Source organism: Mytilus californianus, unplaced genomic scaffold, assembly GCF_021869535.1.
Source record: "Mytilus californianus isolate M0D057914Y unplaced genomic scaffold, xbMytCali1.0.p SCAF_10, whole genome shotgun sequence".
In the NCBI taxonomy this organism is placed as follows: domain Eukaryota; kingdom Metazoa; phylum Mollusca; class Bivalvia; order Mytilida; family Mytilidae; genus Mytilus; species Mytilus californianus.
This window is the reverse complement of record NW_026262582.1, coordinates 58,443,194-58,585,908: the sequence shown is the minus strand read 5'-3', so window position 1 is coordinate 58,585,908 and position 142,715 is coordinate 58,443,194. Positions and strand designations below refer to the sequence as shown.

General features: G+C 33.4%; 2 protein-coding genes across 4 annotated transcripts in view; both read left to right on the top strand.

The window, feature by feature from the left end:
- The window catches only part of LOC127718881 (uncharacterized), a 16,152-nt gene extending 14,884 nt beyond the window's left edge, over positions 1–1,268 (top strand). The window contains exon 4 of the mRNA XM_052224943.1: positions 1–1,268. This exon is cut by the window's left edge and continues 383 nt beyond it. Coding sequence (XP_052080903.1) covers positions 1–1,187 — 1,187 coding nt within the window. The 3' untranslated portion in view covers positions 1,188–1,268.
- Positions 1,269–23,219: 21,951 nt separating this feature from the next.
- On the top strand, positions 23,220–98,926 carry LOC127718873 (importin subunit beta-1-like). Of its 3 annotated transcripts, none has more exons than XM_052224926.1 (24): positions 23,220–23,379; positions 24,487–24,545; positions 33,378–33,560; positions 34,133–34,333; positions 36,282–36,358; positions 52,911–52,986; positions 53,529–53,597; positions 54,494–54,583; positions 55,940–56,050; positions 56,298–56,399; positions 66,273–66,444; positions 67,309–67,553; positions 70,170–70,300; positions 71,022–71,097; positions 72,391–72,462; positions 88,777–88,845; positions 89,156–89,306; positions 91,718–91,800; positions 92,624–92,731; positions 93,294–93,437; positions 94,029–94,134; positions 94,633–94,747; positions 95,483–95,641; positions 96,354–98,926. In XM_052224926.1, coding segments are annotated over exons 1-24 (2,640 nt in total). In that variant the 5' UTR covers positions 23,220–23,339; the 3' UTR covers positions 96,355–98,926. The 3 variants fall into 3 exon arrangements, with proteins under 3 accessions (XP_052080886.1, XP_052080885.1, XP_052080884.1); XM_052224925.1 differs by having other exon boundaries at positions 56,298–56,411; XM_052224924.1 differs by lacking the exon at positions 96,354–98,926 and having other exon boundaries at positions 56,298–56,411; positions 95,483–95,645.
- Positions 98,927–142,715: the final 43,789 nt, after the last annotated feature.

Below are 142,715 nucleotides of genomic sequence, written 5' to 3'. Positions count from 1 at the left end.
GTCATCATAATTACATTGATTATGTTTGGGAACAATTTAGAGAAAATCAAAGGAGAAAAAATGTAGACCCAGGCCGTGATTACCCTAACAACACTATGAACTTACACGAACCAGACACGCGCCTTCCTATGATCGCAGATTATCTAAAAGTTAATCTAACCCAAGCAGATTGTAGTCACAATATGTTTTCCGATAAATTTTTGATTAATTTCGCAAAATCACCAAAGTATCCAAACTGTGGCAACTATCCGCATATTTTGAGAAATGATTCAAGAAAGGTATGTTACTCTGTTGAAGTAAATCCTGCAGAAGTTGACTTTTTAGAAAGAATGCGTTCCAGTGAAAAAAAATTTAAGGTATCTCACGGCTTTGTTGCATCTGTGAACGATGAAAGAAACTCACAAAAGAATATTTTCAAAAGATCAGCGGTAATTCAAAATGTGTCTACTAGAAAATCAAATAATGTTTCGCCTGGTAACCAACCGATTCAGAACGACTTCCTGTTAAATGGTATTGTTTCCTCAAAGAATTGGGCATACATACCAGTACGAATAGTATACAAACGTCCACCTAATTGCCGTTTCAATATTGGAACGGCTAAATACCAAAGAGCAATGGAAGAAAAGGCGGAACATAAAAGACAAGAAACGTTGCACTTCGAAGATGGCGACTTGTACGATCCACGTGCGTATCCAAGACTTTGGAAAAAACTACGAGAAGGTAATCCTGCTTCGTTTGGTGATTTCAAAGTAAGGGGATCAGGGGAATCAAAAATTTTTGTCGAAACAACAGGATTATCGTACAAAGGAGACTATAAAGAGTATGCTATAGTTGATGAACGGCAACCAATCAGTGAAGCTGTAGCATATGTTGCATTAAAGCGCCCAAGTGATGGTGAAACAGTCCAAACGTTTGTAACAGCTTTTGATCCTAATGGACGTGTTTGTGAGGCTCACTGCCACGTAAAAAGCTCAAACCCACCAAAATATGAACGCTGTTCTGGTGTTATAAACATTAACTCTAAAGAACCAAAAATGTATGGGGATAATTTGGGTGATGCTTATTTGCTAAGATACCGTTTCCAAGGCGACAATCTACCTAGTAGTCATGATGGAGACGTCTTCTTAATGTTTTTCTGTAACTATGGGAAACGGTTTCCATGGGAAAAGACATATAATAAGAAATAAATACATTTTGTATATCATACATGTCGATTTATCTATTTCAGAATGTACAGAAGTTCATTAAAAGACTGTTCTTTTTCTTCATGTCATATATGTTGTCTAAAAAAATATTAAACAATACAAATCAACGATATGTTGAAAATCATCATAATCGTCTTAAAGAAAGTGTACATTTTATCGTCATGCACCAAAAATTACCGTTAACGTCATTTGGCAAGATTTGTTACCGTTATTCGTCATGAAGGTACCCCCATTACGACCCTCATATATGTTGTCCAAAAAAATATTAAACAATACAAATCAATGATATGTTGAAAATCATCATAAGCTATGATTGAAAGTGCGATTCCATTTTTTTCGGTAACATTAAGCGTTCGGTGTGACCTACAGTAGCTAATATTTTTACGAATATGAAACATGCAAAAATCCATTAACTTAACAAAACTGTTAAAATCAACTAAGTACAATTTTGGCAATGACAGTTTTCCGATGTGCAAATCACATAGATAAATTAAGATTAACTCACAAAATCTGAAGGAACAGCATGATATCCAAAACGAGGCGAAACCAGGTTCGTCTCCTGCTATCCATGCAACATCCGCCATGTGAATCCACACTGTCATTTAAATTGTTACGCTCAAAGCGGTGAAACCGTCCAGTTTTTAATGCTATAATGAACTTGTTTTCGAGTCTCGATGTCACTTGAAAGGTACAAACTAGAGCATCCCATTAGCCTGTATTATTCTATATTCTTCTTAATATGAGGAAGGCGCTACCTTCAATGCCAGCTTACCAAGACTATGTCCTAAATATTGATTGATTGTTGGTTTGCTTAACGTCCAGTGGCAAATATTCCATGCATGTTCAGGACGAATGTCCTACATATAGTTTTTGTTTAAAATGAAATAATAAGTTTCAGATGGAAAATGTTAAGGGAACGATCATTGAACTCCCAAATTGATGAAAAAAAATATTCTAATCAAGCAGAGGACAAAAAATGTTCTGAATCCAGATTATCCCCATACCTTCTAGTGTTAATTTTTGAACAAATAATTTTGATTGATAGTGTTGAAGCCTTTTGAGTGAAAAAAAATCTAACTCAAACAAAAAACCATACCCCCCACCCCTTGTGCCATTTTCAAATCAATTTTTCTTTCTTTGTGCAAATTTTACAAAATTTAAAACAATAAAACATTTGTTTAATTTCAAAACTATGAATACTGTTATACATTCCATAACTTTATTAAATTAATTTTTTGTTGATTTTCATGAAAATGTGGAGGATTTGGAACATCTTTTTCATCAATATCTAAAAGTTGTAGCTGTTTTTTTTTATTTAGTATTGCAAACAACGCTTTCTGTTTGTTGAATTATTTTTACTTTCTAAATTAGCTGGATGTTCATATTGTGTTCCCAGCTTCCTGCATCTCATATATATGCGATCAGCAAGAGGATCATTCTGATTGTTAAAAGAAGAGTTTGAATTTACAGTGAGGCTGTTTAGAATAATGTTTTGATCAGGTTTTTCCTTTTTAAATTCTCCCTCATGAATTCGTCCGAATTTAAAACATTTCTATACTAAATACATGGCTAAATAAGAGACAAGTCATAATTTAGGTTTGTTTGCTCGCAGTAACTTTCTTATTTTCTCAGCGAAACAACATTTAATATCTTGTAAACATTTTACAAATTACAAAAATATACCACAATTCCATCTATATACATTCACAATGTCCTCTAAATACATATCAATACAAACATAACTGTAATATATTATGCAGAGCTTAACGTTAACTTCGTCTATCAAAGTTACTGGAGCACATCGATAATAATCAAACGTAATCAGGACTTATATATGCCTATAAACCCCACCCGTACTACCGCCCTCGAAATATTCGTGCAGAAAACAACAGTAACATCAGACCACTTCTGATTTACATACTAGCCAAACTTGTACCACAAGTCTAAAGATAGAAATAGAATAGGGAAATTCCAAATATAACGGAATAGAAATAAATTTAAATTCTCCCTCATGAATTCGTCCGAATTTAAAACATTTCTATACTAAATACATGGCTAAATAAGAGACAAGTCATAATTTAGGTTTGTTTGCTCGCAGTAACTTCGATAAAACAAAGGAATAAATAATTTGAGAACTATATGCCAAGATTCAAGGAAACAGCCATTTGAGATTTTAAATTGTCTTTAATATACCCATCTTTGGCTTTATCAGAAGCCCATCTACCGTGGACTTTAAGTAACCTATCAGAGACTCCTCTATTAGCTCCCGTAGAAGCGCCACCACTTCTCAAACTATGAAGCCCAAACTTAAGCTTATCTAAACAAATATCTGATAAACTCTCTAACAAAATTTCTCTCGCTCTGGTATAGGACAATGGACTATTTATATTACATAATTTATAAACATCTTTCGATTTCATAAAAGACAGTGCTCTGAAAATATAGCTATCAGAATTTTTGCTCAATTCAGCTAAATTGATATACTTATTTAACCAAAAAACTGGACATAAATCTGTACCTGTTGCAGCTATAACAACAGAATTACCCCTTCTGTATAAATCAGTTTTGCTTTTATCAATGCAAATTTTAACATGACTGACTTGAAACTCAATATTATTCATCTTAATGTTAGCCAATTCACTATACCTCAAAAATCCAGAAAATCCTAACAGAAATAATACTACTACACGCAATTTTTTGAGATTATTATGATCTCCGAACTTCAAAACAATTTTCCTTAATATATCTGGCGTAATAGGTTCTTTTTTGTTTATAGGTTTACTTAGCAATCTCCTTCCTCCTTCATAAATAAGACCAAGGAATTTGTCTGAACAAGGATTATGTTTGAAATTAAAGTCATGAAACCATTTTATTGAATAAAAACTTGCATCTAAAATCGCAACACTGGATCCCTGTTGAATGAGTCCACCTATATACATAGAAATCGTAGTAGTTGTCGCTGGTAAACACTCAAGTGAACATGAAACACACCATTTTTCAAACTTTTTAAAATAGCACTTGTATTTCTTAATTGTAGAATTTGATCTAGACGATTCGACAAAAGAGGGTAAATCTCGTATGATACTGGCAAATCTCGAATCATTGGCATAACACTCAAATTGTTTCCATTGATCTGTAAAATAAATATAATAATGAATACCAAGTAATAACTATAAACAAAGTAAATATAATTAACATTACTACTATAAATGAATGCGGCATTTCCCTCGCAAACAACCCAGTGCGGCATTTCCCTCGCAAACAAATGAATGCGGCATTTCCCTCGCAAACAAATGAATGCGGCATTTCCCTCGCAAACAAATGAGTGCGGCATTTTCCTCGCAAACAAATGAATGCGGCATTTTCCTCGCACACTTACTGTGGCATTCAACCTCATAGTATCTAAAAAAGTCATATACTTATATATATACAGTGGCATTAACCCTCACTGTAGTCATAAACAATTAATCAACAATGTTAACAATGACATATCTAATTGTTGCAGTTAAAACATCACAATGTTAAATTTAACATTCTTACGAATATAGTCTCATATCTGATAACTGCGGCAAATAACCATCGCAGAAAACTAAATCAACTACAGTCTGTATACAACATTCAATGCATAAATCTCAATACTTCGAGAAATCCAACAACAAAACATATACATTACTGTTAAAAGGTCTCTGTGCAAATATACTCTTTTCTTGTGAACCTTTTGTAAAAAAGTTCATAGGTTTTACGTACTCTCTAAAGTCTATAACAAAAGATTTAAATCTGTCTGAAAACCTATTCACTAAGATAGGCCAAAATAACGCTGATGGCCATTTAGGTACAACTAAAGTGCCTTTAGCTTTACATAACCGCATGTGATTTAAACACTTGCTAACTAAACAAACTGGTGGAACTAACCAGTTATTATGAGCAGACCAATCATATGCGAAAGCATCAACCCCGGAAGTATCTGGTGAATAATATCTAGAATTAAAATAGTCTACTTTTTTGTTCTTCGAATCTGCAAAACGATCGCATGTGAATGGTCCCCATAATTTATCAAAATATATAAAAATTTGATAGGAAACACCCCAATCGTCATAATCAAAAATTTTGCTCAGATAATCTGCATAAGTATTTTTATCTCTAGGTATCCATTCAACATCCAAGAAAATATTATGTGACAAACAAATATGAAATAAGGTTAAAGCAATGTCTTGTAATTCTACTTTCATGCTACCTTTTTTAACAATCTGTACTACATTTTGGTTATCTGTATAAAGTTTAACAAATTTTCCTGTTAAATCAGATTTAAAAGAAGAAATATTCTTTTCTACAGTTTTCAATTCTCTCCATGTAGAACTTTTGTTTCTTTCATGACCATCAAACATAAAATGTACAATTTTGTTATCATTCGTTATAAACCCTGCTCCGGCATACTGACTAGCGTCAGTGAAAATTACACGCTGTGGTATTCTATTTATAGGTACAATGCGTTGGAAAGATAATGACTCGCATTCAAAATACCAAAATTTTAGTTCCTTCAAAATGTTGTCATTTATAGGGATGACATCGTCCCATGCAGATCTACAACAGACTAGCATATGCATATGCTTCGTCATCATTTGACAAACGTTACCAAGAGCAGGAATCATAGAAATGATTTTTCCACATATTTTAGCAATACATCTATAAGTCAAAATAGTTTTGCCATCTACTACGCTCGATATTACCAGCTTTAAAGCAAATAATTTTTTAAGCGATATTTCTAAAGTACAATCTTTAAAGTTCCAAACAAAACCTAACCAATCAATATTTTGTACTGGTTCCCAGACACTCTTTTCTGTATTAGCAATAAAACCGGAAAGCAGTAAATCATTTTTTACTGTTTTCGATAATTCAAAACATGTATCAAAATTTTCTGCTGTACCCATACCATCATCTAAATAAACCACCATGGGAAATCCTAAAGATCTCCAGTATTTAACTAACACACGTACTGTCTTGGTAAATATATGACCAGCTGATGAAAGTCCAAAAGGCAAAACCGAAAAAGTAAAATAACGCACTGTATCACCATATTGCCAAGAAAATCCTAAATATTTTTGATGATCAGGGTGAATTTCTATATGGTGATAACCAGACTTTAAATCAAATTTAAACCCAAAACCGCTAAAATTTACAAATGTCATAGCTTCTTTAACCCCTTCAAATTTAACTTTTTGTTTCTCGACAAATTTATTAACATGTCTCAAATCTAAGACTAATCTTTCTTTACCCGTACTATTTACCGACACAGTAAGTGGATTAACGACAAATGGTCGATTTACTTCTTTTATACATTCTTTAGTTAAAAGTTCTTCAATAGAATTTTCCACAAATTCTGAGTGTTTTAACGCGGATCTATTATTACTTAGAAAAATAGTCGGTGGTTCACTCAGAAAAGGAATTCTATAACCAAAATTAATAACATTCATTATAAAATCATTAGCGTTAAGTACATTTTTCCAAAACAATGCATGTTTTCTTAAATTTCCTTTCACATTTATAAGATTTTAACAAGATTTTTTCTCATACTTGTTAACAAATTGAAAACAATACTCAACTTCATCTATGTCTGTATCTGTTTTGTTACTGGGTCTTTCCTGTGTTCTGTTCCTGGAACTTTGGTGCACCAACTGTCGCTGTAGGAATCCTTTTTTCGGGGCAGTTCCTTGCAAAGTGCCCGGGCTGGTTACAATAGAAACACTTGTAACTTTCTGACTTGCCTGCTTTGGAGAACTCGGTATCACTGACTTGGCCAAGGCCACGAAAAAAACTCCTGGAATTGAATTCTCCTTTTCCGGAACCACTATTGGAAGATTCTGGTTTACTGTACGGCTTGGAACAATAGCAGCACGCAAATCACTAGCATCTTCTTTATTGTCGGCCAACGGACTATCCAAGTACTCTTTAACCGTGTCCCATCCATGCTTGTCGGCTATCTTTAGAATTTTGTTACGCTTACGGATGATTTCCTTTTCCTGGGTAATAATTTCACTAACTTCGGAAGCGTTTCCAAGCTTTATACAACTTTCAACGGCAGCAAGCCTCTCCAGACGCTCGGTATTAAACGAATGTTGCACTTTAATTCCCTCACTTTGGAATACAAATTCTGGTTGGTCGACACCGGTTGCTTTAACACTTTTTCCTAAACGAGCTTCGAAATGATTAATCAAGGAATGTTTTTGCTTCTCTAAAGCATTGTTTAAAGCTGAAGTGAAAAGCGAAATAGCCCCGTCCGTACTTAACTCTGTTTCGTTACTATTTTCAGCATGTTGAGTAGTAGCACGGCGTTCATCATGGTCGGAGCCTTCCTCGGACATATTATGCAGAGCTTAACGTTAACTTCGTCTATCAAAGTTACTGGAGCACATCGATAATAATCAAACGTAATCAGGACTTATATATGCCTATAAAACCCCACCCGTACTACCGCCCTCGAAATATTCGTGCAGAAAACAACAGTAACATCAGACCACTTCTGATTTACATACTAGCCAAACTTGTACCACAAGTCTAAAGATAGAAATAGAATAGGGAAATTCCAAATATAACGGAATAGAAATAAATTGATCTAAGCATAAGGAACCATAAATAGAATTGTTAAGTTGATAATCTAAAGATTTTGCTATGTTCTAGGATGCTATTTAAAATTTGAGGGGAGAACACTGCTCAGCAGTATAAATGTATTCCTGATCATCTTCTGTTTGTGGGTTTCTACATCAATTTCATGTACTAATTCCGAGTCAGTTTTATGTCATTTTTGCATTTTGTTTTATTAGCTTACTTTTCAAGTTTTTATACGACAGCAAAATAAAATTCAGAATGGAAATGGGGAATATGTCAAAAATTTGCTTTCGAGTAATGCAATCATGTCGCTGTTGTTGTCCGAAGACACATTTGGTTTCCGGACAATAACTTTAGTTTAAGTAAGTGGATATCTATGACAATGTATGAAATTGTACCAGAAGGTTCAACTTCAATACACAAAAGGAAGGTTAGAATTGATTTTGGGGGTTGTCTGATAAAACTAAATATTAAATATCATATGGTACCAACAGTTTAGGAGTCAGTGGTCAAAAACAACATTTCTGGGTTGTTTTTTCCATAATTTTTTGTTTTTTTCTCCAAAAATTTACCATTTTTACATTGATTATTTCTCATTAACTAACATATCATCCATGCTATTCCGATCTGAGTTTTTATTCACATGGCTGGTGCTGTTCCAAGCTGTCTTCTCTCTCTGCATGTTTCTTGAGAAGTATTTGTTTGACCTGGTCAGTCACTATAAAGTGTTACAATTCATATTTAGACGCAACATATAAATAGTGACCAAAAAGGTACCGCTTTCACATGTATGACATGAGAGAATCTAGAAAAAAAATTAAATGTACACATAATTTTTCAACATTTTTGTGGGACTATCATATAAAATTAAGGAGATATGTAGTTGGAGAGTCACTCCGAGACTGCTGCTGAATAGAAATGTTACCTGTTTTCAAATTGGTCCAAAATTAAAATATGTTTGATTTCAACTGACATAAAATTTTTGGTGTTTTTTATATGCTGAATCTACATCTGCGGTTGTATAAGGCTGTGCTTGGCGAAGCATTTTATTGATTTTTTGTTTGTACTTTATTTTATTTTGGTCATGAAAATCAACTTGTAGTTGTGAAGTTGGTTACATTTTAAAAAGATGATAATTAGATAACTTCGCATGGTGACAACACTGACGTTTTCGTAGATTTACTTTTTCCAGGGAATGTTTCATCTGTTGATATATTCTCATTGTGAACGATTTGTGTATATTTAAATATATTAACCGATGTTGAAAGACATGTATAATGTCAAATCAAAACAATACAAATTGTTTAGTCTCAAAGAAAACTTGTAAGATTTCCGCAGTTATTTTTGTTGAATAGGTGCAAATTGGGTACTCGGTGCAATTTGGGAACTGTGACGTTATAGCAATAAGTGTTTATTGCTTTAATAGGTTGAAATGTGCACCTGATAAAAGTATTCAGTAGAGGGAAAATGTTTTGATCAGGTTTAAACTGATGCATAAAATATACAGGCGACTGCGGGAGGCAATTATTTATATTGCATCCAAATAATGTGTTGGCAGCTTGAATTTCAAAGGAAGTAGCCCACATACTTCCAAGTAACATGCCTTATACCTTTCAAAAGTCATGGTATTATCATGGGTTATCATAACTCCATCTTCCCATAAAATCCTATTTTGGACAATATGGGTGCATACAATATATATGTACCTATAAATGTATCACTCAGACTCAAGTCTCCTTTTACAGCTGTTTATGATTAAACTGGGACTGTTTAAGGTAGATATGTGTCATAATTAATGAGAAGATTTGTTGAGAGTTTGTCAAAGAAGTACAGTCTACAGATAGTGAATTTGAATATATTTATTTTGTTTAAAACTTTTGTTAAGTTTGAATTTCACCTGCATTTGTCTGTGAGCTACAGGAATAACCGTGATCACATTCAACAGTATAACCAACTTCATTATCACTGTAACTTGATATGAGAAATTCTGTAGCAGATGAATAATAGTAGTCATGGTCAACCAGAGGCAGAGCACCGAATTTTACTACCTCCGTTTACAAATTTATTGCTTGCAGAGCGTTTTTCTGTGTTCCCATGGCTGGACGGAACATTTACACTACAAATGTTATCATAAATTATGATATTGTAACTTTTAAATGAAGTACCTGTGGTTATTTAGGAAATTTGCCACTGAAAAAGGAAAGATGAAGCAGACGATAAAACATGGCGTAAGATGTTGTTCTCCAAACTTCGGTTATTTCCGTGGTACAATAAAATTTAAATAAACTACACAAGTTACTAAAATTTCTTAATTCTTGTTTTTGTAAACAAATAAAAATTTATGTCGTATTTCACATCGAATTTATTCCGTTTTGTCCCGTTTTTTCAAGATCGCGATTAAACGAGAATCTGGCAGCCATTAAAAATATAAGGGTTAAACTAATGTCCTGACAATGTCCTGACGGATATTCCAATGCTAATTTCGTTTTCATTATTTGAAGAATTGACTTTATATTTAGAGCAAAGCAAGAATACAATATTTATTTAATAAATATAAGGAAAAAAAAGAAAAAAAATATTTTTAAGAGTTAGATAACTTGACTTGATCAACTTCGAAATTTTTAAAAAAAAAATCATACGAGATTTAACGAGAGTGACGAAACTTTTTAGATTGATCATGTAGAGAGAGTTATCGTTTTTTATTCCAATTCGATACTTCTACCATAAGTACCATAAGTGCCAGCTAAAGCTGGCATATTAACGGCTAATGTTCCTGTAAGATGAAAAAGTATCGTTTCTAAGAAGCAAGTTAAGCACATAGTTTTAAACTTCAATCAAGTTTAATGAACTTGCTTTGTCTGTGTGTATTCATCGAATAAATATGTTGAAAAAATATATAAAATCGGTGAAACAAATCTGTTTGCACACCATGCAGACACAAAGTCTGAATACACCATATACAAACATTGACTGATGCATACTATATTTGCATCTGGTGACAATTATTTTTGCCTCGCCTACGACGAAAGTCGCAGTATGTGAGACACGGGTATGCTTATCTGGCGCAAGCTATTTATATAAAGCTTTATATTTCATAATGTACAAGATCTGGATGCTTCATACCTAGTATATAGATTGTCCTTCATTTTATTTTTATGGTTGAGCAACTGCTTTAAAACCTATAGTTTTTGTCATGTGAATTTTTAACTTATAATAAGTAATTGGATAATGATGATTTTTATGTGGGTTCCTGCAAGGTCTACATGTCCGCCTGACAAGATTCACCGAACTTCGACATCATTTTATTGATCATTGATCAAGGTTAAAGTTACGTGATATTGTCCGTTTCTCTGATGCTATAAGCAACAGGTCAATTATATTCAGTGTATGAAATGATTGTAAGAAGTACATGTCTGTGTGGCATGTATCATTCGACCTTGACCTCATTTTCAATCGTGGTATAATCAGTATAAATTCAAGCCCTCAGAATTATTCATATTCTAATAGGACAAATATCGCAATTCTTTTGGATCCATGCACTGTAGGTGATGGCAAATATTTGCTGTTCCCGTAATTAAACACTCTATTAATATTGACGTAAAAGACAAAGAAAACTGAATAACAGTGACATGATAATAATAATAATAATAATAATAATAATAATAATAATAATAATAATAAATTCTTTATTTAAAGAGCTAGGGTAACTCAATTAGAACTAGTCTAATTTACATTGAGGCCCTCTAACAAAATACATGTATACAGTTCAAGTTACATTCATACATTAAAGTACATAAATAAATCAATCATTCACACACACACACACACACACACACACACACATACATACATACATACATACATACGTACGTACGTACGTACATACATACATACATACATACATACATACATACATACATACATACATACATACATACATACATACATACATACATACATACATACATACATACATACATACATACATACATACATACATACATACATACATACATACATACATACATACATACATACATACATACATACATACATACATACATACATACATACATACATACATACATACATACATACATACATACATAACATACATACATACATACATACATACATTTAAATGGCACCAATTAATAAGGTTATCATATTCTAACCATAAAAGAAAAATTATTTAACTTGCATAGAATTTTCAAGAAAATGATTGTAACAATGTTTCTTGAATAATTCCACCATGATTACGACATTTTTTTCATTGTGAATGGCAAATCATTTCATACCTTGGTTGCAGAATAATGAAAAGAATATTTTTTTTTAAATTAGTATTTTGGTCTTGGAATAAATAGATCGTTATTAAAGACAGATCGTAAGTTTTAGTGTTGAACATCATTTTCATTATCGATTAGCATTGATAAGTAAGCAGGTGTTAGTCCATATACAATTTTATACATTATAATTGATTGTTGGTATTTTACTCTTTCTGTAAAGGATAACCATTTTCAAAAAGAAAAAAGAAAATTTGGTGGAACAGAAATATCACATTCAAGTATAATTCTTGCTTCTCTTTTCTGAAGTTTTTTTTTCGCTTACCGATTTACAATATCATTATTTGCCGGACAGGTTTGGACGAAGTTAAATGATTATTTGGAGCAGGATCTGATTACCCTTCCGAAGCACCTGAGATCACCCCCAGGTTTTGTTTGTGTTCGTGTTGCTCAGTCTTTAGTTTTCTATGTTGTGTTTTGTGTACTGTTGTTTGTCTGTTGGGCTTTTTCAGCCATGGCGTTTTCAGTTTATTTTTGACTTCTGAGTTTGAATGTCCCTTTGGTATCTTTCGCCTCGCTTTTATCTTGATTTTGCTTAAGAAAATTTGTTTTCAACAATTTTTTTATCGTCGTTTGTTTGTGTTTTGATGACTTTCAGTTTCACATTCATGTATTTTCCTGTAGAATGCTTATATTCCTACGTCATGTTCAATGACGTCAAATGACGCCGTCTGACCTCGGGTTACTCGTTCATAAAAAGCATAGGACGTGGGAGTAAGATTGGAACAGCTCAAACAAATCATGACGTTGCCGATCAGCTGACACATAGCTAAGAGGGTGATAGAGCAGATTGTTACCCCGAGAAATCATTGTCAACCGAGGCGAAGCCAAGGTTGACAATGTTTTTTTAAAGGGTCACAATCTGCTCTATCACCCTCTTAGCTATGTGTTATCTAATTTATTATACTGAATGTTCTGTCGTTATTGTCTTTTAAATTTTAAATTGGAAGTACTTTACTGTGACGTCATGACATAACAACGTTACAGTTATTAGAAAAACAACAAAAGTGAAGCAAGATGCATTTTTTTTATTTTGACAGTCCATGAAAAAAGAGTTCTGGGACCAAAACATAGAACTTGAGCATTGTCTTTAAAATTGTTGATGTATCCTCGTATTATCGGTTTTCGTGCTATTTAAAATACATTGTGACGTCACAATTTCCATTGAAAAAACATGCATAGTACGAATTCATGTGATCTGACGATAACTTCAATTCATTTTCCTTTAAATTATCGATTTTTGATTCGTCTGCACGAGAGGGTGACATTAAAAAATGTCTCCCGCAGAGCCATGGGATAGAGTAAATTATCTCCATTAATCTGGCATTTTAACGTGAAGTATTATAAATCAATTTATCCATATTTTACCACGGGTGTGTACTGAAAGCGTTTGAAAAACGTTATGCTAAAATCATTGATAATATTAAGCCTATCTGATGTTTGTGGTAAAACCGATTTCCAATATAAAATCTATCATAATCAGTAAAGCAGGTGAGACATTTCAGGGTGTGCACTCTTGTTACTCCATCAGAACATATTGTGTATCACCTGTAGATTAATCACAGCAGGCACTGTGGGTAAGATTGGCCTGCAACAGAATGTTAGTGATCAGTGCTGGTTATCGTTGAAATATGTAAGCAAAAAAGATGTTTGACGTTCTCTTGATGACAGATGAAAAGAAATAGTTTTAATTTTTTTTTCTTATGAATTCAAACTGAAAGACAAGTAACTAAAATATTGACCCTTTATGCTCCATTGGTAATGCGAAACGCAAAATCGTTCATTTTTAAAACAGAAAATAGTCTTTTCCACAGTCATCAAAACATTAGTTGATAATCGATTATTCCATTGAGGCAAATACGACCTATCCATTTCGAAGTTACTTCTGTTTTATTCTTCTTTAATACTACATTCAACTCAACTGAAATCATCTCTTAGTGTATATAACCCTTCTACTGGGTGCTAGGACCAGTAAAGGAGGTACTAAATGAAAAAATGTACAGTTTACATTGGTCGTTCAGCTATGATCCAATTATCCATTTATCTACAGCACTAGAAGATTCCATCTATGAAACATTTAATATCGAATATGTGGATCCGTCCGCAAATCCTGGTGGTTTTACAACAGCAGCCGTGGACAATTTGACAACAACAAGAGTTCAACTAAGGCGAAATGATCCTAACATAGTACGAAAATCTCAATATTTCAGCATTTCTTTAGTCTAACTTGGCAAGTTTATCATAACCTAATGCTTTGAAATGCATGCATTTCCCTTTTATTCTCTGGTACTTTAACCAATATATTATGCGCCAGCACAAATGTTCGTATTATTACTATAACTTAGTATATAATTATATTACTATAGAATAAGATACTAACCAAATATAACCATGCGTTTCATACTTACATCTAATAATAACCGTTTTATGGACATGTCAATTGTCTAACCAGAAATACATGTATGCCAACCTGGTATAATTAGTCAATTGTGTAACTCTATCCTTACATGGTATACATAAGTTAACAAAATGATAACACAGATGGCTTGAAGCAGATGGTAATGAAAAAATGAGTATGTCTGGACATCATTCCACACATGTAGAGCCAAGACAAATAGTCATCCGCCTATATATATCAGTCCACATTGACCAATGTTTCAGGAAGATATCACTTCTGTCACTACGATTCGACATTCAATGAATACAATCCAGCAATGTGTAAATTGTTTTCCGAGACATGTATTAATTATCGCTTGTGATCAATTGTGTTTTGCTTCCGCGAAATCGGAACAGTGGAACTGGGCAGATATATTTTAGCAGAACAAGGAGTAGTTTTGTTTTATAAATGACATCGTTGAGAACCTTATGTTATTCGTTAGAAAACAGTAATTGAACAAATGTTCAATCAAGGAAACATAGTACTGCATAAACAGCAAATTGTTTTATAGGCTCTCGTCATGAACAAGGCATCACCATGAGGTTACAATAGGTGTTCTTCTCATTCTTATACAAATATCCTGACATAATTTTTACTGAGGAACGAGACCCTTGTGAGAATTATGTAACATTCAAAGAATGGAGTAATAAATGGAAATTGAGTCCACTTAACAACAACTGGTCTGTAACATTAAATATTGAACTGAACATTTGCATGTGAGATCATTAAGAGAATGTTCCTTCTGGGTATATATAGATTTCATTATACTGCTTATTCACTGGTTTTTTGCATTTTTCCATCCTAATTATGGTTTCTAGCACCCGTGTGCGATTATGCGATTTAACAAAAAAGTTCAAGTGTTGCAAACGTAATTTGAAAATGGTAAACGTAGCCCATGAGTAGAATTACACACTTGTAAAAGGAGAAGGTTGGGCAATCGGATTGACCGTTAATATCGCATAAATACAGCATTAAAATGTAGGGTCTTGTCCAGAAATGGCTATAGTAATTAACAAGATTCAATCCACCTTAAAAGCATGTGAAAGCTCAAGGTGGGGGAAGGTTTCGGCCTTTTTATCTAGAGTGCAGCTGCTACTTCCAGTGAACGTGAATGGCATATACCCTATTGGACATTTATCACAAAGGTATCAGCATTTTGTAATGAGGTAATAAGATGTGGTTGAAATATATAAAACGGTGGATAAAAATATGCGAGGACTATGGCGTTTGACACGCCATAGAGGACAATGATGTTATGTACAGTGCTGTTTAAAATGTGATGGGGAGTTGTGCAAAGACTAAATGGGCTGTCCTTAATAAACATTTTGAAAACTGCTGTGAAAATATGTTGTTGTTTAGATGATAAAAAAGATGGAGAAGATACTTAGGCACTCAAAAATCTGTAGAAAAACAAAACCAGATAACCGCATGGATAAAATAAAATAGCAGTCAAGACATCTCTATACAAAAATCTATAAACTGAGCCACACCACTTTAAGCCGGGGATGATTTCATGTGCTCAAGAAGGATCGATCAGTTGCTGTTCCACTAGTGACATAGATCTGCCTATGTGCTATTGTTCAAATAGCTTAATGAGTCATATCCAGTAATTAGGCATATATCATATACTAGTGCATTTATAAATGTCTCTTTTCTAACCCTTAGCATCACAAAATTTAAAACATGTAAAAACCTTTGGTATATGTAAATTATCTAAAATTTGGCCGAATGAAATGAAATAATGTTTTCAATGCCTGTACGATGGATAAACAATACTTTCACTGGTTGACAACACAGACGTTGAAAAATAAAGAGCAAATAACACAACATTGACATCATAAACAACACGAGTCCCTTTACGTCAAAACTAGGGGTTCCAGACGGGTGTGTTTGTTTCTGACCAACTGGTAGCACGCGCGGTGTTACTCATTGCAAGTAGAAAATCGGTGATGAGTCATATTTATTGATTATCTTGATCCACAATCGAGGAAAAAGAAAGGATTGTGACAGGAGAACTGGAACATATTCATTATCATTTGTGACTCAGATCATACTTTACGGTCAAACATATCCTGATGGCGTCCTGCAAACGTTCGAATGTTTCCATTTCGGGGATCTTTGTTGAAATTGTCTTGCAAGCATCATCTATGTATCATTGAAATACAAATCCTAGAATATCGTATGAACTGCAAAGTGCAATTATATCAGCAAAACATTGTCTTAGTTTAGTTCATTTTCACTATTTGGCGGCCATTTCAAAATTTTCCACCATTTTGAAAAATAATAAAAGTTTAATATAACGCCATGACTAACTAGAAACATTAGATTACATTTATGTACTTTTAAAAAAATTGAATTGAATATTATTTGCTTTAATTTAAACATGGTTATGAAATTTGGAATGATTGGCAGCCATCTTGAAAATGGCCGCCATATTGGATTTTTCAGAGTGGGTCCATAGCTTAAATTGACTACCATGTATATATCTACGATTGTGTAAAGTTTCATGCTGTTATCATCAAACCCACAACTCTTCTTAAAATATGCACGAATCAGCTGGTCTAAAATTAAAAACAGCAAAAGTTCAAAATAAAAGTATTCTATATCTGATATTGAACTAAAGGTGTTGCCGTTTAAGTTAAATACAGTTACGAATATTAATGTTAAAAACACAAAATGAGAAAAAAAAATCAAACGAAAAAAACGAAAAAAACAACGATATGGTTTATAAAACAAATATGACAAACGGCAACCGACGACTACCACTCTTGACTTAGGATAGGCACACGTTGAGATCTCACAAAACATGTTTAACCCCGCCGCATTTTTTGCGCCTGTCCCAAGTCAGAAGCCTCTGGCCTTTGTTAGTCGTGTATGTTTTTTTAATTTTAGTTCATTTATATGTTTTGGAGTTTAGTATGACGTCCATTTTCACTGAACTAGTACACAGTTTTATTTAGGGGCCAGCTGAGGCCCGCCTCCAGGTGCGGGATTTTTCGCTGCGTTGAAGACCCATTGGTGGCCTTCGGCTGTTTTCTGCTCTTTGGTCGGGTTGTTGTCTCTTTGACATATTCCCCATTTCCTTTCTCAATTTTACATAAGGAATTTGGCGTGGTTAAACATGTTTGTACATGTATATAAGCGCTAAATCCTCCCCTAACCTGGGACATTGGTATAACATCACAGAATATGTTGGAAATGGCTAGACTTATTAGATCTGCAAGAAGCACACTAAAAAAACAGCATTAAGACAAAAGACACAAAGTACTGATTTAAGAGTACTCGCAGAAACTTAAAGCTTGTTAACAACTTTGGCTCATGTCAGTTTAGCTCTTTAGCTGTTTTAGTGATTGGGATTCCAGCCAAAAACTTCAGTTTTACTCCTTTTTTAAAAAAAAACTGCGACCGCGATCAAGTCGATCCATGGATATATATTTTAACTAGATTCCCTGAGGATCTTTTAAGTAAAATTTGGTCACATTTGGCCCTGGCTAATAGTTTTAAAGGAGAATTTCTTTTTTTAAGTCTACAACGACGGACACGTCATTTGGTCTCTGTTGAAGAGTTGTCTCATTGGCAATCATACCACATCTTCTTATTTCTATATTAACTTTCCACAACTGAAATCATGCAGCTACCAAATATATGCTAGCTGTTTTTACCATCAATTATACAAATTTTCTGCATCAATGATCTTGAGTATTTGTCACTTTATACTCAAATAAAGAGCACAGTACCAGGACATAAGTGCGCAGAACCAGGACATTTTTTTCATCACCAGCCCATTATCAGGACAGTTTTGATTGGCGAATTAGCCAGACTTCTTTAAAACAAAATCGTTGTTATAAACCTCGCAAATTGATGAAAAGTAATCAATAGAAGTATATTTATTTGGCCGTTCTGATACAATGTAAATAAACCAACCAGTACAGAATTATGATCCACCAACAACGATCAGGACCAAATCCATAACACAGAACTTTACCTCGCAGAACAATCTTAACCACGGCGACTTATTCAATGCAACGAGAATATTTGTGTTGAATGTAAATTGTGTGAGCCAAAACATTGTATCGATGTTATTTTTTGCCGGACCAAGTTTATGTATGTTCATCATAGCTTGAAAGATAAGCATCAAACTATTGTGAACATACAGAAACTTGAAATAGTGAGTGCATGAACATTGTGTTTTATTGGCAAAAAGGAGTTGACGATGGATCAAGTCCTCGGATAATTTTACCTAGATTCCATAAGAAACATTCGAGTGTTTTTTTTTATATAACATAAGGCCACGTAGTTTCAGAGTAGAATATTTTTTTCAAGTTTACGATATTAAAACTCGAAAACGACTTCTTATAGGAGTTATTGCCCTTAAACAAAGAATTTTACCTTTTTTTTTCTTTTCATTTTTGCCTATTATCTCGAAGATAGAAACTATTATAGCAATAATGATCAGCAAGACAAGATCTACAAATTAGTCAACATAACTAAAATCGATTTCTAATTGAAGTTATTGCCTTTTAATGACGATTTTTACCATATTTTTTTTGCATTTTTGCCTATTATCTTGAAATAGCAAACCTCATCAGTAAGAAAAATCTACAAATAAATCAGGATAACCGATATCGTTGGTCGCGACTACTTATTGAATAATTTTGATAATTAGCTAATCAGTATTAAAGATTAATGCTTTCCATCATCTTTTTATCCTATCACATCCAAAGTAGATGATTTGTATAGTTTGGTTAAAATTCAGTAAGAAAAGTTGAAAATGTGATTTCCATAGGGTTCATTGGCAACTATGTGCCACCAGTGTCGCCATGTTTGCATTATAAAATGGTTGAGGGTCGTGTATAGGTGGTCTTCCAGACATTACTTAAATTTAAGAATATTCCACCCTGCACTTTCAAATGATAACATTTTTAAAAATTGGTCTTAAACTTGATTTTAGGAGTTCCATGTGCCACTTTAAAAATTACACAAAAGTCCCTGATTGTCAACGAGTTCCTATTATCTGGCGCGTAATTGTCAGAGAGGATCAGAATGATGTTGAGCTCGTTTGATCATATGGGCTGGGTTCTATATACAAATGTCCATTGAGGTCAAATATCTATTAAATTTGATTTAGAAATACAAAGATTGAATTAAGGGCATACGGATCCATTGCGTCTATTAGATTTTCGTGTTGTGAAATAAAAAAAAAACAAAATAGTGTTTTCCTTTTTCGTTTTCGATATCTTAAAATCAAAATTAATGCAAATGAAAAGCGATTTCGTTTTTCGTTTATTTTTTATATTTTAAAGCAAAACGAAAAACTATATTTATATTCAATTTCTTTTTGATTCTGAGTCTGGGAAGTTGTCATTTTAAAAGTGGACAGGGTATGCATGGTAGTCAAATCACTATTTTTGAAGGTTGTATTTAGAAATGGAGTTATAAGAAATTTGTTTATTTTTGTTTCGAATTTATTGAATATTAGAAGTGTCAACATATGCTTCGGCAAAAAGAAAAGTTTGGATTGATTTGTGATGAAGACCGTCTGACTATAGTCAAAGTTGATAAGCACTCTCTAAAGAAAAAAACAACCTTCACGGCTTTTTTCAAGGTTTTTCGATTCCCATTCTCATTTCTGACCGTATAATTGTGCTGTTTTTGTGTAACAGTAACAGGTCGCTATTCTTTATACACAAAGAAAAAAATAATTTTCGCATTTTTGAGGCAAAAAAAAAAACCCCAATCATATTGAAATTTGTGAACAAAGCGACATTACCATAGTGGCAGAATGATCTGTGTTGGAGAAGACCGTCTTGTTCAGTGGTGTAGTTTTCATTAAGGCAGTAAGTCAACTGCCATGCCTATTTTTTTACCCCCAAAAAATAGCGAAGAGTAAAGAGGGATATGTGTATGCCAAAATAGAATGAACTGGTTCCAAACACCTGACTATGTTTTCCTCGTTATTAACATAAGACACGGAAAAGTATAAGTTTTTAATAGTCCAACTTTGTTTCATAAAAATGGCTTACGTAAAAACAAATATCTTGTTTTAGGAACTGAAAAAGTATACTTTGTACAAAGATGATTCAAACAATTAAGAGGATAGCACTGTACAAGTGAGATGGTGCTAAGATTTTATTTTTTTTTTACAACCTGTTTGTAACTTTTGGTTGATATGTTTTCATCAGGCAGTCTCAGTGTGTTCTTGTTCTCATCTTTTCACTAACATAAAAATAAGAAGATGTGATATGATTGCCAATGAGACAACTCTCTATACCAGCGACTAAATTACGTAGAAGTTGGTAACTATAGGTCAAATTTTAACAGATAATCTTTTATTTACAGTAGCATTATCTACGATTTTGACAAAAAATTAAATTACGAAGCTACGATTTTGACAACAAATTAAATTACGAATGTTTTTGTTTTAAGTATTAATAAAAGCAGAATTTTGAAATAATATTTCGTTATAAGCAGTCAGTTTGGCCCAAACTTGTCAAAATAAGCTCAAAAACATTATTGACTTGCAAGTCAATAATTTGACCTCATTCAATCCGTATTCGTATGACCTTCAATTTAACCCCTTAGCTGCAGATGAGTTACGCATGTACTAGGCGTGTTCAACTATAAAAAGGAAAAGAATATCAACAAAAAAAAAGTGAAACAAGGGTGAATCATTTCGTTGACTTGATTCGATCCCAACAAAAAATCATTCTTATACAGGTAAAAATGATGATTAACATATTGTTTTAACCTAAAACATGAAATCCAACAGATCTAGAAAAATCTAATTGCACGCGGTCGATATCTATTTATATTTACATTTATGTTTTTATCGGGTTATAAGATCGTCGACAGTCTTCGGAGATCATTTCGATGGTTAATTAGATGGCGTCTAGACTAGAATACACACGAAATTCTTATACATATTATCGAGTCCATGTATTGTTAATTGTGTATTTAAGGCTTTTTGTAATTTGGATATACGTTTTGATATCATGTTATAAATCAAATGTGAGAATTTGAGTCAAATCAGTGAACTTGAATTTGACAGCTATTGCCCCTTTAAGAATGTACGATTGATTTCGTTACCTTCACCTTAATAAGAGTTACTTTAACGGTGTTCCCGTTTTGCCACTTCACAACTGAGAAGCCTCGAGATCTCAATAATCAAGAAATAGCACCATGAGCTATATGCTCAATAATTATTTCTGAAAAAAAATGGACTTAGGCGAGACAAGGAGTTCAACGGAATACTTAGTATATTGTTTGTTACCTTGTGTTTTTGTGTTGCTGTTTCTTTTGGGTAAATGTCTTTGTCATATATAGAATAAGTATATATAGCAGATTATTTTCCCAAGTAAAATAAGTCCGAGTTTTTCTATTAAATGTAAAATAGAGCATGCCGTCAAGTTTTCCTTCACAAATTTTAACTGAACCTGTTGGTGATATAACTTAAGTCTGGTACTCCACTAGCACAGCCATTGGAGGTTGGTAGGTCAAGGGAAGCACAGCTATACTTCTCAATCTCGTATCCCATCACTATGTACTATACACCGGGTATGGCGCCTCAGCATGGGATTTGGGGGTACAGACGTACGTGCAGCTTTTTGAGATTTCTAAATACCCTCCATTCATATATTGAATTCTTGTGAAAATCAAGACTCAAAAGTGAATTTCATGGCAAGATCATAAACCATTCACATAGTTCTCAGTTATCAAATATATATATTTTTTGACATCTTAAATTGATTTAAAGGGATGAGCAGTGTGAAGAGGGTCTTGTTTGGGGTCCTTTCGTTCTTAAATTCTTTAATTTTCTAGACAATTTTCTCTATTTATTTTGCACATTATTCTCTATTCTTTATATTTTTCACCCCCATTATTCTCTATTCTTTATTAGTTTTGCCAATTTTTCACTATTCTCATTTTTTTTTCCTTTATTCTGCTATTTTTGGGCATTATTCTCTAGATATATATATCCTGTAAATCCCAACCAGACTCTCTCATAGATGAAGAGGAATAGTTTATTCTAATTAAGATCCCGAAGTGCATAAACGTGACATGAAAATAACATCAATAATAAGGGATTAAAACAAATAACATTCAGTAAAAGCAAGTGATATAAACCATTTTTACTTATTGAGATTTTTTTCTTGAAATTTAGAATCAAAAATTTGAAAACATGACCCTACATGATGAATGGTCTGTGCTAAAAAAAACAGATTCCAGCTAATTTTTTATCATTCTCATGAGGAAATGAAAAATACGAGAAATGCGAAACTGCAAGCTGCAAGTTGGCAGTATTCATTTTTTTGGCGGGAAAATGTTTTTGGCCGAATCACATTTCTTGGTGGATATATAAATTTTTATTTATTAGTTTTGGTAGTTAAGTTGGAATATATATTTTAGCATTATTCTCATTGTACTTTGAAATTCAAACAACGTCAAGTGATTTCTTTTTTCGATTTTTTTTTTAAACTCAACTACAAAAATAAGAAAGGATGTGAAATAGTTCATTCTGAAATAAAACTTAATTTGGTTGGATACATTTTGCAAGAATTCTGCAAATAGTTCATTTTCGTCCAATGAAAACAAGCCTTTTAAAATACCTCGGCTCACTTCTGCCGGCAAACCTTCTCTTCGCCATCTTGGATTATCACGCTTCCCACATGGGAACTGGCTGACCGGCCAATTTAAAGAAATTTCAAGAACGAGCAGAATATATAAAAAAACCTATACACTTTATACAGCAAGATGGACCTTGTCAGCATTTTAGAGAAAACAATTTCGCCTGGTACTTCACTTTCTTCCACATTCATTCATTCATCGGTTGACATTGTTCACATATTTTTTCGCGGACTGAACGGAATTCTGTTTATTTTTAAGGCATGCCAGACATAGTGTCTACATTTTTTCATTTACATTCACTTGTAGCATGTAAACAGTTCCAAGTATTTTCTTGAAAAAAAAGAATCCGTCATCAAAATCCCAATGAGACGGATCATCGCAAAAAAAGCGAGCTCAGCTAGTTTGAATGTCCAAGTCACATTTTTTTAATACCAGCTGTTGGTAAGGCTAATTAAGGTTAAGTTTCAACAGGTTGGGGACGATTTATGGGTATTACACTCCAAAACAGGAATCAATAAATGATTTTTCAATTTCGATTTCAGAAATGAACTGCACCAGTTGACCTGGAGTAGTTTGGGGGTAATCTGTCATTTCACATTGTGAGACGAAAATATTTGATTTGTGACCTCAAAAGTTTTTATTAGAATAAGCATTAGTTAGAAGATCACACAGAACACACAAAAATTGGAACCAATTTACATACAGTGATAAAAAAGTTATTTGATTACACAGGACAAGTGAAAGTTGTTCTGCGGAAAGTAAAAATTAAAGTGGAAACACAGGGGAAAATATGTCCATATTCTTAATATTTGTTATTGTGCATATCTAACTCCACTGGTATGAATCCCAGAAATGAGCATGGTTACTTACAGTTGGGAGGTTTATAGTGATAATTTTGCAGAAATGAAACCAGGAAAACAATGAAATAATTTGTTGCCATAATGGCTTGGCAATTAGAAATTTCTTAAGCTGGTATAAAATTTGGACAAATGAAATATCATGAATAATTAATGAGGAACTCTGAAATTGAATTTTGTATTTCATTATACATGTAACAGGTTGATGACAACTGGGCAAATTGGAAATAGTTCCGCAAACAAGGAACTGAACCTCAAAAGAGAAATACTTTAATGGTGTTAAAAACTTTTGAATCCACATTATATTTGAAATGACATATATTCATGTAAATTCTCGGCGCTAATAAAAAAATTATTTTTAGCACTATCAAATCATTAATGTATAACGTTAAAATATATTCATTATTTCATTACAGATCAAAATGAGTTGGAATCAGCCCAAAGATTTCTGGAAGAAGCATCTCAAAATAATTTGGTAATTTAAATTATGACAATTTCTGACGAAAAATTCATTAGTAAAGGGAAAAAGGATCAAATATTTTTGTAATCAATCATGATTATAAAGGCTGTTTTCGTACCTAAAATTTGTAAGTCTAGTAGACAACATTTCATTTATAGTCTACTAAACAGTACTAAAGGCATTTTCTATTTAAAGTAAGCAAGGTGACCTTAAAGATGTAGGTACAAGTTATCTTTATGTTGAGCGTTTTAAGGTGAAACAGGATCAGGGTTTTTTGTCTCGCTTTTTCGTCGCAGTATGCGAGAGATGGGGAATACTATCCGGCAGCAGCTGTATAAAGCTGTATACATTTGTATTTCAGAAGGTAGAAGACCTGGATGCTTCATACCTAGTATGCACTTACCTTATGAAATGAAGTTTCCGTCTGTCTGGTGTCCATTGTCCTTGACTGCATTTTCATGGTTCTGTGACTGCTTGAAAAAAAAATGTCGTTTTTTTGTCACATGAATTTCTCATGAGTAACAGGATAACTAGATTTGGTATGTAGGTTCCTTGAAACATCTTCATATCCGTCAGACAGGGTTCACCTGCCATCAACTTCTTTTCATGTATCAGTGATCAAGGTTAAAGTTATGTGATAAGGTCTGTTTCCCAGATACCTTTATCTTTTAAGACTTTCAACATTTGCACTCTTGTTAAAAATAGGCAGTAGGCAGAAGTTCCTATCCTGCAACTAGGTTCAAACTGCCACTTACTTCAGATTAATATTGCATGAAATAAAAAGGTACCATGCAGTTCAATTCATACGACGGTTGTTTCAGTTTATGTCTTAAATAATCATTTATAGTTGCACAATTATATTTGTCCTCTTGTCAGAAACTACCAACTTAAATTTCTAGCACTAATAAGAACTTTTTTTACATAAAAGGGAAAAGAAAGTATAAATTCAATTAAAAAACTATTCTGTTTATCATGTTTATGCAATTCATTGTTTCTCTTTAAAAAGTTGTATGAATTTAACAAAGTTGAGCAACTTTAAAGTCTTTAATCGATAAAATAAAACCATCTTTAAAGCCAATGCTTTCACCTCATTTCTAAAGAAATAAATCGTTTGTGTCTTTGAATTTCATTACTTATAAATGAAAAATTGCTGTTTCATCGACTTCGTAAAAATTAAAAATTGAAAGCAACTGTTGTGAACACCAGGGGACTAGATATCACTTTTGACGGTCAAGCAAAGTAACAGACGGGAAAGCAACTTCATCGCCCCAGTCGCCTGCCAACTTGAGTCCCGACCTTGTACAAAATGTATATATAGCATATCAATTTGACGGACAACATCTACATGCTACCAAAAACTTAAGTTTGACCCTCAGGGGTACACACATGATTGCTGGCTGTTTGAGTGATGACAATTTTTGTATCAGGCCAAAAAAAAATATATGTCTGTTTACGGTTACCCTACCTACCCTACTTTTGAGCGCCGACCCTAAGTCATTTTATTTCCCTTGTAAAGTGAAAAATAAACTGAACTCGTGTCAAAAGCGAAGTTAGTGTTGCAAATGATATAAATCAATTGCCTGATACATCCCAATGTTCACAATCGTGAATATGACAGCTGTTTTAAGGAAATTCGCAACTCGTGTGATGAAATAAACACTTTGCCGCCATTTTTTTTCAAGGGAAATAATCCAATCATCAAAAATACGGGTAAACTCGGCCCATGATCAACTTGGACCACGACAAGTCGAAACAGCATGACTCAAAATCATGTCACAAAAAATAAAATGAAAAAATAAAATAAAATGAAAATACCGACCTATAGCTACCTACCCTATTTTTATACGACCGCAAAAATTGAAAATTTTTTGGTCGTATATTGGTATGACGTTGGCGTCGTCGTCGTCGTCGTCGTCTGGCGTCGTCCGGCGTCGTCCGAAGACACATTGGTTTTCGCACTCTAACTTTAGTTTAAGTGAATGGATCTCCATGAAATTTTACCATAAGGTTCAATACCACGAAAGGAAGGTTGGGATTGATTTTGGGGGTTATGGTACCAACAGTTAAGGAATTAAGGGCCAAAAAGGGGCCAAAAATAAGCATTTTTGTAACTTCCAGACAATGACTTGTGTGTAAGTGTATGGATCTCTCTGACATTGTACCACAAGGTTCCATATCACAAAGGGAAGGCTGTAATTGATTTTGGGGGTAATTGCCTCAAAATTTTAGGAATTAGGGGCCAAAAAAGGGGCAAAAAACAAGCATTTTTCTAGTTTCATGACAATAACTTGTGTGTAAGTGTTTGGATATTTCTGAAATTGTACTACAAGGTTCAATATCACAAAGGGAAAGCTGGAATTGAGTTTGGGGGTAATTGCCCGAAACGTTTAGGAATTGGGGACCAAAAAGGGGCCAAAAATAAGCATTTTTCTAGTTTCCAGACAATAACTTGTGTTCAAGTGTATGGATCTCTCTGAAATTACACTGCAAGGTACCATACCACAAAGGGAAGGCTGGGATTGAGTTTGGGGGTGATGAATCATAAGGGGGTTCAAAAAATTTGGGGGGGGGATTCTTTTTTTTTCTTTTTTTCCTTTTTTTTTTCTTTTAAAATTTTCCATTTTAAGTTGGTTATTTCTGATTAATATTTAAAAGCAAATAATAATGATATGGTAGGAGATACACACCAAACAGGATGTGTAAATTATTATATAATAAGTATTGTGCAATAGCAAGAAATTTTCAATTGCACAGTATTGCACAATTGCAAGAAATCTTCAATTGCACAGTATTGCGCAATAGCAAGAAATCTTCAATTGCACAGTATTGCGCAATAGCAAGAAATATCCAATAGCACAATATTGCGCAATAGCAAGAAATTGTCAATTGTACAGTATTGCACAATAGCAAGAAATATTCAATTGCACAGTATTGTGCAAAAGAAGATACTTCGTATAAATTGCTTATTTCTTGATCAATTTCAATGGGGTTTTATTCTTGAATTCTTGGGGTTCTTTAATATGCTGAATCTAACCGTGTATTAAGTTTTTGGATTTTGGGCCCCGTTTTTAAATTGGTCCACATTGAGGTCCAAAGGGTCCAAAATTTAACTTTGTTTGATTTCATCAAAAATTGAATTATTGGGGTTCTTTGATATGCCGAATCTAACCGTGTATTTAGATTCTTAATTTTTGGTTCCGTTTTCAAATTGGTCTACATTAAGGTCAAAAGGGTCCAAAATTAAACTTAGTTTGATTTTAACAAAAATTGAATTTTTAGGGTTCTTTGATATGCTGAATCTAAACATGTATTTAGATTTTTGATTATGGGCCCAGTTTTCAAGTTGGTCCAAATCGGGGTCCAAAATTAAACTTTGTTTGATTTCAACAAAAATTGAATATATGGGGTTCTTTGATATGCTGAATCTAACCATGTATTTAGATTTTTGATTTTTGGGCCCCGTTATCAACTTTGTCCACATTGAGGTCAAAAGGGTCCAAAATTAAACTTTGTTTGATTTCATCAAAAATTGAATTCTTGGGGTTCTTTGATATGCTGAATCTAACCATGTATTTAGATTTTTTATTTGTGGACCCGCTATCAAATTGGTTCATATTGAGGTCAAAAGGGTCCAAAATTAAACTTTGTTTGATTTCATCAAAAATTGAATTATTGGGGTTCTTTGATATGCTGAATCTAACCATGTATTTAGATTTTTGATTTTTGGGCCCCGTTATCAACTTTGTCCACATTGAGGTCAAAAGGGTCCAAAATTAAACTTTGTTTGATTTCATCAAAAATTGAATTCTTGGGGTTCTTTGATATGCTGAATCTAACCATGTATTTAGATTTTTTATTTGTGGACCCGCTATCAAATTGGTTCATATTGAGGTCAAAAGGGTCAAAAATTAAACTTTGTTTGATTTCATCAAAAATTGAATTATTGGGGTTCTTTGATATGCCAAATCTAACCGTGTATTTAGATTTTTAATTTTGGGTCCCGTTTTTAAATTAGTCTACATTAAGGTCCAAAGGGTCCAAAATTAAACTTAGTTTGATTTTAACAAAAATTGAATTCTTGGGGTTCTTTGATATGCTGAATCTAAACATGTGTTTAGATTTTTGATTATGGGCCCAGTTTTCAAGTTGGTCCAAGTTGGGGTCCAAAATTAAACTTTGTTTGATTTCAACAAAAAATGAATATATGGGGTTCTTTGATATGCTGAATCTAAACATGTATTTAGATTTTAGATTTTTGGCCCAGTTTTCAAGTTGGTCCAAATTGGGGTCCAAAATTAAACTTTGTTTGATTTCAACAGAAATTGAATATATGGGGTTCTTTGATATGCTGAATCTTACCATGTATTTAGATTTTTTATTTGTGGGCCCGCTATCAAATTGGTTCATATTGAGGTCAAAAGGGTCCAAAATTAAACTTTGTTTGATTTCATCAAAAATTTAATTATTGGGGTTCTTTGATATGCCAAATCTAACTGTGTATTTAGATTTTTAATTTTGGGTCCCGTTTTTTAAATTGGTCTACATTAAGGTCCAAAGGGTCCAAAATTAAACTTAGTTTGATTTTAACAAAAATTGAATTTTTGGGGTTCTTTGATATGCTGAATCTAAACATGTGTTTAGATTTTTGATTATGGGACCAGTTTTCAAGTTGGTCCAAGTTGGGGTCCAAAATTAAACTTTGTTTGATTTCAACAAAAATTGAATATATGGGGTTCTTTGATATGCTGAATCTAAACATGTTTTTAGATTTTAGATTTTTGGCCCAGTTTTCAAGTTGGTCCAAATTGGGGTCCAAAATTAAACTTTGTTTGATTTCAACAAAAATTGAATATATGGGGTTCTTTGATATGCTGAATCTTACCATGTATTTAGATTTTTTATTTTGTGGGCCCGCTATCAAATTGGTTCATATTGAGGTCAAAAGGGTCCAAAATTAAACTTTGTTTGATTTCATCAAAAATTGAATTATTGGGGTTCTTTGATATGCCAAATCTAACCGTGTTTTTAGATTTTTAATTTTGGGTCCCGTTTTTCAAATTGGTCTACATTAAGGTCCAAAGGGTCCAAAATTAAACTTAGTTTGATTTTAACAAAAATTGAATTCTTGGGGTACTTTGATATGCTGAATCTAAACATGTGTTTAGATTTTTGATTATGGGACCAGTTTTCAAGTTTGTCCAAGTTGGGGTCCAAAATTAAACTTTGTTTGATTTCAACAAAAATTGAATATATGGGGTTCTTTGATATGCTGAATCTAGCCATGTATTTTGATTTTGGACATTATACCATAATAGGTAAATTAAAAAAATTGAAGTTCTTAGACCACATTCTTTCTGTGTCAGAAACCTATGCTGTGTCAAATATTTAATCACAATCCAAATTCAGAGCTGTATCAAGCTTGAATGTTGTGTCCATACTTGCCCCAACTGTTCAGGGTTCGACCTCTGCGGTCGTATCAAGCTGCGCCCAGCGAAGCATTTTATTTAAAGTATGTAACCTTAAACAGACATATAGTTTTTTTTTGGCCTCGCATGAAAAACCGCTACAAATTTATTGATGATTTATCTTTCACTTAAAAAAAGATGTTTTCATTAATCAGATGTCTATTAGCAAAATGGGCAAATTCTCTATGAGCTGTTCCAAAATTGATCATGATAGGGATGGTAGGCTCTTAAATGATTAATTGTGGGTTGTTACATTTTCCTTTGAATTTCGCAAGGATTATAAGTAAAATAAAAATTTGAGATTATGGATGGTTGGGTCTAAAATAAATCCTCCCCCTTCTCATTGCATTGAATTCTGGAACAGTCCTAAAGATGATTGTTAAAAATGACTTGTATCCTGTAGGTAACACAATAGTTATCGACAGTTTTGCTGTATTTTTATACGACCGCAAAAAAATTTTGTGGTCGTATATTGGTATGACGTTGGCGGCGTCGTCGTCGTCGTCGTCCGGCGTCGTCGTCGTCCGGCGTCGTCGTCCGAATACGCATTGGTTTTCGCACTCTAACTTTAGTTTAAGTGAATGGATCTCTATGAAATTTTACCATAAGGTTCAATACCACAAAAGGAAGGTGGGGATTGATTTTGGGGGTTATGGTACCAACAGTTAAGGAATTAGGGGCCAAAAATAAGCATTTTTGTAACTTCCAGACATAACTTGTGTGTTAGTGTATGGATCTCTCTGACATTGTACCACAATGTTCCATATTACAAAGGGAATGCTGGGATTGATTTTGGGGGTAATTGCCTCCAAATTTTAGGAATTAGGGGCCAAAAAGGGAAAAAAAACAAGCATTTTTCTAGTTTCATGACAATAACTTTTGTGTAAGTGTATGGATCTCTCTGACATTGTACCATAAGGTTCCATATCACAAAGGGAATGCTGGGATTGATTTTGGGGGTAATTGCCTCCAAATTTTAGGAATTAGGGGCCAAAAGGGGCAAAAAACAAGCATTTTTCTAGTTTCATTACAGTAACTTGTGTGTAAGTGTATGGATCTTTATGAAATTGTACAACAAGGTTCCATATCACAAAGGGAAAACTGGAAGTGATTTTGGGGGTAATTGCCCACAACGTTTAGGAATAAGAGGCCAAAAAGGGGCAAAAAATAAGCATTTTTCTAGTTTCCAGACAATAACTTGTGTTCAAGTGTATGGATCTCTCTGAAATTTTAATGCAAGGTACCAAACCACAAAGGGAAGGCTGGGATTGATTTTGGGGATAATTCCCTAGAAATTTGAGGAATTAGGGGCCATAAAGGGGCAAAAAAACAAGCATTTTTCTAGTTTCAGGACAATAACTTGTGTGTAAGTGTATGGATCTTTATGAAATTGTACTGCAAGGTTCCATATCACAAAGGGAAAGCTGGGTTTGAGTTTGGGGGTAATTGCCCTAAATGTTTAGGAATTTGGGGCCAAAAAACAAGCATTTTTCTTGTTTCCAGACAATAACTTGTGTTCAAGTGTATGGATCTCTCTGAAATTGTACAGTTCATACATGTGAACCTCCCGACGGGAGTACAATAATCCCGTTTTCAGGGGTCTCCTCCCGACCTCCAGTTGAAGACAAAAAAATCCTGTGTATGAAATATTTCATGAATGAAAAATTTCAGCCCAACATATCTGGTGTAACTGACATTACTGAAGTTATATTTTACCTGTAAATCAATTAAAATGCATAATTATATGGCCTCACTTGTCACCTTGGGTGTCAAACATACTGGTAATAAACGATTTTTACCTCAGGCTAACTGCCGTTGTGTAATAAAACTTTGTTTATTTAAAATGAATGTTAGGTTACTTCCCTTGTTTTAAGTTATTTTCCTTTAAATAATGTAAATTTTTAAAAGAATATAAATAAAATATAAATTGAACAAATAATCATAAAAGGATGGAAATTAAATGATTTTAAATGTTTTAGGACAAATAAAAAAATAATAATTTGAAAATTATTTGAGGATTCTATACTTCTTTTAAAGGCTTAAATTGAAATTTATATAGTAACTATGACCCATGTTTACAGTTTGAATGTGTTACCTATCATGCATTATAAATCTACTTGCATAAAGATAAAAATAAAAGATCTACTTGCAGATAGATAAGCAAATGTTCTGATTGCAATGAATAATGGGAAGAAAGATATGACCTAAAAAATTTAAAGAACATACTGAAAAAGAAGAATGTTAGATTGAACAAGTTGAAAGTTTAAAAAGATAGAGAAAATTTATAAGTACAAAGGTACTATAAACATAATACATTCGGATGGATTGAGTTTGGGGGTGATGAATCATAAGGGGGTTCAAAAAATTTGCGCAATAGCAAGAAATATCCAATAGCACAATATTGCGCAATAGCAAGAAATTGTCAATTGTACAGTATTGCGCAATAGCAAGAAATATTCAATTGCACAGTATTGTGCAAAAGAAGATACTTCGTATAAATTGCTTATTTCTTGATCAATTTCAATGGGGTTTTATTCTTGAATTCTTGGGGTTCTTTAATATGCTGAATCTAACCGTGTATTAAGTTTTTGGATTTTGGGCCCTGTTTTTAAATTGGTCCACATTGAGGTCCAAAGGGTCCAAAATTTAACTTTGTTTGATTTCATCAAAAATTGAATTATTGGGGTTCTTTGATATGCCGAATCTAACCGTGTATTTAGATTCTTAATTTTTGGTTCCGTTTTCAAATTGGTCTACATTAAGGTCCAAAGGGTCCAAAATTAAACTTAGTTTGATTTTAACAAAAATTGAATTTTTAGGGTTCTTTGATATGCTGAATCTAAACATGTATTTAGATTTTTGATTATGGGCCCAGTTTTCAAGTTGGTCCAAATCGGGGTCCAAAATTAAACTTTGTTTGATTTCAACAAAAATTGAATATATGGGGTTCTTTGATATGCTGAATTTAACCATGTATTTAGATTTTTGATTTTTGGGCCCCGTTATCAACTTTGTCCACATTGAGGTCAAAAGGGTCCAAAATTAAACTTTGTTTTATTTCATCAAAAATTGAATTCTTGGGGTTCTTTGATATGCTGAATCTAACCATGTATTTAGATTTTGGATATTGGACCATAATAGGTGAATGTCCAATTTAAAATTTTTAAGTTCTTAGACCACATTCATTCTGTGTCAGAAACCTATGCTGTGTCAAATATTTAATCACAATCCAAATTCAGAGCTGTATCAAGCTTGAATGTTGTGTCCATACTTGCCCCAACTGTTCAGGGTTCGACCTCTGCGGTCGTATCAAGCTGCGCCCTGCGGAGCATTTTATTAATTTAATCATGGGGAACACAAAAATTTTCTTTTTTAATTTCAGCAAGAATTATTGAAATCTCTGTCAGACATTCTACGTAATGGAGCTAACAGTGCTGTGGTTCGAATGCAGGCTGGTCTACAGCTTAAAAACGCATTGTATTCCAAAGATCAAACCATACGACAAGAACATCAACAAAGATGGCTGCAATTTCCAGAGGAAATCCGCAATTACATTAAACAAAATGTATGTGCACAATTATAAACTTGTACAAAGAAACTGATTATTTTAATGCTTTCAGGCCACATTCTTGGAATGGATGTGCAATGTTTATTAAAAAAATATATCAAGAAAACTCCAAAGTGAGTTTGAAAAATATTGAATGCCAGAAAAAATAAATACTGGCTTGATGCTAATTTAGAGACCATCAGATAAGGTGCAGATAGTCCAAAAATTTATTTTAGAACATGTACCCAAAAATTGCTGTTTTACATTACTTAAGTTGCCTCATAAATCATTGTTTAAAGCTATATGTTCAGAAAAGAGATGAGATTAAAAAGTAATAATGTGTAGTTGAAGTCAATGATGCCCTAAAAAAAAAAGAGCAAAAAATGGATGTTCAGGGTCACCAAACTGCTATAGCATTGAGCCATTTGAAATGTACACACTTGGCAAGTACTGAATTGTCAGGAATTTGTCCTCTACAATGTACACATGTTAAGTTTTTTCCCCAATGATTCTTATAATTTAGTAGCCCAGTGTGCCAACCATATATTTGTTATAAATAAGCTTCTATATCTTGTAAATATGTACTACAGGTCCTGTTAGCTTTGGGAACAGAAACCATCCGTCCAAGTTCTGCTGCACAGTGTGTGGCATACATAGCCTGTACAGAGCTGCCTCATGGTCTGTGGCCTGACCTCGTTGCAGCACTGACCACCAATGTGACCAATCCTGAGAGTACAGAAATGATGAAAGAATCAACACTAGAGACCATTGGTTATATTTGTATGGATATTGTAAGTATAGTAGGAGGACTGAGATTTGCATACCTATTTTAACCCTTTCCTCCATAAAGATGCCTCTATGCAGTACCTCAGTTGAAATGTTTTTCTCTCGAAAATCTATTAAATCACACTTCATCAAACTTGTGTTCAATATAAAAAAATATATACTTTGGAATATCTGATGTGAATTTCCTGAATGATTTTTTTTTTTTTTGCCATGCAATATTATTCTAAAGTTCAGAGTTTTATTGAAATATCCTTTGCAAAATAAGTACCGTTATATAATAAGTTAGAAATGCTTTAACTCGTTATTTTCATCAGTACCAATAACTGTAATACCACTAGTACCAAACTGACAAAGATGACCCAAAATGCAAATGCATAATGAAGTAAACAACCAGTGGAATAATATTGATTTAAAATCAATAGATTCAAGAGAGATGGAAGTAAGGGTGTTATATCCCGTCTATGCTTGGGGCCAATTGCAGTCATATTGTATGTCCATCAAATATTGTTATCATACTTTTCTCATGAATTACAGAACAGAATGGCCATGTGTGGTCTGCAGCTTGATAGTGATGAGTTGTAACATGATCCTTTTCACACCTGTCAGGCACCTTAATTCTGTTTAACAATACTTTCGATTTTTAGATGTTCAATGAACACAAATAGTTTTCTCTTGACGTTCTCAACAACAACACAATCTTATTGTTTTAAAACCAACGAAACAAAAAAACAAATTTATAGCTAAAGACTCCCCTGCTTCTGGAAGATAACTAGTTTTCAGCTGTCTTACTAAATCCTGTGACTACCGTCACAGTCCAATGGAATTCTATAATTTATTCTATGGGTCCTAGAGATACTACTGTTGCAGTCCAATTAAATTCCCTTTTTAGTCCCCTACCGACGAAGGCGAAGGTGACTTTAGGTTTGCACTCCGTCCATCCATCAGTCCGGCAAATCAGTTTTCCACACTTTTTTTCTTCATGCTTGAAGATATTGATTTGATATTTGGTGTATTGTTTTATCATGACAAGTTACAGATCAAGTTCAAATTTTGTTCTGGTCTGATGATTTTGTGCAGAGTTATGGTCCTTTGACTTCACTAAAATAATCAGTTTTCTGCACTTTTTTTTGTCATTCTTGAAGATATTGATTTGATAATTGGTATATAGTTTTATTATGACAAGTTACAGATCTAGTTAGAATTTTGTTCCAATACAATGAATTTTTAACTGGTAGGGGACTATGTATTGCCATGCAATACTCACAGAATGCTTGTTAGTCCCCTACCGACGAAGTGGAAGGGGACTTTAGGTTTGCACTCCGTCCGTCTGCCTGTCCGGCAAATCAGTTTTCCAGACTTTTTTTCTTCGTGTTTGAAGATATTGATTTGATATTTGGTTTATTGATTTATCATGACAAGTTACAGGTCAAGTTCAATTTTCACAATTTTAGCTTTTCTCTTTGTTCAGTTAAAGCCCTTTCCCTAGAATTAAATTTTTGATGAAATACTTATTAATTAGTAGATTTCTGTTCAAAGGGAAATAACTCATTTTTTAAAAGACAAAATGACATTTTGGATTTTTTTCCTTTTCTTTGGTAAATTGTTTGAAGAATGTAGTGGTAAAACCGGTTTGTTTGTCATTCTTGAAGATATTGATTTGATAATTAGTATATAGTTTTATCATGACAAGTTACAGATCAAGTTGGAATTTTGTTCCAGTCTGATAATTTTGTGCAGAGTTATGGTCTTTGGACATAGAAAATTCACTTAAATAATCAGTTTTCAACAGTTTTTTTCGTCATGCTTAAAGATTTTGACTTGATATTTTTATGTAGTTTACACCATGACAAGTTATAGATCAAGTTAGAATTTCGTTCCATTACAATGAATATTTAACCAGTAGGGGACTATGTATTGCCATGCAATACTCACAGAATGCTTGTTATATTTCAGGACCCAGAGATACTACAAACACAGTCTAATGAAATTCTGACTGCTATTGTACATGGAATGAAGAAAGAAGAAACCAGGTATGACCATTGATTCTTTATTATCAATTCTCCAGAGCTTCAATGCATAATTTTTTTTAAACCATATTATGAAGTATCCACAAAAATAAATGAATCTCAGTATTGTCCCAAATAACAGGAAATACCATAAACCAGAAAACTTTTTTTAACAAGTATTTGAGCTATCCATTATATTGGGGGTGTTTCTTTATGAGATAGCAATCCAGCAACACAAGTTGAGTATTAAAGTACATGTAAGTAAAATAATTGATTTCTGTGTAGCAAATCAGTGATGAAACACTTGCCCTCTATGAACTTAAATAAAATCACTTTGATTAGTCAAACCCTTTGAACCACCACTTTTTGAGAACTCTGAATTGGCTCTCCAGTACACAGAGATAGTTGTGCTGGTATTCAGATCTGTCATACAAGTACTTCCTGTTTGCCAATACTTTCATTTTCAATATGTTGAATGAACATTATTTTTCGTCGCGCCTTCTCGGGTACTACTCAACAGAACGAATTCATAATCAGTCAGCAGCTTGACAATGATGAGTTGTTATGTGTGCACACTTTTCATATCCGTCGAACACCTTCTTCCTGTTAGTAGATACTTTAAGAATTTTCAATATGTTGAATGAGCTTTTTAAAAATTTGTCTAAGGTTGCTTTAAGCAAACACAAATCAATCAATTGCTCTTTTCTCAACTAATTCTGAACATAATGACTTCATATTTAGTCTGCAGCTTGACAGTAATGATTTGTAACGTGAGCATAGAGAAAACAAATTTTTTTCTGGACATAGTGTAACCAATCTATGATGACAAACTTGCCTTTTTATGAACTGTAATGAAATCAGTTTGATTAGTCTTGCTGAGATTGGCATAAGGGCTATTCCATAAAATCATATAAAGCATAGATCAAATGGACACATACTACCATAAATAAACCACCTCCTTCATTTTAATTGAATAGCCCTAAGTGTTGTTGCAAGATTTCCAGAGAAAAAAAACCCTGTTAGTATTGATGTTATTTGTGGTACAGTTGTACCATTTGAAGACATTTTTATACGACCGCAAAAAAATTTTGCGGTCGTATATTGGTATGACGTTGGCGTCGTCGTCCGAAGACACATTGGTTTTCGCACTCTAACTTTAGTTTAAGTGAATGGATCTCTTTGAAATTTTACCATAAGGTTCAATACCACAAAAGGAAGGTGGGGATTGATTTTTGGGGTTATGGTACAAACAGTTCAGGAATTAGGGGCCAAAATAAGCATTTTTGTAACTTCCAGACATAAGTGTGTGTTAGTGTATGGATCTCTCTGACATTGTACCACAAGGTTCCATATCACAAAGGCAATGCTGGGATTGATTTTGGGGGTAATTGCCTCAAAATTTTAGGAATTAGGGGCCTAAAAAGGGGCAAAAAACAAGCATTTTTCTAGTTTCATGACAATAACTTGTGTGTAAGTGTATGGATCTTTATGCAATTGTACTACAAGGTTCCATATCACAAAGGGAAAGCTGGAATTGAGTTTGGGGGTAATTGCCCAAAATGTTTAGGAATAAGGGGCCAAAAATAAGCATTTTTCTAGTTTCAGGACAATAACTTATGTGTAAGTGTATGGATCTTTATGAAATTGTACTACAAGGTTCCATATCACAAAGGGAAAGCTGGGTTTGAGTTTGGGGGTAATTGCCCTAAACATTAAGAATTTGGGGCCAAAAAACAAGCATTTTTCTAGTTTCCAGACAATAACTTGTGTTCAAGTGTATGGATATCTCTGAAATTGTACTGCAAGGTACCATAACACAAAAGGAAGGTTGGGATTGAGTTTGGGGTGATGAATCATAAGGGGGTTCAAAAAAATGGGGGGGGGTTTCTTTAAAAAAAAATCATTTTAAATTGGTTATTTTTGATTTATATATAAAAGCAAATAATAATGATATGGTTTGAATAGGTAAATTAAAAATGTTTAATTTCTTAGACCACATTCATTCTGTGTCAGAAACCTATGCTGTGTCAAATATTTAATCACAATCCAAATTCAGTGCTGTATCAAGCTTGAATGTTGTGTCCATACTTGCCCCAACTGTTCAGGGTTCGACCTCTGCGGTCATATCAAGCTGCGCCCAGCGGAGCATTTTATTTAATGATACTTTTAAGTCCTTTTCCTGTGAACCATGATGAATTGCAATAGGAAAAGTAAATTTAAATTTTGTACATGTTTAATATGTAATTTATTGTTGTTTTTATGCCCCCGTCGTAACGGAGGGGGCATTAAGTTTTACCCTTTTATGTAGGTACGTACGTACGTCCCAAAATTGGTTTCCGTTCTCTAACTTTAGTTTGCCTCAACCAAATGTTATGAAACTTATACACAATGCTTATTACCACCAAATACAGATCAAGTTTGAATTTTGGTAGGGTCACTCTAACCGTTCTAGTTATGCCCCTTTATAAATGGAAAAATTGCTGAATTTTTCGTTTCCGTTCTCCAACTTAAGTTTGCCTCAAATATTAAATGTTGTGAAACTTATAAACAATGCTTATTACCACAAAACTCAGATCAAGTACAAATTTGGGTAGCGTCACTTTTACAGTTCTTGAGTTATGTCCCTTTATAACGTTATATGCAAGTGGGGGCATCATCTGTGTCCCATGGACACATTCCCCATTTGTTTCCATTTGAAATGCAAGCTTATACCCAAGAGTGAGTTGGAATTTGAAAGTTCTTTCCTACTCTCCAAAGATTTGTCTATTTTAAAAGAATAGACCTAAGGATATTTGGCACACATTTGCAGGAAGTAAAATGAAGAAACCAACAATCAATTGATTTTTGAATTATCAGTGGGTTTTCTTATCCAATCAATGATGACAAACTTTTTTTTATAATTCTTTATTTTGTATTTCTTCATCTCATACAATAATTATATGCATTTTTTCTATCAAAGAAGAATACAATACATGTTTATTTGTTTTTGACCTGCCAGTGTCAGCGCTTATATTATCCCCCTCCCCATACAAAAAAAAAAAAAAACTAAAAAAAAAAAAAACCCAAAAAAATCATTAACTTATATTCATATATGATTTATATATGATTAAAATGATATTTAAAGATTATTATTATTATTTATGCAACAATAGTTATTCTATTCGTACATGTACTCGTAAAGAAAATTATAAATATAATGACATACATTTGTATTTTGTTGTTATTTTTTCTTCCCGACAATATCTGGAAATCATATAAAAAACAGTATTTTAACTCTTATTATCATAACATAGTAACACACATTTAATTCTTACATACATATATATAATATCTATAGGATGCACACTAACCACTGTCCAATTGTGATGTGCATCCAGTTGTGTTACACATTTATTTTCAGTTAAGTATGAGTTATCTTTCTTGTATCATAAAATTAATTGTTGAAATGGTTCCCATTTTTTTCCTATTTTTTCACCTATTGCAGGAGAACTGTGAAAGGTGGAAGAAAGTTTTTCAATAATATAATAATTTTTCAATTTCTTTAGTGCAATCTTAACACAAGGTAACAGTGAGCTCAATCTACAAGAATAAATATAGTACTTCATGAGAACAGTGAAAAAATTTCCAGAGATATCTATAATATCTGATCCCAAGAGGATATTTTGTTTTGATATTAGAAGCTCATAATTGCTATCTGAATGTAATGTATCAACTAGTTGAAGCCAAAAATTTTTGACAATGTAACATTCCCAAAAAATATGTTCTATTGTCTCTTTTGTTTCATTGCAAAAACTGCATAGGTGTGTTTCTTTAAGTTTACACTTATATAGCAGATCATTTGTGCATAAAATTCTGTGCAGAATTTTGTATTGAAAAATGATCAGTTTATTACTCAAAGAACACTTGAAAGGATGCATATAGAAAAGATCCCAGTGACCTATTTCCATATGCAAAATTTCTTTCCATTTATTTTGTGATTTTATGGGGTTTTCATGATAAGTAGACACAAATAATTTATAAAAATATGGGCATGATTTCTGATTTGATTTCAAATAGTCTAAATTATCGCAAGTAATGTTGATTTTCTTTTCACAGTTTTTGATGTGGTCCTTCCAACTACTTGGGATCATATGATATATACCATAGAATTGAAGAAAATTTGTATTAATATCGTATGTTTCTTGAAATTGATTAAAAGAGAGAAATTCATTGTTCTCATTCAGTAAATCATTGACAAAAAATATTCCTGCCTCACACCATTTTTCATAGAAAACAGTTTTATTATCAATTTTTAAAAGTGCATTAAACCAAATAGGTTGGCCTATAAAGTCATTTTGGTCATGGGCAGCATTCCTCAGTTTGGCCCAATTAAGAAGGATGTCCTTCCAAAATCTATTAAAATATATTGAAATTTGTTTAGTACTATCCTTATTCATCATCCATATTTTATCTGCACCATATTTTCTATATCATTGAAAAGAATTTTCCAAGGAGAGAGATTGAAAGGGTCCAATAATTTATAGATCCACATCATTTTCAGTGCATAACAGAAGGATTCAATATGAGGCATCTTTAGTCCACCAGTATCATATGATCCAATTAGAACATTTCTTTTGATTTTATCTGGTTTACAGTGTTCTCCCCAGGATTTTTTTAAGGCGCAAAATTCAAGGGCGCGTAACTCTTTTTTAGAGTGAACGTTTGTGATCTGAAGCAATAAGTCATAAATCATGACATGCAATATGAATTATAATGCTTTGTGTTATGTGTTTAATAATGCAGAGTATTAATGAATTACAAGAATATATATATGAAATGAATTGATTTTAAACACAAAAGTTATTTATATTCAGTCAATTAAAGAAGTCAAAATATAAATATTCATCTCTACTCTCTGCTCCTTCTAGGGATATTGTTTCAAGATAGTGTTATTTTGTTGGACAGTCTGTTCCCCAACTTTGTCTTTATCCTCTTCAGGGTTAAAAATTAAACCCCCACTCACAATAACTTTTGCTTATACCCCCTTTAACATTTCTAAGCCATGAAAACTCAGTCAGCCACTTGTCATTGAAACCAGAAACATGGTGCTTGCTTTTATCAATTGTTAAAACTTGAGCTTGGTTGGGATTAGGAGAAGCAATGCAATCTGCTTATACTGACAGTGTAGACGGAGGTGTATTCCACTTTTCATTAGAAGTCATTGGTGTGAAAAAAAACTTCTACTTCCATCATCTACCTTTTGCTTATAATTCACCCCTTTGTTATTTGCAGAGAACATGTTCATTCAGAATTAATAAAATCGAATATGGTTAAGATATTTGGTATACAACTTTTTAAAACAATTTTTTTTTTATAAATGAACAGCTGACCAGTTTCCCGGCGTAGTTTCACATTACGCTTCCGTGCGTATTATTGTTTAATCCTATCTTTGGCAGATAGATATAACCGAAACTTTACAAATTCGTTAAAGTTAAAACCATTGAAATTATTTACCAGTGACATTATACAGAAGCTGCGGCGATTCTGTACCCGTGTTGATCGTCACATATTTCCCGACGCACGGATTCACGATCGATGTTCAATGATCATTTTATTTCTAAAAATATGACAGTTTCAGACGAATTTACCTTGCAAGCAACATTTTATCACTTTCTATTAAAGTAAATCACTCCTCGTTATCTTTAATCAAACTTTATTTTAATTTTTTCAACTACTAATACTTTCATTCATAGTTTTCATCGTAAATATCTTTAGCAATGTGTATTCAAATTTATCATGTGTATTCAACACGTTCATTGGTCGTGTTTAAATAGATTCTTCTTCTCGACCAATGAAAAAATTCGTTATATAAATGGTCAAGTGATCACACACACGATGCGTAAATACAATGTATTTGCGATCTATTTCTTCAATTTCTGCACTGAAGTTTTTAAAAATTTTAATTTTCTTCAAAAAATATCTATCTTGATGATCATTTACGCTATTACCTGATAACATAGTCCGATAAGGCTGAGATAAGCGTTGCTCAGGTAAAACTAATTATCAGTTATTGCGTAACACTGACCGACCCATCAGCGGTGATCAGTAACTTGACAATTTTAACCAACATTTATAATGCAAATGTGAAAATTAACACGCTGCGGGATCAAGTATCAAGGGACAGCGGCCAATTAAGACGCTGCGGGATCTACAAAAATATTATGAAGGCGCTGCGGCACCGCAGCGTCATATCGGCCTGGGGAGAACACTGGTTTACCATTCCATAGAAACTTAAAAAAAATATTTTCAATTTTCTTAAAATTTTCAAAAGAGGGATTTGGCAATATTGTTAATGACTGAATGAGAATTGGCAATGCTAAAGACTTTATGACTGTAATTTTTCCTAAGTATGAAAGATCTTGGTAAATCCAAGTATTTAATAATGCATTTATCTTTTCAATTTTCTCTTCAAAATTATAGGCAGTCTTGTCGACAGCAAAAAGATCATAGTTTATACCTAAGAGTTTAAATTTCCCTGTCTGATTCCAGTTTAATCTTTCTCCTTGGTGAAATATTTCTTTTGAATGTGCTTTTGACCCAATCCAAATGGCTTCTGTTTTTTCTAAGTTTGCTCGTAAACCAGAACACTCAGAGAACTTTTCTAAAATATATAGAGATTGTTCTAACGAATTTTCATCATCATCTAAGGTTAAGGTTGAGTCATCTGCATATTGACTAAGCAAATATTCAGAGTTGTCTATCTTAATACCATTAATATCTGGGTTATTTTTCATTGCTGCACTCATCAGTTCCAAAGCCAGTATAAAAAGGTAAGGGGATAAAGGATCCCCTTGACGAACCCCTCTTTCTATATTAAAGAAGCTAGAGCAATGACCATTATTTATAATACAACTTTCAATATTGAAATATAAAGATTTTACCCAATTACAGAAATCAGGACCAAAACCTAAGAATTCAAGTGCTTTATTTATGAATGACCATTCAAGCGTATCAAATGCTTTTTCAAAATCTAAAAGGAGTAAAAGTCCAGGTATATTTTCTTCTTCAGTTCTTTCTATTAAGTCAAAAATAAGTCTTGTACATTCCCCAATGTATCTACCTTTAATAAATCCTAACTGTGTTTCACTAATAATATGTTTGAGCAAGGGTTTAATTCTATTTGCAATAGATGCGGAACATATTTTCATATCAACATTTAAAAGGGTGATAGGACGCCAGTTTTTTAAATAAAACTTAGGCTTCCCTTCTTTTGGGATGCATGTAACAATGCCTTGTCTTTGCGAAATTGATAAAGAGCCTTCTTCAAAGCTATAATTAAAGGAATTAAGTAAATAGAACTTAAGGTCATTCCAGAAAAATTTATAAAACTCTGCTGTGTACCCATCTACCCCTGGTGATTTATTATTTTTCATGTTTTTTAAAGCATTCAGACATTCTTGAGTTGATAGTTTTCCCTCAGCTTCTAACATTTGTTCTTCCGATAGACAATTGATAAAAGAGTTATTTTTGTTGAAAAACATATTTTCATGTTCCATTTTACAAAATGCATTTTTAGATGAGTACAAATTTTTATAGAATTTTCTCTGTTCTTCCAATATTTTGAATTGATCAAAGATTTCATCTCCATTTTCGTTGATAACTTTAGGAATAATTTTTTCATTATAATGTCTTTTTTCTAAATTACAAAAGTAGTTTGTACATTTTTCTCCTTCTGCTTCCCATTTTGCTTTTGCCCTAGCAATTATACCATTTATTTTTTTTTCTCTAAATGTTTTTAAGCTCTCCTCTATGTTTTGAATTTCGGTTTTTAGTTCCTGATCTTGGTGTAGGTCATATCTATTTTGTAAAATGTTTAATTGTTGTTCGAGTTCAGATTCTTCCCTTTGACTTTTTTTTTTTAAATATGAAGTATAAGAGATAGTTTTCCCTCTTATTGTACATTTCAATAACTCCCAAAATATATGGGGGTCTACAGATAATTCTGTTTCTTCCCCCGTATCTGTATTTGATAGGTTATATTGATTAACAGTGTCTGATATACACTTTTTAATCTCAGCCACATAATAAGTATCATGTAGTAAGCTATTATTGAATTTCCAAGTACCCCTCCCCCTTTCTTGGTTATAAAATTTTAAGCTGAGAGAAACAGGAGAATGGTCAGAACGATAGCTAATATCTATATCAGATTTATTTACTAAGGATTCAAAATCAGTGGATATCAAAAAATAGTCTAAACGACTTTGTTTATGTTCCGGACCTCTCCATGTATATCTTTTCTTGTCTGGGTTATTTGCTCTCCAAACATCCACCAAGTCTAAGGAGTTCTTTATTTCTATAAGTTTAGTGTGCGCTTTGACATTATTTTTTGTTTTATAGTTAATTGTATCAATTTCATAATCTTGAACTACATTCCAGTCTCCCGCTATAATGATTGAAGAATTTTGAATATTTGAGATTACCTCCTGTACTTCAGAGAAAAAACCTGGATTATCATTATTTGGGCCATATATACCAGCTAAAGTTATTCGATACTCATGAATGGTCATATCCAAAATTAGATAGTTTCCCTCTTTATGTTTGTATTCTTTATGAACAATAACTTTGAATTTATTATTTAGAAGTATAGCAACTCCCCTGCTGTGTCCGGTAAACGAGCAAAAATAGGCTTGGTATCCCCATTCATTTCTCCATTTATTTTCTCTTTCTTTTGTGCAATGTGTATCGCATAAAATAGTTATATCATATTTTTTATTACATCTATCAAAAATATCTCTGCGTTTTACTTCTTCTGACAGTCCCCTGCAATTAAGAGCTCCTATAGTAACTGCCATAGTACAAAAATTTTTAAACTAAGTTGCATATATGCATGTATACCTGCATATGTAATCAAATAAATCAATTGCTTAAATAAATAATAATTGTCAATTAAAGATACAAAGGCACTTTTAATCACTATATCAAATTCATAGACATAATCAAGATGTGAAACATGAAAAAAAATAGTTTTCTTATCCCTATTCCCTGACACTGACAAGTTCAACCCAAACACAACAAATCTAAGGCATACAAAGATGAAATAAGTGAAGAAAAATATTTTTGAAATAAATAAACCCCCTAAATTGACCCCCACAGAGGTGATTCCCTGTGCTGCCATTCAATATAAAGGACAACAAAGTCATGCTATGCTCTCCGGTTCTTTTCCTTTTAGCTTAAGATTTATGAAAACTACAGTATACGTAATTTTGTCTCATGTAAGAGAATGAAAAGGGAAAATGATTAAACAGAATAACAAAACACACCCTGGGCATGGATATACCTGCGTTCCCGGATTACATTTATCCTTCACTGTAAAGAGGTTTTTATTGAAATATTTAATCAAATGAGACTACTGCCGGATTTGTATATAATTTTAATGCACGGTAATAGTCGGTATGCAAAATAGAAATTGTTTACAATAATTTACAAATTTTGCCCAATTGCGGTCAAACAAAGAGTTGTTGTTAGAATGTTGCCAAGTTATTCTTACCTAGCGCCTATATTTATGAGTCTGCATGCCTGTAACTATTGTATTATGTGGTGATATTCACCTTAAACTGTTTGGGGTAAGAAGAAAATTTTTAGGCGCATGGAGGTCGCCATCTTTGTTATTGTTTCTTGAACGCGGACTTCAACGAGAGCACTTGTATATTTCAAAGTACAAACAACACACGTGATTAAAACAGCTGATTTTTAAAAACGCGGACTTCAACGAGGACACCCAGGCAATACACAATTTAGAAATTTTGTAGAAACACAAGGCCGGACAAATAAAGTTAAAGTAAATTCTTTTGAAATAATTAAGGATTTCAATTTAAGTACAAAGATAATGACAATGAATGTAAATAACACATATTTCCAAACATAAATTAACTGAAAAAAAACAAACTTTTATTATGCACATTGTAAATAAATGTTGTAATCTATGAACGCTTGGTAACAAGCTTCAGAAATGGAGCATCTCGTAGGTATACCAATTTCGTTTTCCTTCTGGATTCTGGTGATAAATCCCGTCGTTCTTTCAAAAGTTCACCTCGGCGAACGGAGAGACTGGGCGGTAGATAATCTTAGCATTATACTGCGTCTGTCCTCACCCCCAGACGGTAGACGGTGGACTGCGGTGAAAAGCATGTTGTCAGCACGTTCTGGTGGGATGTTCAATGTGTTCTTCAGAAAGGCTCTAGTGAATGCCTCTGTAGCCTTTGGCAGTTCCCGATGGTTAGGAGTTCCCTGTACACCTCTTATAACGACATTCCACTTACGCCCCCATATTTCTAATTTCAATCTTTCAGTTTGTTCCTTTTCTATCAAACTCTCTAGATTTGGTATGTGTGTATTGTGAATTGCATGTAGTTCTGAGTTCATGAATTCATTGTGGTTCTCTATGAGATCAACCCTTCTTTCCGTCTCAGTTTGTTTTGTCTTCAATATTTCGACTTCATTAATGATGACAAACTTGCCTATTTATGAACTGTAATGAAATCAGTTTGATTAGTCTTGCTGAGATTGGTATTGTAAGGAATGTTTCCCCAAGATATTTAAAACCTTTTTTCCAAGGGCTGTTCAAGAGTTGATTGTATAGGAGTGAGGGTCAGAATTTTATAAAGATTGCCTGAACAGTTATACTGTGTTCCAGCTTGATCGTTTTCACAGGGTGGTCCGCCTGCCCCTTTCCTGACTGACACCCTGTGCCCTTTTTAAGACGCCCTGCCCTTTTTCGCAAGTCCATGCCTTTATTGTTGTATTATTTTTGATGAAAATACTATAGTTCTACCTCTCTTCATGTTTCTGACAAGTTTATGACCATCAGCTAATTAACATTTACTGCAGTTGTTATAAGTTGTGATTACAGGTAATCCGCTTATCACCATCAGATGGGTCACTCATCTGTTAATCAATAAACCTCATAATTGACCATTATAATTATTTTTCCCAGTAAAATTCGTCAGTCTGCATTTCAATTTGAATATTTTTCAAACAACCACAATAAGCAGTTCGTTTGTGAACGTATTTTCGTCACATTTAATATAACTTTTCATCAAAATCTTTTGACAATTTCGATTAAAGAGATAAAACTTTATTCAAAACGTTCAAAAATATTTTCTCTGGTCAACCAGGTGCTTTCTTTATCATGTACTGTGCATGTGTGAAAGTATTCTTATAAATTTAATAGATTGATTGATTGGTGTTTAACATAAAATTATTTATGCCCCTGCCCCCCCCCCCCCCCCCCCCCCCCCCCCCCCGTAGCGGAGGGGGCATTCAGTTTTACCCTTGTCCGTCTAAGAACCTACGTCCCAAAATTGGTTTCCATTCTCTAACTTGAGTTTGCCTCAACCAAATGTTATGAAACTTATACACAATGCTTATTACCACAAAACACAGATCAAGTTTGAATTTTGGTAGGGTCACTCTAACGGTTCCAGTTATGCCCCTTTATAAATGGAAAAATTACATAATTTTTAGTTTCCGTTCTCTAACTTCAGTTTGCCTCTACCAAATGTTATGAAACTTATACACAATGCTTATTACCACAAAACACAGATCAAGTTTGAATTTTGGTGGCGTCTCTTTAACCGTTCAAGAGTTATGCCCCTTTAAATTTGGAATAAATTGCTTCGCTGAGCGCAGCTGGATACGACCGCAGATGTTCAACCCTGAAAAGTTGGGGCCAAAATGGACACAATATTCACGCTTGGTACAGGTCTGAATTTGGATTGTAATTAAATTTTTGACACATAATAGGTTTCTGACACAGAATAACTGACTTCAAATTGGTTATATGATTTGAATTTATATTCAATTTTTGGTTTTGTGCAATACACTATGCTGTTGCAAATTGAACCCCCCCCCCCCCCCCCCCCCCCCCACCCCAAAAAAAAAAAACTTTATCCCATCTTTTTGCTGTTGTGCAATACACTATACTGTTTAAAAATTAACCCAAAAAAAAAAATATTTGAAGAAATTTTCTTCTAATTTGTGAAATCTGAAATGAGAAAAAATGTCCCCCCCCCCCCCCTCCAATTTTTTTCACCTCCCCCTTTCCCTTATTCCAAAAAAAATTCTTTCCCTCAAGATATGGTCAGTATCTCAATTCAAATTTCTCATGGAGTTTGCAACCATAATTACCCATTTAAATACATCATAAAAGTCTTACAAGTTATTGTCTGGAAACTACAAAAATGCTTATTTGGGCCCCTTTTTTGGCCCCTTTTTCCTAAACAGTTGGGACCATAACCCCCAAAATCAATCCCAACCTCTAGTGGTTATAAACCTTGTGTTAAAATTTTATTGATTTCTATTTTACTTATACTAAAGTTATTATCCGGAAACCATCTGTCTTCGAACGATGACAACGTAATACCAATATACGACTCAAAATTTTTTAATTTTTGCGGTCGTATAAAAATTGCAAAATTTTTATTTTCTTCTAAATATCAAGTAATTTTTATACGACCGCATACAAATTTTGTGGTCGTATATTGGTATGACGTTGGCGTCATGTCGTCGTCGTCGTCCGAAGACACATTGGTTTTCGCACTCTAACTTTAGTTTAAGTGAATGGATCTCTATGAAATTTTACATTAAGTTTCAATACCACAAAAGGAAGGTGGGGATTGATTTTTGGGGTTATGGTACCAACAGTTTTAAGTTCTCAGACCACATTCATTCTGTGTCAGAAACCTATGCTGTGTCAAATATTTAATTACAATCCAAATTCAGTGCTGTATCAAGCTTGAATGTTATGTCCATACTTGCCCCAACTGTTCAGGGTTCTACCTCTGCGGTCGTATCAAGCTGCGCCCCAGTGGAGCATTTTATTAAAATTGGAGTTATCTTCCTTTGTCCATGATTACAGTTGAATCAACTACAATCAATGCTTTATACAATGCAATGTTTAATTTTGACTTCCACTGATAAAACACAGATCAAGTTGAATTTGGGTAGTGTCACTTTAACCATTATTGAGTTATGCCCCTTTATAAATCGAAAGACTGCAAAATTTTTAGTTTTCATTCTGTACCTTAAGCAGGGGTTTTTCTGGGTATTTTGGGAAAAAGGACCCGGGCCAGTTTTGAGAATTTTTTCACGCGCTTTCAATGAAATTGGGAAAACAGCAAATATACCAGATTTGAGTTTTAGTGTGTTTAGTTCATTAAAAGTTATCTTTTATTGTGAAAATAAAGTAAGAAACTTCCAGATTTTTACTGGCCCTTCAAAATTGAGAAGAAATTACCTCTTGGAATTGTAGTAATATGTTTACATTGGCTGTAAAAACATCTACATGTAATATCAACATTTATTACTGATAAAGAAAATAACTGTCACATTTTATTGGATTTTGACATGAAAATTTGTGAACTAAAAGTTATTTTGAGTTTCTATATAAAATACTTCCTGCTTTTTCTTTCTTTTCCATATATCTTTTGGTTTTCAATTCTAGAGTTTATATTTCATCATCATAGATGTATTTTGTCACCTGCCTGGAATTATAATTTTTTTATTGTATTTGATCGGCAAACCCGGAATTACCCTTATCCGCCCGGAATCTGATCCGGTATTGTAATTGTCTTCATTTCCGGTTTATGACATCCATTGTTTTTCAATGTTGTTTTTGTCAGTCAGATATGATTTTACTCAGATTTACACATTACTTGTTGGCGATTTTCGGCATAAAGCTAGCGGTTGAACAAAATGAACATCACTGTCATGAATAATAAAGATGAAAACAAATTTTGAGATCGTTTGGGAATTTTGCTCCCAAAATTGGGAAAAATGTAAGGTAATTGCCATTGGGAATGGGTCTGAATACCGGACCCTGTGGAATGCTAGAAAAATCCATGTTAAGTTTGCCTCAACCAAATGTTATGAAACTTATACACAATGCTAATTACTACATAATACAGATTATGTACGAAATTTGGTGGCAACACTTTTACCATTCTTGAGTTGTGTCCCTTTATAAAAAAAAATTTTCTGAATTTTTGTTTCCGTTCTCTAATTTTAGTTTGTCTCAACCAATTGTTATAAAACTTATACACAACCGTTCTAGAGTTATGGGTGTTTACAAATAGAAAAATTGCTGAATTTTTAGTTTCTGTTCTCTACTTAAGTTAGCCACAACCAAATGTTATGAGACTTACACACAATGCTTAGGCCACACTTAAAAATATTTTGGTTTGCCCAAACCCTACCCTAAGGTAGAAACAGTGGGTAGGTAGGTAGGCATTTTCTCTTTTTTTTTTTCGGCAAAGAGAAATTGAAGCGTCAGATGTTTTTAAGTCTTCATGCCTATCTGATTAAAAAAAAACTTTTTCACATCAGCACAATAAAAGATTTTGAGTAGGCAGATATTTTCTGGGCAGGTAGGGTTAGGGCAAACAAACCTATTCTTTTTTATGGCCTTATTACCACAAAACTCAGATCAAGTTCAAATTTGGGTAGCGTCACTTTTACCGTTCTTCAGTTATGTCCCTTTATAACTATATGATATGCAAGCGGGGGCATCATCTGTGTTCACAAAGGTTCTTTAATTAAGTCTCCCAAACGAAGTTTGGGAAGACTTATTGTTTTTGCTCAGTTCTTATTATTATTATTATTCTTCTTCTTCTTCTTCTTCTTCTTCTTCTTCTTCTTCTTCTTCTTCTTCTTCTTCTTCTTCTTCTTCTTCTTCTTCTTCTTCTTCTTCCGCCGCTTTTAAATTTGAACTTGTCCGCACCCGTTCTCCAAAACCGCTTGTCAGATTAACTTAGGGTTTCACAATATGTTAGACTAACATGTCTAGTGGTGCAATCAGGGTTTTGTTTGTGCAATGGGGTTTATAAAGGGGTACTTTGAGGGGCAAAAAGAAAAGAGGGTTTTACTATAGAACCCTATGGGATTTTATTTTTTTTAATTTTCAAATGATTATAAATTGAAAACCGTTTGTGATAGACACAATCTTTTTAATTGAAAATGTTCCAAATGATAAAGCCCATTAAATGAAATACAGGGTTATTCCCCAGGGGTCACCCCCACCCCCTGCCATTTAAGAAAGTTCTAATACCTTGTAAGTGGTCAAGATCCCCACCCCTAAACCATATATATTTTGGTTTGTTATGCTAAGATGGTTTGAATGATATACAGGATTAGTCCCCAGGGGTCATCCTGACCCCCTGCCATTTGAGAAAGTTCGAATATCTTGTAAATGGTTGAGATCCCCACCCCTAAACCATATATATTCTGGTTTGTCATGATAAAGCACATCAAATGTAATACAGGGTTAGTCCCCAGGGGTCACCCCCACCCCCTTGCAGTTTAAGAAAGTTCTAATATCTTCTAAGTTGTCAAGATCCCCACCCTTAAACCATATATATTCTGGTTTGTCATGCTAAGATGGTTTGAATGATATACAGGGTTAGTCCCCAGGGGTCATCCAGACCCCCTGCCATTTGAGAAAGTTCTAATATCTTGTAAATGGTCGAGATCCCCACCCCTAAACCATATATATTCTGGTTTGTCATGATAAAGCACATCAAATGAAATACAGTGTTAGTCCCCAGGGGTCACCCCCACCCCCTTCCATTTAAGAAAGTTCTAATATCTTGTAAGTGGTCAAGATCCCCACCCCCAAACCATATATATTCTGGTTTGTCATGCTAAGATGGTTTGAATGATATACAGGGTTAGTCCCCAGGGGTCATTCCGACCCCCTGCCATTTGAGAAAGTTCGAATATCTTGTAAATGGTCGAATTCCCCACCCCTAAACCATATATATTCTGGTTTGCCATGATAAAGCACATCAAATGAAATACAGGGTTAGTCCCCAGGGGTCACCCCCACCCCCTGCCATTTAAGAAAGTTCAAATATCTTCTAAGTGGTCAAGATCCCCACCCTTAAACCATATATATTCTGGTTTGTCATGCGAAGATGGTTTGAATGATAAACAGGGTTAGTCCCCAGGGGTCATCCAGACCCCCTGCCATTTGAGAAAGTTCTAATATTTTGTAAATGGTTGAGATCCCCACCCCTAAACCATATATATTCCTATTTGTCATGTCTTGAACATTTGAATGACTTATACGGTCAGTCCCCAGGGGTTCCCCCCACCCCCAATGTTCTAATATCTTGTAAATGGTTGAGATTCCCACCCCTAAACCATATATATTCCTGTTCGTCATGTAATGAACATTTGAATGACGTATAGGGCCAGTCCCCAGGGGTTCCTCCCCACCCCCAATGTTCTAGTATCTTGTAAATGGTCGAGATCCCCACCCCTAAACCATATATATTCTGGTTTGTCATGCCAAGATGATTTGAATGATATACAAGGTTAGTCCCCAGGCATCACTAATGCATATAACTTTACTGGACCAAACCAATTTTCACTGGACGTTGCCCAATGTCAGGCGACCCTGGGAATTACGAATTATGGGAGCTTCGTTTGGGAGACTTCGTAACAGCATCCTGTTACAATCATTTCTTGTTTGTGTTTGACTTGCTGTCTTAAATGACGAACTTCTCAGATTGACGATAATGTGTTTCTTATTTTATTTCAGTAATTATGTCAGACTGGCAGCCACAAATGCTTTACTTAATTCCCTTGAATTTACAAAGGCAAATTTTGACAAAGAGGTAAATATTTTTACAGGCAGAAATATGCTATCCTGTGTTGTAGACCTTTAAAGGAAAACAATTCCGAATGTTTATCATTAAATATATTGTTGAAAATACATACATATTAATATAATTTTACGAATGATTACAATTTACTGTTTGATTTTATTCATTAAGCATGTTTTTGATTAATGTATTTCTCGTTTGCTTTAATTATTCAGCTTCCAAATGAAATTCCAATGAAAATCCTTTTCCTTTAGTTTAGTTTCATATGAAGCGGTAAACACAACACAGTTGTTGTAAATAGTGAATTCTAAATGGGAAAAACTTTTCAATGATAATAAAAAAAAAACACAAAAGTAAGATCTGATAACAAGTGAGACCAACTATCTACCCAAGCCCAAAGGACATTGAAATGACAAAATAAGTTATACTTTATTCTTTAAATGATAATGGTGTGTTTTATGTATTTTGTATGAGGACTAAAAGGTGCAATAATGAAATATTTTGAACAGTTTCAGAGTAAACTTGCATTAATAAATTTCTTTTTAAATCTGTAGACAGAAAGACATTTCATAATGCAGGTGGTATGTGAAGCTACGCAGTCGACGGAGACGAGAGTTAGTGGAGTAAGTTGAACTAGTATTTACAAGTGTGATTTAATTCAAATCTATAGTGATTTTATACTGTAAAACTGATGAGTATGCAGGGCATTCCAGAACAGCCGGAAAACCGGCAAATTGCCCTTCTATTTGCTTTCATTTCCTGGCTTATTTGTTGTCTAGTATGAAAACTTTGAAGTAAAAAAAAAACCTTCAACTTAGGGGTACTCACATGCTATTTAAAAATAAACAAAGTGGCTTGACTTTGGGTTATTCACTTTGAAATATCTAGAATTGTTTCATCTGAGCATGTAAAAAACTAAATTTCCCCATGACATGAGGTATCCAATTATGGCCTCAGATTTTTTATCCAATCTATGATGACAAACTTGCCTTTCTATGAACTGTAATGAAATCAGTTTGATTAGTCTTGCTGAGATTGGTATTCTAAGGACTATTCCATTAAAATGGATGTGGGAGGGTTAAGAAGGGAAATCCGCCCACAACAAAAATAAGTGTATATTTAGTAAATATTGCAAAATTTGTGTCAGGGATGTAAATCAGGGTTATCCCCAAAATAACCAATTCACAGTGTCAATATGACCAGCCCCTCCTACCAAAAAAAATAAAAACGACCCCAACCTGTCCATTTCACTGGCTAACCTTGTGTGTCCAAAAATAGCTGTTGGCATCTGCAATTTGTTGCAAAAGTTTATTACAAGCTTGACTGTAATTAAATTTTCTGAATGTTTCTCCCCACCTCATCTATGTAAAACAGTTTGAAATGTAGACTTTAATCTGTTTCAGCATATATATATACCAAGTATAAACATTTTTACTCAGTAAATATCAAGCAGATCACTTTGATCTAGACAATAACGTAATAATATAACTCTGGACATAACATGTGGTTCTATTTTCAGGTACGTGTAGCTGCTTTACAATGTCTGGTGAAGATAATGTCATTATATTATACCTACATGGAACATTATATGGGGCCAGCTTTATTTGCAGTAAGTAATATGTCAATGGTGAAAATTGAGATTACTAAGTATTAACATTTGATGCCACCCGTTTTGGATTCATTAAGTACTATTTATTAACATTATGTTGGACCGTCTGTTGAAATTTGTAAGTCTTTTATGCTGTATGTATTAAGTTTTTTTTTTAAACGTGCTGATTATATGAGATGAAATTGAAAGGGGGAAAAAAAAAATATTGATTTTTTTCTCCTTTGCATACAGCTTTACCTATGTCCGTCATTCTGAACTCGAGCTGTTGTCCTGACTTTTGCCATAATGGAGGTATTGATCTGATTTTTTGTCGAGCCTGCGACTTTTGTCGCAGAAAGCTCTACATAGGGATAGTGATCTGACAGCGGCGGCGTTAGCTAACTTCTTAAAAGCTTTATATTTTAGAAGGTGGAAGGTCTGGATGCTTCATACTTTGTATATGGATGCCTCATGTTACGAAGTTTCCGTCAATCACATGTCCAATGTCCTTGACCTCATTTTCATGGTTCAGTGACTACTTCAAAAAAAAAGTTAAGATTTTTTGTAATGTTAAATTCTCTCTTATAAGTAATAGGATAACTATATTTGGTATGTGCGTACCTTGCAAGGTCCTCATTTCATGGATCAGTGAACAAGGTTAAGTTTTGGTGGTCAAGTCCATATCTCAGATACTATAAGCAATAGGTCTAGTATATTCGGTGTTTGGAAGGACTGTAAGGTGTACATGTCCAACTGGCAGGTGTCATCTGACCTTGACCTCATTTTCATGGTTCAGTGGTTATAGTTAAGTTTTTGTGTTTTGGTCTGTTTTTCTTATACTGTATGCAATAGGTCTACTATATTTGGTGTATGGAAATATTTTATGATCTATTTGTCAGTCACGCAGGTTTTATTTGACCTTGACCTCATTTTGAAGGTTCATGGCTCCGTGTTAAGTTTTTGTGTTTTGGTCTGTTTATCTTAAACTATAAGCAATAGGTCAACTATATTTGTTCTATGGAAGAATTGTTAGCTGTACATGCCTGCCTAGCATGGTTCATCTGACCTTGACCTCATTTTCATGGTTCATTGGTCAATGTTTAGTTTACTTGGTTAATGTTAAGTTTATGTGACAGTTGTAATAAAGCTTTATATTTAGGACTATCAACATAATATCAATTATTAGTAAAGAAGGCAAGACATTTCAGCGTGTGCACTCTTGTGGTTCATTAGTGTAAAGCAATGACTTGCATGTGATGTATGCGTTTCATTTTGGTTGGCTGACTTTTGGCATAGGCAGGCACATAATGTTCACAATTTATTCTGTATATTAATGTCCAAAGTGCAGTTAACAGAATTCTTGAATTTTTTTTACAGATAACAATGGAAGCAATGAAATCAGACGTAGATGAGATAGCTTTACAAGGAATTGAATTCTGGTCAACTGTGTGTGATGAAGAAGTTGATCTAGCTATAGAATTGTCTGAAGTAAGTCATTTGGGAGGAAATTTTAAGAAACTGTGTCAATATCATCAATGCTCATGTTTTCCTTTCTGGTATTTTGTGTAAGCAATATTTGTCTATTTGGCATTGAATACAGAAGAATGGTTGGTGTTTCTTTTAAGAATGGACATAGTATATCATTGAAGGACAATTTATGTTTTACTCATTTATAGAAAAGAGGATAATTTGTACATATTACTTTACATTGTATCAACCTGTTTTAAATTTATAGGCTGCAGAACAAGGAAGACCACCAGAACGAACCAGTAGATTTTATGCCAAAGGAGCTCTCCAATACCTGTGTCCAATTCTACTCGTCTGTTTGACGAAACAGGTAACCGGGCATGTGTGTATTATTTCCAGTTATAACTAACCTTTACACTCTTTATAAGACTACAGCTTTTATGGCCTTTCTATCTATAATGTAGGCATGGGGAGGAATTAACAATGCATAGCTACTAAATTATGCATAACATGTATGGTAATGAAATTTTTTTTTTTCAATTTCATAAGATACTTAATTTTATATATACAAACTATGATGTGTAGTCAAAATTTGTGGAAAGACAAGACTGCAAATTTTAGCGTGTCAAGAAAATGGTTCTACTAAAGTTTGGGCTTGTGGGAGAAGGTAGAAGATCCATAGAAGCTGTAGAGTAACTGTTAAGGCCAAGCAAAATTCAAGGGGCATTAATGATAACTGTTTTAACATGTTGAAAATAGATTTTTGTTGAAGATGTTTTTTTCTCAAAAAAAGACATGAGCTTATAAGTTCTACCATACATATGCCCCAAAACTAGTCTCACTTGTGTTAAGAAAAAAATCAACTTCCAAGACTTTCCTACCTTATTTTTAACAGGCTTTTTACTATCATCACAAAGCGATGATTCATTTTGGCATACTTCCATTAAGAAATATACTGTTTCCATTGTTGGCTGCTTCAGCAATTGTTTAAGTTTGTAATCAGTAATCTCTTTGTTGACAGTTAATTAAGAATAAGTGAACATTTGCTTGGCGTTTTCAGTTGTTTGTTTATTTATTTATAACAGTAATATGAATATTTTTTTAACTTGGTGGTAGCATTACACATATTTCCAATATCCATATAATTATATATTAAGCCAAATGTATATGATCAGATTTGACATTAAGTTGCTCGTCTCTACGATACAAGAAGGAATTTTTATGCCCCCGCCGTAGCGGAGGGGGCATTAAGTTTTACCCTTGTCTGTCTGTCTACATCCGTTTGTCTCAAAATAGGTTTCCGTTCTCTAACGTTTGCCTCAACAAAATGTTATGCAACTTATACACAATACTTAATACCACAAAACACAGATCAGGTATGAATTTGGCAGGCGTCACTTTTACCTTTCGTTTCCATTCTCTTAAGTTTGCCTCAACCAAATGTTATAAATCTTATACACAATGCTTATTACCATAAAACACAGATCAAGTTTGAATTTTGGTGGCGTCAATTTTACCATTCTAGATTTATGCCCCTTTACAAATGGAAAAATCTTCGAATTTTTCGTTTCCATTCTCTAACCTAAGTTTGCCTCAACAAAATGTTATGAAACTTATACACAATGCTTATTACTACAAAACTCAGATCAAGTTAGCATCACTTTTACCATTCTTTAGTTATTTCCCTTTATAATAATATATGCAAGCGGGGGCATCATCTGTGTCCTATGGGCACATTCTCCATTTATGTTAATTTTTTTGATATTTACATTTGTTTTCTCTCCATTTTCTGATAAATCCTTTTTAGCTCACCTTTTCAAAGGAAATGTGAGCTTTTGCCATCACTTGGCTTCCGTCCGGTGGAAACTCTGAAACTACTGAACCAATTCCAACCAAACTTAGGGTATCTACAAAAAAGTTTGTGTTTTATTTTCTGTTTCCTCAGAAAACATGGCCGCCATGACTAAAAATAGAACATAGGGTAAAATGCAGTTTTTGACTTATATCTCAAAAACTAAAGCATTTAGAGCAAATCAGACAAGTAGTTAAAAGTATTCATTAGGTAAAGGTCTACCTGTCCTGAAAATATCAGCCAAATCGGGTATCTGATTTTTATACATGGTAGTCTGCGTCGTCGTCCAAAGACACATTGGTTTCCGGACAATAACTTTAGTTTAAGTTAATGGATCTCTATGAAATTTTTTAAGAAGGTTCAATACCAGAATAGGAAGGTTGGGATTGATTTTGGGGATGATGGTCCCAACCGTTTAGGAATAAGGGGCCCAAAACAAGCATTTTTCTAGTTTCAGGATAATAACTTGTGTATAAGTATTTCGATTGCTCTGAAATTGTACCACAATGTTTAATATCACAAGTAGACGGTTGAGATTTATTTTAGGGGTTATGGGGGCCAACAGTTTATGAATTAAGGGCCAAAAACACATTTTTCTAGTTTCCAGACAATAACTTGTGTGTAAGTGTATGGATCACTCTGAAATTGTACAACAAGGTTCCATATAACAAAGGGAAGGCTGGGATTGAGTTTGGGGTTAATTGCCCCAAACATGTAGGAATTAGGGGCCAAAAACAAGCATTTTTCTAGTTTCCAGACAATAACTTGTGTATTAGTGTATGGATCTCTCTGAAATTGTACTACAAGGTTCCATACTACAAAGGAAAGGCTGGGATTGAGTTTTTGGGTTATTGCTCCAAGGGGTGTTTCAAAACGGGGGGGGGGGGGGGATTTTTTTCCCAATTTTTTTTTCAAATTTTTTTTAAATTTCGTATTTTTGAAAAGTTTCAAGAAGAAATCTTCAATTGCACAGTATTGCGCAATGGATTTATAAGATCTTTGACCACATTTATTTTGTGTCAGAAACCTATATTATGTCAAAAATTTGATCACAATCCAAATTCAGACAGTATCAAGCTTGAATATTGTGTCCAAATTTGCCTCAACTGTTTAGGGTTCGACCTCTGCGGTCGTATCAGGCTGCGCTCAGCGAAGCATTTTATTAGGTTATTGCCCCTGAATTGATGATTTTAAGTTTTTATACGACCGCAAAAAAATTTTTGTGGTCGTATATTGGTATGACGATGGCGTCGTCGTCGTCGGCGTCGTCCGAAGACACATTGGTTTTCGCACTCTAACTTTAGTTTAAGTGAATGGATCTTTATGAAATTTTACCACAAGGTTCAATACCACAAAAGGAAGGTTGGGATTGATTTTGGGGGTTATGGTAATAACAGTAAAGGAATTAGGGGCCAAAAAGGGGCCAAAAATAAGCATTTTTGTAACTTCCAGACATAACTTGTGTGTTAGTGTATGGATCTCTCTGACATTGTACCACAAGGTTCCATATCACTAAAGGAATGCTGGGATTGATTTTGGGGGTAATTGCCTCCAAATTTTAGGAATTAGGGGCCAAAAAAGGGGCAAAAAACAAGCATTTTTCTAGTTTCATGACAATAACTTGTGTGTAAGTGTATGGATCTTTCTGAAATTGAACTACAAGGTTCCATATCACAAAGGGAAAGCTGGGTTTGAGTTTGGGGGTAATTGCCCTAAACGTTTAGGAATTTGGGGCCAAAAAGGGGCCAAAAAACACATTTTTTTCTAGTTTCCAGACAATAACTTGTGTTCAAGTGTATGGATCTCTCTGAAATTGTACTGCAAGGTACCATACCACAAAGGGAAGGCTGGGATTGAGTTTGGGGGTGATGATTCATAATGGGGGTTCATAAAATTTTTGGGGGGGATTTATTTTTTTTTCATTTTTTTTCTTTTTTCCTTTTTTGTTTCTTTTAAAATTTTCCATTTTAAGTTGGTTATTTCTGATTTATATTTAAAATCAAATAATAATGATATGGTAGGAGATACACACCAAACAGGATGTGTAAATTATTATATAATAAGTATTGTGCAATAGCAAGAAATTTTCAATTGCACAGTATTGCACAATAGCAAGAAATCTTCAATTGCACAGTATTGCGCAATAGCAAGAAATCTTCAATTGCACAGTATTGCGCAATAGCAAGAAATATCCAATAGCACAATATTGCGCAATAGCAAGAAATTGTCAATTGTACAGTATTGCGCAATAGCAAGAAATATTTAATAGCACAGGATTGTGCAAAAGAAGATACTTCCTATAAATTGCTTATTTCTTGACCAATTTCAATGGGGTTTTATTCTTGATTTCATGGGGTTCTTTAATATGCTGAATCTAACCGTGTATTTAGTTTTTGGATTTTGGGCCCCGTTTTTAAATTGGTCCACATTGAGGTCCAAAGGGTCCAAAATTAAAATTTGTTTGATTTCATCAAAAATTGAATTATTGGGGTTCTTTGATATGCCGAATCTAATTGTGTATTTAGATTCTTAAATTTTGGTTCCGTTTTCAAATTGGTCTACATTAAGGTCCAAAGGGTCCAAAATTAAACTTAGTTTGATTTTAACAAAAATTGAATTCTTAGGGTTCTTTGATATGCTGAATCTAAACATGTATTTAGATTTTTGATTATGGGCCCAGTTTTCAAGTTGGTCCAAATCGGGGTCCAAAATTAAACTTTGTTTGATTTCAACAAAAATTGAATATATGGGGTTCTTTGATATGCTGAATCTAACCATGTATTTAGATTTTTAATTTTTGGGCCCCGTTATCAACTTTGTCCACATTGAGGTCAAAAGGGTCCAAAATTAAACTTTGTTTGATTTCATCAAAAATTGAATTATTGGGGTTCTTTGATATGCCGAATCTAACTGTGTATTTAGATTCTTAAATTTTGGTTCCGTTTTCAAATTGGTCTACATTAAGGTCCAAAGGGTCCAAAATTAAACTTAGTTTGATTTTAACAAAAATTGAATTCTTAGGGTTCTTTGATATGCTGAATCTAAACATGTATTTAGATTTTTGATTATGGGCCCAGTTTTCAAGTTGGTCCAAATCGGGGTCCAAAATTAAACTTTGTTTGATTTCAACAAAAATTGAATATATGGGGTTCTTTGATATGCTGAATCTAACCATGTATTTTGATTTTTGGGCCCCGTTATCAACTTTGTCCACATTGAGGTCAAAAGGGTCCAAAATTAAACTTTGTTTGATTTCATCAAAAATTGAATTCTTGGGGTTCTTTGATATGCTGAATCTAACCATGTATTTAGATTTTGGATATTGGACCATAATAGGTGAATGTCCAATTTAAAATTTTTAAGTTCTTAGACCACATTCAATCTGTTAGAAACCTATGCTGTGTCAAATATTTAATCACAATCCAAATCCAAAGCTGTATCAAGCTTGAATGTTGTGTCCATACTTCCCCCAACTGTTCAGGGTTCGACCTCTGCGGTCGTATCAAGCTGCGCCCTGCGGAGCATTTTATTGGTTATTATCTTGAATATTATTATAGATAATGATAAACTGTAAACAGCAAAAATGTTCAGCAAAGTAAGATCTACAAATAAGTTTTATGACCAAAATTGTCAATTGACCCCTTAAGGAGTTATTGTCCTTTAAAGACAATTTTTCACAATTTGTTCATCTAGTTTGCTTACTTTAAAAAATCTTCTCCTTTGAAACTGCTTAGTCAAATTCAGCCAAACTTGGTATCTAGTATAAATTTTTATACGACCGCAAAAAAATTTTGTGGTCGTATATTGGTATGACGTTGTTTATTTTATTTCCTTGTACGTCAAGAAACAGCCACTATGGCTACAATGGAACATAGGGGTAAAATGCATTTTTTTGCTTTTGAAGAAAATATGACAGATACAAAGAACATTTAAATGGCATTTTTAAGCCACTCATTAATATATATTGAAAAGCAAAAATAATCATTGATGAAAGATTTAAGCAAAAAATTACAGGTGAGCGATTCAGGCTCTTGAGAGCCTCTTGTTATGAATAGTTAACCAAAAATAAATTTGTTGTACTTTAAAAGTCGGACACCAAAAATATCCTGTTTATAATGGAAAACCCTTACAAAGTGAACTCTCAAGTTGGCTTACGTCTAGAAAAGTTGAATGAAATTAAGAGATTAAAGTACAATCTAAAGAGAGACCAAGAAAAGACAACAAAAATGGCCAAACTCCGTAGACATTTTTGTTAGTAAGTAATGTTTTTTAGTCTCTGAAAAGTAGATAATAAAGAAAGGAAGAAAAAGAATGTGACATATATATATAAATATATAACCTTAAAATGAAATGCAATTTTTTTTGCTATGAGCTTTTATGCAGTGTATTTCTATTTATACGATTGTATCAGCATTTTGGCTTAAACACTAACTGATTTAATCAAGATTTACCAGTTTTGATAGCAACAGCATTATGAATTTTAGCTTAACTGGTTTATAAAACAATTGTGATGCTTGAATTAAACAACAGCATCTTGCAATTTGTACTTGTGTTATCTGAGATGTAAATATAAGGTGTGGTCCAAGGGTCTGAACAAATGTTCACACAATTTTGGTCATTATACCCCTCTGCAAACAAAGTTTGGGGGTATAGAGAAATCACCTTGTTCATCTCTGTCCAACTTGCTTCGTATCTGACAACACAACTTACGTTGATCAAGCTTGGTATGTAGATGCATCACAGACTACAGGAAATTCGTCAGATAAAACCAGTGAATAATGGATCGGTCTCGTAAAATTTTGTTGAATTCCGGTCCGAATGTCCGGTGTTGTTTTTTTCGTGGATTTTTCTAAAAACCCTACATTTTTCCATATTTTGGAAGCAAAATTCCCAAACGATCTCAAAATTCATTTTCATCTTTATTATTCATGATAGCGATGTTTATTTTGTTCAACCGCTAGCCTTATGCCAAAAATCGCCAACAAGTAATGTGTAAATCCGAGTAAAAACATATCTGACTGACTTTGTATTAGATTTTTTGAATTAAAAGACATGTCTTTAACCGTAATCTATTTTACAAAATATATACAAATGGAATTCCGCAATCAGAACTTTGTGTTACAAATACTGGATCAGATTCTGGGAACGGATAAGGCCAATTCCGGGTTTGCCGATCAAATACAATATATAAATAAAAAAAATCCAAGCCGGTTCACAAAATACAGCTATGAAATATAAACACCAGAATTGAAAACCAAAAGATATATGAAAAAGAAAGAAGATACAGGAAATATTTTATACAGAAACTCTTAAATTATTTTTAGTTCACAAATAATTTTCATGTCAAAATCCAATAAAATGTGACATTACTTTTCTCTATCACTGAAATGCAATCAAGCAATTGTGCACAACTTTCATCAAAATATACACTCTTGTCACATGATTTTTGTCTCGCCTTGACGGAGTCAATAAGCGAGACATAGGTAGGCGGCGGCGGCGTCAACAATGTATTAGTTTGTGATTAGGTCTAGTTCATGGTGAACCACTAGTTGTGATTAGGTCTAGTTCATGGTGAACCACTAGTTGTGATTAGGTCTAGTTCATGGTGAACCACTAGTTGTGATTAGGTCTAGTTCATGGTGAACATTTAGTGGTAGGTCAATGATATTTGGTATGCAGTTGTATTAGCATTGGCACATCTCGTTACCATGGAGATTATTTGGCCCCGCCCCCTCAGTCAAGGTCTATTGACTTTGAAACTTTGCTTAGTTTACATGTATTAGTTTGTGATTAGGGTAGTTTATGGGGAACCACTAGTGGTAGGTCAGTGATATTTGGTATGCAGTTGTATTAGCATTGGCACATCTCATTACCATGGAGATTATTTGGCCCCGCCCCCTCAGTCAAGGTCTATTGACTTTGAAACTTTGCTTAGTTTACATGTATTAGTTTGTGATTAGGTCAGTTTATGGGGAACCACTAGTGATAGGTCAATGATATTTGGTATACAGTTGTATTAGCATTGGCATATCTCATTTCCATGGAGATTATTTGGCCCCGCCCCCTCATTCATGGTCTATTGACTTTGAAACTTTTGCTTAGTTTTCATGTATTAGTTTGTGATTAGGTCAGTTCAAGATGAACCACTAATGTAAAGTCAATGATATTTGGTATGCAAATGTATTGGCATTTGCAAGTTTCATTTCCATGGAGATTATATAACCCCACCCCCTAATTATGGTTCATTGACTTTGAAACTTTTACATAGTTTACAAGTTAATGTTTGTGTTTAGGTTTGTTTTAAAAGAAACGACTTACGAAAAGACAATGGTATTTGGTTTGCAGTTGTATTAACATTGGCACATCTCATTTCCATGGAGATTGTTTAGCCCTGTACCTTCAGTCATGGTTCATTGACTTTGAATATTTGCATAACTTACATGTTAAAGTATTGCTATTTTAATTTCAACATTTGCATTATCAAAATAACAAATAGGCAAGACATATCTCTGTGTTAACAGTTTATTTTTTGTGCATTTTGGAGAGGAGTAGGGCACAACAAGTCAAAAGTTTGTTGTATTTTGTAGGATAATATACAATTAGATGTAAAAAAAAAATGGTCTGGTAAACTTTCATTCTGTCTGGTAAATCTAGGTTGTTTACCAGACCAAATGTCCTGTAAAAATGAAATTCATTCTTGTAGTCTGGCATCATAGGCTAGGGGTGTGTCATATACCAAAGTCTAGTTACTCTGACCGTAACTTTGACATTTGACCCCTATTAAAGTAAATCCTAGTCCAATTGGTGCCTTGTTCATAACTTTTGTACAGTAAAACTTAGGTAAACCAAACTTAGTTTGCAGCTGCATTATGGGCTGGAATGTGTCATATATCAGTCAGGTCACTCTGATCATGACTTTGACCTTTGCCCCTATGATAGTAAAACATATGTCTGATTTTTGTTCGGTGCATAACTTTTGTACCATATCACTTTAAGATTGACAAAACTTTGTATGGGATCTGGATGTGTAGAATAATAAAATCAGTATTAGTCGTGCTATGCAGACATCTCGTTTGTTTAGGACTTGAAAGTCAGAATCACTTTTTTCAAACTGTCAAATTCATACAAGACATCACGACTTACATGAACATTTTTCGTGTTGGGGCCTTTTATAGCCGACTATACAGTATGGGTTTTTCTCATTGTTGAAGGCCATACAATTGCCTATAATAGCTTACATCCACTTCATTTGAACTTTGGTGGATAGTTGTCTCATTGTCAATCATACCATATCTTCTTAATTTTATACTGTATCAACTGCATGAAATTTTTTAATATTTGTGATATACAGCAATTTTAAACTGCAATGATTTTAATTACCTGAAAGTGCAAATTTCTTAACTGATTATGCTACTTTCATTTTTAAGAACCTGAAGTTCCCAAGTTGACTATAAATAAAGAATGAAATCAGAATTATGACAAGGGCTTTTCTTCTGACTATGAAATTGCAGTAATCAACAAATTTGTTTTAGAATTATTCTAATACTTGTTAAAGTGTTTTAATGTGTTAGATATGAACTTGAATTGTCCTACTCATGTAATTCGTTACTATTAAGTGTCTAATCTTGTATTTGTTGAAAAGAGAGAGGGACACTTGTACGCATGCTTCATGCATAGTAAATATTAGCATTGACATGTAACAAGTTCTTTTTTAACGAAATTTGAAAGAAAGTTTAAATTTTAAAATTTAAATTATCAATAGTCTGCTGAAAAGTGGACTTTTTCATTTCCTTCCGTCCATGATTTGAGTGGGCACATACTATGCAAAACTTGAATTAAGTACTTGAGATTGGATGCACCATTTTTTTTTCTTTCTTTTATAAGAATGGAACCTTATATTTGTAGAAAATTTTTATGCCCCACCTAGGGGCATTATGTTTTTCGGTCTGTGCATCTGTCTGTCCTGTCCCGCTTCAGGTTAAAGTTTTTGGTCAAGGTAGTTTTTGATGAAGTTGAAGTCCAATCAACTTGAAACTTAGTACACATGTTCCCTATCATATGATCTTTCTAATTTTAATGCCAAATTAGAGTTTTGACCCCAATTTTCTGGTCCACTGAACATAGAAAATGATAGTGCGAGTGGGGCATCCGTTTACTATGGACACATTCTTGTTTATAAATTATATATGCTTTAGAAATCAATATTTAAAAATAAATCTAGGGTTTAATTGACCTGTCAGAAGTGGACTGCCCACAGTGGGCAGATTAAAAATGACAAAATCTATGTGAACTGTAGCTAAAAACTAATGAATTTTATGGATTTTAACAGCCAACTTAATTTCAGGTTGAAGTAGATGTTTTAACTATGATCCAATGTATTTTGTTTTTCAGGAAGAACTTGATGATGATGATGAATGGAACCCATGTAAAGCTGCAGGTGTTTGTCTTATGTTAATGGCCACATGTTGTGAAGATGATGTTGTACCACATGTTTTACCTTTCGTCCAAAAACACATTCGTGATCAAGATTGGAGATACCGAGATGCAGCTGTTATGGCTTTTGGTAAGTTTTATAGAAATGTGAAGTCAAGGTACAGGAATTAAGGAATGACTGACTTATTTCAAGGTCTTGTACTGTCAAATCACCACTTTAAGTTGGCAACTCTTCAAAAACACTGTACAGTTATTCCCATTCTAATGCAATGTTTATATAATGTTAAAAATAAAACATCTTGAGTATCCTGGAAACGTCTATCTTCAGTTTCCCTTACGCTGTTGCTAGTGACTAACGTTCAACTGTGATTTAAAGACCTCATCCCATCACAAGTGGTATCAAATATCATATTGCATTAGAATTGGTGATAACAGATACTGTATATTCAGAAATTTTGGCAATATTTCTATTATTTTGAAAATTATGACCAGATTAGTTTAGCAAAAATATAAACTCACATTTTGAGTTTTGATATTGTTATTTGTATGCAGCATTTCGTGAAATTTTTTGTCTATTGCAATAATAAATGCATGCAATAATTGTGAATTGACAGTATAGGTGAACTTTTTGGATAGTTCATTGACCTTGTGATACCAAAAGGTGAAAATTAAGTATATAAGCCAACTGTAGCAGGCATTTGGAAGGTTCGTCAAACACTGAAAAAATGCTTGAAAAAGTTGTTGGACAGGTAATTTTTCTTGTTAAGTCTGACCAATTGTCGAATGAAATAAGACAGCTTTAAAATCAAAATTGACCTGGACCTAGACAACAGATACAGACTACCTCAAATGCACTTACAGCAGACCTCAACAACACATAACATTGAAAACTAGGAAAATCAGAACACCCTGAAAACTTGGTAAGTGATATTGTTCTTCCTATACTGGTTTATTTATCAACTGACATGCATGATATGCTTTCTTTTACCAATAGGTTCAGTTTTGGAAGGACCAGATCCACAGAAATTAAAACCAATTGTAGAACAGGCGATGCCTATGTTAATAGAATTGTTAAAAGACTCAAGTGTAGTTGTGCGTGATACAGCAGCGTGGACTGTTGGACGTGTTTGTGAACTTTTACCTGATTCTGTGATTGATGAAAAGACATTAAATCCATTATTAATTGCCTTAGTAGAAGGATTAACAGCAGAGCCAAGAGTTGCCAGTAATGTATGCTGGGTAGGTATTGAAACTTTTGTATCAGAAAGTCTGAGTCAAGTGAAGCCACAAGAAATGTGTAAGCATTGGTACCTTCCCTTTATTTCTTTGTGCCAGACATAAAAGATCAAAACAAAATAGTTACATTAGATGTATGTTTCATTATAATACGTTATTCTGATTGGCTAATTGCAATCTCGCGTTATTCCTTAATCAACTTCATTACACAATGAAATTTATCATTCATGATGACACGAGGTCCCACAATAAAGTGCACAGGTAAATTAAATAAAAACTTGATAAAAATTGTGTTTTCATGATCCTAGCTAAAAAATGTAATTATAAGTATTGAATGCTTCTTTTTATACGACCGCAAAAAAAATTTTGTGGTCGTATATTGGTATGACGTTGGCGTTGTCGTTGTCTGAAGACACATTAGTTTTCGCACTCTAACTTTAGTTTAAGTGAATGGATCTCTATGAAATTTTACCATAAGGTTCAATACCACAAAAGGAAGGTGGGGATTGATTTTGGGGGTTATGGTAACAACAGTTAAGGAAAAAGGGGCCAAAAATAAGCATTTTTATAACTTCCAGACATAACTTGTGTGTAAGTGTATGGATCTCTCTGACATTGTACCACAAGGTTCCATATCACAAAGGGAATGCTGGGATTGATTATGGGGGTAATTGCCTCCAAATTTTAGGAATTAGGGGCCAAAAAGGGGCAAAAAACAAGCATTTTTCTAGTTTCATGACAATAACTTGTGTGTAAGTGTATGGATCTCTCTGACATTGTATCACAAGGTTCCATATCACAAAGGGAATGCTGGGATTGATTTTGGGGGTAATTGCCTCCTAGTTTTAGGAATTAGGGGCCAAAATGGGGCAAAAAACAAGCATTTTTCTAGTTTCATGACAATAACTTGTGTGTAAGTGTATGGATCTTTTTGAAATTGTACTACAAGGTTCCATATCACAAAGGGAAAGCTGGAATTGAGTTTGGGGGTAATTGCCCAAAAAGTTTAGGAATAAGGGGCCAAAAATAAGCATTTTTCTAGTTTCCAGACAATAACTTGTGTTCAAATGTATGGATCTCTCTGAAATTGTACTGCAAGGTACCATACCACAAAAGGAAGGCTGGGATTGATTTTGGGGGTAATTCCCTCAAAATTTTAGTAATTAGGGGCCATAAAAGGGCAAATAAACAAGATTTTTTCTAGTTTCAGGACATAACTTGTGTGTAAGTGTATGGATCTTTATGAAATTGTACTGCAAGGTTCCATATCACAAAGGGAAAGCTGGGATTGAGTTTGGGGGTGATTAATCATAAGGGGGTTCAAAAAATTGGGGGGGGATTTTTTTTCTTTAAAATTTTCCATTTTAAATTGGTTATTTCTGATTTATATATAAAAGCAAATAATAATGATATGGTTTGAATAGGTAAATTAAAATTTTTTAAGTTCTTAGACCACTTTCATTCTGTGTGAGAAACCTATGCTGTGTCAAATATTTAATTACAATCCAAATTCAGTGCTGTATCAAGCTTGAATGTTGTGTCCATACTTGCCCCAACTGTTCAGGGTTGGACCTCTGCGGTCGTATCAAGCTGCGCCCCAGCAGAGCATTTTATTGTAACTTCATAGGGTTGTAAAAGGCTTCCACGCTTCATACAAAATGTACTTCAGTCAACGCTTTTACACCCCAATGAAGTTACAAAAAGAAACATTCAATTCTTAATTGATATCCAAGATGAAGGTGTAGAATGGTTTAGAAGCTTAAAGATTCACAAACCATCAATGGGAGTTACATTTCATAGCTTGAAATTTTATATTATTTTATACTTAAAAAAATATGGAGATGTGGTATGGTTGTCAAACAGACAACTATCCACCAGAGTTCAAATGATGAAAAGAAAGCAATTATAGGTCACCGTACATTCTTCAAAAATGAACAAACCCATACTGTATAGTCAGCTATAAAGGCCACGACATGAAAAATGAGAAACATTCAAACGAGAAAACTAACAGCCTGATTTATACTATACAGTTTAGAAAAAAAAATATGACAAAGACATGAACCTATCACAACCACTGAATTACAGGCATTAGTATGCTTCTTCATTCTTATTAAATCACACAACTCAATTTTAATCAGAAGTGCTATTGTCTTCCCATACACCCACAGCATGGAAAATATTTATAAAAAAAAACAAAAAAAACAACAAATACATTGTAAGCATTTCTGTTTCATCTTAATGATTCTGTGTTGATTGTTCATCAAGGTCAGATTCTGTAAACTTTAGCGCCAAAGTTTTCGATCAGCAATCAAGGAACGAAATATTTTTTTGTTGATGGTACATTATGGATTTGTAATTAAAAATAAATAATTAAACTTTCACAGAGGATTATTTTAGTATAAATGCATGCATTTGTTCTTAACATTATAATCACCAGAAACTCATTTCATATGACGTTAAAGAGAAATTGAATTACACAGATCAAGGTTTTATAAAAACCCACTAAAATTACACTTTATTTTCGGAAACTGACTTATTACATTGACATCAAAATTCTTCATTGGCTTTATTCTGAGTAGTCATTTTGGGTAATTGCTTTTTTACAATATCCATTTGTAGGCTTTCTCTAGTTTAGCTGAAGCAGCTTATGACAATGCAGAAACTACAGATGAAAATGCTGAACCAAACACCTACTGTTTATCTAGTTATTTTGAATCTGTTGTTGATAAGTTATTACAGACTACAGACAGGTAATTGTGTAAGCCTATAGGCAGAAGATAATGATACTTTGTTCTTCCAGACAGGTATTGTACTTTGTCTTTAGAACTATCATATAGACACCTAGATTTTATACTGTTGGTAGGTTGTTGTCTCACTGACTGACATAACATAAGAAATTTGTCTATGCATATTGACATACTGCAGATCAAGTCAAATAGGGCTAAGCGATACAATTTGATTTTTGATATGGTATTTTTGTTTAATACAATTTCTTAATTCTTCAACTTAAATAAGGTGCTGGTTTGCAATTTTTAAAACAAGAATGGCATCTAGGCCAACAACCTGACTAATCATCTGTCAAACATGTTCTTAAAACAGTCCCCCCCCCACAGTTAAGCCTTGAACAAAATATACTTCAGATATTAGAAAAATGATTTCTATACACATTGATAAAAAAAACTCATCCTTATGAATTTAGTGGTATTGTGGTAAATTCTGTTTAAATAAAAATGAACAGTGGTAGGGCAAACATCAATTAACCTCACACAATCTTATTTCTAATGTACAAAGCAGGGTTCACATTCAAGTTGTGATCCTGAATATTCATGTAATATTTGCCACTGAACAACATTTATAAAGAGACAGTTGAGATGAGGCAAACAGAAATATTTATAATTTAATTTTTTTTAAAACATTGTTAATGTTGTAAATTCATGACTAAGGTTTTAAATGCCAACCTGATTATTGCAGAGCTGATGGTAACCAGCATAATTTAAGAAATGCAGCTTATGAAGCTCTGATGGAAATGGTGAAAAATAGTCCTAAGGTAAGTTAAACTTGGGATGAGTTCCTATGAGAAATAGTCCATGGGTGAAACTTGGGATAAGTTCATGTGAAAAATAGTCCTTTGTTATGACTCCAGGACAAGTTATGGTAAAAAATAGTTATAGGGTAAAATTTGGGATAAGTATTTGTAAAAAATAGTCATGAAGTCATGAATATAAAACCTGGGATAAGTTCTGGTGTAAAAAAGTTCTTGGATAAAACCAGATAAATTGAAGGGTTCTGGGAAATTTCTCGCAGCAAAAGTGTTGGAAAACACTATAAACTGCATATTCTTTTTAAACCTTGATGGTTCTGTAGTTCTTTAGAAATGACAAAAAGTTATGCAGCTGGTTCATAAACAGTTAAATCTTAATTGACACTGTTTTCCTGCCAAAGGTTGTGGTTCTCTCTCGGTACTTCAGCTTCCTCCCCAATGAAAACTGACTTATGTATGAAATAGCCATGGCTTCTGAAAGTGGCATTAAAAAACTAGCAATCGATAGATCAATCATTACAAGTAAAATAACTTGGCAAACGGTTCACTGGACATTCAGTCCATTGGACAGTTCTCATTCATTGATTAAAATTTTACTGGACAATAATTATAAAATGACAGTTCCATTAAAATAAGTATGGTACATAGAGAAGACACCTTGAAATAACATACTAAGACAATTTATTTTAAAGTGCCTTTCCTTGGTTTTATATTATAGCATAGAATAGTCCTAACTACAACTTTCAACAAAATCATTGAAAAATTCAATCCAGTAAAAATCTCATTTTATTGGTCTAACATGGGTTTAACTGATTTTAACCTTTGTGAACTCAAGTTTGGTCTTGGGTTAAGTGAAACAACTCTGGTACTGTCGTGTACACCATTTTCATAACTACATGTATATTCTAAGATACACATATTTTTTTTGAATTATGTTTCACATTAAAATAAAAAGAAAAAAAAAAGCATTAATTGAACTGTGTTAAAAAAAAAAAAAAAAAAAAAAAACGAACACATCTCTGATTTAAAGAGTTACATCTTGACAGCGGTCAAACGCAAAGTTCTGAACATCAAGATCAATTTTGAATCTGAGGTTTGTCATCTTTTCAAACACACTACTGTGATCAACCCTCTGAAGTTCTGAACATTAGATCAATTTTGAAACTTTTGAGGGATTTCCTTCATGTATGTTATCATAATATGAGTAATAAAATTTTACTATTTAGCCATCCTATGGAGCCTTGGTGTTTCTGATTAGTTGACAAAATATATTTATGACCATGTTTTGTGTATTTCCAGGATTGTTATGCAATAGTACAGAAAACTACATTAATTATATTAGAAAAGTTGGATAGAGTTCTACAAATGGAGGTAGGTGGAAACAAGTTAATTCTGTCTTCATGTTATCCAGGTCAATTTGTATACCCTGTTATGATAGTAGTGGGGCATTATGTTTTCTAGTCTGTGTATCTATTCATTCATCCATCCTGTATCAGTTTTAGGTTTTGGTTTAAGGATGTTTATCATGAAGTTATAAAGTCATATGAACTTTTAAACTTGGTACATGTACATTATGATTTTGATTATACTGTGTAGTTTTACAATGCCATTTCTCAGTACAAATAAAGGCTATTCCATTAAAATGTATGTGGGAGGGTAGGAAGGGAAGTTTAAATATTGAATGTGGGTCATGGGTCTTTTTAGCTCACCTGACCTGAAAGGTCAAGTGAGCTTTTCTCATCACTTTGCGTCCGTCGTCCGTAAACTTTTACAAAAATCTTCTCTGAAACTACTGGGCCAAATTTAACCAAACTTGGCCACAATCATCATTGGGGTATCTAGTTTTAAAAATGTGTGGCGTGACCTGGTCAACCAACCAAGATGGCCGCCACGGCTAAAAATAGAACATAGGGGTAAAATGCAGTTTTTATACGACCGCAAAAAAATTTTGAGGTCGTATATTGGTATGACGTTGGCGTCGTCGTCGTCGTCCGAATACACAATGGTTTTCGCACTCTAACTTTAGTTTAAGTGAATGGATCTCTATGAAATTTTACCATAAGGTTCAATACCACAATAGGAAGGTGGGGATTGATTTTAGGGGTTATGGTACCAACAGTTAAGGAAAAAGGGGCCGAAAATAAGCATTTTTGTAACTTCCAGACATAACTTGTGTGTTAGCATATGGATCTCTTTGACATTGTACCACAAGATTCCATATCACTAAGGGTCAATGCTGGGATTGATTTTGGGGTTAATTGCCTCAAAATTTTAGGAATAAGGGGCCAAAAGGGGGCAAAAAACAAGCATTTTTCTAGTTTCATGACAATAACTTGTGTGTAAGTGTATGGATCTTTCTGAAATTTTACTACAAGGTTCCATTTCACAAAGGGAAAGCTGGAATTGAGTGTTGTGGTAATTGCCCAAAACGTTTAGTAATAAGGGGCCTAAAAAGGGGTTTAAAATAAGCATTTTTTAGTTTCTAGACAATAACTTGTGTTCAAGTGTATGGATCTCTCTAAAATTGTATTACAAGGTACCATACCACAAAGGCAAGGCTGTTATTGAGCTTGGTTTGGGGGGAAAGGGGGGTGGGGGTGATGAATCATAAGGGGGGCGGGGTCAAAAAAGGGGTAATTTTTTTTTTTCCTTTTTTTTTTGTTTAAAATTTACATTTTAAGTTAGTTATTTTTTATCACGAAGAGAAAGTAGGAATTGAGTTTTGGGGTTAATTGCTCAAACATTTATGAATAAGGGGCCAAATATTGGTCGAAAATAAGGATTTTTTTAGTTTGCAACAAAAACTTGTGTTCAAGTGTATGGATCTCTGTGAAATTGTATTGCAATGTACCATACCACAAATTGAAGGTTGTGATTGAGGTGGGGGATGATGAATCAAAAGGGGGTTGAAAAAATGTGTGGGGGGTAGGATTTTTTTTTTTCCTTTTTTTTTCTTTAAAATTTTCCATTTAAAGATGGTAGTTTCAGATTTATATATGAAAGAAAATAATAATGATACGGTTATATATCATGAGGAACTGAAATTTAAAATTATGTATATTGGAAATTTAGGTTACATTGGAAAGTAATAATTGGCTTTGGGGGGGGTGGTTATGGCTCTAATGTTTAAGGAATAAGGGGAAAAAAGGTTAAAAAGCAAGGGTTTCCATTTTAATAGACAAATAATTGAGTAAAGAACATTATTTAAAAGCAGTGTAAGGTTGGTAATTCAAACTCATTTAAATATCTCATCTACACTGCTTTTAAATTATGTAAATTGGAAATTTGCCAATAACTTTATTGTTAATAAATGCATTGGAAATTTGCCAACAATTTTAGTGTAATAAACTTCATTGGAAATTTGCCAATATAAAATTTTGCTGATGAAGGTTTTTTGTTTACCTTTAGCCTTGACTATGAAGTCATTTTCTATTTTTATACGACCGCAAAAAAATTTTTGTGGTCGTATATTGGTATGACGTTGGCGTCGTCGTCGGCGTCGTCCTGCGTCGTCGTCCGAATACACATTGGTTTTCGCACTCTAACTTTAGTTTAAGTGAATGGATCTTTTGGAAATTTTACCATAAGGTTAAATACCACAAAAGGAAGGTTGGGATTGATTTTGGGGGTTATGGTACCAATAGTTAAGGAATTAGGGGCCAAAAATAAGCATTTTCTAGTTTCCAGACAATAACTGTGGAACAGTGTATGGATCTCTCTGAAATTATACTACAAGTTTCCATACCACAAAGGGATGGTTAGGATTTGCTTTGGGGGGTTATGGCTCAAACCGTTTAGGAATTAGGGGCAAAAAAGGGGGAAAAACAAGGTTGTCCTGGTTAATGGACAAATACTTTAGTACAAAACATAATTTAAAGCAGTGTAAGGGAGATAAATCAAATACATCATTGAAATTATCTCCCTTACACTGCTTTTTAATTATGTATAAAGTAATGGTTAATGAACAATAAAGATAATTTAAAACAGTGTAAGGGAGGTAATCCAAATACAACGTTTTGCTTACTTCCCTTACACTGCTTTTAAATTATGTTTAAAGAAATGCATATTTATAAAGGAAGACCAGTAAAAATATCTGCAAATGTCGCATCATTTTATTTTACAAAAAAATCTATATGAAAGATTTGACACTATATTTTTAATTCTATTATAAAATAGATTAAGTTAGCACTATGGTAAAATTAAATGGGTAATTATGGTTGCCAACTCCATTGGAAATTTGAATTGAGATTATGACCATATCTTGAGGGAAAGAATTTTTTGGGGGAAAAAAGGGGGGGGGGGGGATAAAAAGAAATTGTGGGGGGTCAATTTTTTCTCATTTCAGATTTCAGAAATTAAAAAGAATTATTCTTCAAATATTATTTTTTTTTCAAATTTCAAATATTGAAAAATTTCAAGAAGTAATCTTTAATTGCACAGTATGGCCCATTAGATTTGTAAAATCTTTGATCACATTTATTTATTTGTTATGCCGAATCTAACAGTGTATTTAGATTTTTAATTTTGGGTCCAGTTTTCAAAATAGTCTACATTAAGGTCCAAAGGGTCCAAAATTAAACTTTGTTTGATTTTAGCAAAAATTGAATATATGAGGTTCTTTGATATGCTGAATCTAAACATGTATTTAGATTTTTGATTTTTGGCCCAGTTTTCAAGTTGGTCCAAATTGGGGTCCAAAATTAAACTTTGTTTGATTTCAACAAAAATTGAATATATGGGGTTCTTTGATATGCTGAATCTAACCATGTATTTAGATTTTTTATTTGTGGACCCCGTTATCAAATTGGTTCATATTGAGGTCAAAAGGGTCCAAAATTAAACTTTGTTTGATTTCATCTAAAATTGAATTATTGGGGCTCTTTGATATTCCAAATCTAACCGTGTATTTAGATTTTTAAGTTTGGGTCCTGTTTTTTAAATTGGTCTACATTAAGGTCCAAAGGGTCCAAAATTAAACTTAGTTTGATTTTAACAAAAATTGAATTCTTGGGGTTCTTTGATATGCTGAATCTAAACATGTGTTTAGATTTTTGATTATGGGCCCAGTTTTCAAGTTGGTCCAAGATAGGGTCCAGTATTTAAACTTTGTTTGATTTCAACAAAAATTGAATATATGGGGTTCTTTGATATGCTGAATCTAAACATGTATTTAGATTTTTGATTATGGGCCCAGTTTTCAAGTTGGTCCAAGATAGGGTCCAGTATTTAAACTTTGTTTGATTTCATCAAAAATTGAATTATTGGGGTTCTTTGATATGCCAAATCTAACCGTGTTTTTAGATGTTTAATTTGGGTCCCGTTTTTATACGACCGCAAAAATTAAAAATTTTTTGGTCGTATATTGGTATGACGTTGGCGTCGTCGTCGTCCGGCGTCGTCGTCGTCCGGCGTCGTCCGAAGACACATTGGTTTTCGCACTCTAACTTTAGTTTAAGTGAATGGATCTCCATGAAATTTTACCATCAGGTTCAATACCACGAAAGGAAGGTTGGGATTGATTTTGGGGGTTATGGTACCAACAGTTAAGGAATTAGGGGCCAAAAAGGGGCCAAAAATAAGCATTTTTGTAACTTCCAGACAATAACTTGTGTGTAAGTGTATGGATCTCTCTGACATTGTACCACAAGGTTCCATATCACAAAGGAAAGGCTGTAATTGATTTTGGGGGTAATTGCCTCAAAATTTTAGGAATTAGGGGCCAAAAAAGGGGCAAAAAACAAGCATTTTTCTAGTTTCATGAAAATAACTTGTGTGTAAGTGTTTGGATATTTCTGAAATTGTACTACAAGGTTCCATATCACAAAGGGAAAGCTGGAATTGAGTTTGGGGGTAATTGCCCGAAACGTTTAGGAATTGGGGGCCAAAAAGGGGCCAAAAATAAGCATTTTTCTAGTTTCCAGACAATAACTTGTGTTCAAGTGTATGGATCTCTCTGAAATTGTACTGCAAGGTACCATACCACAAAGGGAAGGCTGGGATTGAGTTTGGGGGTGATGAATCATAAGGGGGTTCAAAAAATTTGGGGGGGGATTTTTTTTTTTTCTTTTTTTTTCTTTTTTACCTTTTTTTTTCCTTTTAAAATTTTCCATTTTAAGTTGGTTATTTCTGATTAATATTTAAAAGCAAATAATAATGATATGGTAGGAGATACACACCAAACAGGATGTGTAAATTATTATCTAATAAGTATTGTGCAATAGCAAGAAATTTTCAATTGCACAGTATTGCACAATAGCAAGAAATCTTCAATTGCACAGTATTGCGCAATAGCAAGAAATCTTCAATTGCACAGTATTGCGCAATAGCAAGAAATATCCAATAGCACAATATTGCGCAATAGCAAGAAATTGTCAATTGTACAGTATTGCGCAATAGCAAGAAATATTCAATTGCACAGTATTGTGCAAAAGAAGATACTTCGTATAAATTGCTTATTTCTTGATCAATTTCAATGGGGTTTTATTCTTGAATTCTTGGGGTTCTTTAATATGCTGAATCTAACCGTGTATTAAGTTTTTGGATTTTGGGCCCCGTTTTTAAATTGGTCCACATTGAGGTCCAAAGGGTCCAAAATTTAACTTTGTTTGATTTCATCAAAAATTGAATTATTGGGGTTCTTTGATATGCTGAATCTAACCGTGTATTTAGATTCTTAATTTTTGGTTCCGTTTTCAAATTGGTCTACATTAAGGTCCAAAGGGTCCAAAATTAAACTTAGTTTGATTTTAACAAAAATTGAATTTTTAGGGTTCTTTGATATGCTGAATCTAACCGTGTATTTAGATTCTTAATTTTTGGTTCCGTTTTCAAATTGGTCTACATTAAGGTCCAAAGGGTCCAAAATTAAACTTAGTTTGATTTTAACAAAAATTGAATTTTTAGGGTTCTAGGGTATCAAAAATCTAAATACATGTTTAGATTTTTGATTATGGCCCCAGTTTTCAAGTTGGTCCAAATCCGGGTCCAAAATTAAACTTTGTTTGATTTCATCAAAAATTGAATTATTGGGGTTCTTTGATATGCCGAATCTAACCGTGTATTTAGATTCTTAATTTTTGGTTCCGTTTTCAAATTGGTCTACATTAAGGTCCAAAGGGTCCAAAATTAAACTTAGTTTGATTTTAACAAAAATTGAATTTTTAGGGTTCTTTGATATGCTGAATCTAAACATGTATTTAGATTTTTGATTATGGGCCCAGTTTTCAAGTTGGTCCAAATCGGGGTCCAAAATTAAACTTTGTTTGATTTCATCAAAAATTGAATTCTTGGGGTTCTTTGATATGCTGAATCTAACCATGTATTTAGATTTTGGATATTGGACCATAATAGGTGAATGTCAAATTTAAAATTTTTAAGTTCTTAGACCACATTCATTCTGTGTCAGAAACCTATGCTGTGTCAAATATTTAATCACAATCCAAATTCAGAGCTGTATCAAGCTTGAATGTTGTGTCCATACTTGCCCCAACTGTTCAGGGTTCGACCTCTGCGGTCGTATCAAGCTGCGCCCTGCGGAGCATTTTATTTAAGTTGGTCTTCATTGAGGTCCAAAGGGTCCAAAATTAAACTTAGTTTGATTTTAACAAAAATTGAATTCTTGGGGTTCTTTGATATGCTGAATCTAAACATGTGTTTAGATTTTTGATTATGGGCCCAGTTTTCAAGTTGGTCCAAGTTGGGGTCCAAAATTAAACTTTTTTTGATTTCAACAAAAATTGAATATATGGGGTTCTTTGATATGCTGAATCTAACCATGAATTTAGATTTTTTATTTGTGGGCCCCGCTATCAAATTGGTTCATATTGAGGTCAAAAGGGTCCAAAATTAAACTTTGTTTGATTTCATCAAAAATTGAATTATTGGGGTTCTTTGATATTCCAAATCTAACCGTGTATTTAGATTTTTAATTTTAAGTCCTGTTTTTTAAATTGGTCTACATTAAGGTCTAAAGGGTCCAAAATTAAACTTAGTTTGATTTTAGCAAAAATTGATTTCTTGGGGTTCTTTGATATGCTGAATCTAAACATATGTTTAGATTTTTTATTATGGGCCCAGTTTTCAAGTTTGTCCAAGTTGGGGTCCAAAATTAAACTTTGTTTGATTTTAACAAAAATTGAATATATGGGGTTCTTTGATATGCTGAATCTAACCATGTATTTTGATTTTGGACATTGGACCATAATAGGTAAATTAAAAAAATTCAAGTTCTTAGACCACATTCTTTCTGTGTCAGAAACCTATGCTGTGTCAAATATTTAATAACAATCCAAATTCAGAGCTGTATCAAGCTTGAATGTTGTGTCCATACTTGCCCCAACTGTTCAGGGTTCGACCTCTGTGGTCGTATCAAGCTGCGCCCCAGCGAAGCATTTTATTATAGCCTTATGATGTAGTTGAATTATTTAATACTTTTATGATGTGTTTAAATGGGGTTTTATCATGTTTATGGTTGCAAATTTATTGTTTTAGTATAATAAACTCCATTTAAAATTTGCCAATAAAAAAAATTTTTGTTTATTTTTAGCTATGATTATGATGTCATTTTCTATTTTACTTTTATGGTTGCAAAGAAATTTTTATTTTTAGATATTACTGTTAAATGATGCTGATTAAGGTTTTTGCTATGTTTAGCCATGACTATGATGTCATTTTCTATTTTAATATCTGTTATGATGTATTTAAATGGGCTTTTATGGTTACAAAGGAATTTTATTTTTAGATATTACTATAAAATGTTGCTGATGCTGATTACGGATTTTGTTTATTTTTAGCCATGACTATGATGTCATTTTCTATTTTAATACCTTTATGATGTAATTTCCATTTTTAGATATTACTGTTAAATGATGCTGATTAAGGGTTTTTTGCTATGTTTAGCCATGACTATGATGTCATTTTCTATTTTAATATCTTTATGATGTATTTAAATGGGCTTTTATGGTTACAAAGGAATTTTATTTTTAGATATTACTTTAAATGTTGCTGATTAAGGATTTTTGTTTATTTTTAGCCATGACTATGATGTCACTTTCTATTTTAATACCTTTATGATGTATTTAAATGGGCTCCCATGTATTTAGATTTTTGGTTATTTATACATGTTACCAAATTGGTCCACATTGAACAAAAACGGTCCAAATTTCAACTTTATTACATTACATCAAACATTGAATTCTACATATTCTTTGATATATTGAAATTAACAAACAATTTAGTTTATGGATATTCCACCATAATAGGTAAATTAAATTTTTTCCAGTTCTTACACCACATTCATCCTGTGTCAGAAACCTATGCTGTGTCAAATATTTAATGACAATCCAAAGTCATAGCTGTATCAAGCTTGAATTTTGTGTCCATACTTGCCCCAACTGTTCAGGGTTCGACCTCTGCGGTCGTATCAAGCTGCGCCCCAGCGAAGCATTTTATTAGCTTATAACTCAACAAGAGTGCACACGCTGAAATGTCTCGCCTTCTTTACTAATCATTGATATTATGTTGATAGTCCTAAATATAAAGCTTTATTACAACTGTCACATAAACTTAACATTAACCAAGTAAACTAAACATTGACCAATGAACCATGAAAATGAGGTCAAGGTCAGATGAACCATGCTAGGCAGGCATGTACAGCTAACAATTCTTCCATACAACAAATATAGTTGACCTATTGCTTATAGTTTAAGAAAAACAGACGAAAACACAAAAACTTAACACTGAGCAATGAACCTTGAAAATGAGGTCAAGGTCAAATAAAACCTGCGTGACTGACATATAGATCATAAAATATTTCCATACACCAAATATAGTTGAACTATTGCATTTAGTATTAGAAAAAAAGACCAAAACTCAAAAACTTAACTTTGACCACTGAACCATGAAAATGAGGTCAAGGTAAGATGACACCTGCCAGCTAGACATGTACACCTTACAATCATTTCATACACCAAATATAGCTGAACTATTGCATGCAGTATTAGAAAAAAAGACCAAAACTCAAAAACTTAACTTTGACCACTGAACCATGAAAATGAGGTCAAGGTCAGATGACACCTGCCAGCTAGACATGTACACCTTACAATCATTCCATACACCAAATATAGTAGACCTATTGCATACAGTATAAGAAAAACAGACCAAAACACAAAAACTTAACTATAACCACTGAACCATGAAAATGAGGTCAAGGTCAGATGACACCTGCCAGTTGGACATGTACACCTTACAGTCCTTCCATACACCGAATATACTAGACCTATTGCTTATAGTATCTGAGATATGGACTTGACCACGAAAACTTAACCTTGTTCACTGATCCATGAAATGAGGTCGAGGTCAAGTGAAAACTGTCTGACAGGCATGAGGACCTTGCAAGGTACGCACATACCAAATATAGTTATCCTATTACTTATAATAAGAGAGAATTTAACATTACAAAAAATCTGAACTTTTTTTTCAAGTAGTCACTGAACCATGAAAATGAGGTCAAGGACATTGGCCATGTGACTGACGGAAACTTCGTAACATGAGGCATCCATATACAAAGTATGAAGCATCCAGGTCTTCCATCTTCTAAAATATAAAGCTTTTAAGAAGTTAGCTATCCCTATGTCGAGCTTTCTGCGACAAAAGTCGCAGGCTTGACAAAAACCAAAGCATTAAGAGCAAATCTGACATGGGGTAAAATTGTTCATCAGGTCAAGATCTATCTGCCCTGAAATTTTCAGATGAATCGGACAACCCGTTATTGGGTTGCTGCCCCTGAATTGGTAATTTTAAGGAAATTTTGCTGTTTTTGGTTATTATCTTGAATATTATTATAGATAGAGATAAACTGTAAACAGCAATAATGTTCAGCAAAGTAAGATTTACAAATAAGTCAATATAACCGAAATGGTCAGTTGACCCCTTTAGGAGTAATTTCCCTTTATAGTCAATTTTTAACCATTTTTCGTAAATCTTAGTTATCTTTTACAAAAATCTTCTCCTCTGAAACAACTGGGCCAAACTAAACCAAACTTGGCAACAATCATCATTGGGGTATCTAGTTTAAAAAATGTGTGGCGTGACCCGGCCAACCAACCAAGATGGCGGCCACAGCTAAAAATAAAACATAGGGGTAAAATGCAGTTTTTGGCTTATAACTCAAAAACCAAAGCATTTAGAGCAAATCTGACATGAAGTAAAATTGTTTATCAGGTCAAGATCTATCTGCCCTGAAATTTTCAGATGAATCGAACAACCTGTTGTTGGGTTGCTGCCCCTGAATTGGTAATTTTAAGGAAATTTTGCTGTTTTTGGTTATTATCTTGAATATTATTATAGATAGAGATAAACTGTAAACAGCAATAATGTTCAGCAAAGTAAGATTAACAAATAAGTCAACATGACTGAAATGGTCAGTTGACCCCTTTAGGAGTTATTGCCCTTTATAGTCAATTTTTAACAATTTTTCGTAAATCTTAGTAATCTTTTACAAAAATCTTCTCCTCTGAAACTACGTGGCCAAATTAAACCAAACTTGGCCACAATCATCTTTGGTTATCTAGTTTTAAAAATGTGTGGCGTGACCTGGTCAACCAACCAAGATGGCCGCCACGGCTAAAAATAGAACATAGGGGTAAAATTCAGTTTTTGGCTTTTAACTCAAAAACCAAAGCATTTAAAGCAAATCTGACATGAAGTAAAATTGTTTATCAGGTCAAGATCTATCTGCCCTGAAATTTTCAGATGAATCGGACAACCCGTTGTTGGGTTGCTGCCTTTGAATTGGTAATTTTAAGGTAATTTTGCTGTTTTTGGTTATTATCTTGAATATTATTATAGATAGAGATAAACTGTAAAAAACAATAAATGTCGGCAAAGTAAGATCTACAAATAAGTCAACATGACCGAAATTGTCAGTTGACCCCTTTTGGAGTTATTGCCCTTTATAGTCAATTTTTAACCATTTTTTCGTAAATCTTAGTAATCTTTTACAAAAATCTTCTCCTCTGAAACTACTGGGCCAAGTTAATTATAGATAGAGATAATTGTAAGCAGGAAAAATGTTCAGTAAATTAAGATGTACAAACACATCACCATCACCAAAACACAATTTTGTCATGAATCCATCTGCGTCCTTTATTTACTTTATTTAATATTCACATAGACCAAGGTGAGCGACACAGGCTCTTTAGAGCCTCTAGTTTCAGTATGTGTCTATTACCATTATGCAAAATTATCTAAAAAAATGGTCCTTGGTTGTAGGGATATTTTGAAAGTCCCTTCCTACCCTCCCACACACATTTTAATGGAATAGCCCTAAAGAGTTTGGAGATATTTTTAGAATCCAACAAGTATTCTACCAATTATGTTTCTCAACTGAAACATTTTTTTTCCATCAACATTTGAGCACAAAAATTGAATTTTCATATTCTTATCCATTCTCTCTTTCTCCTCCTCCCTGGTACCTCATTTCCATAGAGATTATTTGGCCCTGCCCCGTCAGTCATTGTCTAATGACTAAAAGTTGACAAGGGTGTTACTGTTTAAGTTTCAATATTTGTGTTTTACTATTGAAATTATATTCAGGTGAGACATATATTGTAATCATCAGGTTTTTTTATACGACCGCAAAAATTAAAAATTTTTTGGTCGTATATTGGTATGACGTTGGCGTCGGCGTCGTCGTCGTCGTCCGAAGACACATTGGTTTTCGCACTCTAACTTTAGTTTAAGTGAATGGATCTCCATGAAATTTTACCATAAGGTTCAATACCACGAAAGGAAGGTTGGGATTGATTTTGGGGGTTATGGTACCAACAGTTAAAGAATTAGGGGCCAAAAAGGGGCCAAAAATAAGCATTTTTGTAACTTCCAGACAATAACTTGTGTGTAAGTGTATGGATCTCTCTGACATTGTACCACAAGGTTCCATATCATAAAGGGAAGGCTGTAATTGATTTTGGGGGTAATTGCCTCAAAATGTTAGGAATTAGGGGCAAAAAAAGGGGCAAAAAACAAGCATTTTTCTAGTTTCATGACAATAACTTGTGTGTAAGTGTTTGGATATTTCTGAAATTGTACTACAAGGTTCCATATCACAAAGGGAAAGCTGGAATTGAGTTTGGGGGTAATTGCCCGAAACGTTTAGGAATTGGGGGCCAAAAATAAGCATTTTTCTAGTTTCCAGACAATAACTTGTGTTCAAGTGTATGGATCTCTCTAAAATTGTACTGCAAGGTACCATACCACAAAGGGAAGGCTGAGATTGAGTTTGGGGGTGATGAATCATAAGGGGGTTCAAAAAATTTGGGGGGGGGGGAATTTTTTTTTTTCTTTTTTTCCTTTTTTTTTTCTTTTAAAATTTTAAATTTTAAGTTGGTTATTTCTGATTTATATTTAAAAGCAAATAATAATGATATGGTAGGAGATACACACCAAACAGGATGTGTAAATTATTATATAATAAGTATTGTGCAATAGCAAGAAATTTTCAATTGCACAGTATTGCACAATAGCAAGAAATCTTCAATTGCACAGTATTGCGCAATAGCAAGAAATCTTCAATTGCACAGTATTGCGCAATAGCAAGAAATATCCAATAGCACAATATTGCGCAATAGCAAGAAATTGTCAATTGTACAGTATTGCGCAATAGCAAGAAATAATCAATTGCACAGTATTGTGCAAAAGAAGATACTTCGTATAAATTGCTTATTTCTTGATCAATTTCAATGGGGTTTTATTCTTGAATTCTTGGGGTTCTTTAATATGCTGAATCTAACCGTGTATTAAGTTTTTGGATTTTGGGCCCCGTTTTTAAATTGGTCCACATTGAGGTCCAAAGGGTCCAAAATTTAACTTTGTTTGATTTCATCAAAAATTGAATTATTGGGGTTCTTTGATATGCCGAATCTAACTGTGTATTTAGATTCTTAATTTTTATACGACCGCAAAAATTGAAAATTTTTTGGTCGTATATTGGTATGACGTTGGCGTCGTCGTCGTCGTCGTCGTCTGGCGTCGTCCGAAGACACATTGGTTTTCGCACTCTAACTTTAGTTTAAGTGAATGGATCTCCATGAAATTTTACCATAAGGTTCAATACCATGAAAGGAAGGTTGGGATTGATTTTGGGGGTTATGGTACCAACAGATAAGGAATTAGGGGCCAAAAAGGGGCCAACAATAAGCATTTTTGTAACTTCCAGACAATAACTTGTGTGTAAGTGTATGGATCTCTCTGACATTGTACCACAAGGTTCCATATCACAAAGGGAAGGCTGTAATTGATTTTGGGGGTAATTGCCTGAAAATGTTAGGAATTAGGGGCCAAAAAAGGGGCAAAAAACAAGCATTTTTCTAGTTTCATGACAATAACTTGTGTGTAAGTGTTTGGATATTTCTGAAATTGTACTACAAGGTTCCATATCACAAAGGGAAAGCTGGAATTGAGTTTGGGGGTAATTGCTCGAAACGTTTAGGAATTGGGGGCCAAAAAGGGGCCAAAAATAAGCATTTTTCTAGTTTCCAGACAATAACTTGTGTTCAAGTGTATGGATCTCTCTGAAATTGTACTGCAAGGTACCATACCACAAAGGGAAGGCTGAGATTGAGTTTGGGGGTGATGAATCATAAGGGGGTTCAAAAAATTTTGGGGGGGGATTTTTTTTTAAATTTTTTTTTTATTTTTTTCCTTTTTTTTTTCTTTTAAAATTTTCCATTTTAAGTTGGTTATTTCTGATTTATATTTAAAAGCAAATAATAATGATATGGTAGGAGATACACCCCAAACAGGATGTGTAAATTATTATATAATAAGTATTGTGCAATAGCAAGAAATTTTCAATTGCACAGTATTGCACAATAGCAAGAAATCTTCAATTGCACAGTATTGCGCAATAGCAAGAAATCTTCAATTGCACAGTATTGCGCAATAGCAAGAAATATCCAATAGCACAATATTGCGCAATAGCAAGAAATTGTCAATTGTACAGTATTGCGCAATAGCAAGAAATAATCAATTGCACAGTATTATGCAAAAGAAGATACTTCGTATAAATTGCTTATTTCTTGATCAATTTCAATGGGGTTTTATTCTTGAATTCTTGGGGTTCTTTAATATGCTGAATCTAACCGTGTATTAAGTTTTTGGATTTTGGGCCCCGTTTTTAAATTGGTCCACATTGAGGTCCAAAGGGTCCAAAATTTAACTTTGTTTGATTTCATAAAAAATTGAATTATTGGGGTTCTTTGATATGCCGAATCTAACCGTGTATTTAGATTCTTAATTTTTGGTTCTGTTTTCAAATTGGTCTACATAAAGGTCCAAAGGGTCCAAAATTAAACTTAGTTTGATTTCAACAAAAATTGAATATATGGGGTTCTTTGATATGCTGAATCTAACCATGTATTTAGATTTTTGATTATGGGCCCAGTTTTCAAGTTGGTCCAAATCGGGGTCCAAAATTAAACTTTGTTTGATTTCAACAAAAATTGAATATATGGGGTTCTTTGATATGCTGAATCTAACCATGTATTTAGATTTTTGATTATGGGCCCAGTTTTCAAGTTGGTCCAAATCGGGGTCCAAAATTAAACTTTGTTTGATTTCAACAAAAATTGAATGTATGGGGTTCTTTGATATGCTGAATCTAACCATGTATTTAGATTTTTGATTGTTGGGCCCCGTTATCAACTTTGTCCACATTGAGATCAAAAGGGTCCAAAATTAAACTTTGTTTGATTTCATCAAAAATTGAATATATGGGGTTCTTTGATATGCTGAATCTAACCATGTATTTAGATTTTTGATTATGGGCCCAGTTTTCAAGTTGGTCCAAATCGGGGTCCAAAATGAAACTTTGTTTGATTTCAACAAAAATTGAATATATGGGGTTCTTTGATATGCTGAATCTAACCATGTATTTAGATTTTTGATTATGGGCCCAGTTTTCAAGTTGGTCCAAATCGGGGTCCAAAATTAAACTTTGTTTGATTTCAACAAAAATTGAATATATGGGGTTCTGTAATATGCTGAATCTAACCGTGTATTAAGTTTTTGGATTTTGGGCCCCGTTTTTAAATTGGTCCACATTGAAGTCCAAAGGGTCCAAAATTTAACTTTGTTTGATTTCATCAAAAATTGAATTATTGGGGTTCTTTGATATGCCGAATCTATCCGTGTATTTAGATTCTTAATTTTTGGTTCCGTTTTCAAATTGGTCTACATAAAGGTCCAAAGGGTCCAAAATTAAACTTAGTTTGATTTTAACAAAAATTGAATTTTTAGGGTTCTTTGATATGCTGAATCTAAACTTGTATTTAGATTTTTGATTATGGACCCAGTTTTCAAGTTGGTCCAAATCGGGGTCCAAAATTAAACTTTGTTTGATTTCAACAAAAATTGAATATATGGGGTTCTTTGATATGCTGAATCTAACCATGTATTTAGACTTTTGATTTTTGGGCCCTGTTATCATTTTTGTCCACATTGAGATCAAAAGGGTCCAAAATTAAACTTTGTTTGATTTCATCAAAAATTGAATTCTTGGGGTTCTTTGATATGCTGAATCTTACCATGTATTTAGATTTTGGATATTGGACCATAATAGGTGAATGTCCAATTTAAAATTTTTAAGTTCTTAGACCACATTCATTCTGTGTCAGAAACCTATGCTGTGTCAAATATTTAATCACAATCCAAATTCAGAGCTGTATCAAGCTTGAATGTTGTGTCCATACTTGCCCCAACTGTTCAGGGTTCGACCTCTGCGGTCGTATCAAGCTGCGCCCTGCGGAGCATTTTATTTCTCTTTGATATCAGGATCTCTATTAGAACTAAACAAAAATTGAATTAAATTTTCTTATTGTCTAGTTGAAAGAAAATTTTAACTATGAAAACTGCAAAGTTTTGTATAAATAAAATGTTTATCTACACTTAAAGGTTATTCTCGGACTTCATTTTGTGATTTATATGCCCCCGCCGTAGCTGAGGGGGCATTAAGTTTTACCCTTGTCTGTCTGTCCGTCCTTACGTCCCAAAGTTGGTTTCCGTTCTCTAACTTTAGTTTGCCTAAACTAAATGTTATTAAACTTATACACAATGCTTATTACCACCAAACACAGATCAAGTTTAAAACTGGGTGCCGTCACGATAACGGTTTTTGAGTTATGCCCCTTTATAAACATAAAAATTGCTGTGTTTTTCGTTTCCGTTCTCTAACTTTAGTTTGCCTCAACCAAATGTTATGAAAATTTTACACAATGCTTATTACCACTTAATACAGATCAAGTATGAAATTGGTTGGTGTCACTTTTACCGTTATTGAGTTATGCCCCTTTATAAACATAAAAATTGCTGAATTTTTCATTTCCGTTTTCTCACTTTAGTTTGCCTCAACCAAATGTAATGAAACTTATACACAATGCTTATTACCACAAAACTCAGATCATGTACAAATTTGGGTAGCATCACTTTTGCCGTTCTTCAGTTATGTCCCTTTATATCTTTATATGATGTGCAAGCGGGGGCATTATCTGTGTCCCATGGACACATTCCACATTTATTGTATTTTATACTGCTGTCTTCAGTGTAAGCCATTGTCCTCTTGTACAGAATAACTGGTAATGTAATTAGGATTAATTGTTTTAATAACTATTTTTGATTTTTTTTCCCCAGAATATAATGATGGCATCAGATAAAGCTCAGTACAATGATTTACAGTCCCTCCTGTGTGCAACTTTACAGGTATGTACTATCCCAATCTCACGTTGTTTTGTTAGAATGAGTTACATTTAACCCAAGGTCAATGGGCGTAATTGACGTCATTGAACAATCGGTTCTTACTTCATTAGTTTCTTTGTACTATCACATTCAAATAACATATTTAATTTAATGTCTTATTGTGTGCAAGAAAGAATTCAGAACATTTTTTTTTTTTTTGTGCAAGTATTTGAAGAGAGAAAAAAGGTTGGAAATGTTGCAACAATAGAAAATGTGATGTAACAATATTTTATTTCTGTGAACATGAATTATGAAGAGTGAATCTGACTTTCAGAGTGTTTTAAGAAAAGTAACTCCAGAAGATGCACCTAAGATATCCGACCAAGTTATGAGTGCTTTATTACGTATGTTGAGTAGTTCTGCCCAAATAAAAACAGGCGGGGTACAGGAGGATGTTCTTCTGGCTATATCTACGCTAGTAGAAGGTATGTAAAAAAATCCAAAAAGGAATGATAGTAAAAAAGAAAAGATCTGGAACTATATGGAACCAGTGATTTTGCTAGCACTCGTCATTTTCGTCATTTACGTCATTTACGAAAGGTTTTCAAAATGACAAAAGTTTTTCAAATCAATTTCGTCACTTAAATTTGAAAAGTGTAAAAATATTTTCGCATGAAAATATAATTCTACCTGTCTTCATGTTTTTGACAAGTTTATGACCCTCATTAATGTTTACCACAGGTGTTATAAGTTGTGATTACAGGTAATCCGCTTATCACCATTGGCAGGGTCACTAATCCGTTAATTAATAAACCTCTCAAATTATTGACCATCATAATTATTTTTCACAGGAAAATCGGTCAGTCGGCATTTCAATTTCAATATTTCTCAAAGGACCACAATTTGCAGTTCATTTATCATAGTTTCGTCGTTTGAACAAAATGTTTTCCCAAGCGGACAGTTCGCATTTTAATTTCAATATTTCTCAAACGATCACAATTTGCAGTTCGTTTGGCGTAGTTTCATCATATGATCGAATTTTCGTCATATTTTATAAAACTTTTCATCAAAAACTTTCAACAATTTCAATTAAAGAGAAAGAACTTTATTCAAAACATTCAGAAATATTTCCATGAGTCAAACAGGTGCTTCCTTTACTATGTACTGCGCATGCGTGAAAGTACTCTTATAAATTAGACATTATAACGTAAAAACGAAATCATTTAGTATCAAAATAAACGAATGAGACAAATATATTTCTTACTAAGCAACTTGATTTAGAAATACTAATAATTCCTGCCTTTTGTTAAATACGAACCAATCTGTAGATGAATCCGGATTCATTCTGAATTTATTATCCTCTTGTCACTTCCTGTTTTCATTTCGTTTAAAAATCGAAAGTAAACGTGGTCTATTCTTGATTAATTTACATCATACAGTCATTAGAATCGTTCCAACAAGGATTTGTACAAATCCTTGGTTCCAAGTTTATAGAAATGAATTCCAAATATCGATTTAACCGTTTTTACAAGGATAATTATTATGCAGTGAAATAGTCGTTACAGGTTCATTTATGCAGTGATTCCTGGTTTTAAAAAGAAGGTACCCAACTGTTGTTGATCAGGAATGTCCCCTGAAAATAACTGAAGTGCCATTGTAAACTAGAAATCCGGATCCTTATTAGATCTTATCATAATCTTCATATTTATGCACCACATCTATCAATAGTTATCAAAGGTACCAGGCTTATAATTTAATACGCCATATGCGCGTTTCGTCTATATAAGACTCATCCGTGACGCTCAGATTAAAATAGTTATAAAGCCAAAGAAGTACAAAGTTGAAGAGCATTGAGGACCCAAAATTCCAAAAAGTTATGCCAAATACGGCTAAGGTATGCCAAATACGGCTAAGGTAATCTATGCCTGGGATAAGAAAATCCTTAGTAATTCGAAAAATTCATAATTTTTGTAAACAGGAAATTTATGCAAATTATGCAATAACTTCCTGAGCTTGCCTAAGTCCTTCAAAGATGTATAGCTATTAATACATATCTTTGGTCCATTGCTATTACCCAAAAAAGGTTGATTTTCATCTAGCACAAAAGTGACTAAAGCCCTCAAAATTCTAGCTGAAACCCTGATGAACAATGTTATAAATACATAGAATAGAAGCAACTTACACCTTGCTGCAAGTGACATAAATTCAAATCATACAGATAACCTCAGACATAATTGATAATTGAAAGCAGTAAGGAGTTGTATTTATGTAATTCTGGTGATATCGTAATCTGTAATGCTATTTCTTACTTGTATATTAAAAAATGGCTCAGACACGGGTTTAACAAGGGATTTCCTGCTGGCTAGTAAATTTTATACAAGGCCAGCTTAAGCCTAATGTATATTACTGGCAATGCTAGCTTAAATCATACATTTACACTATTTGCAGGGTAGTCAATTTAAAGAGCTTGGCCAGTTTGACAAATCTTATTTAAACCCTACTGATAAAATCTAGTATATTTGAAAACACGCCTCGAGAAGAACCCGATGACATTTTTCTACTGACAAAATCTACTTGAAATTACAACGATCACAAAAAAATGTGCATACATCAGTTTGCACCAAAATCTTTTCCAACTACTAGTCTGAAGACCAATATTCCGATATTTTTCTTGTGTGTCTAAACAAAATTTTGCAAATACTTACTAGTCCGAATATAGTTTTATTAGTCAGGGGCATCAGACTAGGTAACGGTGCAGACTGTACATTGAAAACATCACTTTACAAGGAGCTTCTCTATTAGATGATGTTAACTAAATCTAGCCTAGAAGAATATTTAGAATAGTTCAATGGTCTTCTTTAATTATTTTATGATGTATGTATACTTTATTTTACAGTTCTTGGTGAAAATTTCTTAAATTACATGGAAGCATTTAAACCATACTTGGGAGTCAGTTTAAAAAATTTTGAAGAATATACAGTAAGTAGTATTAACAGCTGGAAGTAATAAGATATCAACATATTGTTTCCATATACTTGTCCAGTTTAACCATGTGGAACTGGAGACATATATGGACATGTATCATGTTTAAAATATGTTTTCAAAGTTTATTTTATTACTGTCAATTCAGAAATTTTGTGAAGTTTTTATTAGAAAATTGTGTCATGATGTTTTGCAAAAATGAAACCCACTTTTTAAAATTTGATAGTATTATTGTATGTAGATTTTTCTGAAATCCTGACAATTAATCTCGCTTTTTTATCAATTGTTCAACAATTGCAATACTAAATGCACTAAAAATTAATAGGTATTTTTCAGTAATAATGTGTCTTGAAATTTAAAATAACATTTTAACAAAGAAGTCTATTTCAATAGAGAATGTTTATATTTCATATGGTTTGAGGTCTATAAGTATATTGTTAAGATATGTCAAGCTTTAGGTCAGAAAATACAACAAAACTTCTCTATTTCAGGTCTGTTTAGCTGCTGTTGGTTTAGTGGGAGATTTTATGTCGAGCTTTAGGTCAGAAAGTATTAAAAAACTTCTCTATTTCAGGTCTGTTTAGCAGCTGTTGGTTTAGTGGGAGATTTATGTCTAGCTTTAGGTCAGAAAGTATTACAAAACTTCTCTATTTCAGGTCTGTTTAGCAGCTGTTGGTTTAGTGGGAGATTTATGTCGAGCTTTAGGTCAGAAAGTATTACAAAACTTCTCGATTTCAGGTCTGTTTAGCAGCTGTTGGTTTAGTGGGAGATTTATGTCGAGCTTTAGGTCAGAAAGTATTACAAAACTTCTCTATTTCAGGTCTGTTTAGCTGCTGTTGGTTTAGTGGGAGATTTATGTCGAGCTTTAGGTCAGAAAGTATTACCTTACTGTGATGAGATTATGATGATGTTGTTAGAAAATTTAGGTGTAAGTAGAATCTGTACTACAGTTCCAGTAGATTTTGCTATTTAGACCTGTCCAGATTCAAAAATATTATTCGCTTTTCAGTGTTTACAAATTTTATATAGCATCGTGTTCAACAGGGAATTTTGAAAGACTATCTTGTATCTAGAAATTAAAGCAATCACATAAACACAATCTATATGGGAAAAAAAAATTCATATACATGTAGCATTACATGACCATGATGTGAAAAAGCTTTAGAGAGAACACTGCTGTTTGAATCCACCTGAAATTAAACACTGATATCTTGTTTAGTACTGCTGTAAAATGTTCATTTTCCAAAAGTAAAGTGTCATACCCATAGTGAAAGGTTTTGAAAAACGAATATTTAGAAAACACTACACAGAAAGACTGAGCAATATGGGCCCCATCACAAAATTGGAGTGATCTCTGTTGCTCAAAAACCGTAAGCAGGTGGCACATGTCAGGTAGTTCAGTGATTTTACAATCAACAAAACAAAAGGATGATTAAGCAACTATTAGTATGTGATTTTTACTTAAATTTTATGTTCCATTGTCTTTCCAGAATTCCACAGTCCATCGATCAGTAAAACCACAGATTTTATCAGTATTTGGTGATATAGCATTAGCCATTGGTCCATACTTCAAAAACTATTTAGAATATGTTTTAAATACACTACAGCAAGCTTCTCAAGCTCAGGTGGATAAGGTAAGATATGGTTTAGATGTATTCCAGGGTGAAAAGGGTGGTGCTCCCAAATTAGATGCTTAGATCAACATATGAGCTTCAGATACATTTATAGGGATAAAAATTATATCAGAAGAATCTAAAACACACAAAGCATGTACACATAGGTATAAAGTCAGTCTCTACAGCATCTATATTGAGGGTAACTGCACGACATTTTTTCAATCTCTGATGAATTCACTAGCATTCAAAACAGGTCACTATAACATCTATCTTGAGGGTGACCACACAACAGTTTTCCATAAACAGCAATTTATGACAGTATTAGATAACTTTGGTAGATATAATTTATTATTTGTTGAAATTACTCTGCCGGTGTGATCTTGCATGCACAGATGTAGCGTTGACATGTTGAAGGCCTCACTGTGACTGAGTTTAAGAACAGTAATAAAACCACTTCATTTGCTATAGGTTTTTTTTATGCGACCATTTATTTTCTGTCCCGAAATAATGTACTATATACTTTCTTTTCCGTTTCCTTATTCTTTAAAGTAAATACCTAATGCGGAACGGTTCCATCAAACCTTTAATGTGACAACTTTTGTGTTTCAGACGGATTATGATATGATAGATTATTTAAATGAATTACGTGGTGGATGTTTAGAGGCCTACACAGGAATAGTCCAGGGATTAAAAGGTGAAGGAGAACAACCAAATGGTGGGTACAATGACATACTAGTAGAAATCATTAAAAGGACGTGTGTATACGTCAATGAAACAGTAACACGACCACTAAAAGAAAAACACAAGACATCTAGATGTCCACATACAGTCTTCCTAGAATAGACATGTATTTTTCAAATAAAACTTTTCTTTGAAAGGTGGAATTGACATTTTTGAACAGCACCTTTATACAATTATATATTTCAACCCAAAAAAAAAAGTCTTTTGGGAAAATGCTCGCCTGGAGTGGGGGATGGTGGATTTAATCTCTTGCTGTATCAAACTAAATTCTTGTATTGGTATTTGCTGCTTCTTTCCTTAGCACAGGACATTTAGAAATAAGAGCAAAATTATTTCAAGGCCAAATTCCTGACTTGGTACACATGCCTATCCATATTTACACATTTGTTTTTAATACATCCCCCACATAGGATATATAATGTTGTTAAACATTAGATGTCTACTAGAGTCATAAATTTATTCTCTGTTTCAGCTGATGTAAATTTAATACAGCCCCATGTAGGACATATAATGTCGTTTATGGAACATATAGCATTAGATGAAGACCATAGTGATGAAAATGTAGCAGCTGCATGTGGTTTGATAGGGTAAATATTACCTGGAAATTCTTGTAATCCTTTTTTACTATAGTTCAAAGGACGACAAGCATCCATAAGTTAATCGGGACTTTCCAATTATATTGGAGATCCTGAATAAGTAAAATCCTCTTTATTGTGAAAACAATCTGACATGTTTTTTTAATTCTGAACTCTCTAATGCCGTGAATATTACATATAGTACACATGACCCTCCACACATGTGAAGGCTAAAATCTCTTGGTGTTCTTAGATATTCGATTTTGGCACACACTTAATAGAAAACTGTCATCAAGTCGTATATTATTATGCCCTGTCTGCATTTGATAGAAGGGGGCATGTTCTCTGGTCTTGTGTATGTGTCTGTTTGTACCTTATAGGGTTAAAGTTTTTGGTTAAGGTAATTTACCATGAAACCTAGTACGCATGCTATATATGTATATGTCAAATTCAGTTTTTGACTGATTTTTTCTGTCACACTTTTCACAGAAACTAGTGAAGAGAACAACTTCATAATTAGTCAGCAGATTGACAGTAAGGAATTGTGACTTGTGAGCACTTTTTGGATCTGTTAGATCCCTATTTTCTGTTTTCTGATACTTTAAATTTCGAATGTATGTTTAACGCAACAATGTGTGAATTCTTGTTGTAGTGACCTTTCACTTTGTACAACATTTGACTTTAGTTTGTTACTATTAGTTGACAAGGAACTAATCAATGACCTTATAATCTAACTTATTTTTGCAGTGACCTCTGTACAGCTTTTGGTGCTAGTATGTTGCCATTGGTTGACAAGGAACCAATCACAGGACTCATTTCTAAAGGTAGAAGAGGAAAAGCAAGCAAATCTAGAACATTAGCCACATGGGCCACAAAAGAAATTCGCAAATTGAAAAATGCTTCCTGGTGAGTAAATTGATGCCGCACACAAAGAATACAAATTTAAACTATTCCATTAAAATGGATCAGGGAGGGTAGGAGTTCAAAACTTGTCTATTTTCCACTAGTTTTAGCTAACTAACTAGTCATTGTTTTTTATGTTACCTGAAAGAGACCAAAATTTGAAATGAGGAGGTTATGAGAAAGGCCATTATTTAGCCCTTCAAATTGCAAAAATATTTAATTCTTGTGATGTCACTGTAAGAGAAAAAGCATGTCATAGTTGACATATTTAATTTTGAAAAATCTATTTTACCAAAGTTTTTTGTTTAATTAAAATAATGAGCAGCCTCATGATGCAAAATTTATTTGATTCACATAAGTATTAAGTACAAGATGTCAATGAAAAAAGCAACCCAACTACACAAAAAAACAAAAGAATCGGTTTTGATTAGACCCTTGCTCATATAAAAAAAAAAGAAGAAAAGATACAAAAATTAGATAAGATGATGTTCACTTCAGATTTATTCCTTTTTGTCTCATTTTAAAAGAAAAGGGCTGACCCCTTGCACAAATCATGTAAACATCAAAATACCACTGTATGTATTGAATATAGCAATACATACTAAAAATATTTCAAGCTTATTGTTTCATTTCTAGTATACAGTTTGAAAGAATAGATTGGATATGTTCTTTGTTGTTTTATCCAATGTGTTGAAATTTGTTTTCTCAATTTCAGATAAAGAGCCAGATCTGAGTTTTAGGAACAAATTAGTGTGGGACTTGTGTATAACCATCGTCCTGCATGCACACAACTCGTGTTTTTTTCGAGTTATGTGAGAGAGGTGGGAGAGAGAGTGTACGATTCCGTCTCCATAGTGACACTTATTGAAGTGCTAATTATTGACCTGAGATATAAATAATCATGATGTAATCACATTCTATTTATAGACATTGTTCAACAATGAGAGAGTGTGATATCTTGCCGTGTTGCCATTGGAAATGAAATCAAAGAGAGGCAGGTCTTGGTCTATTTTGCAGTGGCTTTATAAATTAATGAAATAGTTTATGGATAGTAACATATAATATGCTTCTGTAGAAAAATGCCTAACAATTTTACAGTGTTTTGATAATGAATTTAAGTTTAGCTTACATTAGTAAAACATGGCATTTAAATTAATTTTTTTTTAACAAACAAAAATTAAATGCAAGATGAATGTGTTGGATGGATTTACACCATTTGCTATACATTGATGCAATTTCTTGAGGCTGAGAGGCTGGTGTAAACAACTGATCTTCAGTGAGTGACAAAATCCTATCGGATACCAAACGAGCAAATGTACCTGGTTGTGAATCACTTATATAACAGTAATGTCATTGGTAGAAGTTGACTTACGACCTGAATCTCTTTGCTGCCAAATAATTTATGAAGCATGAAGATGATTAGTTTAAAACTCAGATTTTAGCAATTTTCAGCTCAATTTTCAATTATATAACAGATATCTGTTAAATTATCTTCTGCATTAACCTGGAAAAATCTGCTGTGAATTTGAACAAGAGTTGCCTCTCTTTTGATTTCCCATCAACACGTGTCCTACTGACTCATATAATTAGAGCATTCCATCATTACAAGCTAGTGTGGAGGCGTGAAGAACACGAGACGTTCGAGAGATGAAATATTCTGCACAATACATTGTAGCGCGAGGCAGATGTTTCTCCAGGAGGATGTACGGGAGTTGGTCTATCGAGCAGCAATCTAAATACACCATGGATTTTCGTTTATTTGTTTCCTGGTCATTTCTAAGTCTTTCTAATCACCCATGGTTGTTGAAAGATCGTTGGCTCATAGACATTGAGAGATCTAGAAATCTTCATCAGCTTTGAAGCATGACGCAAATAAATATTTCAAAGGACACCATTTAATATTTGGATTTGAAATATCGTAATCATTTACAAAATGATTGTAGAAGTAGCTGCTATGAATAAGTGTTCATGTCTTCAGAACTGAATATTTGTGTAAGAAACACCTTATTCAGATGTTATTTTGATTTTTCCAAGTATTTCATAAAAATTGAAATTTTTGCTCATATTTCAGCCAGTTTTAACCTGCATCTGGTAAATATGTGTAATGTTTTTCTTGAGCAATAATTTTTTTATGGGGAAAATCATTTAAATGAAATTATTTGTTTAGCCTAAAATATAAACTTGGGAAAATAGTGTCAACTGAATCTGGTGTTTCGCTATTATTTGAGATATTTTTTGTTACAAAAATTTCAGTTGTTCTGACTGCTTCTAACATAAGATCTGTGGAATATTTTCTTCTCCTGATATCACATTTTTTTTTAAATCCTGATGTTTAACAAGTTTTGGTTAATAGATGACAATTCTTGATTTTCAGTTTATTTCAAAAGATAATTTAAGTTGTATGGATTTTTCTGAATGAGTATTGATTCCTTTTAAACAAAAATTGTATCTGTGAAGGGAAGACTGTACTGTACTTCAGAAAAATCTTTATGTTTTGGAAATGTAGGTGCCAATGTTTTACAAAACAAAAAGTTAGATATATTGCTTACGCAAACTTGTACAACAATTGTGATAATATAAAGTGCTAGATATTTTTGTACTTTTAAGTGCTAAAATCAAATTTATGTGAATGAGTGCTATACGGAAGTACTAAGACTGTTACTTAAATATATATGATATGAGGGTTTATCACTTAAGGCTGTTCCATTAAAACATGCATGGTACCCAGGGAAGGCCCTTTGAAAACAGAGATACCACCCATAGAAGCAATTTTAGAGTCCTGCATACATTTAAACCCGTACAACAATATTTCACACCCACCCATAGTGGCAAATTTAAGTTGCCTTCCTTGGGTCCCATGTATGTTTTTATGGAACAGCCCTTAAAGAATTACAAGTCATTGTTAAAAAGTACTATATCTGAATTACAAGTCATTGATAAGCGACTTAAAAGTCGTCAGTAAAAAGTACTGTTTCTGAAAAATATGTATTTTGTTATGAATATGGCCTAATTGAATATGTATGACTTTCTTTCTACATAGACAATAATTTGTACTTTTGGGCATATTTCAGTTGTAAAACAGATCAGAAATTCACCAAATAGTGGGATATATACTAAGTCTTTCATTTGTAAAAATTCCTAGATATTCATTGTTTTTAAAGGCATGTTTTGTGTATTCTTTAAGATGAATTGTTACTTTTCCTTTTGGAAGCCACATGTTATTTAAAAATGTGAATATGTGAACTTACTTATTTGAGAAGGTATAAATAAATTAAATTTCTAAATTCATGAATTATGATAAGTTCAAAAATATGTACTGCATTACAAAATAAAAAATAAGGAGATGTGGTATGATTTCCAACAAGATAGCTATCCATCTGTGTCAAAATGATAAGGATATATATCGGGTCACTGTTTGGCCTTAAACATGACCAAAACCCATACTGTATAGCTATAAAGGCATGACAAAATAAGATAATACCAATGGCCTGATTTCATGTTTCTTTTTCAAGTGGTCATTATTGATGTGTTTTTTTTTGTGTTGGAACCAAATGATAATCCTCATTGCTATTTTGGATTCTGTGACACTTGACCAATGCCTACATAAGAATCACCTTTGCTGTGTGGTGTTTGAAATCTATTGTGACCTAAAAATCAAAGTAATACAAGTCTAATATCTTGTAATGGAGGGCAAATAGTGATAAAGTCTATTGTAAGAGATATAAGGAAGGCATTGCATATTTATTAACATGCCCTAACTTTAGAAATTTAGGATTTTTAACGGTAACAACACCACATTAATACCTTCTGTCAAATACAGGAACCTGTATGTGTACTCCTCCTTAATCAAAAACATCTGACCGCCATGATGTAGCCATAGTTGCTGACAGCTGCGTTCAACACCAACGAACACTCTATTATGAAACATCTCTCAGTAGAAAAATCTATTTCCATGAAGATGTATTTCTCGGATGTTTCATCACACTTAAAGGGGCTTGCTTATCTGTAAAAGGTTTATCTCTTCTTCAGAGACTTCACAATATACACTACAGGAAAATAATTTTTGGGGTAGGAGTCACGTCTCAAAAGTTAAGTTTTTATGGGGTCCTTCCTATTCATACAGTTGTCTGGTCCTAAATATCCAGTATAAAGTCTTGGCAGAAGACAATTTGCTGTTGAAGAGATTCAACCTTCTGTTGGGTGTTTATATCCACAGAAAGGACTGTCCTGTATCAAATGAAACGGCCAGATTTGATCTGAGTTTTATAAAAGAAAGTTCTAACAATTTGAATAAGTTTGTGAAATACAGGTATATTGGCTTTTTTGTCATCACACGGTGTTTATAATTGTCTGGATAATTCCTCCATGCAAGTATTTATAGATGAACCCTGAATTTCTTGTTTCTGTTATTTGTGATTTATGTTGCTTTAAACAACACGTTTAAAAATAACATTGAAAGTTCATTATCAGATTTAAGGTTCATAAAAAATTTTAAAGAGCGCGGTCTTAAAATGAATGAATGCGTTTCTATTGTCCTGACAATTTTCTACCAGAGGCAGATTTAGGAAGGGGGCCAAGGCCCCCTGATTAAGCTAGATATAAGGTTAATGCTTAAAACTTTTTATATCTTGCACTCCAAAGGTTGCCTAGTTTGAGGCGGCCCCTTTTTCAAAATCCTGGACGCTACAAAAATAAATATTCGTATGGTTTTTTGAATGTCCATCAATTACAGTCTAAAAATTGGGGTGAAAAGATTGTTTAATCAGATGATGAACTTTTCAATGGGATATTTATACAGCTTGTATGTGTGTGTTTCTTTATTTGCTGAAACCTTTATTTTGTATTTTATTTCATAAAGCAAAAAAAGAAATACATTTATGTAACAGGCTAACTTGATAAACAAATTGAAAAGACCAGTTGTTGAAGTTTTATATTTATATGCCTTAATAAACTTGGTAACATCTTATTGTTCTAAAATATAAAAAAAATGTTTTTGGCAATTGTCTTGAAAATTATGTATGGAAGAGAAACTTTGAACAGTAAAAATTATCAAGATCAACCAAAATTTTTAGTCAACTCGAACAAAACTGGCAATGGACTTCTTGTAGGAATTGTTGGTCTTAAATGACGATTTTAATCCATTTCTTGTGTTTTTATATGTTCGTCAAAGACGGGACGTATTATAGTATAACTATGTCTGTCCATTAACTCAAATTCGCTTCAACCAATTCTCATATAACTTACACACAACATTAGAATTTACATTATTGTGGGATTGATCAAAGAAAGCTCCAGTGTGATTTTTTTTAATTTTCCGGTTTGTCGTTCCAGAGTTGCAGATCTTTAACTGTTACATTTCAGGCAATTTTTCACAAAACGCGCTTTAAATCCATTATTCCAAACTTTACATTATTGTGGGGATTGATGAAATATTCTGCTTTGTCGCTTCCGAGTTATGTGACTTTAACTGTCAGATTTTAGTAAATTTTTCACATATGGTACCATAACTTGAGTTTCCTTGAATTGATTTAGTAGACACTTTACATACCCGTAATTACAGGAATTTGTGAACAAAAGTAACTTAATTTCAATGGTATCATCAGGCTTGGTTTTTCTACAGAGCCATTTTATTTGCTTATGATGAAATGCCTTCGAAATATCCCATTTTATTCTTGCAACAATTTCAATATGCACAATTAGGGCATGTCATGCGCTCTTAGCAAAGCTGGTTATTTGCAATTACCTTAGAACAAGCAATTTTTATACGACCGCAAAAAAATTTTTGTGGTCGTATATTGGTATGACGTTGGCGTCGTCGTCTGGCGTCGTCCGGCGTCGTCTGAAGACACATTGGTTTTCGCACTCTAACTTTAGTTTAAGTGAATGGATCTCTATGAAATTTTACCACAAGGTTCAATACCACAAAAGGAAGGTTGGGATTGATTTTGGGGGTTATGGTACTAACAGTAAAGGAATTAGGGGCCAAAAATAAGCATTTTTGTAACTTCCAGACATAACTTGTGTGTTAGTGTATGGATCTCTCTGACATTGTACCACATGGTTCCATATCACAAAAGGAATGCTGGGATTGATTTTGGGGGTAATTGCCTCAACATTTTAGGAATTAGGGGCCAAAAAAGGGGCAAAAAACAAGCATTTTTCTAGTTTCATGACAATAACTTGTGTGTAAGTATATGGATCTTTCTGAAATTGTACTACAAGGTTCCATATCACAAAAGGAAAGCTGGAATTGAGTTTGGGGGTAATTGCCGAAACGTTTAGGAATTGGGGGCCAAAAAGGGGCCAAAAATAAGCATTTTTCTAGTTTCAGGACAATAACTTGTGTGTAAGTGTATGGATCTTTCTGAAATTGTACTGCAAGGTTCCATATCACAAAGGGAAAGCTGGGTTTGAGTTTGGGGGTAATTTCCCTAAATGTTTAGGAATTTGGGGCCAAAAAGGGCCCAAAAAACACATTTTTCTAAATTCCAGACAATAACTTGTGTTCAAGTGTATGGATCTCTCTGAAATTGTACTGCAAGGTACCATACCACAAAGGGAAGGCTGGGATTGAGTTTGGGGGTGATGAATCATAAGGGGGTTCAAAAAATTTGGGGGGTGGATTTTTTTTTTTTCATTTTCTTTTTTTCCTTTTTTTTTTCTTTTAAAATTTTCCTTTAAAGTTGGTTATTTCTGATTTATATTTAAAAGCAAATAATAATAATATGGTAGGGGATACACACCAAACAGGATGTGTAAATTATTATATAGTAAGTATTGTGCAATAGCAAGAAATTTTCAATTGCACAGTAGCAAGAAATCTTCAATTGCACAGTATTGCGCAATAGCAAGAAATTTTCAATTGCACAGTATTGCGCAATAGCAAGAAATATTCAATAGCACAATATTGCGCAATAGCAAGAAATTGTCAATTGTACAGTATTGCGCAATAGCAAGAAATATTTAATTGCACAGTATTGTGCAAAAGAACTTCGTATAATTGCTTATTTCTTGACCAATTTCAATGGGGTTTTATTCTTGAATTCTTGGGGTTCTATAATATGCTGAATCTAACTGTGTATTTAGTTTTTGGATTTTGGGCCCCGTTTTTAAATTGGTCCACAATGAGATCCAAAGGGTCCAAAATTAAACTTTGTTTGATTTCATCAAAAATTGAATTATTGGGGTTTTTTGATATGCGGAATCTAACCGTGTATTTAGATTCTTAATTTTTGGTTCCATTTTCAAATTGGTCTACATTAAGGTCCAAAGGGTCCAAAATTAAACTTAGTTTGATTTTAACAAAAATTGAATTCTTAGGGTTCTTTGATATGCTGAATCTAAACATGTATTTAGATTTTTGATTATGGGCCCAGTTTTCAAGTTGGTCCAAATCGGGGTCCAAAATTAAACTTTGTTTGATTTCAACAAAAATTGAATATATGGGGTTGTTTGATATGCTGAATCTAACCATGTATTTAGATTTTTGATTTTTGGGCCCCGTTATCAACTTTGTCCACATTGAGGTCAAAAGGGTCCAAAATTAAACTTTGTTTGATTTCATCAAAAATTGAATTCTTGGGGTTCTTTGATATGCTGAATCTAAGCATGTATTTAGATTTTGGATATTGGACCATAATAGGTGAATGTCCAATTTAAAATTTTTAAGTTCTTAGACCACATTCATTCTGTGTCAGAAACCTATGCTGTGTCAAATATTTAATCACAATCCAAATGCAAAGCTGTATCAAGCTTGAATGTTGTGTCCATACTTGGCCCAACTGTTCAGGGTTCGACCTCTGCGGTCGTATCAAGCTGCGCCCTGCGGATCATTTTATTTTAATCTTGAATAATGATGAAGAGGGTTAACCATGCATACATGGCTAAGGTTCATTTTACTTTCACTGATATTTCAGTATGGACTAACTAACCCCCTTAATGCATGGCTAACCCTCCTATATTGGGTTAGTTTTCATCATACATTTCTTAATTTTCCAGAATTCAAAATTATACCCTATTCAATTAATTTCTTTCTTTTTTTTAACTATAATATATTTGAGACATATTAGCAGCAAAGATGAGATATACAAATAAATCAACATGACCAAAATCATCAATTGACTCTGTAAGAATTATTGTGCCAATTTTACTTATTTGTTATGATTTTTTTTTCTTGAAAACTATAATATAACCTGTCAAAAATGATGTGCAGATCAAGATCTGTTACCGGGTATATGGGATCATTGCAAGGTCTACATGTTCATCAGACAGGGTTCACCTGACAGACCTCGTATCATGGATCAGTGTTTAAGGTTAAGTTTTCGTTGTCAAGTCCGTATCTCAATACTAGATGCAATAGGTCAACTAAATTTGGGGTATCAAATGGTTGCAAGGTGTACATGTGTTACTGGCAAGTTTCATCTGACCTTGACCTAGTCATTGGTCAATGTTAACTCTGGCTCGCCATCCCTTTGCGTCCTTTGTAAACTTTTTCAAAGTTCTTTTTTGAAACCACGACCAATTTCAACCAAACTTGTGCTGAATGATCCTTGGGGTATTTGGTATAAAGTTTGTTTTTATTCCAATCAGTCGACAAACATGGTCACCATGGCTAAAAAATAGAACAAGGGGGGAAAATGCAATATGTGGCTTATATCTCAAAAACTAGAGCAAAAATTATCAGCCGGTCCAGATCTATCTTGCAGGACATTTTCAGACGAATCAGACTACCAAATTCTGAGTTATTGCCACTGTAATAATACTTTTTATGAATTTTTTCGGTTTATATACGACCGCAAAAAATTTTGTGGTCGTATATTGGTATCACTCAGCGTCGTCCGAAGACAGTTGATTTCCAGACAATAACTTTAGTATAATTAAAAAGAAATCTTTGAAATTTAAACACGAGGTTTATAACCACAAAAGGAAGGTTGGGATTTTGGGGGTTATGGTCCTAACAGTTTAGGAATTAGGGGCCAAAATAAACATTTTTCTAGTTTCCAGACAATAACTTGTGGAACGGTGTATGTATCTCTGTGAAATTATACCACAAGTTTCCATACCACAAAGGGATGGTTAGGATTGGCTTTGGGGGGGTTATGGCTCAAACCGTTTAGGAATAAGGGGGAAAAACAAGGGTTTCCTGGTAAATGGACATTACTTAAGACAATTTAAAAGCAGTGTAAGGGAGGTAATCCAAACACAACGTTTTGATTACCTCCCTAACATGCTTTTAAATTATGTATAAAGAAATGTTGTAATGTCTTGAGATGATTAGCTGTCAATTTATTTTTAGAAGTTACTATTAAGGAATATTAACTTTAGCCATGATAATGTATGTCATTTTTTTTTAAAGACTTTTATGATGTATTTAAATGGGTAATTATGGTTGCAAACTCCATTGGAAATTTGAACTGAGATTATGACCATATCTTGAGGGAAAGAATTTTTTTTTGGGGAAAAGGGAGGGGAGGTAAAAAGAAATTGTGGGGGGTCAATACGCAACAGCATAGTGTATTGCACAAAAGCAAAAAAAAGGGGGGGAGGGTGGTCAATTCGCAACAGCAAAGTGTATTGCACAAAAGCAAAAAAATAATATAAATTCAAATCATATAACCAATTCTAAGTTCTTCGACTACAGTTATTCTGTGTCAGAAACCTATAATGTGTCAAATATTGAATTACAATTCAAATTCAGACCTGTATCAAGCGCGAATATTGTGTCCATTTTTGCCCCAACTGTTCAGGGTTGGACCTCTGCGGTCGTATCCAGCTGCGCTCGGCGAAGCAATTTATTGGTTATTATCTTGGAAACTGTATAGATAAAGAACTTTTAAATAGCAAAAATTTTCAGCAAAGTAAGGTCTTCCAATAATTCTTGAGGATCGTTTTTTGATGGAGTCAAAAGCAAGACACAGGTATGCTGTTTCCGGCGTCGGCGTCGTCAATAATGTATAAGTTTGTGATTTGGTCTAGTTTATAGTGAACCACTAGTGGTAGGTCAATGATATTTGGTATGCATTTGTATAAGCATTAGCACATCTCATTTCCATGGGAAATATTTGGTCCTTACCCCTCAGTCATGGTCTATTGACTTTGAAACTTTTGCAAAGTTTACATGTGTTAGTTTGTGATTAGATCAGTTTAAGATGCCCCACTAATGTTAAGTCAATGATATTTGGTATGCAAATGTATTGGCATTTGCAAGTCTCATTACCATGGAGACTATATAGCCCCACCCCCTCATCATGGTTCATTGACTTTTGAAACTTGCAAATATTTAAAGTCAATGAAACATGACTGAAGGTACAGGGCTAAACAATCTCCATGGAAATGAGATGTGCCAATACTAAAAGAACTACATACCAAATACCATTGACTTATCATAAGTCGTTCCCTTTAAACAAACCTAAACACAAACATTAACTTGTAAACTATGTGCACAACTGACATGTAAAAGTATTACTATTTTAATTTCAGCATTTGCATTATCAAAATAACAAAAAGGCGAGACATATCTCTGTGTTAACAGTTTATTAAGTCTCCCAAACGAAGTTTGGGCAGACTTATTGGTTTTGCTCAGTTCTTATTAAGTCGCCAAAACGGAGTTTTGGCGACTTTATGTTTTTGTCCCGTTTATTATTATTATTATTATTATTATTATTATTATTATTATTATTATTCTTAACCCTAATTTGTCCGACCATTTTCTTCCAAGCTTTAAATGATGGAAACTTTATATTTGGTATGATGATGGGGTAGTATCCCTAGGGGTGCATTCACTATTTTTTATTTCAAATGGGGGTCAACTTGGCACTATTTGGGGGCCGGAACATGGGTGGGGTCATTTTTCGACTATTGATTCGCTACTGGTAGAACCTTTAAGTTTTATGTAATACAAGAGACCGATGTCCAGGTGTCCATTCCACATTTTTTATTTCAGCCCTGGGTCATCTTGGCATTATTTTAGGGGGTCAATTTTCATGGAACATTCTAGAACAATAGTCATGTGATTAGTCGTGTGATAGTGTTGAATTATTCCTATGTACTTTTTATGCTATATAATGATGGATTATTACAGGTAGCACCATATGTAGCTGTAATTCGACTTTGGAATTTTTAAAATGGCCGCCGTTACCATGGAAACTGCAAAAATGTGAAATTTTTTTAAATGCTTCAAATTTAATGAAATTTTACAGAGATGTTAACGAGTGTATGTAGATTAGGAATTTGACTTTGGAATTTCCAAAATGGCCGCCGTTGCCATGGAAACAACAAAAATGCGAAAAATCTAGATTTGGTCCAATCTTTATGAAACTTGACAGTAAGGTGACCTGTCATGTGTAGATGTGCCATCCGACTTTGGAATTTTCAAAATGGCTGCCGTTACCATGGAAACTGCAAAAATGTCAAAAAATTCAAAATGCTTTAAACTTAATGAAACTTTACACAAATGTTGACTGTCTTATGTAGATGTGGAATTTGACTTTGGAATTTCTAAAATGGCCACCGTAACCATGGAAACACGAATGCCTAAATTTGAAAATTGGTCCAATTTTTATGAAACTTGTAAGTAATGTGACCTGTCACGTGTAGATGTGATATCCGACTTTGAAATTTCAAAATGGCTGCCGTTACCATGGAAACAGTAGAACAATGGTTGGGGGCCGTTTTGGCGACTTTTGTGTTAGCATCCTAACACAGGATTACTTGTTATCATTATTATTCTTGCTCTTCCGCCACTTTTTTTAATGAACTTGTCCGCACCATTTCTCCAAAACCGCTAGTCAGATTTACTTAAGGTTTCACAATATGTTAGATTAACATGTCTAGTGGTGCAATCAGGGTTTCGTTTGTGCATTGGGGTCTAAAAAGGGGTACTTTGAGGGGCCAATAGAAGGGAGGGGTTTACTATAGAACCCTATGGGATTTTTTTTCATTTTTTTTCAAATGATTATAACTTGAAAACCGTTAGTGATAGACACAATCTTTATAATTGAAAATGTCCTACATGATAAAGCACATCAAATGAAGTAAAGTATTAGTCCCCAGGGGTCACCCCCACCCCCTTCCATTTGAGAAAGTTCTAATATCTTGTAAGTTGTCGAGATCCCCTCCCCTAAACCATATATATTCTGGTTTGTCATGATAAAGCACATCAAATGAAATATATATAAAGGGTAAGTCCCCAGGGGTCACCCCCATCCCCTGCCATTTGAGAAAGTTCTAATATCTTTTAAATGGTTGAGATCCCCTCCCCTAAACCATATATATTCCTGTTCGTCATGTCACAAAGATTAGAATGATATATAGGGTCAGTCCCCAGGGGTCCCCCCCCCATGATCTAATATCTTGTAAATGGTCGAGATCCCCACCCCTAAACCATATATATTCTTATTCGTCATGTCAAGAAGATTTGAATGATATATAGGGTCAGTCCCTAGGGATCACCCCCACCCCCTGCCATTTGATCAAGTTCTAATATCTTGCAAATGGTTGAGATCCCCACCCCTAAACCATATATATTCCCTTTCGTCATGTCACAAAGATTCGAAAGATATATAGGGTCAGTCCCCAGGGGTCCCCCACCCCCAATGATCTAATATCTTGTAAATGGTCAAGATCCCCACCCGTAATCCATATATATTCTGGTCTGTCATGCCAAGATGATTTGAATGATATACAGGGTCAGTCCCCGGGCATTACTAATGCATATAACTTTACTGGACTTTGCCCAATGTCAGGCGAACCTGGGAATGACGAATTATGGGAGCTTCGTTTGGGAGACTTCGTAACAGCATCCTGTTACAACCATTTCTTGTTGTTATAGTTTTTTTCCCATAAGCTATGATGAATGAACCGAAACTTTGAAGGCAAACATTTCCATTAGGGAGCTACCATTTGATTATTATGGGAAGGCTAGGATGAAATTTGAAAAAAAGGCAGGACAGGAGTTTTGAGTAAAAAAAAAGGCAGGATGAGCAACTTGGCGAAAAAAAAAGGCAGGATGACATTTTATGTTAAAAAAGTCGGGATAAAGTAATAAAAAAAAAACAGGACCGAATAGAGTGAAAAATAAAAAGGCAGGACAGATTACAACTAAAAAAAAAAGCAGGACAAAATTTTTCATCCTAGCCCACTTCCCCCCATAAAAATCAAATGGTAGCTCCCTTACAGTAATACATACAAATAAGTCGACATGACCGAAATCGTCAATTAAACCCTTATAGGAGTTATTACATTTAATTTTAGTTTTTAGCGGGAACTAGAAACTTCAAACAATAAAATTGTTCAGCAAAGAAATACCTACAAATAAGTCAACATGGCCGAAAATGTCAATTGATCCCTTGTAGGAGTTATGCCCTTGAAAGACCCATTTTTATTTAGAAACAATGATATACTTTAAATTATAAAAATGTTCAGACAAGTAAGAAGACCTACAAATAAGTCAAATGATCATATGTAGGAGTTATTGCCCTTGAATGATGATTTTTGTCGAACCTGCGACTTCTGTCGCATAAAGCTCGACATTGGGAAAGTGATCCGGCGGCTTAGTTAACTAACTTCTTGAAAGCTTTATATTTTAGAAGGTGGATGACCTGGATGCTTCATACTTTGTATATAGATGCCTTATGTTATGAAGTCTCCGTCTGTCTTATGTCCATTGTCCTTGACCTCATATTCATGATTCAGTGACTACTTGAAAAAAAAGTTAAAATTTTTTGTGATGTTAATTTCTCGCTTATTATGATTAATAGGATAACTATATTTAGTATGAGGTCCTCATGCCTGTCAAACAGTTTTTTCATCTGACCTTGACCTCATTTCATGGATCAGTGAACAAGGTTAAGTTTTCATGGTCAAGTCCATATATCAGATACTATAAACAAGAGGTCTACTATATTTGGTGTATGGAATGATTGTAAGGTGTACATGTCTAACTGTCAAGTGTCATCTGACCTTGACCTGATAAAAAATGATCAACGAAACAAGATCTACAAATAGGTCCAACGAAGCAGAAATTGTAAGTCTACTTCTTATAAAATGTATTGCCCTTGAATGGCGATTTTTTTTTTGTATACTGTGCAAAACTATAGTAGAGAAAATAAAACCCGAAAACAGAGACACAAGTCATGAATTATATTCTAGTCATTAAAGTTGGGAGAGAGGCCACTTGAAAATGTACATAAATCCAGGTGAAATGATACAAGCTTCAGAGCCTCTAGTTGTATATTATTTAAATTCATAACTTGCATATATTTACGAAAGCCTATTAGGGTCACAAAAAAAAAATACCTCGTAATTACGAGATAAATATCTCGTAATTACGAGAAAACTATCGCGTAATTACGAGATAATCATTTTTTATCTCGTAATTACGAGATAATTATCGCGTAATTACGAGATAACTATCGCGTAATTACGAGAAAATTATCTCGTAATTACGAGAAAACTATCTCGTAATTACGAGATAAAATTACAAGATATATATATATATAGATATACAGATCATGATTACCCTTCCGGGGCACCTGATAAAACGCCCGTTTTTATTAGCTCAACTGACCCAAAGGGTCAAGTGATCTTTTCCCATCACATGGCGTCCGTTGTCCGTCGTCGTCCGTTAACTTTTACAAAAATCTTCTCCTCTGAAACCACTTGGCCAAATTGAACCAAACTTGGCCTTAATCATCCTTAGGGTTTCTAGTTTAAAAAAATGTATCCAAAGACCCCGCCCACCAACCAAGATAGTCACCATGGCTAAAAATCGAACATGGGGGGGGGGGGGGGGGGTAAAATGTAGTTTATGGTTTATATCTCTGAAACTAAAGCATTTATAGCAAATATGACAGGGTAAAAATTTTCAGACGAATCAGACTTCCCGTTGTTGGGATGCTGCCCCTGAATTGGTAATTTTAATGATTATTTTTCAGTTTTTGGTTATTATCTTGAATATTATAATAGAAAGATATAAACTGTAGGAGCAAAAATGTTTAGCCAAGTAAGATCTAAAAATAAGTCAAATGACCAAAATTGTCAATTGACCCCTTAAGGAGTTATTGCCCTTTAAAGTCATTTCTTTTTTTTAATCTTTTACAAAAATCTTTCTCCTCTTAATCTACTTGGCCAAATGAAGTTTTATCTCGTAATTACGAGATAGTTTTCTCGAAATTACGCGATAATTATCTCGTAATTACGCGAAAGTTATCTCGTAATTGCGCGATAATTATCTCGTAATTACGCGATAGTTATCTCGTAACTACGAGATAATTATCTCGTAATAACGAGATAAAAAAACTTCTTATCTCGTAATTACGCGATAGTTATCTCGTAATTATGAGATAATTATCTCGTAATTACGAGATAAAACAGCTTCTTATCTCGTTATTACGCGATAGTTATCTCGTAATTACGCGATAATTATCTCGTAATTACGAGATAATTATCTCGTAATTACGAGATAAAACTATGATTATCTCGTAATAAGAGATAAAAATCTTTTTTTTTTGTGACCATAATAGGCTTTCGTATATATTAGATATATGGACTAAAATCAAATTTTTACTTGTTTTGTACACCTCGTGAAATTACACAAGTGCTTTGGGAGATTTAAGATATGAACAAAAGTAGATTGCAAAAAGAAAGCAACCCGACGACAACAATAAGCATATGGCAACTTAGAGGTGACCATTGTTCCCTGTATGTATGCAGGCCCTGTATCAATAGAAAACCAAAGGATAAGGGGTATCCATCCATGATATAAAATCAGTACATGCACAGCAAAAAAAAACACACAAAAAGCAAAAGGAACAGCTCAAAGTGATGTAAGATACAATGAGGCCTTGAAAGTATCTTTTCTGAAAAAGCACCAACATGAGATAATGTGTAAAGGAGGACATGTCGCACATTGTGTCGGCACAGGTTAATGTGACTCTCATTTGCCTTCCCAGTCCCACAGCCTGGTTGTGGTGGTCTTACTACTAGAAAGTTAGCCTTCCCCAAAGCTTCAATAAATACAATGCATAAAACATACCAACACACTCACTTATATGATTCATCTTCAAAATATATACAAAATAAGGGACAAGGGTCTCCCGAATGCTGCACAAATGCAATGGCAAAGAATTGGAAACCGGTAAGGTCAACTATGGAATCGAAACGATACCGCTATAAATGCCAAGCAACCCTACAGTCAAGGATCTCGGAAACTAACTACCTATCAGAACAGCTAAAACACTCGGACATAAAACAAGATTAGTCAGATAGTTTCCAACTGGGAAACTACTAATGGAAAAATCAATGAAGTCGTTATGACGGAGAGTCTATTTTCAGATTGAGGTATGGAATCGGCCGAGTTCAGAGACAAGTGACGGATACAAATCTGATTGAATGTCCGACGTGAACATACAAGCGAACAAAAATTTTAAAAACTTTTTATCGAATAAAAATCATTGTGTTTACACGCATACTTTAGTTTGAATGTAAACAAAAGTCAATCGATTTCGATGTAGTTTTCGAATATTAAAATTGATCGACTTTCGCTTTTTATCAGACAATCAGATGAAGGGTTGAAAAAACTATAAATAAGTTAACAAATTTGTTTTTTCAACACTTAAACTTAATGGAATTAATTGATTTAATTCTGTCGGTATATACTTTAGTAACTTAGTTATGAGGGTCTGCATAGAGAATAATGGGGGAAAAATAATGAACATAGAAATAAATAAGAGAAAATTAAGTACAAAATAAAGAATATAAAATAAGAATGTGCTAAGATATAAAGAATAGACAGTAATGAGCAAAAAATATAAAGAAGATAGAAAATTGTCTATACGAAAAATAAAGAAAATACAGAACTTAAGAACCCCCCAACCATATCCACAGTTATGGCTGTTCAGCTTTATTTTATAAAATAATGTTGGAACAAAAGGTACATTTAGTCTTAGGAGAGGCACATCGTCTTTCTTTACTTCACATCGAGGGATTGGAAGTAAGAAGTTAGTACAGTTCAGTGTAAGACTATATCAGACGGGGTTTATTTCGTTGTACTTATGGTGCTTTTTTTTATTTTTTATTTTATTGAATATTTTTGTATTCTTTAAATTTAAGATTTACAACTGATTTTATTGTCTTATATTTTAATAGCTTACGTTTTTGGTTTTGCATTTTCTCTTAGTTATATAACGTTTGTAAAGGCTTTAATAATTATCAGAACTGAGTGAAAAATTGGAAGACCACAACAAATAAAGCAGAGAGAGAGATTTAAAAAATCGGATAGGCCACACGCACTTGATTACTTTTAAAAGAATATTCTTTCGGGGAATAAAGAAGGGGTACAAATATATTGTTAACCATACAACCATGCAGTCTTTGAATCACTGTTTCTAGGTTTCCAAGGTTACCATTATGTCAAGGAAAAGGCAGTTGCAGGAATTTTTGATTGACTAAATAATTCTATACCAGATATCTTTATTTTGCAGTTTTTACAAAAGTTCTTTGGTACACCAAGACGTCAAGACCTTTTAGCTCCAGTTATAGTGGAATACAGAACAATCTATGTCCTATTTGGAATTTCTTTTTTCTATATAGGAGGTATATTGGTATTTTAACATATGCATTTACATAAATACACAAGCTCAGCCTGTAGGTTTAGTAAAAAGGATGGTTCATATTTATAACACACACAATCATAAACAAGTTTGCATCATTCTTTATATGTAATATTTGCCACGAGACATTAAACATCAGTCATCCATTATATATAAGATTCAAGGTTAGATTTAATTGATAGAAAAATAAAACAATACTTTATACATTGCATGCGTCCGAACTCTTTTTTTTTTATTGACCTTCATCGGGAACGCTCAAAGCCGAATATTTGAAAGCGAAGGATGTATAAGAACTAAAACAGTTGAAGAGCTAAATGATCAAAAAGAACCTTAAAGTAATAGATAGATGGTCAATGCCTAATCTAATTCGATCGATTATCTGTCAAATATCTTAACGAACAATAGAACCTCGTTAATCAAACTGTTACATGTGCAGCTTTTTTATAAAAGCTATTACTTTGCAACTACACGAACTACACGTGCTAATATATGTAATCAGATAATAAACTTTCAATGGTATATTTAGACGCGATATATGCATCGACAAACATGTTACACTCCTCAATCAATGAGAATAAATTAATAGAAATGTGGGATAAATTTTAATGAGACAAAAGCTCAACAATACTTTCTCTACTTTTCTATATTCTATACTGATTTACAGAAAACTTAACTGATGCTTTCTTATACATAAATCCAAAGATCCTGCATTTAACTTTTATGCTGAGTAATATTTACCAAACCCATCGGACTTTTATATTGCTATAACACAATTTATTTTCTATATCTCTGAAAATCTTAAAAGATATTTGAATGAAAACCAAAAATCTCATTTTAGATAGAAAAATTTATACGAAAAATGATATCAAATGAAAAAGTATGATTTCTGTCAAAATATACCAGTATATCGGTTTAAACATTGTTTAAACACAGGGTAAGCACGACGGGTTTGGTAAATTACATAAAGTCTGATAACAGAGATAAATAATTGGGTTCATCTGATCGGTCGGATAATTGTTTTGATGTAATCAAGAAATCATGTATTCTATATTATTTTTTTCCTCATCACGGTGCGAACTATTAGTTTCAGTCAATATGCACGCTATCTTGAAATTATTACTAAACATTTTTCAAGAGTTAGCTCTGAGTTAGTTCTGATTGGTTGCTTATTGGTGTGGCTAAGATTTAATTGGCTCGAATGAGTTATAAAATTGGGCGCTCGTCAGAAAGGGGAGAAAAAACTATATACAGGTGGTTTGGCAGTATGGGTATTCGAGACCCGATCGATGAATATGTTATATAGGATCACATATTGTTGGATAAGGGTTGGTAGTCAAAATTAATACATTTATATTTACGCAGTTCCTTCGCTTTAATCTTTATAACACGATTCGTTTTATTCACATTGTTTCCTATGTATGATGTGTATGGGTATATTTTTTTTTTATCAATTATGGACTTTTGACGAGCTCATATCATCAGTCATTACATATGATATACGAAAATGATAGATCTGTTAAACTTGTATCATACATTTAGATTCCATCACCAGACATCCATAAGTTGATAGTTGGCGTCCATTGCGTTGCAAATGGGGAACTATTGCTTCGTGGTAATTGCAAAGTAATCGCTTTTCTACAAAACTGTACAAGTAACAGTTTTTTTTCTAAAATGTTTGTTATTACAAATTAAAAGCTTTTGTAAAAATCTTGTGTCAAAGCTGATTATATACAAAATTGTTTTTGCATGCATAATAATAAGGAATACAATTTTTTAGGCTAAAATTATTTTCTCTGGGGGTGATGTATCATAGATTCCTCGGAAGTGCATGTTATTTCTAAATCGTATATATTCTGTCGTTCCTATATCGGCTCGGTTTTTTTTTCATTAGACATTTTTATCAATTTACTTTTTGTTTGTTTGTTTGTGTGTGTTAGTTAAGCCAATTTGTTCCATTCATTAATTCAATCTCTGAAAATTTGTGAATTATATTGGACTTCGGATTATTAAAAGAGAGGCGAAAGATACCAAAGGGACATTCAAACTCTTAAGTCGAAAATAAACTGACAACGCCATCGCTAAAAAAGAAAAAGACAAACAGACAAACAATAGTACACAAAACACAACATAGAAACTAAAGACTGAGCAACACGAACCCCACCAAAACCTGGGGGTGATCTCAGGTGCTCCGGCAGGGTAAGCAGATCCTGCTCCACATGTGGCACCCGTCGTGTTGCTCATGTTAGTACAAACCCGGTAATACGTCTAATTCGGTTGGTCACATTCGGGGAAAAGGGGACGGGATTGTAGTTACGACATTTGGAACATATCCGATATCATCTGTGAAACGGATATTCCATAACGGTCAACAAACTCGTGGTGGCGTCCGTAAAATTTATTGATTTCAACTTCACCACTTGGAACTCTTGGTTTAATAGCTTCCTTGTGAGCAACAACCCTCTATCAAGGAAATCATGATAGGAAATACAAGCCCTGGAATATCGTATCAACTAGGAGATATATACTCCGTATGCAGGTGCTGCTGGAATGTTGCTACATAGAAATGGTAAAGAGTTCATTAATATATTTTTGGTTTGTTTTGGGCTTTTGTTACATTTCATTCATTTTTTTGAAAAAAAATAGTCGAAAAGAGAGGTATGATGAGAGCTGTTGTTGGCAGCTGGAAAAAAATTTAGTAGAGTAATAAATTTACTTGATATTACCAAATAAATTAGTATAATTTAAATAATACAATACCGGATATCCATTGTTTAATGATATCAAATTGTTTGTAAGAGTCCAACATAGGAACAGAGTTTAATTGTTTTGCAAACTCTTCATGTATAATTTACAAAGCATTACCATCTGATTTTATACCATAGTTGAAAATAGCCAACAGCATCCAGAACGAAGAAATTAATAGTGCAATCACTATAAGAAATTACAAAAAATGAGCTGAAAGGACTTGGTCATCACAGCAAATTTTATTATTTCAAAGTTCAGTGTTGTAAAAAATAGCTTTACCATGATAACATATTTCATATTAAATTTGCGTACAAATAAACAGTCCCCATGCACGTTAAACACAATATATGCCCACCTTAACTGAAGTCTTGAATCTATACCGACATTTGCACTAACGTCTTGAAACGCACTTCTGCTAGCATTTAATAGATGCTCAAGCCAGGCAAACTTTTTGAAAAGCTAGTACTTGTTTCTATTGTAACAGTATCCTCATTTTTTGACAAACAATTATATTCTAATTGAAAATATCAGGTTTTTTAAAACATAAGTTTCTGTACTTTCTTAACAATTATTTGATTCTGGCTTAACAGTACTTTACGGATGTGAAAGGGTAAGTTGTCAATATTTTTTTTACACCAAAGGTCGAATTATCAATGTGTTTTACATCCTTTCCCGTTTAAAATTTAAGCTTCACAGATGGACATTAAAGTATATAACCAATTGAGTACACAATAAATTACCGGTCATTCAACGCCAATATGCTCAAAACTTGATGTCAATGGTAACCAAGTAGAATGCGCATTAATGTGTGCAATCCAAGATGATTCCAAGTGCTGCGCAAGCGCAATAACAGACAGTGCGGTGTCCGAATGCTGTACATTCTCTTCCTGTTTGCTTGGTAAAAAGGCATTAAATATTAATCCGTTTATCAAACTGCGTAAGTTAGTCTTTTTATGATTTTAAGATAAGAAAAAGCTACGAGGTCTTACATAATAACTCTACATTTATGTTGTATGGGCTTTCACTCCTGTTTTGAGGGATTTCTTTAATCCTTAAGCTAAAAATCGATGGACAATTTTCATTACAAGCGCGGGGATAGCAAATGTTTCTTTTTGGTCTTGGAGTGGTTGTAGTAAGCGAAATATGACAACTGAATTATTCGGGTTAAGTTGAGTTTGTTAGCTCTAGTATTGACGATGCTATGTTTTAATCTGTTTTTCAAATCTCTCAACAATACAAATAACACACATAATATTTTCCATTAATTTCTAAATTCAAAATCTCTAGCATTTCTTATCCACGCAGAATGTTATCGCGCTAACGTCAATTCTGTTCAACGTCAAATGCGAAAAAATATGTATGAGTTAAAGAAAGAAAAAAAAACACACTTATACAAGTATATGCGCATGTTCTATTTTATTATTTTACAGGACAGTTTAAATAAAATAGACAGAATTCGCTACAAATAATCAGAGGCAGCACGATACGATGCGTCTTAAAATACCTTTGAAAATCTATAAGCTGCTTAAGCACCAGCATAACTAGACTGCACTCTTGTCTACACCATGCATTCCAATGTAAGATACACAAGTTTCTGTTCTCTATCATTCATTAAGAGAAATTCCAAGTACACAATTGAACTCGATATTACGTCTATCAAACAAGTACAGACACGAGTAACTCGGGACATTCGTGGCGAAAAGTAAAATCACACTGTGTTTTATTTGTAAGCAGATAATGAACTTTGAAGGTATTTCTAAACGCAATGTAAAATAAATTTGTACTTTTGTTTTTTTCTTCAGAAAACCCATTGTTTTTTTTTCTATACATCAAATGTATACGAGTATCTGCCACTTTACGATGCTGGAATATCGATGATTAATCGATAATCTCTCTCATTTGAGGTTAAAACTTGTAATGATGCACACGTGGCTCTGATGACGGAATCCACTGACGACGGTCCGTTGTATGAGATTGTCATCGGAAGTGACACTAATACCCACATCTTATTCCGAAGAGGAAAGCAGTTTAAATCCGACCTGAGAATTAATGTACATTCAATTTTAGATTGTAATTCGTACCAAAGCTTTACCATAGAACTGCAAGGAACGACCATTATTGTGGCACATCCAGCAAGTAACCACGTGTACACGTGGACTGACGCGAGCACTGACCCATTTCATGTCAAATACGTTGCCATAACAACATGGAAATCGTCTGTAGGAGAATGGAAATTCAATGTGTTAAAAATGAATAAGAAGGACATTCTTAACCACAATCAACATTCTGTTGTAAAGTCTGTGTGATACAAATTATTTCATGCTGGCTAAGCAAGCCCTTCAAATTGATATTTCACTAAAAACATATTTTCGGTATTGAATCAAACTGTCACCAATAACACTATATAGCACTGAACACCATTTTGAATGGATGGACCATTTTAAAACTGTGATAAAATCTTTAATGTGTATCATTTCGATTCCTATATATGAATTTCGAGAATGCTTTTCGTTTTTTACCATGTGAGTGAAATAATTTCAGGGTCTTGGCTTTACCTCTTTCAGAAGCAGTTGCATCACGTTTAAAAATACCAGTAGCTCGTTTTCACAATAAGATAGAAAATTAATCGGTTGTTTGTTTAACGCCCAGTGGCAAATATTTCATTCATATTCAGGCCGAAAACAAATTAACAATAATATTAAGCAATTAAATAATTTTTACAAAGCGGGTCGACCGGGATTAATTGCGTGAATTTTAACTTCCACTAGGATTTGAGAGCATGTTGGATAAGTGCGAAATATTGATTTCAATAAGGCCACCTATGGTCCCTGCAAAGAGTTGTTGTATTGCATGGTTCTTTAGCGTACAGAGAGCGTAGCTTTTTAACTTCACGATGCATTCTGTCCGCACGTTGCTTATGTATACATCCCGCAAAGTAAAACATAGGTTAATATACAGTCGTCATCAAAAGACAAGTGCCTATACAGTATGTTCTTTTTTTTTTTTTTTTTTTTTTTTATAAAGTTTTCCGTATATCATCTGACACTTGTTTAATCTTTCCATTAGAAGAGCTGGTAAAACGTGTAACCACGTGCCCTGCTCTGTACTCAGATCGCTAAAAACAGTAAACTACTAATTTTCGCGAGAAGAAAAATAACACGAATATAAATCGATGCGAATATTTCAAACTTGGAAAATCGTTTACATAATTTATAACAAAATTTCAATAAAAATAATAACAATGAAGAGTTGTTAGGGTTTTTTGGTATCAGCACATATAGATGATAAGCGATGGCTGTAAAATTGTACTTAATATACCACAGACACATACAGCATGTATACATCAACGCCTTTTTCATTTTTTTTCTCCTATATTAGATCGGCATGTTTCAATATTTTGTCTAAGATTAGAACTGAATGCTTTTTTTCGTAATTTTAATCGGGTGTAAAAGCGTTGACGGAAGCACTCAAAAGTTAAATTACAAATAGAATCATTCAATTCTTATAATTGCATGTTTATGTTACAACCATGAAATTACGAGTTATATCAGATTTTTCGTATGCATTGTTGTGACATGTTTCGTTTTATTTGGAAATAAAATTTTATTTTGGAATGCCTTGCAATTGTTGTAAATATCATAAAGACACAACTTGGAAATTTTACCTATATAACAACACTTTGATATTGGTCAAATTGACTTCTCAAGAAGAAATGGGTAGTACAAAATTATATACTTAGTATAAGCTTAAACTCTATGAAGTTCGAGCCATAAATATTCAAAAATGGCAAACAACCCTATGTTTGCCAAACAAAGTAGTGCATGTGAACTTTCCATCCCAAAATATGATACTTCACATTATAAAAGTGGCACAGTTATAGGCGTAAAATGAGTTCCTATTGGAAATTACATTGTCTATTTATTTACAACCTATAGAAATGTTTTTGGCACCATAACGATAAACTCATCAGAAAAGGAAGTATCTTTCTGGCTTGTTGTCAAACATATCGGTTTTATCCCTATATAAACCGCATTTCAAATTGAAAATTCATTATATTAAAATTAAGGAAGACGAGGCATGATTGCTGATGATACAACCAGAGACCAAATCACGTTGATTTAAGCAGCCGCAGGCCACCGTAAGGCCTTCAACAATGAACGAAACTGTAACCTATAGTTAGCTATGGTCTGATTAAGGATTCGATTAACATAACTATGCCATATTCTTGATGTGGTCGACCGTCAAATCTAAATCTTTATTCTGATAAAACTATATGACGGTCTGAATAATGGGTCCTTCATTTCTGTATTCTTTAAATTTTTAGATAATTTTTCTCTATTCTTTATATTTTTTTGCCCATTATTCTCTATTCTAAATATTGTAGCACCCTATTATTCTAATATTTTTTTTTGGCCTATTTTACTCTTAATCTTTATGTTTTCCATCCTTCTGTAGTATTGGCTAATTATTCTCCACACAGACCCTCCTATACAACTCAAGCATGTGATCCATCATAAACAAAAACAACTTCAATATACTTTTTAAGTAAAATATGTCAAGAGTCACCTGTCCTCAGTTCTATTGACTGTTTTAAAAATGCATCAATCTTTTTTTTACCTGAAATATGATAATAGTGTTGAGAATATATGTGATTGTATCTATATATATATCAGTTTAATCTTTTAATTGCATTCTTTAATTTATGAAACATTAAAAATAAGCTTTTTTTTTAACTTTTAAGAATGTTAATTTCGAAATGTAAAAAGAAAGATACATGTACTCGTCCTTCATTATTTGTCAAGCTACTTTGTACCCAAAAAAACTCCTCCAAGCTTACTTTCAGAAAAAGTAGCGGGCAATATAGTCTGGTTCCCGTACGGTTTTGACAAACTTGACATTTTGGTATATTCCAACGGCAAACTGAATATTTACGCATGGAACCTGACTAGATACTTGAACTGTTTGTCAACGTTCAATTTGTTTTTGTAGAGTTGTCCTTCTTTAAATGAGAGATTTAAGAGCTAAACTCAACTATACAGAGTTGTCCTTCTTTAAACTGTTATCCTTTCGAGAGATTTTTGCAATTTTGATAACATGACCATAACATAAAACTCAGCTATATGAACATGACATCCTTCGTGCGCCTGGTTTGATATCCCAAAAAAAGATGCAACACTTTTTTAACATCTTTAAAGTTAATAGATAAATTCAAATTTCAATTCTGCATAAACTTTTAAACAAACAGAAATGTTGAGTCCAAAAAAAAATTCAGAATAAATGGAAATTTTTTTATTTCACTCCATGCACCGGCAACTGGAGTTGAAATACAATACTGGTACCTTTTGATAGATTCTTGCGACCATAATATAAAACTATATAGAGTTGTCCTTCTTTAAACGCTTATTCTTTTGAGAGCTTCTTGCAGTATTCATAACATGACATACTAAAACTCAGCTATATGTCAAGACAGCAAAACACATTCAAAACTGTTGATTATAAAACTATAAACAACCAAACTATACATTAGAAAACTATATTAAAAAAAAGGACCTAATATTTTTGTGTTACATACATGAAGCAAATCAGCTTTAATTAATTTGATTGAATATGAACATACTCTCAAACGTTTTAATACTTTTTGCTTCACTCGTGGAATCAAGAGTACCTAGCTAGAGAAAATACGGGTTATACGAACGGGGATCTGTATCTTAAAAAAAACTCATCAAATATATGGGTAGATTTAAAGTCAAAATCCATTGGATTTTTTAATCCAATCGACAATATCCGGCGAAGAGTTCATATCCGTTCAGTTCCATACTACGGAACACTACGCTGAATATTGTGCACTGCGGAAAACGTACAGAACGAATATGAACTCTGCGCCGAGATTGTCCATTCCGAATGAACCAAACTAATTTTATGAAATAATTCTTTAAACAGTCATTCATTTCATTTGAACTTTGGTGGATAGTTGTCTCGATGGCAATGATACCACATCTTATTTATTTTTATATTATATAGATTATTAAGTTTGTGATTGTATCATAGCTTTAACCATGTATACAAAGTCAACTATATATGTTAACCATGTACAAGTCAACTAAATATGTTAACCATGTACAAATCAACTAAATATGTTAACCATGTACAAATCAACTATATATGTTAACCATGTACAAAGTCAACTATATATGTTAACCATGTACAAAGTCAACTATATATGTTAACCATGTACAATGTCAACTATATATGTTAACCATTTACAAATCAACTAAATATGTTAACCATGTACAAATCAACTATATATGTTAACCATGTACAATGTCAACTATATATGTTAACCATGTACAAATCAACTAAATATGTTAACCATGTACAAATCAACTATATATGTTAACCATGTACAATGTCAACTATATATGTTTACCATGTACAAATCAACTAAATATGTTAACCATGTACAAATCAACTAAATATGTTAACATGTACAAATCAACTATATATGTTAACCATGTACAAATCAACAAAAATGTTAACCATGTACAAATCAACTATATATGTTAACCATGCACAAATCAACTATATATGTAACCGTGTGCAAAGTCAACTATATATGTTAACCATGTACAAAGTAAACTATATATGTTAACCATGACAAGTCAACTATATATGTCAACCATGTACAAGTCAACTATAAATGTTAACTATGTTCAAGTCAACTATATATGTTAACCATGTACAATGTCAACTATATATATTAACCATGAACAAGTCAACTATATATGTTAATCATGTACAAGTCAACTATGTATGTCAAGTCAACTATATATGTTTACCAAGTACATAGTCAACTATATATGTTAACCATGTACAAAGTCGAATATATGTGTTAATCATGTACAAGTCAACTATACATGTGAACCATGAACAATTCAACTATATATGTTAACCGTTAACCATGTACAAGTCAACTATAGGTGTTAATCATGTACAATTCAAAGATATATGTTAATCATGTTTAGTCAACTATTTATGTTAACCATGTACAAAGTCAACTATATATGTTAACCATGTACAAATCAACTATATATGTTAACCATGTACAAAGTTAACTATGTATGTCAAGTCAACTATATATGTTTACCAAGTACATAGTCAACTATATATGTTAACCATGTACAAAGTCGACTATACTGTATATGTTAACCATGTACAGGTCAACTATATATGTTAATCATGTACAAGTCAAATATATATGTGAACCATGAACAATTCAACTATATATGTTAACCATGTACAGGTCAACTATATGTGTTAACCATGTACAATGTCAACTATATATATATATATATATATGTCGACCATGAACAAGTCAATTATATATGTTTACCATGCACAGGTCAACTATTTGTGTTATCCATGTAAGAGTCAACTATTTATGAATCAGGTCTAGTCGTTGATTATTATTTGCAATTTTTTTTTCGTTTATTCTTTTAACATAAATCAGGCCTTTGGTTTTTCTTGTTTGAATTGTTTCACATTTTGCTCTCTTTTCCTCGATTGTGACATACCCAAATGTGTATTTACTATGAGCAACACAACTGGTACTACTAGTGGAGCAAGATCTGATTACCGTTCCGGATCACCTGAGATTAACCCAAGTTTTTGGTAGAGTTTGTGTTGCTCAGACTTTAGTTTTCTATGTTGTGTTTTGTGACTGAGACTTGTTTGTCGTCTTACGTTTTTCGACATGGCGTTGTCAGTTTCGATCGACTCGATTCCCCTTGGTATATCTGTTGCATGTTGTTTTTTTTTCAAGTGGTTATAGGCCAGAGTCTTTTATAGACTACTATACGATATGGGGCTTGTCAATTGTTGAAAGCTGGACGGTGACCTATAATTACATCTTCATCCTTTGGTCACTTGTGGATGGTTGCCTCATTGGCATTTATACCGCGTTTCCTAAAATATTATATATGTATACAAGTCTATGACCCCCCTCGTCTATATGTGTCATTCAAATAACGTTATAGCATATCATTTTTGTAGAATTATTTGCAAACATGCATTTGCTTTGAAATCACACAATTCAATGCTCCTTTCTATGTTACCAAAACAAATCCTACTTTGATAACTCGGGCTTCACTTTCTTTCGGGTATGGAGCCTACGTATCTTGTGCACGGAACCATTGAAGTAAAACCTAAAGCCCAAACACATTGCTCAGAGGAGTCTGGATCCAATAGAGCTAATGCTTAAAATAAGACAATTCTTGTAATGTATATTTCCCTGTGGAACTACGGTAAATTCTGGTGAATCATGCTTGTCCCTAGTTAACCCTTAATGTTACAATGTACATTTTGGCTAATAAGGCGGAACCAGATAATGGCGTTTTCTCACGTAATCGGGACCCAGTTGTGAATGGATGATACTGACGTAATCAACAACCTTGGATGTTACGCTGATGACCTTGGCAATTGGATAAGTCTGACATATCATTTATTTATCTTAATTAACTATTACCTAGAGATTAATTAAGGTGATAAATGAGGTTAAGTAAGTTATCACGTGGTTTGGAACCTTCTCTTACTTCGGCCGAACAGAAGAGTGTGATATTTCATATTTAGCTGTTGATGAAATATATATATATCCTTTCTATAGACATGTGTTCTCTTTGTGCGTCTGTATGGTTGTATGATGTGTGTGTGTGTTCAGTTGGGTGGGATTGGATATTTGTTACTGTGAAAAACTCATCAAAGATACCAGGCTTATAATTGTGTACGCTAGACGCATTTTCTGTCTACAAAAGGCTCAACAGTGACGCTCGAATCAAAAATACTAAAAGGTTAAAAGAACAAAGTTTAAGAGCATTGAGGACCCAAAATTCCAAAAGTTTTGCCAATACAGCTTAGGTTAACTTTTTCCTGTATAGAAAATCCTTTATTGTATTTGGAATAATTCAGTTGATACAATCATATGTTTTACTGTTATATTAGAAATGTTATGTTTGATACAGAAAAGAGTTATAAACGCGTTGTTAAATATAATTTCAGTAATGTAAGGATTTTTTCACTGAAAGTCAATAGTTTTCTATTACAATACTCCATATAAATCTTACAAGGATGCTACACTTATTGAAGAAGCGAGTTGCACAACACCAAAACTTTTAATTGTTAATTTGTTGTGAAATCGCACATAGGTGATACATAACACGATTTTGGGTGTTAAACACTCACACACACAGATTTTCTTGATTAGTTGTCCTTCAAATGGTGTAACTTTTGGTGTAACTTTTTCAGTTACACGTATTACGATCCGCGAAAAATTTAATTTATTGTATCACTTTTCACAATTTTTCATTTTTAGTTAAGAACACAGCCTTTAACAAAATTCTTAAGAGATGATCAGAACATCTAACTATCATTAGTATAGGTCTAGATTGTTTTTATCTAAAGGCAAATAATGATTTAGGCTCTTTAAAAATCCTTACTTCTTGGTCGTCAGATAACTTTTTTATCTTAGAAAACGGACGGAAAATGAAGATAAATACAACTGTGGCCTTATATTGAAATAGCATTCGAGCTATGAAAAGTTTTCCCGTCTTTATACATAGTTTGCCTGTAACGACAAGAGTATGGATGTGATTTACAAAATAGAGAATAATGGACCCCAAAAATGAACAGCGAAAACTGGGCGAACAAATACAGAATAGAGAATGATGGACCAAAGTATAAAGAACAGAAAAATGAGGTTTTGAAATATAAAGAATAGAGAAAAATGGCCTATTTAATAATTGAAGAATGTATAAAAAAGAAGATCCTCACCCACGCATCCTGACCAACGCCGATTTTATATTTTCTTATTCGCTTCTAAATAATATTTTGAAAAAAGTTCATCTAATTAATAATCATTCTAATTGCATATTTTTTCCATATTGGTCAAGAAAATAAAAAAAAATCATAAACTATTTTGTAGGTTTTGGTGATGTAACTTTCTCAGACAATCTGTCATCGTATCATAATCATCTGTCTTCTTGATTCTGAAGTACACAATAATTATCTGTTAAAGCATTCAGACAACCCTCAATTTTCTGTTGTTCAAAAAATGACTACATTTTAAAGAAACGAATTCAATTCAATGTGAAAACGCACTAGAAAATTGAACAAAGTCAACGTGTATCAATTATCACCATGTCAACCTGACCTGTCACATAATTCTTGAATTGAATCACCGGCCTTGCACAAGTGAAGTGGAAAATGAATGGTTTCAAGTTTTTAATATGAAAAACTGACCGATGAGTCGAACCTGACCCATGACCCTAATTTCCATAGAAGATACTTGCGTGCAACGAAGGGCAGATGATTTAATACAATTTTGTTACATCCGAAATTTTTCTCGGTTAAGTATGTCAAGGTCTTTCCATTGAAGGAGGTATTTATTAAAACTATCCCCTGTTGGGATTTTAGTACTTTTTTATTTATAAATAATTGAAACAACCCTGAGTGCAATATAGTGCAGAACTTTCTCACACCTGCAGCTGAAGGATACAATGGAGAAAGTGAGATATGGGGCAGATTAAATTCGAAATGAATAGAATTTTAAGCATAAAAGGAAAGAGAAATATAATAAAAAAAACTTTGAAAATTTGTATTTCCTTAATTCTTAGTCTGAAGTTGAGTGTAAGTAAAAAAACTCAACAAAAAACGTCTGATATGATTTCATCTGAACACACTAGACGTATTTCTTGAATAACCTTCATCAGTTACACAAGACTCACCGAACAGTTTGGAAAGCAAAAAATAAAAGTTAAAAATCCAAAATGAAAACAAAACAAAGCGAAGCGACGAAGAAATATTAAAATAACAAAACCAAATGAGCATAATTAGAAGGAAAAAAAAAACAAGCAACTAAATAGATCGGAAGTTTACATCAACATATAACAGTAATGATATCTTAAGAGAACGATTAAAAACATTGTTCAGGACAGAAAAAAACACATTTTGGCGACGTAAAACCAGATAGTTAATGATCATCAATGAGATTTTGGAATTATTCACCAAGCTGAAAATTTAGAGGCGCCATTTATGGTAAAAGGTATAAGAGTCTAAATGTTTTATACCTTTCTAGAAAGAGGCGCTTTGGGCATGGGAAATCCTCTTTTTTCATTATTGTGTGTTTTACAGGTCACATTTATTTATCATTTAAGTTTTTTTACTTTATCTAATGTGTTCTTGTTCATACCAGAACAACCCATAATTAGAAGAAGTTTATATGTGCGACCCTCCACGGGCTAGTCTATTTACCGAAATGGACGAAAAAAGAAGTAAAAATGTACCGAAATAGAGAATTAATATACCTCTAAACTTAACCGTTGTAAGAGGGAACAAGATTACTATTTTTTAAAAGCACACCAGAGCGTATGTTTGCACTATGTCTTGTATATATACCAAATATATACTATTTTTTAAAAGCACACCAGAGCGTATGTTTGCACTATGTCTTGTATATATACCAAATATATACTATTTTTTAAAAGCACACCAGAGCGTATGTTTGCACTATGTCTTGTATATATACCAAATATATACTATTTTTTAAAAGCACACCAGAGCGTATGTTTGCACTATGTCTTGTATATATACCAAATATATACTATTTTTTAAAAGCACACCAGAGCGTATGTTTGCACTATGTCTTGTATATATACCAAATATATACTATTTTTTAAAAGCACACCAGAGCGTATGTTTACACTTTGTCTTGTATATATACCAAATATACGTATATAAATATACTGGTGAGTTGCATAAAATAATGTTCTTCTCACTTCTGTTTTTTTTTTAAATATTAACTGGATACACACCACGTAAAGATTGCGGTATAGACCATCGAGCCTTTCAACCCGTAATTTTTTGTTTAAAGATGCTGTCATCTATGAAAGAGATCGTCAAATGACATTAAAATGCGTTAATCGGTTTATTTTTGTTTCTAGATTGCTGTTTTATTGAAGCTTATCCAAAAGTTTCAATCAACTGTGTGTTCAGTAGATATGATTATTTTCATTGTTTGTTATATATGTGTGTTTGTAAGACATTGGCCCATATGGGCGAAAAGCGCTTTTTTCGATTAAGTATAATGTTAGAAGATACCGTTAAACAGGTGCTTCACACATGCAGCTGCACTGATTTTGTAAATGAGTTATAAAACATCAATTTAAATTATCACACTTAACAATTAATTAACGACGCTGCGTGACGTATTATCACCTGAAAATGTATTAAGAAAAAGAATATGCCCAATAAAACAAAATAGGCTTTAAAATGAAAGTTTATTGATAACATATGTAACACTATATAATAATGATAAAACTGATCCGTTTTTATGCTGGCCATTTTTTTTTTTTTTTTTCCTAAATCGATTTTTCACTCGCCGCGTAGTTTTTATGTTTTTATTTATCCGACAATACAGTCTTTGATTTATTTTTTAAATTCTTTCAAATCAAATACCTAAGAATGAGGTCAACATTTTCATTAGTGCTAAATGTGCCAGGACGGGTAAAGATAACAACACACCTTATCCTTATCGGGTGTTTACGACACCAAATTTTTTCAGACGGGTGTTATATTTTCCAGACTTCTGTTACACAGGAATTATATTTCTAGTTGAGCAACCGAAGTATTTTCCCAAGAGATTAATTCAGAAGCTATTCAATGTGTTTGGACAGAATATTGACCCTAAGTATAATCACTTTCTTACACCAGACGATATATTGTTTGCGATTGCGCAATCGTTGTTTGTTCAATGATTATTACGACACTATCAGAAACTAGTTTACGGTAAATTACGTTTCGCCATTATTTAAAATACATAACGTGTCGGGCCCACTTCGGGTCAATAATCTATTTTTGGTTGTCAGGCAAATATTTGAGTATTAAACACTAGATGTTATAATGTTGGCGTTACAATTCATTTGAAAAACCTCTCGCCGAAGTTCTACAGAAAATGACAAAACATGTTAATTAAAGTGTAATATTTCATTTGTAAGCTGAAAAAAATATCTGATCTTATTTTATTTTGTTTTTATTTTCTTGGACGATTCATTTCTAATGTTCCACTGTCTCTTAAACATTGCCATTGCCATACATCTCAATTGTAATTATTAGAATTTGAGATGCAAAATGCCGATCCGCGTTTTTTAAACGTTCTTTGCATCTTCCGCGAAGTTGCTGATGATGCTTGATATTTTCTTCGAATATTCTTTTTATGGCAAAAGTCTTGAATAAGTTTGCATTAATTTTAAGTGTGATGAACTGGTGTGAAAGACGACTTCTTGGAAATAATACAGAAGACCATAGATTAGATAGACATGCATTAACCTCATTACTTATTATGACATTAAACTTAGTATGAAATAAAATTAGAACAATATTTTTTTTTAAATAACTCTTTATAAAATTAGTGCATACGAGAAGCTTTTCTGTTTTTTTGTTTCTCAGGAATGATAAAAACTAAAAAGATTGAAAGCTTTATTCATGGATGTATAAAAAGATATTAAACATACTTGAGCAGCTATATGACAAAAAGTATTAACAAAAATACCGTACTCCTAGGTAAATTCAAAAAGGAGGCAAGTCCATAAAACCTGACAAAATCAAACATTAGACTACATTGTATATCAACCAACGGAACGAATGGAAAACAACTGTTATATTCCTGACTTGACACAGCATTTTCTGAAGAAAACCGGGTGGGTTAATCCTGGTTTTGTAGCTAGTTAAACCTCTAATCTATATGACAGTTGTTTATACTTCCGTTATATTGACGAAATTGGATGAGCAACCCAGACAGGCATAATTAGTTAGCGTGACAATAATTGGGATCCAGCAGCCAAAACTGTGTAAACATACATCGCAGACATGAAACAAACTGACTTAAAAATTCAAACAAACATACGGATAAATCTTACAAAGAGGCCAACAAACATCGTTTTTGTAGTTCATAGTACATGTAAACCTGCATCAAAAACCTTGACATACAAATCAGAAGGAGGCCTTGAAATCAAGATAACAGAAACACATGACAAATATGAAAGAGATCAGCAAACATGCATGCTTGAACAGAAATACAAGAAATATCCGTGGACAACGGTGTCCATGGTGATTTGATAAGTTTTAAGAGGATTTGGAATTTTTATTAGGATTACGACAAACGAAACGTTGCTGTCGAAATTTTTCGAAAATTGATTAAAACCAAGCAGAAGGAAAAATGCTCATTGGCAATCATACCACATCTACTTATGTCAATACAATGATGTGCCTTTCCCCCCTCTCTTCCAAATTTTGTTTTTACTATTCACGGAGACCTTTAGCTTTTATCAGTTGTGCACTTTATTAGATGCGACGGTTTTAACGAAATTATAATGGAATTAAATATAGAATGCTTAATGCTCTTTTATTTGGGTATTCGGTGTAATTAGAGAAATACATAATGTTCAGGAGGTATATCTGTGCGAAAAATTCCAGCCAAGCGGCTAAGGAAATTTTACCTTTTCTCGACTTATATTTTTCACAAAAAGTAAGCGATTTTTCTCGGTTTAATATCTATTATTGTTGTAAGCCAAAGCAAAATTTCTCGTTAAATTATGTAATCGAAGATGATAAAATGTTCGTGTTATTTGAATAGGTGAGATTATCCGACAGTTAACGGATTATAAGGGATAAATGACGACCTGTTAAACGATACTATAGTACCTTGATTATTTACATATTGTGATCGCAGGACAACTCCATTATAAGGACCATCAATCCTCATTTAATCTTAATCAATTCGTTGAGATTTTCCCCCCCTTTATTTCGTATTATGAGTAACATTGAAAATTACATTAATCTACTCTGTCCGATAATCCTTTTTCTCTGATAAAAACCAACATTATATCATATTGGACCATTATATAATATCTGTGTCACTGATATATGTTCTACTTGTAGTAGCCCGCTGTCCCGCTGTATTCTGATGGCCTGGCTGAAGGGAATGCTCTTGATGCAGTGTTTTGGATGACAACTCAGGGGATACAGATATTGATGTTTTTGTCATGTCTGTGGGTTTGCAATACAGATCTGTAAATATGATTCCATACTTCACTTGTGTAGCATTAATCGAAAAAAAAACATCCTAAACTATCCAAGATCTTCCCCGTGCCACCAGTACTAGCTTTTCGTAGGCCCAAAAGCCTTAAAGACTTGCTGGTGAGAGTTGATTTATCCTTTAAACTAGGCTCTTCGTCAGCGGACTCTTGCAAGGGTTGTGGAAACAAACGATGTCTGACTTGCAAAAAGTAAAATCACAAAAAATATGAGATCCGAGAAAAATTCAAAAAGGAAAGTTCATAATCAAATGGCAAATCAAAAGCTCAAACACATCAAACGAATGGATAACAACTGTCATATTCCTGACTTGGTACAGGCATTTTCTTATGTAGAAAATGGTGGATTGAACCTGGTTTTATAGCTAGCTAAACCTCTCACTTGTATGACAGTCGCATCAAATTCCATTATATTGACAACGATGCAAACAAACAAATACAATTGGTAAAAATGTCAAAAATAGGGGTACAGCAGTCAACATTGTGTTATCATCTTAATCACTATAAAAACAAACAAATGTAACAAAGAAGCACAAAAAGGCATACGTCAAATTTGACATTCACATTTTGCTTTTTTATTATACAATTTTATTTATCTATGTAAAATCCACCCAAAAAGGATGGAAGGTTTTAAGTACTGGCGTAGAATCGCGCGTTTGACGTCACACAGGTAGATATAAAATAATTTTGTCGCTCAAAGTATGACGGGATACATAAGTACAGAGTCACGTCAAATGGATATCACAAAAAACAGACTTAACAGTAAAAGTAATATTAATAAAATAAAATAATTTTGTCATTCAAAGTATGACGGGATGCATAAGTACAAAGTCACGTTAAATGGATATCACAAAAAAAAAACAGACTTAACAGTAAAAGTAATATAATAAGGACAAATAAAAGAATACTATAACACGTTATTAAGATGATAAACAACGTCAGTACGCAGAATATATACTTCAAGACCTTCGTGTATTATTTGTGAAGTTGATACGGAATATTTATCAACAAGGTCTTGGTATACCTTCCGATGAACTTGTTTAGAAAAAGGACGAGACGTTCTTTGACATACCCCTGGTTCATCAACTTTCTGCTCAGACACTGGTGACGTTTTACAAAGTCTGAGTAGGAGCTGCAAGCTCTTGGATACCGAATAAGTTGGGAAATGTATATCCCATATGCAGGTGAAGTTGGTATATTGCTACTAAGGTGGGGGGAATTGATAATTTCAAAATTAAAATCGTCTCATTTGTCATAGATTCTGGTACTGAGATGACTGTGTATGTCAAATTCGAGGCATAAGTCTAAAAATGAGGCGGAGGAAGCCGTGTATGTTGTTTCTTTAATTTCTAGTTCTGGGGGATATATTAATGGAACCCAATCAGAAAAGTTCGGATTGTTAATGGAAAGAACACCATCAATATATCTGAAAGTGAAATTAAATAACCTGGCTTCTTTGATCTTCTTGTTTTTGACAATAGACTGAAGGAACTCCGGTTCATATAGAAATAAGAAGAGGTCGGAAAGGAGAGGCGCACAGTTCGTTCCCATAGGAATGCCGAAAATTTGTTGAAAAAGTTTACCTCCAAATTCAACAAATATGTTGTCAATAAGAAACTCCAGCATACTGATCACTTGTTCCTCTGTGTATAGCATGTTTTACCCTTTGTGCACTATTAACAAAATATGCCGTATGGTATTCCAAAGTAATACATTTATAGCGTATGCTACCATTTTATGTTGAAAAGCATTGTGGATTATTTCTATTTGACGGTTTTTCAATTTTACATGGGGAATGGTGGTATACAAAGTTAAAAAATCAAAAGTTTTGATAGAACTAATTTCAGAAAAAGACCGAGATTTAAAATTATCCAGAAGTTCTTTAGAGTAAACAAATACTTAATATCAAGTCTTTTAACAGTCACTCTACTGGTACGAAATACACCATATTTTGCAATGTAACTTGCAAGACTACAAATACTATGTACCTTCTACAGTGCATGCAAATGTGGTAAACAGTATGTTGACCGCTGAGTGAGAACATCCATTTCTCAAACGTTTGAACGGCCATCGTAATGACTATGAATGTAAGCCAGACCTTCCTCTCATTCCACATTTGAGATCCCCTGGCCACACTAAGACAGTTCGCAATCGACTGACTATTAAGAGCATAGACCACAACACTGCTTGGTCTAGGGAGGAGATAATCACTCGAGGATTTTGGATAAGAAAATTAAAAAACGTTGACACCAAATGGGATCAATGAAAAGGTGTAGTTCAAATCATGCAGTGCTTAACACCGCTGCTGGGTGTGTTAGTTTCATTTTGGATGCGGCAAAAATACGCAGCCTCTATAGTGTTAATATTAAATTTGCGTGAACTTTGATTTTTTGAATTAGACAAGCATGGTTCGGTTTTTAATTTGTATTACGTTCAACATTTTACATCATACTGATGAAGGATATCTGTATCTGAAATATTTATTGGTACTTGTATTTACTGTTTCCTTTTTTAATATTGGTGTTGTTTTGTATACTTTTTTGGCGTCATATCGTTTTATTCTTTTATCGCGTATTGAATTGTATATATTTAAGGACGTTTTGCTTGATTATCAAAACCAAATTCTATGATTAAAATATGAAAATATGCTCCAGTCGCGATTTAGCATTTTGCGTTAAGGCGGTGTTAAGCAAATTACTATCAATCAATTTCTGCATATCTATATGCATCAGATTCACTTTCTAGTGGAAAAAGATTTGATTTGACTTTTGGTGTTTTAACGCCACTTTTAAGCACCGCTTTTGGAAAAAGAAACATTCGCTATAGGACGCTATAGTAAATAGCTTTTGCATTATTCAGCAGAAATTGCTGTAATTATCGAAATAAAGGGAAACATGTCAAAATATTACCAGCGGTCAGACATTTTACGACAGATGGACAATTTCAGACGACCTTCAACTTGTCATTAAGTATTGAAGGTAACTTAGTGTATTTCAAGCAATTAAAAAACGGACATTATAGACGAGCCATTGTACTCTTCCTCATCGCCTTTTCTTTGTCAATTGTCAATGCTATAATCGGCAGTTTTACTTGCTATTAAAGGCCGCTTATTATTTCCGCTATACCCGGTAATGTGAGTGCTTTTAATTCTGGACGTTTATTACATTGCAATTATCACTATATTTGAGAGTGTTGTTTGGGGGGAAACAGAGGAAACGTTTTTTGTTTATCTTCTTTTAAATTTTGAAGCTTTTTACAGTTATGAATCGAAACCATCCCTTTAAAGAATATTTTATAAAAATACGAAGATATGATTGCCAATGAGACAACTCTCCAACAGAGATCAAATGACATAGAAGTTAACAACTATAGGCTACCGTACGGCCTTCGACAATGAGCAAAACCCATACCGCGAAGTAAGATATAAAAGACTCCAAAATGACAAATTTAAAAAAATTCAAACGAGTAAACGGCCATATGTATAAAACAATAAACGAAAACAAGTATGATATACAGAAACAAACGACAACCACTGAATTACAGAGAACCATATACTTCTTTTCTTTTTGTATACACAATTTTAATCTTTTAATAAGAATACGAATAATTAAAGAATTTGGCTATCAAACCATGACAAAATATCTGAAAGCAGAAATGTTTATAACTATATGGAAAAACCAGGTATCTTTAAATTTAGATGTCAGTAAGTTTAAGTCAAAGACGTGTAAATTCACCGATCAATCAATCACAAATTGGAGAAAACCGTAGTCTGATGAAATTTGACTAATTATACAGACATTGATAGATTGACTAATTGATTGATTGATAGGTTGGTTGGTTGATTGATGTACCCGTAAAGTTCAGTGGCAAATATTGCATGCATACTTTGGAAGTTTTGCGTCGAATGTTATATATAAATGAACGTCTTTTTCAACAGCTTATGTATAATATATAAATCAACACAGTTCCGCGTGTACTTGTATTTGCATTTGAATAGAATTTCTGGCCTTTACCGAAATGTAGACCTGTATGAATAATTCAACTGTTTGAAAACTACAAAACTATATATATATATGGTAAAATGACAATGTTGTTTTTAATTTGCCACATGTGTTTTTGAATCGAAATGTTTCAAAATATTCAGAAATATGGATGTTACCGAGTAAAATACTTAATGCATACCATAGGTTGATTTTTTATTGTTTGTGTTTTACGCAACCTTCAGCTCTCTTGGTTGTATCATGTCTCGGTCAGTTTTTATTGTTTGTGTTTTATGCAACCTTCAGCACTCTTGGTTGTATCATGTCTCGGTCAGTTTTTATTGTTTATGTTTTACGCAACCTTCAGCTCTCTTGGTTGTATCATGTCTCGGTCAGTTATTATTGGCGAAGGATGTCGGAATTCCCGGAGAGAGCCATCGAACTTCGACAGGAAACCGGCAATCCTATAGTCAATTAAGATCGGAACCGACCGCATCTGCCACGATCTGGGTTCGTTTCTAACAACTTTATTATTATATGCTATTTGACAATGTAGATGACCTACCTAGACCATTTGGCCGGCGAAGCCCTGCAGAGCCTGTATGAATACCAAACAAAGTTATTATGAAAAATTAATAAGGTGAGCTGCAAATCTTTTAGATATACATTTAAATGAAACCATACAGTTTATGGGGGCAAAATTTCTATCACTATTCAACATATCCTCCTTTTCAAGTGGCAGTTAAATTTCTCGACCTCCAGCCCGGTCAATCTTCTTTGCAAAACCGCAATGAGTCAATCAATCAAACGCCATTACCAAAAGATAAAAGACGAAAACAGTCAAAAGTTGTATTCCGAGTCGCTACGCGTCATTTCAAAGAGGCTTTTCGATACATTTGCTTCCTCGTTACCCAACAGTCTAACTTTAAATGTGTCTGAAGTAGATGATGATTGGTTGATTTTGCTCTGCGTGCAGTGGCTCTCCATGCAGTCTTTCTCCACCAAAAATTATCTGATTATCTGGGCCCAACAATTGTCTCCGGAAATATCTTTATATGGTATGCTGATGACCGAAAGTTTGAAGAGTCAAAGAGAAGCGGAAGATACCAATGGGATATTCAAAATTCGAAGACCAACTGACAATGCCAATGCAAAAAACGAAAAACGAAAAAAACGACCAAAAGACAAACAACAGTCTACAAAACTAAAGACTGAGCAACACGAACCACACAAAAAAAATGGGTGTGATCTACGGTGCTTCGAAAGGGTCAACAGATCCGGCTCCAAATGTGACACTCGTAACGGCCGTACAGACATATAACGTGTGAGAGCACGTAACAAAAAGGGTCGCAATAGAACAGCCCAAAATGTGTATAGCGTCAATTTTGTCTGAGAGAATTGTAACCTTATACGTAGTTCTAGCAAAATTACATGATCTGATGAACTGGAAAGTACATATTGCTGCAGCATTGCCTACTGTTCGAATGGTACCTATATGAGATTGTATAGTCCACCGGGAAAATGTTGCAAGGACAAATAAGACAATGATTTAAGTCCGAAGGTTATGCAATCAATAAGCATGATATATTGACATTTACTTAAAACTAGAGGCTCTCAAGAGCCTGTGTCGCTCACCTGATTCTACTTTGGTTTTGGAAATCATATAAATATAGATTAAAATCATAACAGATACCTAATAATGAGTGCATGAGGCCAAATTTGGTTAAATATTGGCATTGTAATTGAATAAAAAATCCTGGTGGCCATCTGGAACAGTAAATCGGCAACAAAGTAGCAACACTTCATCGGCACCTCATAAGAAACATTTATGCCATGTTTGGTTTCATTCCATTCAGTGCACCTCTAGAAGAAGCATTTGTATGTATTTCCCATAGGGTCTTATGTTAAAGAAAGTCCCCCCACTGGCGGCCATCGTGGATGAAGGATCAGCTGCAAAGTAACAACACTTAGACAGCACCTTATAAGGAACATTCATGCCATGTTTGGTTTCAATCCATTCAGTGGTTCTCTAAAAGAAGACATTTGTATGTACTGTCCATAGGGACCATTGTTAAACATTGTCCCCAGCTGGCGGTCATCTTGGATTATGGATCGGCTTTAAAGTAACAACACTTGGTCAGCACCTCATAAGGAACATCCATGCCATGTTTGGTTTCATTCCATTTTCAGTGGTTCTCTAAAAGAGGACATTTGTATGTATTTCCCATTGGGTTCTATGTTGAACTAAGTCCCCCACTGGCGGCCATCTTGGATGATGGATCGGCTTCAAAGTAACAACACTTGGTCAGCACCTCATAAGGAATATTCATGCCATGTTTGGTTTCATTCCATTCAGTGGTTCTCTAGAAGAAGTTCAAAATGTAAAAAGTTAACGACGACGACGGACGACGACGACGGACGACGGACGCCAAGGAGAGGCGGAAGATATCAAAGAAATACTGGTATTCAAACTCATAAGTCGATGACATAAATGTATATTTATATATTGAATACACCATGGCTATAAAGCGAAAACTGACCAAAGGACAAACAACATGCAGTATACAAAACACAGCATAGAAAACTAAAGACTGAGCAACATGAACCTCACCAAAAACTGGAGTTGATCTCAGGTGCTCCGGAAGGGTAAGCAGATCCTCATCCTGATGTCGCACCCGTCGTGTTTCTCATGTTAGTACAAAATCGGTGATAAATCTAATTCGGTGAAATCACATTCGAGAAAAAGAGGATAGGATTATGGTTACAACATTTGGAAAATATCCGTCGTCAACTATGAAACTGTAAACTAAATCGTGATTGCGTCCATAAAATTTCCGAATGAATGACTTCAGCTTTTGAAATGCAAGCTCTGTAATATCGTATTAACTGGGATATATCTACTCCATTTACAGGCGCTATATTGGAAATTTTGCTACATAGAAATGGAAATTTCACTATTGGGAAGCTGGAATCATCTCTTATGTCGTAAAGTTTTGTTCTCAACCGACCCTCGTTGTCAATTTCTAGAGTAAATCAAGATATGAGACAAGCTTAACTGTATCTGTAGTATCCTTTATTGGGATGGGATAGATGCGTTCAAGATAGTTACCAAACTTTAATAGTTATAACTGAAGTTTAAGGATAATGCTAGCTTAATTTCATTCTTCTTAAGAAGATTCTGTATGAAGTTTGCCTCCTATTATAAAAGCAACAAGTCGGCAAAAAGAGAGCACAGTTGGTTCCCATGCATGGGAATGCGGATTGTTTATTGAAAAACTCGTCCTCCTAAAGTAACAAATATGTTGTAAATAAAAAAATCAAGCATCTTGATAATGTCGGTTTCAGAGTATTTTTGTTTAAATCAGAGTGATTTTTACAAAGTATGATTTGTTCCTCCCTAAAACAAGATATTTGTATCTACGTTGACCATTCATTTTTAAGAAATAAATTAACACTAATTAGTTAAATTTGTCGTTAAGTTTGGAACGGGGAATACTTGTGAAAAAGGTAGAAACGTCAAATTATTATGAAGAAGGTTCATGTATATATAGACAGGGGTGGGGATTTTTACCTTGAAATAAATTACCTACTGATCCCTCGTAGTGTTATTGTTAGAGTTCTTTACACGGATTAAGTTGATAAAATGCATAAATGATAATGCTTCAGGCAATTGAATATTGACATATTTTTTTATTTGCTATGTAAGATATTTCTTGTAGATAAGTTTTGAAAGCAATAAATCATAATTACTATTTTGATGTTTTATAGCTGCAGACAAGTTTTAATTACAGATCGATATGAAGTACACAAACATCGAAAAGAACATATAAGATAAATGCATATTTCCACCAACAGTTGAAAAGAGGTTCTGTGAAACAGGGCAAATGACATCCAGGCTTTTTTTCTGCCGATTTTTTTACGCGGTAAAAAAAATTCCACAGAAAGGAGAGTTCAAACCCCCGAATCTCCTTTCCCGGGGATTCTCCACTATTCTTATTTTTACAATTATATAACATGCTGTTTACTTCAGAAGGCATACTCATATTTTAACTTTTGTGCTATATATATTTATTCTGATATATAAACCTATTGTATCATTGAAATCCATTTGCTATCAGTCATCGTTCCCTTTCTAAAAGCATGAAATACTAAATTTGAATATTGTCATTAAAAAGACATTTGATTCAATAAAAGCACATAAGAAAACATTTCTCAAGTGAAAATTCTTTTCATAACTGTTACTTTGAATTAAAAATAAACAGAAAATAAGCGATCCATAAATTTTGATTCAACGATAAATGCTCTTAATTTTTATTTTATAAGCAGTATTTAACATGAAAAGAATTTCCAACTAATATTTCATTTTTATGATCAATCAAACAAAATAGCCTGTTTGCTATTGGTCACGTAAAAATGATTGTAAGTCGAGCCGACACAAAGGGGAAAGCAATATACATTTTTATGCTGACCTTTATTGTGTTATAGTGTGGATCTGTTAAAACATTTAGTGCGGGTAACTATTTCTGTCGGGTCACGGCGCCCTAAAATATTTCTATACTGACAGATGATGTTTTGGTGCGGTCTTATCAAAAATATGCATGCGTGAAACATAAAATTACAGAACACTTAATGAGTTGACCATATGCCAGAAATAAATCAAAAGTTTGCTTTGTTGGTGAAAAAGTATCAAATTAATGGACGAGTAAGAATTTCGAATATTACGAGTGGTCTTTTACTCAAGGAGAAAAGGTTACAGATCATTATTTATGGATTTAAAGGAGACTCTCTACTCAGTGTATATGTTTTTTGAGGGATAAAGTAATGCATTTTGATAATAGTTTTATAATCTAAAATCAAAAATAGGAAAGAAAGCATGTTTTATCATATTAAATTAAATAAAAAAGAAAGAGAGCAAATAAATAAGAGCAACAAAAAAAACAACAAAAAACAACAATAAAAATTAGAAATAAAACCATATAAACAGACAGAAAGGAAAACAAACAAACAGTGTGTTTCCCGGTTGTATTGTGTTTCCCGGTTGTATTGTGTTTTTGCGTTGCTCTCATTTTCTTAGGTTTCCTCATCTCATTCTTATGTGTTATTTTTTATAGGTCTGGATTTGCTGGATCTTCCATAATTTCTCTATTCATTGTTTTTTGGTCTTTATTCTTAATTCTTTATATTTTAGCACCTCATTATTCTTTTTTATTTCTTTTTATTTTTGTCAAATTTTCCTTTTTTCAAGTTTCTTTAGCCTATTCCTCTATGTATTCTGAAACCCCATCTTGACCATTATTCATAATAGAAACAAAACTTTGAAGGCATACATTTAATAGTACTTTAGTATAAACTATAAACTATAAATAATTAATATATTTTTATTACACATTATCAAAGAACTCATTACAAGTATATAATCAAGAGAAAAGAAAACCAAAACTGATTCGGAAACATGAATTTGCACCGTTCACAGAAAACTCTCATACTAATTATATACAGAAGATGAATCATAATTCCAATATGAATAACGTTCGTTACAAAGGTATCGTTTTTCTTACTTTTAGATTCGATGTTTGGTCATAACATACATTTTCACGGACTGCTGTTTTACGCAAAAATGGCTGTTGAGCAGGCTTGATAGATTAGTATTATCGCCTTTTCTCTGCAAAGGCAAATAAAACAGAAGGTTTTTTGAAGACGCATTAGTCATAAAAAATGGATTGCCTTGATTCCCGCCATTTTTTTTTATCTTAGTAAAATTATCGAATAGTGTTATGCATCAGTTCAGTTCAATTTCCTCTGACTTTCAGAAACAGATGAATATAATTTAAACAAATGATCTCTTGTAACATTCAATTATTTCCACGCATCAGCGAAAACAGGTCGAAGCTGTCCGGGACGGTTCGTATTTTAAATAACACCAAGTTAATTGTGCCCTTTCATCCAAATTGAAAAGTCGTCCAGTGATTTTTTGATGATTTGAATTAAAACTCTTAACAATAAAAGGAATCACTTCAACAAGATGACAGGTGCTTATAAACTGGTTATAGCCATAAGGTTCCAGACGATGACGAAAGAGGTCAAGGACGTTTTCGTTCAATGGCCGCTTAAATTGATACAATGTGTTTAATAGTTTGGTACAAGCAAACTGTCAGTTTTGAAACAAAGCGTTTCCTTTCTTTAATTATAAACGTTTGTAAGAAGCAGACAGGAACACATTGATACACGGTCTGTTCTGAACCAGAGGACTTATAAATGAAGACAATAATCGCATATAGAACCAAATAGTATTAAAGTCTTTGAAAATATACAAGATTTTAATCCATGACAAGAAAATAGAAAATGATATATCTGCTCTGTCCATTAATCGCAAAAGAAAAGAGAAAAAAAGGATAAGGATATTTTTTTTTAAAGCATTTGAACTGGAGACGGTGACTTTTAGTTATCATAATATGAATAGATTGGTTTGCTCATACTTTTTAGGAATATGTTTGCCCTATGATTATTTTTTTATGTATTTTTCTTTATTATGTTTAATTAAGGAATGACTGTAATATTTTTTCTGTCTATGAAGAAATAACATCAAAAATGCGGTGCACACTGAATAACCCGCGTAGCGGGTTATTTAAAAGTGTGCACCACATTTTGTAGGTTATTTCGAATAGACAGAAAAAATATTACAGTCATTCCTTATAATTTAATTCTAAAAAGGCGTAAATCATGATAAAAACGTTGTTGTCGTCACGGTCACATGACAAAATTATGTCTATGGGCTGATAGACAAAACACGTTTAGCCAATCAGAAGACGTGTTACATCCAAAATTAGGTTATTGTGTATTACGTTCATTATGTCACAAATCTTTCACGATTTATATGCCACTCGCATGTTTGTATTATTCTTAATTACGAAGCCATATTTTGATATATTACACCAAATGATATACCCTATTTACAACAAAAAATAGAAACCATTCATTTTAATCCTCTTGGATAGTATTTTTTTTACCCAAAACACTAGATACATTTAATTGGTGTCTTCAACCTATGCCAACATTTGATAAATATATATTCAACCTATGCCTACAAACAAAATACAATAGGTGTTGTTATAACAATTACTAATTAATAACAGGTAAAATACAGTCAGTATTTTTAAGCATTAAACTATTACTCTTTAAAAGTAAAAAAAAAAACAAGAATAAAATATGTGCAAAAGTGTTTTATTACTAAGTAAAAATAATTTTAATAAAGAAAGGCTAAAATGATAAAATAGAACACTTGATTCTAGCAAAATTGTGTTGAAGTAAATACTAAATCTGTGACAGTATTTAAATCCTACACGTAATATTTATTTTTTGCAGTTCAAGATTTTCCTTAAAAGCGGAAAATTTCACGATCAGGTTAATGTTTTACTTCACCTTTCCAATCATCAATTTGTTTTGTTTGAATTAGTTTATGGTTGCTATCTTTAGTCACCAGTGGTTTGCAGTGCATACACGCGTTCTGTTAATTAAAAATAAAATAATCTACCAGTAAATGAGATTTTCTCTGGCGATAGATTTCAAATGAAGTCCTTATTTAAGCTCTAAGCAAAATTAAAAT

Bases quoted from the DNA above. Each gene is read 5' to 3' on its own strand.
- LOC127718873 (XM_052224924.1), top strand. From the start codon at position 23,340: ATGGACCTTGTCAGCATTTTAGAGAAAACAATTTCGCCTG. The intron at 56,412-66,272 runs GTGTGTATTATT...TTTGTTTTTCAG, and splicing joins CGAAACAGGTAACCGGGCAT to GAAGAACTTGATGATGATGA. The intron at 91,801-92,623 runs GTAAGTAGTATT...TCTCTATTTCAG, and splicing joins AAAATTTTGAAGAATATACA to GTCTGTTTAGCTGCTGTTGG.